The sequence below is a fragment of the Diprion similis genome, chromosome 4, assembly GCF_021155765.1.
Source record: "Diprion similis isolate iyDipSimi1 chromosome 4, iyDipSimi1.1, whole genome shotgun sequence".
Taxonomy (NCBI): Eukaryota; Metazoa; Arthropoda; class Insecta; order Hymenoptera; family Diprionidae; genus Diprion; species Diprion similis.
In genome coordinates this window covers 11,061,776-11,205,954 of record NC_060108.1, presented here as the reverse complement: position 1 = coordinate 11,205,954, position 144,179 = coordinate 11,061,776, and the positions used below count along the sequence as shown (strand labels likewise).

The window sequence follows — 144,179 nt, the reverse complement described above, 5'->3', positions numbered from 1 at the left end:
TATTAGATTTAAATTGATAGAAGAAGTAATTTGGACAATGTTTAAAAAGAAAAATGGGATAGAAATAACGTCCAATATAAGTTGAATTTTTTCCATTACATACAATTTTAAGAAGTTGGCCAACGTGGAATAAAATCGAGCTTAACGACAATTTTTTTATATATTCAATAACGGAATTTGGAAATTCTGGTTTGGAGTACATTTTTACATAACTGTTTCTACGTGTAGAAATACTAAAGCGGAGCTTTTTTCAAGCAATATCGTGCAGAATATTGTTCATAGTTCGTTTTTAACAATGTTCAGTAAAATTATTTACGATTAGTCTTACCGTGTGAGAAGTTGACTGTTTTAAAATACTGATCAGAAGAACAATTTGTTTATTTAGTAAACAAGCAATAAAATGTTTTATTAGAAACTCATTTTGTCTAGACAGGAATAATCAATAAAAATACGAAACAGTCTAATGCAGGTTTATTGTCTCTATTTTCGTTGAATTATCATGTTTGAATCCTTCAGTTTCATGAAATCTTCTCGAAATCAGTAAAATGAAAGACAGAAAAACATCTAAAAGTCTCAACGAATTTTCAGTAATTCCAAAATGCTTACGAATCGGCCTCTTACTGTTTGACTATAAATTCTACTGACAAATTATTATTTTGTTTTTAACATCCGACTCTTTTTATCGAATGATTTTGGTCTTAATCGAGGGAACTTCTCTGAACTTCGATCTAACTAAATTTTGGATTTCATCTTTGGAGCAGTTTTTGAGTAATTCAAATATCAAAATGAAGAAATAGAAGACTTCGTTCGTCGACGTTTTATGGTCTCGAAATGAATCCAAGCAAAAAAAATTCCAGTCTAGTCCCATCCAGGTCAGGTAAATCAATCACATTTCCTTATTTTCCGATTTTCTTTGCTTTTTGAGTTTGTCTACTTCGTACGTTCGATCTATTTCACAAGGATAAATATATTCTCAATAAATATCAGGCTTCTCCTCTAGGATTTATGTGTAAACATACGGAAGAATTCAAGTGAATTGAATGGGAATTGATATCATGTACACATGTGCATACGGAAAACTATCCTGGTAATATCTTCCTTTGCATTATGCACGCCTACATACTTCCGGTCCTGCGTGCAGCGATAGATGCAGGAAAATGATCCAATAAATATGCACTTCGGTGCTAGAACGATATATTCTGCGTTTATACGGGGTATAGAGTTTGAATAAAAACGCAGAAATCCAACTACTTTGTTCATTCGTATGTGAAATTTTTTACTTCGTATCCAAGATCAATGTTAAAAACCATCCATAGATGTCGACGTTTCGTCCCTTTGATGGAGAGCCTCGTTGGAACTATAATATTTATTGAAAATAATAGATGCTATATATAATCCATTCGAGAACAATCGTGATAAAAAATCAGGAATCTCTTTGGCCATCTGGCATAACAATTATCAAGCAACCAATAGGAGTTAAAAATAAAATAATCAATTAAAAATCGATGTTATATTCACTAATTTGACGTAAAGGGTCAGTTAATAAACAAAACTAATATCTCTTATGTAAATCGTGACCTATGATTAAATTCGTTAATTTTTATTTAGCATTGACAATGAGTGTAGTGATGAAAATTGTAACGTTAATGGGAAAGGGAAGAGAATAATAATAAGTGTGGAGAAAAGAATTTTACTCGAAGTAATAGAGGAAATTTTGCCTGAGACGATAAAATCAAAGCTTTCGTTATAATATACCTGGTGTAACGTAATTGGAACGTTATAAGAATAACGTAAAAATTGGAGAAAATGAAATCACGAAGCTTTGTGCAGCATGCAGTATTTATTATGAAACTCTATGAAAATAATATGAACAAAGTGGGAAAGAGTAGAATATTATAAGTGGAAGCAGAAATACATCCTTTCACTAATATTATTACTGAAATAAAAGCAAATAATTCCAGTTAGAAAATGAATTTCCAACTTTACATGATTCATCAAATAATTCGATAGTCACGAATGGATTTATAACAATCAAAATCGTCATCAAAGAGGATAATGACAAGGGTTGATTACAACTGTAACGTAACGAGTAAAATAATATCTTACAAAATTGAACATAGTCAAGTAAAAAGAAAGCAACAGAAATAGGAGAAGTTTTCCTATTTTCAAGCAACGTAGCTCGCGCTCATGAAATAGTGCTAGGAAAAAAAAAAAAATTCGTTACGTTGTTGTAAGAAACGGCAGGAAACTTTTGGCTGATAAGAAGTAGAGAAGAAAGAAGAAACCCGAAACAGAAACAAAGTAACAAACTAATCACAAAAAAACACACGTATAGAAATGTATGGGGCATGCCATGCTAAATTAACCATATTGTCTCGGTAATTATTTGACGCAAAAAATGTTTATGTCCACCGTAAATGTTTAACTGCAAGGAATATTTACAGAGTTATGGATAAGAGCGTAAAACAATTTCTTTCACATATTTTTTCCAAAATAGTGACTGCTAGTTGCCATTAGAAACATATTTTGCAATGATATGCAGTCACGAACGACTTTCGTCGAAAGAATAAAACCTTTGTTCAATCCCACATATTATTATTATCATAATTATCACCAGTATTATCATTTATTTAGAAAATGTTATCTAAACGATTAAGCTCTTAAATAGTTGCTTAGAAAGAACTTTGTAATATTAAATAAGACGAACTGAAGTCAAATAGTATGAATTTAATGGGAACTTGGTTAGACGTGTATAGGGGTAGTTAACCCCCTATGCGACATTATTTCGAAGAATGCAAAAACACTTCTCCCCTACTTTTTTCTGCTCTTTCGAACACAATTAATTGCATTCGAATATGGGCAATAGTTTTTTAGTTATAAATAATTTGTAACTTTCAACTGGTATAATTTTTCACCATTCAACCCCGTCGTAATCCTTTCCTTGTGAGAGCAAACGAAACCTCCAGAGAGTTTTGATTTTTTTCCGCATCTTCAAGCACTATGATAACTTTCATCGGTTTCAACTATCTAGATAATTTTAAGATAATTTTCACAGAGTATAAAATCATTTTTTACTATTTGCAAAACCTTAGACATTGGTTTGTGTGAAAGCAAAATTTTTTAAAGTGATTAATTAAATGTATAAAAAAATCATTTCAACATTTGAAAATTATCAAAACTAAGTATTAAAATTTTGAAAAAGACCGAACTTTGAGAAGGTTTTGATTACTTATGAATAAGAAATAATTGCGCCAACAGAACATTCTCACAATATATTGGGTTTGTTACAGTTGATATTTTAACACAAAGAATTTTCAAGGAAATCAAAAAAAGTGATGATAAAAATTGATTGACTCGACTTGGACCACCCTGTATATCGAATTCAACACAGCTATGGCGAAGAGGCATTGCGTTGTATCCCAGACAATACATCTACGGGGATATAATGCACGTATAATATTTTTGGCAAGTATAATCTGCGAGCGCATCGCGCTGCTATTGCTCAGATCGGAGGTAGAGATTCGCGTCGCATATTTCGCGCATATAACAATCGGCCAATTTGAGTTCGAGCTGTGAAAGCTCGAGGGAAGACAATGGAACAGCGCACAACTACTTTGCCGGAATGTCACTGCAACACTGTGCAGAAATTTTATTAGCACCTTCTACGCTATTCCGTTGAGAAATTCGAATTTCGTTTCACTGGCGAAGTGAAAAATAATTTAAATTGAATAAATAATTTAAACAAAGGGAAAAAATTAGATAAGTTATAATCTGGGTATTGATGCCCATGAAATTCGCAAATATTAATCAGAAATAAATCGTCCTCGTACGATTCTTAGGAATAAACTGATTAATATCTTCATTTGAAATTTTTTACGATTTATGCTGAGGAATAATTATTATTTTGTGATTTTAAAATTGCCTGAAATTCAGTAAATCGTAATGAAAAAAAACGCACTTACATTTCGAAATCTTAGTTTCTTTAAAATCATTGTATAATTGAAAAGGAAAATCAACATTTTTTTCGACGTTATTAGTATATTTGTGGAATCCAGAAATTTTTTTATAAAATTTTAAATTTTATCCCCCCTCCACATACGATTCGAAAAGTGTTGATCCACCATCTTGCATTTTCAAAGTTTGATTTGAGATTCGTAATCAGCAACCTCGAAAACAGGTTCCCAGAGTTTTTGAGACGGATTCGATCAAATTTGAAAGTTTTTGCGGCATATTGGATCCACCATACCGATTCCGCCATCTTGAATTTGTTCAATTTGATTTCAAATTTGTAATCAGCTACTGCGAACACCACTGCATATAGTTTCTTGATTGGATTTGATTAAATTTGAAATTTTCGTCCGCCTTATTGGATCCGCCATCTTGAAATATTGAAATCTGATTTCAAATTCGTAATCAGCGTCGCCAGTACTTACAGAATACTATCTTGTTACATAAGTTGACTCAGCAGAATAATGTGTGACTCAAAGGGTCTGACTTGCCAAAAAAAAGTATATTTTTGTGATTTTTTTTACAGAGCACCTTATTTATTATTACTTTTAAACTTATTGTGCATTATTAAGCATTATTCGAAGAATATTCTGCTACATTTTCATAAAAAAATATTAAAAATTCAGCCAGTGGTAGTGGTGAGAACCGAGTCTTCTCAAAAAAAGTTTCCATGCGGTAGTCAGGATAACTCGTGATTGCTTAATCTAAAATTAAAAAACCAAAGGGATTTCGTTGATACATAAATTTATCTAGAATCTGACTGAATTAATTAACAAAATATGCATTTTTAAATTTTTGGTGAAGATGCAATAAAAAAACTCTGATTGAAACTTTGATTCGCTCTTTTTGTTTAATTAAAAAATAAGTTGTAATCGAAAAAAAAAATCCGTCGTTCAGAATCTAGTATTTAGTATGTAAATGAAGTGTGCAAAGTTTAGGCAAAATCGGTTCGAAGGTTTTCGAGAAATTTTGACTACCGCATGGAAACTTTTTTTTTGAGGTAACTCGGTTCTTACCACTACCACTGGCTGAATTTCTAATATTTTTTTATGAATATGTTGCATTTCTTGCAGAATATGTTGAATTTCTTGTTGAATTTCTTGCAGAATGTTCATAGAATAATGCTTAATAATTTACAATAAGTTTAAAAATATTATTAAATAAAGTACTCTGTGAAAAAAAAAATCACAAAATTTCGCTTTTTTTTGGTATCTCAGACCTTTCTCCCCCCTTAATCAATTGATCATTTTTTCAAATGATCGATCAATCCTTCCTCTTCCTCTGACTAATCGATTAACCGTTACTTCCGACATTTACTTTATCTCTCACCCTCTCCAAAACTCATTTTCGACGATTAATCGATTGTTCCACCTTTTCAATCGATCGTTCTTCTGATCAATCATACCTTCCAATTAATCACATAACCCTACTATTAACTCCTCTCCTAATCTAATCCAAGCATTTCATCAATGATATTAGTAACGCCAAAAATAATAATAACAAATCACTAGCATCAAACGATAGAAAACCCCTGAGACTCACACCCTTTGGAATCCAGTTTCTTCCTCCAAAAAAGTTCCTTTCTCGTGCTGGACTGGACTTTTAAAATAAAATATGTACCAACGGCACCAAAATCCCCTAGATCGATGGTGATTAATTGTTGTGTCGTTGAATCTGCGTGGAGAAAAAATGCGCGGAACTTTAAATAACTGACAACACGATTATACGTGATGGCAGAAAAATAATTCCCTAAGAATATAGAGATTTCTTTAGACAGTTGGTACGCGTCTCACTTAGAGGCTTTGACCTCGAGAAGGGGCGTGTCTTAGAAGTTCTAGGCACACCATGTATACTCACATCACGGCGTGGCTGCTGGAGTCAGAATACAGGAACAGTCATCTCTTGGCAACCGTTCGCGTCACTCGTTTGAATTACGATAGATATCGAATAATGATAAGTTATCGGTAACGAGTCAGTACCTGCAACAGGTCGCCATTGGCTTAACCGGATGTTCTGTCTCGATGCACGTGATTTTAAACATTTGTGTTGCTTCGTGAGTGCATATTTTTTTTTTTTTTTTTTTTCTTTTTTGTTTCTCTCCTAATTTTTATCGAGAGAGAGTTTTACATTCGAACAAAAACTGCGCACTTTTTATCCGGACCATTTAACGTAATGACATAATTTTCGAAAAAGTTTTTAGGATTTAGGTTGTTCACTTTTTTCTAGCTGCATGTGAGTGATTTTGAAAACATTCACGGGGTATATATAGAGATTTGAAATTAGAGAGAAAAGTCTGTAGAGTGGTTTCTTCACGATCGTTGACCAAGAAATAGATTTGTAGGAAAACAAAGAAAGAGACAAAAATTAGGGAAAATTCAATGAACGTTACTGAAATTTATGACTAAGTGATGAAATAACAAATCGTGTCTTTAAATATTGGATAATAAATTAAGATTTAAGTCCAAAGGAACTAAGGTGTGGATATAAATCAAGGCTAAATACAGAGATGAGTAATAGAAAAAACGTGCCCTGAAGCGTTGCGTATCGGCATTAATGATAATCGTAAATTAAAATTAACAATAGGTACAAGACTCTGTATCCACAAACGTGTAACTCTTGAAATCCGTTTTCACATCTTCAGAGGCAATAAATTTCCGTGAATCATACGTTACACGAATATAATCTTTATTTCATACGTTACGTATATCTGCGAGACTCGTCGATGAAAATGGTGAATATTATAAACAAATTGATATTTTACTACTATTTGGTTATGTCTTTGAAGGGGGTTCTTCAGACGCTCTACTTGTACCAAGGAATTCATCAGTATTTGGTGAAATGCAATCCCGAAAATGACGTAAGTACACGTTTTAATCATTTATTTTTATCTAATATGTAATATTTATTATTAATGTTATGTCATTGTGTATAGCTACGTATGAAACCCTACTGAAAATTATCTAATGCGAAAGTTAAATCAACTAGATTAACAAATTATGTACCGAAACAATTACACGGGACAGAAAATTACTATAAAAATAACACTGTGAATAATTTAAAGAATAAAAGAAAAGTGAAGTAGCAAAGGAAAGAAATAAAACCGAAGAATTATGGATTTTTTTTTCTTAACTTGGACGGATTTTTAAGACTCTTAATTAAATTCTAAAGGATCATTTGTCGTATTCAATTAGTTTTCAAGGGAGAGATATATTTTAATGACATTTAATCCGACGCGGTACAAGTACTTTTATAAATCAACTGTTTCTGCTTCGCCGTGCTTTATACGAGCTATAATTTATTGCTGCGCCGATTTACCCTGCTTAAGTTGTTAACAAAATGAGGCTGGAAAAGATGCGGAAAAAGAAAATTATAAAATGACATAAAAACTTATAGAAAATAGAATATTCTTTGCTGCGAGATGATTCTCTTGCTTTTTATTTATGAAAAAGAAACATTGTACATTTTTTTGTTCACTCTTCTTCAGAAACTCTTTAACTAGAAATTTTCGATATAGCGAGATTTTTATTATGTAGAGGTAAACATCAATTGCAAAGACATAATAATAACGATGAAAAAAAAAAAATTTAATCATAAAGTGAACATATAATATTTACCAATATTTCGATTTGAAATCATCGTTCCATAATAACTAATACCGATTTCTGTAATTGATTAATAATAATTATCTTGTAATTGATCTAAGGAACAAGCAGAACAATAATTAGGAAAAAAAAAAAAAAAAAAAATGGTGTCTTCACAATAAAAAAAAAAACATTTTTTGACAAAAATTTAGGCCTTAAATTGTTTATAAAATATAAAACATTTATCGGGGAGAAAAAACCTTCGATTAATTACTAAAAAAAATATACTTGAAAAGCTTGTGTTAAAATTTGAGACTGATCGGTTCAGCCGTTTCCAAAAAATCTTGCTCACTGACTTTAAAAACACAGTTTTGAGAAAACCGCATTTAAAGTTTCAGAAGTACTTTACATGTAGTAGAAATTTTTTTTTTAACTTACACCGAATTGTCAATATTGCCGGATTGACTAGAAATTTTTTTGTATGTGTACTCAAATATATGTACATTACGAAAAAAAATTAAAAAAGAAATCGATTTTTCGAAAATTATAAAACCCCTTAAACGAACCATTTATTATAATTAGAAATTTCTAATAAAAATATGACAAATCCGGAGAATAATAACACACAACCTAACCTGTACAATTTATGGAAAAAAAATATGTCGACCGCGCAAGTCATGCACTTGTGCTTGCCGTTATGTGGACCCATTATCAGTCATCCTTCTTGACCATGTAAGAAGTTCTCGGTGTTAATCGCAGCGTAAATATAGAAGGGCATTCCTTTAGATATCGAAGGTAATACCTACACTGCAAGCAACGTTTTACCGTTATTCTAAGTAATTTCATTTCATTGCGATTTCACTTACTTATACGTATCTATGTGTACACATGGGGCATTCCAAGCGAACTAAGTAAACGGTTAACCATGTCATTTTTCAATTTTGCCAATGACTTTTCCCACGTTGGTATGACTCCTGGAAACGGTTAAAATAAATTTTCAACATCTTTTAGTCACTCGTGTTTATTCTATGATTTTTTAAACCCGTTCCAAAAACACCGAACTCAATTTGTACGAACTAAGGAAAACAGAAAAATATTCCGTTTACGAAATAAAAAAATTTCACGCAAGATTCAGCATGGAAGGGAGTTTCTTTCCATTACTTTTTCACAATTTCGTTTTTTTTTTTTTCTTCTTCTTTGTTATACCTTTTCCAAATTTATTATAATATATATCACATCTTCGATTTGATTATTGATTTTTTAAGTTTTTTATCTAGTCCTGAAACACACTGATGATTTTTTTTCTATTTTGTAGCCGTAATATTACGCACTATTTTTAAACAAACAAAACAATGATGAGAAAAATAGAAAACTCGGTTCATAAGAATAAATTTAAAAATCTTTTTAAGATGGGTTTATTAAAGATTCATAGGGTAAAGACGAGTGAATAAAATATGTTGAAAAATGTTTTGGAATGTTTTTTAAGAGTCGTAACAAGGTAAGAAAAATCCTTATACATTGTAAAATACAGGAAATAGTAAACTGGCTTGGCTTTCTTGGACCTTGAAAGGTAAGAAGAACCTTTCTAAAACCAGTAGAGTATTTTTAAACGCGCGTATTCCAATGTTTGCTGAGTTTTAGGCGCCCCACTTCCGCTTATGTTTAGCAAGATGTAAGGCTCTAATGAATATTCATTTTCTTCCTTTTCATTCTAGGGTAATTGTTACGAAGAACTCCCAGGATCATTGTATTCTTTTTCAAAGCCCCAAATTTGAGAAACGAATTTAAATCCCACGTTTGGTGATCCTGTTTACTTGTAATTTTTTTATCGTCAAAGAGGTCTTAGGACTAATAATTTTATATTGTCATATTATAATAATTAATACTGATGCTTCTGAAACTCGGATTACATGCGAGTAAGGGGGGAGGGGGGAAGGGGGAAGGGGGCTCCGGCGAAATTTTGATAATAATCCGTTTTTCGTTTTTGAAATGACTAAAAAAGATACGGTCAGAAATTCCTTCCAATAAGATTTAGATTATAGTAGTATATGTTCGTTTTATTTGTTTCTGAAAAAAAAAATTGAATCTTCTGCGATGGATGAGTATACGCAAGGAATTTATGAAAACGGTTCGCTGGAAATTTTCTGCCAAAACATTCTTTGCGCATACACTGTAATTTTTTTTCAGGATATGGACTAGCGTAATCTAAATCTTGTTCGAAGGAATTTTTGATCCCATCTTTTTTTATCATTTCAGAAACAAAAAAACTCGGTGTCATCGAAATTTCACCGGAGTCCGCCGTTAAGAATCAATTAAAGCAATAAAGTTGGCCGGTTAGTTTTGTTCAGCGATGCGATAATTTATTTTTCCGGTATGGGCATTGAAAAGTCCACTTTTTGTGGCAGTTTTCGTTCCGTAAAGTGACGCTTTATACGGTAGCGAACAAAGTTGCGGAATAAAGTCTTTATTCCGCAGTTTTGATGCGCAGTTCGAAGTGCGCATCCCAAACTGCCGAATAAAGTAGCTTCGTCGAACAGATCGCGACATAACCTCACTCTTCGTTTTGCTTTTCAATGCCCATACCGTGAAAAATATTGTATATGGCATGCCCGTAAACCGTTTTTTGGTTCGGATAATTTCAGTACTCGCTTCCGGCTCGCTTCCGGCTCGCCTTCAGCTCGTCTTGAAATCTTTATCCTTGTCAAAAAACCGGCGGTTTACGGGCATGCTACATAAATAGCTATTAAAGAACACCTGTGAGTTGATTTCATGTTTGGCAGATCTGGCATTTTCGGAAAAACGTCTTCGCGGCTTAAACATGTTTATAATATGACAAGTATCCAGGATACGACCATCTGGTAATAAAATCGGTAAATAAATATCGATGCTTACGATTAGCCACCCAACCTCCTTAAGGGGACACGTCAGTGAAACTATAAACTTTTTTGATTTTCTTGAAACTTGAAGTTATAATAAAGCTCTATAAAGCAAATGGTTTTCACTCGGTTCCAATCAGTTACGTTCCACATGTGTCCTATTATTTTTTGAAATAACGTCAAAAAGTGAGGTTTTTCGAAAATCTCCTTGGATCACAATTCTCATGGTAAAAATTTGAAAAAATTCCACAGCCATTAGAGAAGCGTAGAGAACAAAAGTTACCATAAAAATTTCAATTCGACAAATTACCACTTAATTCACAATTTTCACAAAAATTCATAAAAATTGTCAATCACCAATTATTGGGACAATTGTGAAAATTTTTCAAATTTTTACGACGAGAATTGTGCCGCAAGGAGCTTTTCGAAAAATACTACTTTTTCATGTCATTTTAAATAATAACTGGACACATGTGGAACGTAACTGATTGGAACCGAGGGAAAACCACTTGCTTTATGGAGCTTTATTATAAGTTCAAGTTTCAAGCAAATCGAAAAAGTTTAGAGTTTAACTGACGTGTCCCCTTGACGAAGCCTCGTGACTCAATCAGCGCGGCTCTTCACTTTCTGCTCTAACCCATAGTCAGGGATGGTGTGCAGGACCTAACCATCGTCTGCATTTGTTCAACGGGGAACCAATTTGTGCCCGGTAATTTATACGAAGAAGAGACGTCAACACGTGGTTATTAACTGCTGACCGAACTCGACGAGCCTCTGACCTGCTTACCGGGTGGCTAGGATAAATCTCATTCAGATGGGCTTATTTCAAATTTAAAAACCCAATCGTTCATTCCTGTAATGAATACACTCGTGCACCAAATGAGAACGAAACGTGTGTCCGATGCAATTGGTTCCGACAACGTAAACATTTTGTGTCTTTTTTCTCTTCTTGTTCCCCAAACAGTTTATTAGGCCAATTTGCTGCTCTGTAATCCTTCATTTTGAACTCGTTTTTTTTTTTTTTTTCAACCAGTGATTGATTCCTTTATATAGATATGTCGAAATCTATACGTACGCTGGGATAAAGAATGTATCCAATATCGAAGCAAAATGTTTTCGTTAAATGAATACGATCTGGATAATCTGAATTAATAGCTATTTATGTGGCATGCCCGTAAACCGCCTGTTTTTTTGGCAAGGATAAAGATTTCAGGACGAGCTGAAGGCGAGCCGGAAGCGAGTACTGAAATTATCCGAGCCAAAAAACGGTTTACGGGCATGCCACATACAATATTTTTTACAGTATGGGCATTGAAAAGCAAAACGAAGAGTGAGGTTATGTCGCGATCTCTTCGACGAAGCTACTTTATTCGGCAGTTTGGGATGCGCACTTCGAACTGCGCATCAAAACTGCGGAATAAAGACTTTATTCCGCAACTCTGTTCGCTGCCATATAAAGCGTCGCTTTACGGAACGAAAACTGCCACAAAAAGTGGACTTTTCAATGCCCACGCCGTAAAATACATATTTCAAGGCGAATATCGCTTCAGTCTCAATTTTCAAATTTATCTCAAGATACCTCAATTTATATAATCTTATTGTTATCTACATAATTCATCCAATTCCGACCTGCTCCACTTTTTTCATATTGCTACATTTCTTTCGGTTTTATTCTTCACGCACAACCCAAGAGTGATTGTCTATTTTTATCTGTCAAAAAATCTGCAAAAATTGACCAGAACTGAAATGAAATATAATATAATATGATTTTCAGGACTAAAACGATTCAAAGTTTTAAATTTATACAGTCGAGTGTAGGAGGCGATGATGGTTATTGGTCAGTTACATGATAGGTTTTGGGTCCGCTAGCCGCAGGGATATGTAAAAGTGGAGTTTGAAAAGTGGGCGCGACTCCCATCATTTAAGTCTTCTCTCTATACTTTTAAGGGGCCAATTTTCTCACCTGTTCAAAGGGATAACAATCTTACTATATCAGGTTATATATCTTGATACTTTGTAACCTGAAATTTATTTATGCCTCTTTACCGAAGTGAGTTTCTTTACTTTTAACACAATTCTTTTTGAAATGTTTTTTATCTCTGTTATTTTCTCGATTCCAGACACGAATTTTTTGGGAGTCCAGTTAGAATATTAAAGTAGAAAACGCGATATTGATATACGCTTGATAATGCATAATTTTTATATTTTGGAAAGGATCTTTAAATGGAATAATGAATTTCTTGTTCGGTAAAATGAATCCTTCAATATTTGAATCGCTTAGATTTCACGCATCGGAGTAAAAACTTCCAGCCCAAGAACTCGAAATTATTGAGATTATTTTTCTTTTAACCTTTTAACATATAAAGTGTGACAAAAAAAAATTTTTTTCTCAAACGCGCATATGACTCAATATTTATAGACAAATATATCACAATCGGTTATAGTTAGAAAAATTTTATCTTCGTACTTTTTTATAGAGCGTTAAATTTTATATAAGAATCTGCATATAGATAGTTGACGAGAAAAAAAAATTCCAAAATTTTCCGTTTTTTTTTTTACGTGTTATTTAAATGGGAAATGAAAAAAACAAAAAATCGGCACCTCTAAATATCAATATTAATAGCTCGCATTTGGCTGAAATATTCTATTTGAGATGCTCTGTCGAAATTTTGATGCGCGCTTGAAAAAAGAATATTTCTTTTGGCACACCATAGTATACATATATATATATTTTTTTACAAATCATTCAAAGCGGGTAGATACAAATTACCTAAAATTTACGGGGAAATGAGTATTTTTCCCTTCAGTTAAAACATTTTGCAAATATCATTGTACAGAAACATTTGGCGTATATTTGTCCATACTTTAATTCTTTCGATTTCGATAATTATGTAATTTCTTGTAACTTCACCTCGATTATACCTTAATTTGTCGCAATTTAAATGTAATTATGGATAATTAGCAATAAATCAAACATTCATGCCGAAAGTCAAGTAAAAATCGATTCACTGTTAAACTTTTCATTCACAATTTAATGTGTCCGTTTTTGTGATGATCATGATCATAATGAATACTATCTAATAGTAAATTTACCTAAGCCTTCAAGAATGCGGTTGAAGACTATTAACGAAACATTTAAATACGCATAATTTCTTTTCGCATGAGTCACACCGCTACCTAAAACCAGCTTGAATTCAATGTGTAATCGATGACATTGGAGTCGGTGAGTTTAGGGAAATCATCACATTTTATAATTTTGCAAAAACTATCGTTAGATCTTCATCCAGCCGTAAAAAAAACGTTGCCTTAATCTGGAAAAGTCTATTACATGATTTTAGTGAGGTAACGAACCACAAGTATTTTATTTTTAATTACGTCAGACTTGATTCACATCTGATGAACGAATTTTGGTTTTGTAAATATCGTAATTGACTACAAAACAGAATTACTTAAAATTCTACAATTTGACAACCAAAATATTTTTTTTATCTATTGAAAATCTACGTTTGGTTCATAACTGGTAGTTCAACAATATACATGTAGTATATTTCAAAATAAGAAAAGATTTTTTTTGACAGTGAGTGTATTCTATTCGTCAATATTGTGCTGCTTTATGCACACTCGCAAAATTATTTTGTTCGATCCGATTCAAATGGAGTAAATATTCTGTGGTTATAACACGTCGACGAATGTCGAGGCGATCGAGAGTATTATGAAATAATCCCGTCTCGTCACTAGAGAAAAAAAATCTATGTTTCCATAGCTTCATCCGTCATTCAACACGGTATAAATTTAAAAATAGAATGCCAGATGAGATGTGAGAATTATGGGAATCCGTGAAGCGCGCACAGCGCCGCGTCGCGGCCATTTTATAAAGCCTATCACTCAATTTCTCTCAGACTTCGAGCCTGCGCCGTGGTGTGTGTATACATGGTGTGCCTAAAACTCCTACGACACGCCCCTTTCTTCGAGGTTAAAACTTTTAAGTGAGACGCGTACCAACTGTCTAAAAAAATCCCTATATTCTTAGGGAATTATTTTTCTGCCATCACGTGTAGTCGTGCTGCGAGTTATTTAAAGTCCCACGCAGATTTAACGTCACAACAATTAATCACCACCGATCTAGGGGATTTTGGCGCCGTTGGTACATATTTTACTTCAGTCCAGTCCAGCGCGAGAGAAGAACTTTTTTTGAGAAAGAAGCTGCACTCCTAAGCACACCATGTATACTCAGACCTATGCCTGCTCCCACCCCAGAAATCAAACACGCGAGGCAGGCACTGGAGACGATGAAGAAGATTTCATTTCATGGAACGTTAAACTCTTCAACAGTTTGAAACTGATTATATACACCTTCCGATTTTCGGCTATAATGCGAGTTATACGGCTGTACAAAATTTAGGGTCTAATCGGAGGGGAACGAACTGCGATTTTTCGCCATATTCGATATCCTGCTCTCACCGCTACGTATAGGGCATTCCATGTCAAATGAATCTGGGTTTTTGCTTTAATTTTTTAGAATGCTTTTTTCGGGATAAGCTTGAAAAAAAATATGAAGAGGACGTCGGCCTACTCTGGCTCAAGGTTTAAAAAATTTTATATCCGACACATGACTTTTCAGAAATATATCACGTTTTTAAATCGTGTCGATCGATTTGGTCGTTTTCGGAAATTTTAGACAATTGAAATGGAGTCGAAAAATTTGGGAAAAATTTTAGAGCATTTGAGAGTCAAAACAATCATCAAAAATCGCAAGTCGAATCGACGAGGTCAAGGGTCAGACGCAGGTCGAATTGACTGAGTAACTCTTTCTGACGTATGTTCGTTGATAATTCCAGAACTTCCAAACGAATTTTCACCCTCGCTTTTTTTGCGGATAGTTACAACGTCTAGCCAGGTTTTAAATTATATTTCGTTACAACTAAATCGGTAGTATCCAAGATGTAACGATATTTGTAAAACAAGTCAGAACGAGATCGCACACTTAAGCAGACGCTGATTAAACTGGTACAGATGGAGATTAGGTTAGGTTAGATTGAGTTAGGTTAGGTTAGCTCAGGTTAAGTCGAATATCATCAATCTTCAATCAAATATACTTGATGGTAAGCAGGATTGTTTTATGTGAATAGAATTTTAATGTTATTAGATTAAATTTGGATGCGAGGTAGTTAGATATAAATATAAAACTCTCAATTCTCGCTTGTTTTGATTTCGTCTTCTTGAGAAACGAAAAACAAAACCATATACCTACTCCTTTTTTACGCACACTCAAGAGTGGATTTTAAACACGCTGGTTTGATGACTGTAGACCTTCTGGCGGCAGGGTTGAAATTCCAAATTTGAAAAGTTCCGAAGGCGTTATATTTCAATTTTTTGGTGGCGAAACTTGACGCAACCGAATCAAACTTTGACGAATCGTCAAAATTTCGAATGGTTCCAAGATTGCGAACTTCCAAAAGGACAACATGCCGAAAGGGCATAACTACGACAAGTCAAAGGTCTGAAAATGCAAGAAAAATTTTTAAATCTGTAGCATCAAAATTCCGAATGACCGAAGATTTTCAGTTCTGTGAATTTTTGGCTTTGTGAAATTTCACCACTTTGATCTTTCTTTCTTTTGGATTTTCGATATTTTTACGTTCGTTAATCCTGGTCATTCTGATATTCGGTTTTTCTGATTTTTTACACCCAGTCGTTGAGTAAACTACGCTGTGTGTGTACATTTTAATTTTCGGAATTTTAGTCTATCGAAACTTCATTCTTCGCAATTTTGCTCTATGGCAAGTTTACTTTTCAAAACTTTGCTCTATCGCGTAACTTGAATTTTCGAAATTTTGTATTCCGGAACTTTGAGCCGTCGGGTTTCCGACCATTCAATAAACTTTGTGGCTTCGTGAAAGTTCGATTTCTTCACTTCAAGTTTCACCACGAAATAATTCGGAAACGAGCGCTTTCGAAAGTTTTCAAATTCGGAACTTCAAGCCCACCCCACCATTTGTAATGTGGCATCAAAATATGATATAAAGCTTGACCTAAGCAGAAAATTTGGTTTTCATTTCAAGATCGATTTCAAAACTTCCATAAATTCCCAAGCGAATTTCGTTTTCGCGTAACTTCACGTCTATCAAAAACGGTACCAATGCTAAAAACCTAGTTGACTCACGATCACGATGTGAAAGTTTAGGTTGAAGCCAATTTAAAAATTGAGATTCCAGAGCTAATTGTGCCTGCAACAGCTGCGAGGCACTTTGAGTCGCTGTCGCGATAAGAACGCATATAAGTTGATATCTGAAGAGGCTACATTTCAGAAAAAACTCTACTCGTTCTTAAGTGCCGAGGTAGCGTTGCGCCGCATCTGCAGGCAAAAGAAAACGATCGGGCCTTGCCTCTGCACACTGCATTCTGCGATTTAAATTGTAAAAGTGACATGAATTCTCTTTAGCAAAAAAAAAAAAAGCAACCTTTTTTTTTATGTATTACTGATACGTTTCTTATATTTTATTCTGCTTTTAGTTCAATAATTCTTTACTTTTCTACCATTGATGACTAAAATTTTCGTTTATCTATGTTCTGATATTCTGAAATTTTTTATTCGAAATTGATCGGTTTCACGAATTCAAACGAAATTGATTTTGTTTATTAATTAATTTCCTTTCTGTTTTAAAACTACACACCCCAGTTTTACAATTTATATTTGAATATTTGAAATAAGTTTATTTTTGGTGATTTGGAGGTAAAGTAAAATAAAATATAAATATTTAAAATATCAGTCACAATGATACACTCAATTTACATGTTTTTCTTCCATATATGTGTATATATTTACTCCATAATTGTACGAGAAAATATAAATATTACAAATATTTTAAAATCGGAAAAAAGTTTATCTTAAAAAAAAAACAAACTTCATAGCAATTGAACGATACTGTTGAGGTTCTGCACCTAATATCTAGTCAAGATAAGCGCAACTGATGGTTGTCATATAGTTGAAATTCAACAATCAGAATTAAGCCGGCGCTTCCGAAGAGCAACGACCCATTCGTCTGTGGAAATAGAATCTGATCAGATAAAGACTGACACGCCATATTGAGGCGAGTTTGTTTTTTCTCATTCGAATGGTTGCGCTCTAATTTCAATTTCCGAGTGAATTAATCCTAATCTTATCAAACCAGGTGATATTCTTTTTTTTTTTTCTTACTCGATTTTCTACTCATGGTTGTCTACTTTCTTATTTTTTCATTCAGCCGAAATCACTTAGGTTCATGTCTAATAAACGGCTAAGTTGATTTTGCAATAATAAACACTGATAGATTGATAAACAAAATCAGCATCCAATAAAGTATCTAAATACACCATCAGTTGTCACTAAGCATGCAGTTCATATATGATGACAAAATTAATTTTCTGGGTTTTGATACTTGTACCTGATACTATCAATGATTATCCAGTTTGATGCCATATTGTTTCTGTCGCATGCTAGTACCTAATTTAGATCTCAATATCAGAAACCGAAATGAGGAAAAAATATTATCTAAAAATAAGCTTATCTGATTCAATCTGCATCGATCATTCAGTCATGAATTATGATTTCCTTTTCATTGTGTGGACGTGTAACTTGAAACGGATGTGTGAAATATAAGATTCGATCAAAGACGTGGTTGAATCAAGAACGTATAAATCAGAGATCATCGAGACGCAGGAAAAAGTGTGAAAATACTGAATTTTGAATACGAATATCTCATTAAGTTAAGAACTTCAGAGAAATAACATTATTATATAGTTTATCGCCAAAGGATCAACATTGCTTGCCCAATTTTGATTAACAATGGTCAATGCCGTATTTTATTCGGAAATGCATTCTCCTCATCATAGATCATAGATCTTCCAAGTTAAGTTTGGGGTGACGTATTTATTGCTAAATCCTAGATTTTATCATCTGTGTATTTTATCCAACCGACGAACTGAAGAAAAATTTTCAGTACATTTTTTTTTTTACGAAAAAGTAAGCTATTTTACACAAAAATCGAACGAACCGTTTATAAATTCAACCGCGGTAAAAGAAATTTTTAATTCGTAGTTTCTTATTATTCATTTCTCTGACGTTGTCGATGACATGATATTTTTACATTTCAAATTCAGTGTTCATATTTTTTTTTTTTTTTCTGAATCACTGAAACTTTTTTCGAGTCATATTTAACTTTACGAGATCGAATTACACATCTTAAACTTTTTTTCACTCCAGCCTAACAAAGCCTACAACAATATTCACGGTTAAAACTTCTGAAAAAAATTCTTGAAAACCCTTTTTTTTTTTTATCTTCAGTTGAGTAGACCCCTTAAATTACCTCATCATTAGAATAACGAGATTCAACACTTAGATCATCGATTCCCCATTTATAATTCCGCTATACATACGGTCGACGTGCGAATTCGACGTGACGTAACAAACCATAATGAAACGATTAAACGTCAATGCAACACGTTGCGAACCGCATCCATATATCAAATGTATTATAGGCATACGGCACACACGACGTGCACATTCCAAAGCATGTTTTGCAGCCCCATTTCGTCGTTAATTAATAGTTTGCGATCGATTCACCGTTTGCATAATTATTAAACAATTGATCACCGAATGCGTGCAGACGATTTTATCATCCTAGCAGACGTCACGCCAACCGGTTCCTTGTATTCTAAATTATTACCAATTACACTTTCGATTACTTGCGATTTTTCGCATGAACTCAATCCCCTTTTGTACCCAAAGCTCGCAATTTTTTTTTTTTTTATGCAAATCTAGTTTTATATTAAACGCATCACCCCATTTCCATTGAATTTTGAAAATGAACGCAATCGTGTGCTGATTTTTTCTACTGTTATTTAAAATTTTCGCAAACTTTTTTACATTAGAATTACACTTTTAACAATATTTTATGCAAGTTATGCTCCGACACAAACATTAAAAAAAAAAAAAAAAAAAAAAAAATATTACCACATAAATGAACACCTGCAGCTCGGCTTAATTTGCACAAAAAAGTGGAAATTTTTGTCAAATCCTGGAATTATGCCGAAAATTTTTACGCATCTTACACGGCACTTTATATTTCTGCTGATAGGCGTGCAATATCTTTCGTTAATCTTCTTGCAGATTTATATGATATGTAACGCACGTAAAAATTTATAATTTACAATATTTGCACAATTTTATCTCTTTCATTGTCTAATTTGATACTTTTTCTTTGTAGTTTCAATTCCCAGAAGCCGGTATGGGGTTAGGTAATGATTCAGATATATCCACATTTCTCAACCTGGAAGGTTTATTCGTGAGTTTCGTGAATTTTTTTTATTATCTTTTTAGACTTTACTCATTATCATTCAAATATTGTTTTCTACACTTCTTTCCCTTTTATTTCATTGTTATTACACATGCCATTTTTTTTCCTGGTTTATTTACGCACTTGCAAATTCTTATTTTATTCATTAGACTATCAATTATTTGCACCTACGGGTAATGATTGCTATTATCATTGCATTATTTACATATTTTTTGTGCTACCGCTATACATTGTCTGATAACAAAACGCATATATTAATAAATTATTCGTCATTGTGCTCGTCTTATGCTGTAATATACAAAATTAAACAAAACTGTACTCTGTGTCCTGGAAATTTTTTTATTCAAACATACGTACAAATTCGTTCAAAGCAGCTGCTTTTTTCTAATCAGTGAAAGTTTGTAACTCACATACAAATGATAGATGTTAAGAATAATCATAGCAATAATAATAATAATAATAATAATAATAATAATAATAATTTGTCACGAATCGACCACTTATAACAACATTATTTCTTCATTCAAGTACATTTTCCAAAATGGAATTACATTCCATTCATCGCCCACCAAATGCATATCATATTTCTAATGTTATTAATTTCTTATTTTGATCTTGTGATAAAATAACCGCTAGTGTGAAGAAACGAATCATTTTTCTAATTGTGTGGCCTACCGTTTTCTTAAGCTTTTTGTGTGTATCACAAATATCATGCATCGATCTATTTAAGAAAATCACGTGAAACCTTTGCAAATAGGCCTAACGAAATGCAAAATGCTTCAATAATTGTTTGTGTTTGTTTTCTGTAGCTGCAAAAGCCTCGGAAAATTGTAATTCGTGTTTGTTGGATCGGAATGTATCGTATGAATATGAGTTATAATAGTATTCGTAAAAGAAAAAAAAGCATTAAAAAATTAACATATTGCATATTTTCTATAATTTTCTCATGTGGATTTAATGTCTGATACTGTTAATCAATATTTTGTAACATGCAAAGGAGAAGAGACAATTTATTTGTTTCTCATTGTCGTCTGTCAAACGATCAGAAAATAAAATGCTGCTTGAAAGTAATAGGAAAACTGTGTAGTTGAGCGTGCTTTTAAAATTTTCCAATTTTCTATGCAAGATGTAAATATCGGCATTCGATATTAGATGAAGAAAAATTTTTATTCCCATTAGCAAATATTTTTATTTCAAATTTTTCGACCAAGATATTTGCGACAGAAAGAAATCAAATGTTACTAAATAATTTCGGCTGATGTTACGATGAAAAATTACGAGTGTAACCTTTCTTCGTCCTTCTAGCACTCAAAAAAAGCGCAAAGAAATATTGTAATTTATTAATTGAATGAAGACAGTATTCCGAATATTGAATAATCGATGAATAGAATCGAGACAGTTATTGGTATTGGCCAAACATTGATACCGTTTATTGATTTTATTACGAGATAGTCGTACATTCAGGACTTATAAAATTATTACATGCATATAAGTTACGAAGATCTGTTTAAAATACAAAAATAATGAGTATTTGGATTATAATAAAAATCTTAATCAGATCAATGCTTTATTTCAAATCGCTCCAGATTGCTTAATTAAATAGGCCGGCAACGAAATTCTCCTAAAAAAAAAAAGAAAGTCATAGATGTGAAGGTTTCAATGTATCGAATCTATATTTGCTTTCCATCTTTGCTGTCATGTATAAAATGATATGATTTTTTTTTTATCGTTCAAAATTCAGAATTTGTTGTGTTTTGTTTTTGGATTTCGCCACACTACTTTAATCCATTTGAATGGTAACTGGACTAGGGTAGGTAAAAAGAAAAACAAATTTTATCTCTAGCTAACGTCAAAATATCGTTCAAGATAATGAAAAACAAATTCTGTGAAAGTTTGAGCTATTAATATTAATACTAAGAGGTGCATCATCGCGATTTTTGATTTCTCATTGAAGCAACAAGAAAATTTTTTTTTTTCTATTCGGAACTTTATTACGTTCTAAGGAATGAACGATTTGTAGAAATCAGTACATATTCTTGTAGGAAATTGAAAGATCTATAAGAAAGGTCTGATGTGATTTTTCCGAAAAATAAAATTTCGAAAATTAAAATATACTCACACAGCGTAGTTTACTCAATGACTGGGTGTAGAAAATCAGAAAAACCAAATATCAGAATGGATTCCGAACGCAAAAAAAATATCGAAAATCGAAAACAAAGAGAGATCGAAGTGATGAAATTTCTCCAAGCTGGAAATTCACGGAACTGAAATCCCTCGATTATTCGGAATTTTGATGTTTTAGATTTTTAAACTTTATCACTTTCGCACTTTCCAAACGCTTTTTCGGATTTTCGCGATTTTTAAGCAGTAGACATTCGAAACTTTGAGAATCGGATTTCGGAACATTTGAAACTCTGACGTTTCGTCACAGTTTGATTTATTTACTTCAAGTTTTGCTACCAAAAAATTCTACATTTGGCGCTTTCGGAAATTTTCAAATTCGGAGTTTCAATCCTGCCCCCTCAAATGCGGCCTTCGATATGTATAAAATATCACATATTACGTGTTTGAATATCGATTTGTGGGGCATTTCACGATAACTCAGTAGTCCGGGGAACCAGCATCCCTTTATTTTGTTCTGGAGAGAAATTATTGCGGATACCTTACGGCTACTGCGCATAATTTGCAAATCTCCGTATCAGGGAAAAGCCGCAAAGAATCGATCAACGCTTCACCCTCATCTCGCATTCGGTTTCTTGCCCAAGTATTTATCATATTCTTCTGTTCGAAACGGTTACTCGTGATTTTTGCTTTATATTTTTAGCTCACGTAGCTTCCAAGATATTGATTTTTCAACGCTATCTGTTTCAACTGATGGGTATATCACTTTCAATCAATTCAAGCCACGTGTCTTGGAATATGCTTGTACAGAAATAATTTCGGAAAATATTACGTATTAAGACGCCTATCGCGTCTATTCGTTACACTATGTTTGAACATCTGACTCCTTCATTGTCTTCTAAGTACAGATACGAAAGGATAATAGTCCAGTTAAAATAGGTCTGAATTAAAAATATTCAGCTCGTGGCTCCATTTTGGTTTGTAGCGGTTTTCGACTCTCAGGAACTCAAATCTTGAGTCATTTTTGAGCTGCATAGCTAGGATTTCGAAAAAAACAGCCGAATTTAACGTTTTAGGCTTTTTCCTAAATAACTGCTGTCGATAGATGAAAAATGACTTGATCATCGTGTAGAGCGGAAAATTTTACATCGAATTATGTCCTCACATGTCGGAAACGGAGTCGGTTTAGTAAATTAAGAAAACAGAAATTATTTCACAAAAATTTCCCAGACACCGTCGATAAGTAGAATTTCTATTTTCTAAATTTGTTAATTCGACTTCTCCGTTTCCGACATGTGAAAACATAATTCGATGTAGAATTTTCCGCTCTACACGATGATCAAGTCATTTTTCATCTATCGACAGCATTTTTTTTTTTTTTTTTAAATACGAAAAACGTCAAATTTGGCTATTTTCTCAAACCCCCGGCTATGCAGCTGAAAAATGACTCTAGATTTGAGTTCCTGAAGGTCGAAAACCCCTACAAACCAAAATCCAGCCACGAGCCGAATATTTTGAATTCAAACCCATTTTGAATGGACTAATAATATCCACTTCGAAACATGTCCGAACAGAACGTGACGGAACGATCATAAACTAGCATTTCATAGGTACTATTTGCGTCAGTACACACCGAAGTAGAGGTTCTTCATACCGGGTCAACCATTGCCACATAATACGCAATTGTCATCTCCCTCTGACTAGGCTCTGGACATAACCTCAAAGGCTTTTCCGTACACAGAAATCCGAGTAAACGAGCAAACACGGTAACGCGATTTTCATTAAATAAATACCGCCAAGTTCACTTCTATCGAACAATACTCGTAATTCCTCGCAGTGAGTATTGTGGTCCTTGACGCCAGTGAGATATCAAAACTGAGTATCAAGTTGGCGGCAGAAGCTCCGAGGCGAATGATACAGCTTTGATTATCACAGTATCGACGTTGCATCTCTGGAATTGAAAACGGTGAAACTATGGGCTGATCATTAGCCAGTTGTAGTCAACCTCGTTACTGTTCCGACGATCTTTGGTAGCTGGAAGTGATAAACTTGATCGGTGGGTTGCTTTAATGCGCTTTAATGCTTTGGTATCGACTATCGCAACTTCGTGTGTATTGTAAATGAACTTATAAATAAAAGATATAAGGAATTTAAAACTACCCCAACATTTCCTGAAAAAGACACACTATTGAAGAATAAGTTTTCCCAGAAACAACTTTACGATAGTAGTTTTACCATGTCTGAATAGAATTTTTTTTATAATATTTTGTTTTCTGTTTCCTAGCTTCTTCTTTTTTATAGTAAAGGCAGGAAAAGGATTCATCATATTGTATACATGAATAATCTAAGGTATTCATTCATTCGTTCGATCATTCATACTTTAGATTAATTAATTAATTGTTTAAAAAGGTGTATAAAATTATAATTCATTGCCTTCCCTTGGGTTTGTTATTTTAAAATTGTCTTTTTTATTTTTAGATTAAATTTTTTTTTTCACAACGGTCTTAACTTTCATAATTGTGTTCTAAAGGCTCTCAGCAGATGTATAGCAATAATGGTAACTTATTCGTTACGAAGCAAGGATCCACTCCGCCTTTTGATTAATTTTGATGACATTCCAATCGACTTTCATCGTAATTCAATGTCATCTGTTCACACTTGTTACTTACTGTTAGAACCTTCGTCGCCGTGTGTTGTTTCCAACTTTGAATACGGTCGTCAATTACTTTCAAAATGCCTAGAAATGCTTTATTGAATAAATAGATTTATCGTTTATTTATTTATACCACGTGATTGACCATGTTAATCAAATCATGTTTAGTCATTGTTTTAATTCTGAGCGGGTACGCTTGAATCCTTAGACGAGACTCAGTTATTATACATTCTGTGTGCTTGCCTGGAAAATTGGGGAGAATTATGCTTGAGGGCGATTTTGGGCGGACTACGAAATGCTAACCATTCCGCTTGACGGCTCAATCGCTTCCAACTATCTCGACGAGCCATAACGTTGTATGTCTTAAAGGACGACTTGACGTTAAGTTAACCGAATTAACTCCGAGGCTCTGATATTAACTGTACCTAATGCGTGTATGTGTCTGCGGTGTCTGCCGACTTGGGATTCATGCGAAAGATTGCATAACACCAGTCATCTGCAATGTTCAGCACTTGCGCGTTCAAGTGATATTGACGCTTCTTGCTTGCCGGTTCACACGGGCTTAAGGTGCTTATAAAGACGCGTTTTACACCTCGAAAACGCGGGGATGCAAAACTCCTATACCGCTCAAGCGATCAGAGTGAAACTTGGGCATTTAATGCCTTATTTTGGCAAAAAGTGGAGCGACTTTTTACTTTTTTAAAATTTGGAAAAAAATTTTACAGATTGGGTACCACCCACAGAAATTAGCCAAATTTTCACAGTTGCACGGAATGGATCGAACTATCCGGTATGACGTCACTCGGCGGTGATGAAACACACATTTTGAGCCCAGTCCCATGAGATTTGATGGTGAAATGACGAAATGGCAGCTGATCTGCTTTTCGCTTATGAAGAACACCGAAATCTCATTTTGGCGACATTTGTTACCGATTTTTCACGCATGCCGGTAATTTTTTACCGACATTACACGCATACATTACCGGCATGCGCGTAATGTCGGTAACAAATGTCGCCAAAATGAGATTTCGGTGTTCTTCATAATCGAAAACCAGATCAGCTGCCATTTCGTCATTTTACCATCGAATCTCATGAAACTGGGCTCAAAATGTGTGTTTCATCACCGCCGACGGGCATCATACCGGATAGTTCAATCCATTCCGTGCAACTGTGAAAATTTGGCTAATTTCTGTGGGTGGTAACTAATCTGTAAAATTTTTTTCTCAATTTTGAAAAAGTAAAAAGACGCTCCACTTTTTGCCAAAACAAGGCATTAACTGCCCAAGTTTCACTCTGATCGTTTAAGCGGTATAGGAGTTTTGCATCCCCGCGTTTTCGAGGTGTACAACACGGGTCTTTATAAGCACCTTAAGAACGGAATACACTGTCTGATCAATTATTTTTTTTAAACAGAACAATGAAAAGGTTGATGGTGATGACCTCAGAAAGCCTCCGCTGATTTCTCCACCTCCACCGCTACCGAATCTGAATGGTAAGTTCATTTCTCTTCACAACAAAGCCTAAGAAGGTATAACTCCTTGTGTAAACCAGGGGTCATTCAATGCTGACTTGATTTTTTCAGGTAGATTGATTTTTCATTTTATTCCTCACTCTTTAGTGACATTTTCGAGTGTTTTTATCAACGGATTATCAAGTTCATTGAACTTTTAGCACGCAAGGAACAGCCTGCGATAATTTTCCGAACCTTGAAATCATTGTAAATACTTTTGAGACTAGATTCCTGAACTTGATATAACTTTGAGCATTTAATTGTGTCATATTCATTTGTATAAAATGAAGATTTTAAATGATTGAGAAATCTCCGAAGCAATAACTCTTATCTTCGTCGAGTGAAAATTCTCGAGAGAACTTCCTTCGAGGCTTTTGGGACGTTTTTTGCACTTATTTTGATATTTAATACTACAAACTTCAATTATTAAACGATCACCATTTTCTATGCAATTTGTATTTTATGAACGTGTTGACCCGTTATTCAAAATATTCTAAACAACGGTAATTAAAAATGTTTTTCAACATTAAAAAAAAATTCTATTTCGATCTCGAACAAAATAAATATATCAACACGCTACTCCTGGTCGTTGATGGGTGATCAAGATACGAAATTTTTACCGTTCGACACTCAGTTTCATAGAAACTCTTTCTTTTCATACCACTTGCACACAACATTACCAAAATTTACAAAATTCACCAACTATTGCGTCTGAAAATGAACATTACATTGAACTTCCCTTTAATTTGTCATTTTTTATTCACAAATTCTATCCAAAAGACCGAGAAGCATGAAAAAATATACTTGCATAAAATTGAACGACCCTTAAATCGCATAAGATGTCTTTCGTGCCAACTTCAGTTCTTCAACTGACCGTTTCTTCTCTTACTATAGCCACGGGGCCAAAGGGGGATAAGGGAGACAAAGGGGAAAGAGGTGAGAGTGTCAGAGGTCCACCAGGACCCACAGGACCACCGGGACCTGGCTATGACGTCGAGCAGAAGGTATCAGCCATTTATGGAATAAATTTACATAGAAATAATTAATAATGGATGAAACGAAGAAACAAGTTTTTCTTTGCACAAAACACTCGCTATTGTTTATCCTGGAGAAGAAATATCTCGTTGCGTCTAATGATCTTGAATTCAACGATAACGACTTGGTAGTATTACGAACTTGAGAGTTCAAACTTTTATTACGACTGTGAATAAAATAAAAGTGCATGAATTTTAACGGTTTATTTTCCAGGGAATTGTTGGCCCTCAAGGTGAACCTGGAGAGAAGGGAGATCCTGGCACTTGTTCCTGTAACACAACTGCTCTCATGTCATCCTTCACAATGCCAAAAATGATGCAGGGGAAAAAGGGTGAGCCGGGTGCGTCGGGGGCTGAAGGAAAACAAGGCTTACCGGGATTGCCGGTAAGGAGAATACGGTTAAAGATTAATCTTCCGTGACACGGAGGAGAGAAAAAACCGTTCAAAAAATCTCAAACGATGTTATTTAAGCCAATAATAGTGAACTCGAATGAAACCAAATTGCTGTTGCGTGGTAGAAACGGATCTGAGTAACTTTAAATAACAGGTGGATACACCTATCAACACGTTGACGAAAATATTTTATGTTTGGAACGTTCGAGATTATGAAATTCTAATGTTTTAGGACTATTTTGTTTACCGTAAATGTCTGCAGAGATTACCTACATTTTTTTTTTTTCACTAATAGTTGTGTCCATTAGAGTGGCTCTTAATATCGGTGAGAAAATAAAATTTCTTTCACCCCTTAAATTAACTCGAAATACTAAAAAATTCTTTTTAAAAATGAAATCCGTGAATTTTTATATTAAACTGTGCCCCAAAGGCTCTCTACAGGAGTTAAAAACGCAAAAAAAAAAAGCAAAAAAAAACGGCAATGACAGATTTTTGATATTCTTCTTTTATTTTCAATTGATGTAAATTGAATATTCAATAGTTTAAAAAAAATGTAAATCTTTTGTTACGTTTATAAGAATCCTTTAAAAACTTATTGCAATTAATTTAGAATATTCGATATAAAATAATCGTTCCTAATTAGATAAAATCAAAGATTATTTGATTAGAATTCAAGAAGCAGAAGTAAGGAAAGTTTGAAGGAAAATTTTTCGTGTGAAAAAAGGTGAAACTTATACAAAAACGAGCTGAAAATTAATGTTACATCTCCGAACATAATTATTGCCAATATAGCGTTGTGGTTTTTTGATCCGATTATTTTTCGATATTCTCATATCTATTTCATATCAAAAAAGTAATGCTGCCGAAATATGGATAACGGCATTGATTTTTGTAGGAAATACTAAGTAAAACTTTTTTTTTTTTAATTTTTCACCTTGATAAACACTCCTCATCGATTTTAACTCATTGAAAGGGCCTTTCAGGCACGAGTTAATATTAAAATTAAGAGCGGATTTCACGTTTACAAATTATTTTTTAGTATTTCGAGTCAATTTAAGGGGTGAGAGAATTTTTTTTTTTTTTTACTCATATTAAGGGCCACTCTAATGTCCATAGTTATTTTCTTATTGTTATATAGACTAGTTATAAGATTATATAGTTATAGTATTTTTAGTCCTCAATAGCTCGGTATAATTCGTTTAATGTTTGAACTAGGAGAGAATGGGAAACACTACACTAGGTACGCAAGAAATTTCGAAGTGGTGAACGATACCGAAAAAGAAACAGATAAACGTGAAAAAGAATTTCCAGATAAAACTATCTCTCGTCCCCCTGAAACCCCACAACTTTAATGTACAATTTCATTTATATATTGTTATTGTAAAAATTTTCATTTCGCAATAAGTTTTTAAAATCATATAAATGTGTTCATATTTATACACTTTGAAGCTTATGAATGAAAACTGTAGGTAAAATCTTACGTGAGAAGTGGAAGGGGGAGTCCAAGAAATCTTATGTGTTCTTACATGGGGGTAAGGGTGGTTTACAAATGGCTAAAATCGTCCTCTCGTAATTAACGAATGGCTCCTTCTGATTTCATCTAAGTCAAATTATAATGTTTGAGCTAGATGGGCTGATTCAAACTGTTACTGAACACTATGACTAAAAATTATTCTCCACTGCATACTAAGGGTGCCGCAGGACCTCCTGGCGAACGGGGTCAACCGGGTGTGAAGGGTCCCAAAGGTGATACGGGCATTACAGGAGCTCAAGGAGCGGAAGGTCCGCAAGGTCCGAAAGGAGAAATGGGCCTAGATGGTGTTCCGGGTGAAAAGGGAGCCACAGGACCTCCAGGTCCTCCGGGAAAGGGAGAGATTTCCGGATACGACGTAAGTAATTGATCGCCTTACTTAATGTAACGTATAGAGATAGGCGTCCATGATTTTTTATTTGCATCGATATATTGAGGAATAATTCTGCCACTTTGGTCTAGAATGTAAAAAAAAAATCTTCGGTTATACGTAAAGCAAAAGCTGTGAATCGATCAACGTTTATTGGTGTTTTATTGGGTACGTGGTACATAAAACACGAGACGTTCGATTCGTTTTCCGAAACGATAAGATGAATGGTTTCAACTTCAAATTCTTATGTTGAAAATGCCGTGTTGATCATCATCATTCACTCCGAGGTTAGCTGAGTTGCTGTTTGAGTATCTATTCCTGTAAGTGTTCTTTCATCTCGGACCCCATTACGACTGATCTAGGGACGATGGATCGAATGATTCTGAAACTTTAGATAAATAAACTTGTTCACTTTACAGTTTTGCAGTAACAGTTAGGTGCTTTGCCGCGTGTGTAGTAAGCGTTATAGTTTTGTGAACGTGAGTTATTTACGAGCAACAGGTGTCAGTTGACCCAGAGTCGAGAGTCGAACTGTCTGTGGGAATTTCCTCGGTGAATAATTTGAATTTTTACCTTCCCAATACCGCAGTTGATTTCTATCGATCAATTGGGTGGTTTAAGAAAAATAATTATTATTTCACAATTCGCGTGAAATTCGTTTGCGATCAATTTTAGTACAGTAAAAACAGCTGGTTTTACTTCTCAGGGGATTGGAGAATATTGGTTACGAAATTTAAGGGGCATTTTTTTTTTTTGAGGAATTTTTTAAAAGAAATCTAATGAAGCGATTATTTTGATTTTTGAGGCTATAATTTTACACGTTTCAAGTACATCCAAAGAATTTTTCCAACAAAGTTTTTGAATATTTTAAAAGTTATTGAATATCTCCTAAGCGACCAAAAAAAAGATGCCCCACTGCTGCAATTATTGCGACCTTCACAGAGCCTGGAATAAAAAAAGGCGTTAAACTAGAATATATTTCCCATACAATGACCCATGATAGAAAAAAAAATTAAAATTTCAAGAAATGGCGGAGCTTAAAAAAAAAAGTCAGAATTACCCTCGAAAAGCTGATAGTTTTTGGCTTGCCAAAATTACAATTTTTATGCGGTTAGAAAACATTGCATGGAGAATTGAGTAGAAAAAAAGATAAAATAAACAGATCAATCGGATAATTTGTTTTCAAGTTACAAATGCAGGAAATTTGAAAAATAGCTCAGACACAGTCCCTCAGATAACGTATCGTTCTGACTGATAAACAGCTATTCTTTGAAACTCTGTAGCTCAAAAACTATTATTAGCAACAGTGTAAGCTACCGGGAAATGCAAAAAAAAAATCGATTTTTTGAAAATTTCATACTAATGGTGCCCCTTAATCGTAGAAGGGGAAGAAAGTATGCAGACGCAGATACTGTATGTAATGACAAAATAAAAAAAAATTGAACGTGTTTTTAATCGTTTCCAAATCGTTTTATACAATGCAGCCTAGCTGGAAACCTAGGAGCATGTACAGGGTAAGTCATCTCATTTAGATATCCGTACTGTGTCGTAATATTGCAATTGAACTCAGTGAACATTGTTGATTATCGTGTGCCGTAATTGCACGAATGTAAATTAAACGTAATAAAGGGAAAGAAAATGGTTATTTGAGGCTCAATACAATATAGGATTTATGAATTTTTCTACTTTCATCGTTTTCGTTTCCAACAAAAATGAAAAGTATGCAATTTTTTACCAAAGAGAAAATCAATGTATGAACAAATCAAAAGAATTCTGAGTATTAGGTGCCTGTGGTAAAATTGAATACAATAATCATTTGAATTCTCGTAGAGATAGTAATATAGAAAGAACGGAAAATAAAGGAGTTATAGTATCAAATTTTCAAAGGCACGAGAAGCTATTTCATAGAATTTGAAAACGTTGAAAGTCGAAATAAAAAAAGTGGAGATTCATAAAAAAAAGTCAAATCATAGGAAACCAAGATATATGTATTTGTATATGTATGTATATTAAGGGTGGTCCTTATTTGGGGTGAAAATAAATCCACGCTGGAGCCTCTCCAATCGGTTTAAAATGATAAAAAAATAATTCCCTCATTTTTCCAGATTTTTATTTCATTCCCTTCGTCTCGATATTTTAGGGTGAAGTTTCAAATTATTCAGGAACATACATAGTTTTAATTTATTCCAGATTAAATGGTATTTGAAGGTTAAGCATAAACAAAAAATTTGTAATTTCGACTATTCCAAAATCGAACATCATGTACTATAATAATTCGTATTTTTCGAGACAGCAAATTATTAGATATTTAAAACATTATCTCGGTTTTTGCACTTCGATGACTTTGATGATACGTAACACTGTTATGTGAGTTATTCGATCATGCTGCGGAATAAATTAATGCCAATTTTTTATTAAAAAAAATGTTTAGTGTATATTCCAATGACAACGCGAGTATTTTTTCGTCGAAAATTGTAGTATCTCGGTTTACTTAATATTAGTTATTTCGTTTTAGATTTTCATTTTTCCAAACCTGTTGAATCATTTCATTTATCTTTCTTCTGACCTAGTTCCGACTTTCGATGTCAGGACAGTGCCGGAGTAATGATATATTGGGCCCGGTCGCTTCAATTGCTCCCTTTCGTCGAAAATGTGTTAAAATATGATAATATTTTATGTTGAAAAATACGAGATATTATAGTACATGATGTTCTATTTCGGAATACTCGAAATTACAAATTTTTTGCTTACGCTTGACCTTCAAAATACCGTTTAATCTGGAATGAAGTAAATATAAGTGTGTTTTTGAATTATTTGAAACTTCACCCTAAAATATCGAGACGAAGAAAATGAAATAAAAATCTGAAAAAATTAGGAAGTTATTTTTTCATTATTTTGAACCGATTGGAGGGGCCCCAGCATGGAATATGTTTTTTACCCCAAATAAGGACCACCCTAGTATGTATATATGTGAATTGTCAAAATGAGTAAAAATATGCTAATCGAAATCATAGAACAGTCATAATTCTGTCTATTTTATGTCCATATTTTCACTTCTAAATATTTTGTCTTGTTCTGAAATTCATTCCACATGCTTAACCTCGCCATACTTCCACTAGTAATATAAAGAAATTCCAAAGATTATCAAATTTGACCTTTTCAATCTTATAAACAATCTCTTCAAACGGCTCAAACTTTCATTTTTTACTTCAGATGGAAGGGATAACGATGCGCCCCGGACTTCCGGGCCACAAAGGTGACCCTGGTATTCCAGGAGAGCGCGGGCCTAAGGGGGAAGCTGGGGTGGAGGGCGCGAAGGGAGTGAAAGGCGAAATGGGTCTGAAGGGCACGAAGGGTGACCACGGAAAGGACGGCCGAGAAGGGATCCAAGGGTTTAAGGGAGAGCCCGGAATGCCTGGAGCACCAGGAGTTCCAGGAGCTCCAGGAGCAAACGGGATGCCAGCTGCAAAGGGCAGTAAAGGAGACGCCGGTCCCGAAGGGAAAATGGGACCTACCGGACCTCCAGGGCCTCCAGGACCCAAGTCGGAAGGTGGAATAAACGTTGGCGATATAGGTACGATTTAATTAATATTTTTGAGTGCTGAATTCGGTGTGATCAGGCCCAACATGAGCCACTCATTGTACAATAGAAAATAATATTTGTTATAATTAGTAATTGATATGTGTAGCGTAGATTTGCCCGTGGAAAAAATGTGGAATCTCGAGAAGTGCCAAAAGTGATTTTTATCACATCTAATGTAATCACATGTAATCTTGTCAAATTCAAACACAAAGACCTTCGTCAAGTATATGGATATGAGGAGACCTTTTGCGGAGTTTCTCCGTGACCCACGCGAAATCGGTGAAATTCCATTAAGCTGTGTGTAATCATATTGAGATTCTATGAAATACTTGAAATTTTCGTAAAATTCTTTAATTCTTTCAGAAACTCAAACTTTCTTCTACGACCTCTCTAAATTTCTCGAAAAATATTCAATTTAATTGAAAGTTCGTTGTAGATGTAAAACGTTGAATATGACTTACGATTTTCTTGCAATTTTAATCACATTCTTGTTCAATACTTGTGAAACTGTTCGTCTCCTAATAAACCTTTTGAAGTTTCACGGGATTGATAGGATCCCTACATAATTCAGGAAAGTTTGTGAAATTTCATCAAACTGTGTTGAAATCCAATACAAATGTATCTAATCTTGCCAGAATATTAAATTTTTTTTACGGTAATTTACGGGATATCCATTGTCACTTTAGAGCAAAGTTCACAAAAGATAAAATTTGTTTGAAATCTTTGTTCAGACATTGAAGATTTTGGCCATCAGAATATCAACGAAGTTTGTCAGAAATTCTTATGCAATCTCAAAAGCCTTCAATCAAGGTAACAACCCATCTTCAAGCTTCGATAAAAATTACTCAATTTATCTGAAATTATCTTCTAGTATTTTATTACCCCGATGAAAATATTTCGAAATAAAATTCTACTGAATGTTGAAACCCTTGTAATTATTAATTGAAATCCACGAGCCTTTCACAAATCGTACAAAATCCTTATAACATCTCAAAATTCCAAAAAACTGTGGATTTCCAGATCCAGGTGAGAAGGGCGACAAAGGAGACAAGGGTGATCAGGGATTCAAGGGTGACCTTGGTCCGAAAGGTGAGAAAGGTGACCGAGGGGATTTGGGTCCCGCTGGTATTCCCGGGGTCAACGGAATCCAGGGTCCCCAAGGAAACAAGGGCGAACCAGGAAAAGACGGGCTGCCCGGATCCAGCGGGACTCCCGGGACCAAGGGCGAACGGGGCGAGAAGGGACCGCCGGGAGTGACCGCCATTGCGGGTCCTGGAGATTACGTGACCATCAAGGGCGAAAAGGGCGCTAGAGGAAGGAAGGGGAAACAAGGATCGCCGGGACCTGCTGGACCTCCTGGACCCTCGGGGAAAAATGGTGTCAATGGAGAAATCGGACTGCCGGGTTGGATGGTAAGACTTGAACTGCTGTTTGATACTCGCATGTGGCCCCGAAATCTTGGTGGTACTTTAGTCTTTAGCAGATTGTTGCATTTCGCTCGAAAATTTCAAGGTCTTCGTGAAATTTTTGTGAAAAACTCTGTGATAATATGGATTTTAGACAGGTTTTCTCACAGTGATTTTCGGGTTCCCTCTGCAGAGTCTCAATTTGGATATTCTGGACGATTCTTTTGTGTAATACTGTCTAATAAAAATATACGTTGGATTTTAATTTTTACTTTGACAGAAAATTCGATGAGAATATTGGCGTGTTTGTCTCTTGATTATTTTACGTTTTCTGATTACTTTCGAAAGGTAGTGAATTTCAAGGGAAATTTTTGTTACTGTTGGAAATTGAATTCAGCGCTTTGGAGTTTTATGATTTTCATGAGGAAAGAGTTTTGAAGGATTTGAAAATTCACAGAATTCAGGGATTTCATACAGAATTGAAAAGTATTTTTAAGAGCTTCATTGGCAATTGATGCATTATTAGTCTCTCGCTGCGAAGTATTTTGAAAATTGCATAATTACACACAAAATACGTTTACATGCTTACCAAAGAATGGAAAGGTAAGTGGCTTTGATGTTTACTTAATTCAGTTTAATAACGAGTGAGTAGAATGATCTTGTACAACGTAATGACAAGACTCTCTGGTACGAAATTATATAGTTCATTCTATTATAACTCTCACTTCTATAAGACCAAAGATTTCTTGAGATTGCTTTTCGCAGCTAATCCCAGTAATCGAATATCAATCGGGATACAATTGCGGAATCGACCAATTTTTCAATTGATAATTCGCTTTCAACGCCAGAAAAGTCCATCACTGGTACGTTGTTATGAAATTTAACCCTGACTTTCATTCAACAGCTGAAGATTATTTTACTTTCCCACCATGGGAAATGTATTTCGAATTAAGCGAAACAAAATTTCACCAAGCTAATTTTTTTTTTTTTATTCCCAAGTTCGGCTTTTTCTTACGGGGTGGATTGTGCAGACTTCGATGAGCTGTTACCGCAAGCTAGTCTATGACCAGCCAAGGTGTTATCTGGCTATTTTAGGATTCGCACACGTCGATTATGCACTTACGTGTGCCTACTCACGATGCGAAAAATGATAAGAAAAGGAAGCAATCGTCTGTGAGGGAGGTAGATGATTCAAATGATAAAGTTCGTTTATTCTTGATGATCGAGTGATTGAATTATATCTGTGGTCAGTGTGAAGAAGTGATAAAATTTGTAAGTGACACGTGCGGAAGCTGGAATGGAAGTGAAGAGTTTGGAGAAGATGGAAGACTCGCTAGTTGCAGTTCAAGCTGTACCTGCTCACTAGATGAGAATGAGAAGAGGATGTAGAGTGGATTGTGACGGTGAAATTATGAAAAAGAAATAATGGGCCTGGATGACGTAGAATTTTAAGAATAAATTGATTTTCTATATGATCACTAATTTTATAAAAAATTAAGAACGAGAAATAAAAATTATATTATAATTACATTATGTCTTGCGTAATTTGATATACAATCCCTGTAGTCTCTGATTTTTTTTTTCCAAGGAGGTTCGTGTCAGACTTTAATCAGCTGTTATGATTAGAAACGTCCAATGACCAGCAGATGAAGAGATGCGAAGAAAATCTCTAGTTTTTCGGCGTTAACTTTTCAGCCGCAGCTCGTGGCGTATTGGCACGGTGCCCAATTGCTTTCTCTCGGAAAATTACGTCCTAATAATGCATCCAGGAATTGTTTGAAGCCTTTTTGAAAGTCATCGGAATTTTCTTCAGAAATCTGGAGAGGTCGGCCTTGCTTTTTTGAACGAAAAATTGCTTGCCAGAGAATAAATTTGTTTAATGACGACAAGACTAATTTGTCCCTGGAAAAGGCAAAAGATTTATCTTAAAAAATGTAGTAATAACAGCAGCGGAGATATTCAGCAAATTATCGGTTTTTCGGCAGTTACTTTTCATATGCAGCTCCCATCGTAATGAGACTGTGCCTAATCGGTTTCTCTCGCAAAATTACGTCGAAATCGTGCGTCATAGATTTATTTGCAGCATTTTTCAGAGTCTTCAATATTTTCACCGGAAACCCACAAGGGTCAGCTTGACCTTTCTTTGAGCCATAAAATCACTTGTCTAGAAATCGATTTGTATGACCCTTTCGAAAGTAATTAGACCCCGAAAAACTCAGTATCACACATGAAAAACAGCGTAGGACGTGAAGCATAGAAATGATGACGCAAAGAGCAGCAGCAAAAAAATTGAGGAATACGTCTTTCGCTTTTTGACTCCAACTTTTGATCCGTTTCTCGCAGCGTATTGGAACTGCGGTTGTTCGTTGTCTCTCGCAAAATTACGTCGAAATAGCGCCCTGATGAATTAACTACAGCACTTTTCGAAGTCGTCGGAATTTTCGGCGAAAATCCAAAGGGGTTACTTTGGGTTAGCCCCAGTAAGGTGAGCCAAAGGGGTTAGCCTTGCTTTTTTGTGATTTTTAGAGCCGAAAATTGATCGTCTCGTAATCGATTTGTATGACCCTTTCTAGGCTAATTAAACGCCCAGAAACTCAGAAAACACAGCAAGAAAAGCGTCGGACCAACAGCGGAGGAATTCCGATGCTCAGACCATCTAATGAAAAATCGCAGAAACTTGTCTTTCGTTTTTTGGCTGTAACTTTTGAACCGTTGCTCGCAGCTTATTGAGACTGCGCTTGATCGTTTTCTATCGCGAAATTACGTCAGAATAGCACCTTAACAAATCGTTCGCAGCACTTTTCGGAAAGGTCGAAATTTTCACCAAAAATCCAAAGGGGTTAGCCTTGCTTTTTTTGTGATTTTTGGAGCCGAGAATTTATCGTCTCGGAATCGATTTGTATGACCCTTTCTAGGCTAATTGAACGCCGAGGAACTCAAAAATCACAGCAGAAATAGCGTAGGACCAACAGCAGAGGAATTACGATGCACAGACCATCGAATGAAAAATCGCAGAAACTTGTCTTCCGTTTTTTGGCTGTACCTTTTGAACCGTTGCTCGCAGCTCATTGGGACTGCGCTTGATCGTTTTCTCTCGCAAAATTACGTCAGAAGAGTACCTCAACAAATCAATCGCAGCACTTTTCGGAAAGGTCAAAATTTTCACCAAAAATCCAGAGGGGTGAGCCTTGCTTTTTTTGTGATTTTTGGAGCCGAGAATTTATCGTCTCGGAATCGATTTGTATGACCCTTTCTAGGCTAATTGAACGCCCAGGAACTCAAAAAGCACAGCAGAAATAGCGTAGGACCAACAGCAGAGGAATTACGATGCACAGACCATTGAATAAAAAATCGCAGAAACTTGTCTTTTGTTTTTTGGCTGTAACTTTTGAACCGTTGCTCGCTTCTTATTGGGACTGCGCTTGATCGTTTTCTCTCGCAAAATTACGTCAGAATAGCACCTTAACGGATGAATCGCAGCAATTTTCGAAAAGGTCGAAATTTTCACCAAAAATCCAAAGGGGTTAGCCTTGCTTTTTTGTGATTCTTAGAGCCGAAAATTTATCGTCTCGAAATCGATTTCTATGACCCTTTCTAGGCTAATTGAACGCCCAGGAACCCAGCAAACACAGCAAAAAAAGCGTCGGACCAACAGCAGAGAAATTACGATGCACAGACCATTAGATAAAAAATCGCAGAAACTTGTCTTTCGTCTTTTGTCTGTAACTTTTAAACCGTTGCTCGCAGCTTATTGGGACTGCGCTTAATCGTTTTTTTTCGCAAAATTACGTCGGAATAGCACCTTAACAAATCAATCGCAGCACTTTCCGGAAAGGTCGAAATTTTGACAAAAATCCAAAGGGGTTAGCCTTGCTTTTTTTGTGATTTTTGGAGCCGAAAATTTATCGTCTCGGAATCGATTTGTATGACCCTTTCTAGGCTAATTGAACGCCGAGGAACTGAGAAATAGCAGCAAAAAAAGCGTAGGACCAACAGCAGAGAAATTCGATGCACAGATCATCGAATGAAAAATCGCAGAAACTTGTCTTCCGTTTTTCGGCTGTAACGTTTGAACCGTTGCTCGCAGCTTATTGAGACTGCGCTTGATCGTTTTCACTTGCAAAATTACGTCTGAATAGCACCTTCACAAATCAATCGCAGCACTTTTCGAAAAGGTCAAAATTTTCACCAAAAATCCAAAGGGGTTAGCCTTGCTTTTTTTGTGATCTATGGAGCCGAGAATTTATCGTCTCGGAATCGATTTGTATGACCCTTTCTAGGCTAATTGAACGCCCAGGAACTCAAAAATCACAGCAAAAAAAGCGTAGGACCAACAGTAGAGGAATTACGATCGCCAGACCATTGAATGAAAAATCGCAGAAACTTGTCTTTCGTTTTTTGGCTGTAACTTTTGAACCGTTGCTCGCAGCTTATTGGGACTGCGCTTGATCGTTTTCTCTCGCAAAATTACGTCAGAATAGCACCTGAACAAATCAATCGCAGCACTTTTCGAAAAGGTCAAAATTTTGACCAAAAATCCAAAGGGGTTAGCCTTGCTTTTTTTGTGATTTTTGGAGCCTAAAATTTATCGTCTCGGAATCGATTTTTATGACCCTTTCTAGGCTAATTGAACGCCCCGGAACTCAAAAATCACAGCAAAAAAAGCGTAGGACCAACAGCAGAGGAATTACGATGCACAGACCATTGAATAAAAAATCGCAGAAACTTGTCTTTCGTTTTTTGGCTGTAACTTTTGAACCGGTGCTCGCAGCTTATTGGAACTGCGCCTAATCGTTTTCTTTCGCAAAATTACGTCGGAATAGCACCTTAACTAATCAATCGCAGCACTTTCCGGAAAGGTCGAAATTTTGACAAAAATCCAAAGGGGTTAGCCTTGCTTTTTTTGTGATTTTCAGAGCCGAAAATTTATCCTCTCGGAATCGATTTGTATGACCCTTTCTAGGCTAATTGAACGCCCAGGAACTCAGAAATCACAGCAAAAAAAGCGTAGGACCAACAGCAGAGGAATTACGATGCACAGACCATTGAATAAAAAATCGCAGAAACTTGTCTTTCGTTTTTTGGCTGTAACTTTTGAACCGTTGCTCGCAGCTTATTGGGACTGCGCTTGATCGTTTTCTCTCGCAAAATTACGTCAGAATAGCACCTTAACAAATCAATCGCAGCACTTTTCGAAAAGGTCAAAATTTTCACCAAAAATCCAAAGGGGTTAGCCTTGCTTTTTTTGTGATTTTTGGAGCCGAAAATTTATCGTTTCGGAATCGATTTGTATGACCCTTCCTAGGCTAATTGAACGCCCAGGAACTCAGAAATCACAGCAAAAAAGGCGTAGGACCAACAGCAGAGAAATTACGATGCACAGACCATCGAATGAAAAATCGTAGAAACTTGTCTTTCGTTTTTTAGCTGTAACTTTTGAACCGTTGCTCGCAGCTTATTGGGACTGCGCCTGATCGTTTTCTCTCGCAAAATTACGTCAGAATAGCACCCTAACAAATCAATCGCAGCACTTTTCGAGAAGGTCAAAATTTTCACCAAAAATCCAAAGGGGTTAGCCTTGCTTTTTTTGTGATTTTTGAAGCCTAGAATTTATCGTCTCTGAATCGATTTGTATGACCCTTCCTAGGCTAATTGAACGCCCAGGAACTCAAAAATCACGGCAAAAAAAGCGTAGGACCAACAGCAGAGGAATTACGATGCACAGACCATTGAATAAAAAATCGAAGAACCTTGTCTTTCATTTTTTGGCTGTAACTTTTGAACCGTTGCTCGCAGCTCATTGGGACTGCGCTTGATCGTTTTCTCTCGCAAAATTACGTCAGAATAGGACCTTAACAAATCAATCGCAGCACTTTTCGGAAACGTCAAAATTTTCACCAAAAATCCAAAGGGGTTAGCCTTGCTTTTTTTGTGATTTTTGGAGCCGAGAATTCATCGTCTCGCAATCGATTTGTATGACCCTTTCTAGGCTGATTGAACGCCCAGGGACTCAAAAATCACAGCAAAAAAAGCGTAGGACCAACAGCAGAGGAATTACGATGCACAGACCATCAAATGAAAAATCGAAGAAACTTGTCTTTCATTTTTTGGCTGTAACTTTTGAACCGTTGCTCGCACCTTATTGGGACTGCGCTTGATCGTTTTCTCTCGCAAAATTACGTCAGAATAGCACCCTAACAAATCAATCGCAGCACTTTCCGGAAAGGTCGAAATTTTGACAAAAATCCAAAGGGGTTAGCCTTGCTTTTTTTGTGATTTTAAGAGCCGAAAATTTATCTACTCGGAATCGATTTGTATGACCCTTTCTAGGCTAATTGAACGCCCAGGAACTCAGAAATCACAGCAAAAAAGGCGTAGGACCAACAGCAGAGAAATTACGATGCACAGACCATCGAATGAAAAATCGTAGAAACTTGTCTTTCGTTTTTTAGCTGTAACTTTTGAACCGTTGCTCGCAGCTTATTGGGACTGCGCCTGATCGTTTTCTCTCGCAAAATTACGTCAGAATAGCACCCTAACAAATCAATCGCAGCACTTTTCGAGAAGGTCAAAATTTTCACCAAAAATCCAAAGGGGTTAGCCTTGCTTTTTTTGTGATTTTTGGAGCCGAGAATTTATCGTCTCGGAATCGATTTGTATGACCCTCTACAGGCTAATTGAACGCCCAGGAACTCAAAAATCACAGCAAAAAAAGCGTAGGACCAACAGCAGAGGAATTACGATGCACAGACGATTGAATAAAAAATCGCAGAAACTTGTCTTTCGTTTTTTGGCTGTAACTTTTGAACCGTTGCTCGCAGCTTATTGGGACTGCGCTCGATCGTTTTCTCTCGCAAAATCACGTCAGAATAGCACCTTAACAAATCAATCGCAGCACTTTTCGGAAAGGTCAAAATTTTCACCAAAAATCCAAAGGGGTTAGCCTTGCTTTTTTTGTGATTTTTGAAGCCTAAAATTTATCGTCTCGGAATCGATTTGTATGACCCTTTCTAGGCTAATTGAACGCCCCGGAACTCAGAAATCACAGCAAAAAAGGCGTAGGACCAACAGCAGAGAAATTACGATGCACAGACCATCAAATGAAAAATCGAACAAACTTGTCTTTCATTTTTTGGCTGTAACTTTTGAACCGTTGCTCGCACCTTATTGGGACTGCGCTTGATCGTTTTCTCTCGCAAAATTACGTCAGAATAGCACCTTAACAAATCAATCGCAGCACTTTCCGGACGGGTCAAAATTTTGACAAAAATCCAAAGGGGTTAGCCTTGCTTTTTTTGTGATTTTAAGAGACGGAAATTTATCTACTCGGAATCGATTTGTATGACCCTTTCTAGGCTAATTGAACGCCCAGGAACTCAGAAATCACAGCAAAAAAGGCGTAGGACCAACAGCAGAGAAATTACGATGCACAGACCATCGAATGAAAAATCGTAGAAACTTGTCTTTCGTTTTTTAGCTGTAACTTTTGAACCGTTGCTCGCAGCTTATTGGGACTGCGCCTGATCGTTTTCTCTCGCAAAATTACGTCAGAATAGCACCCTAACAAATCAATCGCAGCACTTTTCGAGAAGGTCAAAATTTTCACCAAAAATCCAAAGGGGTTAGCCTTGCTTTTTTTGTGATTTTTGGAGCCGAAAATTTTTCTTCTCGGAATCGATTTGTATGACCCTTTCTAGGCTAATTGAACGCCCAGGAACTCAGAAATCACAGCAAAAAAGGCGTAGGACCAACAGCAGAGAAGCTACGATGCACAGACCATCGAATGAAAAATCGTAGAAACTTGTCTTTCGTTTTTTGGCTGTAACTTTTGAACCGTTGCTCGCAGCTTATTGGGACTGCGCCTGATCGTTTCCTCTCGCAAAATTACGTCAGAATAGCACCTTAACAAATCAATCGCAGCACTTTTCGAGAAGGTCAAAATTTTCACCAAAAATCCAAAGGGGTTAGCCTTGCTTTTTTTGTGATTTTTGAAGCCTAAAATTTATCGTCTCGGAATCGATTTGTATGACCCTTTCTAGGCTAATTGAACGCCCAGGAACTTAGAAATCACAGCAAAAAAGGCGTAGGACCAACAGCAGAGAAATTACGATGCACAGACCATCGAATGAAAAATCGAAGAAACATGTCTTTCATTTTTTGGCTGTAACTTTCGAACCGTTGCTCGCAGCTCATTGGGACTGCGCTTGATCGTTTTTTCTCGCAAAATTACGTCAGAATAGCACCTTAACAAATCAATCGCAGCACTTTTCGGAAAGGTCAAAATTTTCACCAAAAATCCAAAGGGGTTAGCCTTGCTTTTTTTGTGATTTTTGGAGCCGAGAATTTATCGTCTCGGAATCGATTTGTATGACCCTCTACAGGCTAATTGAACGCCCAGGAACTCAAAAATCACAGCAAAAAAGGCGTAGGACCAACAGCAGAGAAATTACGATGCACAGACCATCAAATGAAAAATCGAAGAAACTTGTCTTTCATTTTTTGGCTGTAACTTTTGAACCGTTGCTCGCACCTTATTGGGACTGCGCTTGATCGTTTTCTCTCGCAAAATTACGTCAGAATAGCATCCTAACAAATCAATCGCAGCACTTTCCGGAAAGGTCGAAATTTTGACAAAAATCCAAAGGGGTTAGCCTTGCTTTTTTTGTGATTTTTAGAGCCGAAAATTTTTCTTCTCGGAATCGATTTGTATGACCCTTTCTAGGCTAATTGAACGCCCAGGAACTCAGAAATCACAGCAAAAAAGGCGTAGGACCAACAGCAGAGAAGCTACGATGCACAGACCATCGAATGAAAAATCGTAGAAACTTGTCTTTCGTTTTTTGGCTGTAACTTTTGAACCGTTGCTCGCAGCTTATTGGGACTGCGCCTGATCGTTTCCTCTCGCAAAATTACGTCAGAATAGCACCTTAACAAATCAATCGCAGCACTTTTCGAGAAGGTCAAAATTTTCACCAAAAATCCAAAGGGGTTAGCCTTGCTTTTTTTGTGATTTTTGAAGCCTAAAATTTATCGTCTCGGAATCGATTTGTATGACCCTTTCTAGGCTAATTGAACGCCCAGGAACTTGGAAATCACAGCAAAAAAGGCGTAGGACCAACAGCAGAGAAATTACGATGCACAGACCATCGAATGAAAAATCGAAGAAACATGTCTTTCATTTTTTGGCTGTAACTTTCGAACCGTTGCTCGCAGCTCATTGGGACTGCGCTTGATCGTTTTTTCTCGCAAAATTACGTCAGAATAGCACCTTAACAAATCAATCGCAGCACTTTTCGGAAAGGTCAAAATTTTCACCAAAAATCCAAAGGGGTTAGCCTTGCTTTTTTTGTGATTTTTGAAGCCTAAAATTTATCGTCTCGGAATCGATTTGTATGACCCTTTCTAGGCTAATTGAACGCCCCGGAACTCAGAAATCACAGCAAAAAAGGCGTAGGACCAACAGCAGAGAAATTACGATGCACAGACCATCAAATGAAAAATCGAACAAACTTGTCTTTCATTTTTTGGCTGTAACTTTTGAACCGTTGCTCGCACCTTATTGGGACTGCGCTTGATCGTTTTCTCTCGCAAAATTACGTCAGAATAGCACCTTAACAAATCAATCGCAGCACTTTCCGGAAAGGTCGAAATTTTGACAAAAATCCAAAGGGGTTAGCCTTGCTTTTTTGTGATTTTAAGAGCCGAAAATTTATCTACTCGGAATCGATTTGTATGACCCTTTCTAGGCTAATTGAACGCCCAGGAAGTCAGAAATCACAGCAAAAAAGGCGTAGGACCAACAGCAGAGAAATTACGATGCACAGACCATCGAATGAAAAATCGTAGAAACTTGTCTTTCGTTTTTTAGCTGTAACTTTTGAACCGTTGCTCGCAGCTTATTGGGACTGCGCCTGATCGTTTTCTCTCGCAAAATTACGTCAGAATAGCACCCTAACAAATCAATCGCAGCACTTTTCGAGAAGGTCAAAATTTTCACCGAAAATCCAAAGGGGTTAGCCTTGCTTTTTTGTGATTTTTGAAGCCTAGAAGTTATCGTCTCTGAATCGATTTGTATGACCCTTCCTAGGCTAATTGAACGCCCAGGGACTCAAAAATCACAGCAAAAAAAGCGTAGGACCAACAGCAGAGGAATTACGATGCACAGACCATCGAATAAAAAATCGCAGAAACTTGTCTTTCGTTTTTTGGCTGTAACTTTTGAATCGTTGCTCGCAGCTTATTGGGACTGCGCCTGATCGTTATCTCTCGGAAAATTACGTCAGAATAGCACCCTAGCAAATCAATCGCAGCACTTTTCGGAAAGGTCAAAATTTTCACCAAAAATCCAAAGGGGTTAGCCTTGCTTTTTTTGTGATTTTTGTAGCCCAAAATTTATCGTCTCTGAATCGATTCGTATGACCCTTTCTAGGCTAATTGAACGCCCAGGAACCCAGCAAACACAGCTAAAAAAGCGTCGGACCAACAGCAGAGGAATTACGATGCACAGACCATCGAATAAAAAATCGCAGAAACTTGTCTTTCGTTTTTTGGCTGTAACTTTTGAATCGTTGCTCGCAGCTTATTGGGACTGCGCTTGATCGTTTTCTCTCGCAAAATTACGTCAGAATAGCACCTTAACAAATCAATCGCAGCACTTTTCGAAAAGGTCAAAATTTCCACCAAAAATCCAAAGGGGTTAGCCTTGCTTTTTTTGTGATTTTTGGAGCCGAAAATTTATCGTTTCGGAATCGATTTGTATGACCCTTCCTAGGCTAATTGAACGCCCAGGAACTCAAAAATCACGGCAAAAAAAGCGTAGGACCAACAGCAGAGGAATTACGATGCACAGACCATTGAATAAAAAATCGAAGAAACTTGTCTTTCATTTTTTGGCTGTAACTTTTGAACCGTTGCTCGCAGCTTATTGGGACTGCGCTTGATCGTTTCCTCTCGCAAAATTACGTCAGAATACCACCTTAACAAATCAATCGCAGCACTTTTCGGAAAGGTCAAAATTTTTACCAAAAATCCAAAGGGGTTAGCCTTGCTTTTTTTGTGATTTTCGGAGCCGAGAATTTATCGTCTCGGAATCGATTTGTATGACCCTCTACAGGCCAATTAAACGCCCAGGAACTCAAAAATCACAGCAAAAAAAGCGTAGGACCAACAGCAGAGGAATTACGATGCACAGACCATGGAATGTAAAATCGCAGAAACTCTTCTTTCGTCTTTTGGCTGTCACTGTTAAACCGTTGCTCGCAGCTTATTGGAACTGCGCTTAATCGTTTTCTTTCGCAAAACTACGTCGGAATAGCACCTTAACAAATCAATCGCAGCACTTTCCGGAAAGGTCGAAATTTTGACAAAAATCGAAAGGGGTTAGCCTTGCTTTTTTTGTGATTTTTGAAGCCGAAAATTTCTCTTCTCGGAATCGATTTGTATGACCCTTTCTAGGCTAATTGAACGCCCAGGAACTCAGAAATCACAGCAAAAAAGGCGTAGGACCAACAGCAGAGAAATTACGATGCACAGACCATTGAATAAAAAATCGCAGAAACTTGTCTTTCGTTTTTTGGCTGTAACTTTTGAACCGTTGCTCGCAGCTTATTGGGACTGCGCTTGATCGTTTTCTCTCGCAAAATCACGTCAGAATAGCACCTTAACAAATCAATCGCAGCACTTTTCGGAAAGGTAAAAATTCTCACCAAAAATCCAAAGGGGTTAGCCTTGCTTTTTTTGTGATTTTTGAAGCCTGAAATTTATCGTCTCAGAATCGATTTGTATGACCCTTTCTAGGCTAATTGAACGCCCCGGAACTCAGAAATCACAGCAACAAAGTCGTAGGACCAACAGCAGAGAAATAACGATGCACAGACCATCGAATGAAAAATCGAAAAAACTTGTCTTTCATTTTTTGGCTGTAACTTTTGAACCGTTGCTCGCAGCTTATTGGGACTGCGCTTGATCGTTTTCTCTCGCAAACTCACGTCAGAATAGCACCTTAACAAATCAATCGCAGCACTTTTCGGAAAGGTCAAAATTTTCACCAAAAATCCAAAGGGGTTAGCCTTGCTTTTTTTGTGATTTTTGAAGCCTAAAATTTATCGTCTCGGAATCGATTTGTATGACCCTTTCTAGGCTAATTGAACGCCCCGGAACTCAGAAATCACAGCAAAAAAGGCGTAGGACCAACAGCAGAGAAATTACGATGCACAGACCATCGAATGAAAAATCGAAGAAACTTGTCTTCCATTTTTTGGCTGTAACTTTTGAACCGTTGCTCGCACCTCATTGGGACTGCGCTTGATCGTTTTCTCTCGCAAAATTACGCCAGAATAGCACCTTAACAAATCAATCGCAGCACTTTCCGGAAAGGTCGAAATTTTGACAAAAATCCAAAGGGGTTAGCCTTGCTTTTTTTGTGATTTTTAGAGCCGAAAATATATCTTCTCGGAACCGATTTGTATGACCCTTTCTAGGCTAATTGAACGCCCAGGAACTCAGAAATCACAGCAAAAAAGGCGTAGGACCAACAGCAGAGAAATTACGATGCACAGACCATCGAATGAAAAATCGTAGAAACTTGTCTTTCGTTTTTTGGCTGTAACTTTTGAACCGTTGCTCGCAGCTTATTGGGACTGCGCCTGATCGTTTTCTCTCGCAAAATTACGTCAGAATAGCACCTTAACAAATCAATCGCAGCACTTTTCGAAAAGGTCAGAATTTTCACCAAAAATCCAAAGGGGTTAGCCTTGCTTTTTTTGTGATTTTTGAAGCCTAAAATTTATCGTCTCTGAATCGATTCGTATGACCCTTTCTAGGCTAATTGAACGCCCAGGAACCCAGCAAACACAGCTAAAAAAGCGTCGGACCAACAGCAGAGGAATTACGATGCACAGACCATTGAATGAAAAATCGCAGAAACTTGTCTTTCGTTTTTTGGCTGTAACTTTTGAACCGGTGCTCGCAGCTTATTGGAACTGCGCCTAATCGTTTTCTTTCGCAAAATTACGTCGGAATAGCACCTTAACTAATCAATCGCAGCACTTTCCGGAAAGGTCGAAATTTTGACAAAAATCCAAAGGGGTTAGCCTTGCTTTTTTTGTGATTTTCAGAGCCGAAAATTTATCCTCTCGGAATCGATTTGTATGACCCTTTCTAGGCTAATTGAACGCCCAGGAACTCAGAAATCACAGCAAAAAAAGCGTAGGACCAACAGCAGAGGAATAACGATGCACAGACCATTGAATAAAAAATCGCAGAAACTTGTCTCTCGTTTTTTGGCTGTAACTTTTGAACCGTTGCTCGCAGCTTATTGGGACTGCGCTTGATCGTTTTCTCTCGCAAAATTACGTCAGAATAGCACCTTAACAAATCAATCGCAGCACTTTTCGAAAAGGTCAAAATTTTCACCAAAAATCCAAAGGGGTTAGCCTTGCTTTTTTTGTGATTTTTGGAGCCGGAAATTTATCGTTTCGGAATCGATTTGTATGACCCTTCCTAGGCTAATTGAACGCCCAGGAACTCAAAAATCACGGCAAAAAAAGCGTAGGACCAACAGCAGAGGAATTACGATGCACAGACCATTGAATAAAAAATCGAAGAACCCTGTTTTTCATTTTTTGGCTGTAACTTTTGAACCGTTGCTCGCAGCTCATTGGGACTGCGCTTGATCGTTTTTTCTCGCAAAATTACGTCAGAATAGGACCTTAACAAATCAACCGCAGCACTTTTCGGAAACGTCAAAATTTTCACCAAAAATCCAAAGGGGTTAACCTTGCTTTTTTTGTGATTCTTGGAGCCGAGAATTCATCGTCTCGGAATCGATTTGTATGACTCTTTCTAGGCTAATTGAACGCCCAGGAACTCAAAAATCACAGCAAAAAAAGCGTAGGACCAACAGCAGAGGAATTACGATGCACAGACCATCGAATAAAAAATCGCAGAAACTTGTCTTTCGTTTTTTGGCTGTAACTTTTGAATCGTTGCTCGCAGCTTATTGGGACTGCGCTTGATCGTTTTCTCTCGCAAAATTACGTCAGAATAGCACCTTAACAAATCAATCGCAGCACTTTTCGAAAAGGTCAAAATTTCCACCAAAAATCCAAAGGGGTTAGCCTTGCTTTTTTTGTGATTTTTGGAGCCGAAAATTTATCGTTTCGGAATCGATTTGTATGACCCTTCCTAGGCTAATTGAACGCCCAGGAACTCAAAAATCACGGCAAAAAAAGCGTAGGACCAACAGCAGAGGAATTACGATGCACAGACCATTGAATAAAAAATCGAAGAACCCTGTCTTTCGTTTTTTGGCTGTAACTTTTGAACCGTTGCTCGCAGCTTATTGGGACTGCGCTTGATCGTTTTCTCTCGCAAAATTACGTCAGAATAGCACCTTAACAAATCAATCGCAGCACTTTTCGAAAAGGTCAAAATTTTCACCAAAAATCCAAAGGGGTTAGCCTTGCTTTTTTTGTGATTTTTGGAGCCGAAAATTTATCGTTTCGGAATCGATTTGTATGACCCTTTCTAGGCTAATTGAACGCCCAGGAACTCAAAAATCACGGCAAAAAAAGCGTAGGACCAACAGCAGAGGAATTACGATGCACAGACCATTGAATAAAAAATCGAAGAACCTTGTCTTTCATTTTTTGGCTGTAACTTTTGAACCGTTGCTCGCAGCTCATTGGGACTGCGCTTGATCGTTTTCTCTCGCAAAATTACGTCAGAATAGGACCTTAACAAATCAATCGCAGCACTTTTCGGAAACGTCAAAATTTTCACCAAAAATCCAAAGGGGTTAGCCTTGCTTTTTTTGTGATTTTTGGAGCCGAGAATTCATCGTCTCGCAATCGATTTGTATGACCCTTTCTAGGCTGATTGAACGCCCAGGGACTCAAAAATCACAGCAAAAAAAGCGTAGGACCAACAGCAGAGGAATTACGATGCACAGACCATCAAATGAAAAATCGAAGAAACTTGTCTTTCATTTTTTGGCTGTAACTTTTGAACCGTTGCTCGCACCTTATTGGGACTGCGCTTGATCGTTTTCTCTCGCAAAATTACGTCAGAATAGCACCCTAACAAATCAATCGCAGCACTTTCCGGAAAGGTCGAAATTTTGACAAAAATCCAAAGGGGTTAGCCTTGCTTTTTTTGTGATTTTAAGAGCCGAAAATTTATCTACTCGGAATCGATTTGTATGACCCTTTCTAGGCTAATTGAACGCCCAGGAACTCAGAAATCACAGCAAAAAAGGCGTAGGACCAACAGCAGAGAAATTACGATGCACAGACCATCGAATGAAAAATCGTAGAAACTTGTCTTTCGTTTTTTAGCTGTAACTTTTGAACCGTTGCTCGCAGCTTATTGGGACTGCGCCTGATCGTTTTCTCTCGCAAAATTACGTCAGAATAGCACCCTAACAAATCAATCGCAGCACTTTTCGAGAAGGTCAAAATTTTCACCAAAAATCCAAAGGGGTTAGCCTTGCTTTTTTTGTGATTTTTGGAGCCGAGAATTTATCGTCTCGGAATCGATTTGTATGACCCTCTACAGGCTAATTGAACGCCCAGGAACTCAAAAATCACAGCAAAAAAAGCGTAGGACCAACAGCAGAGGAATTACGATGCACAGACGATTGAATAAAAAATCGCAGAAACTTGTCTTTCGTTTTTTGGCTGTAACTTTTGAACCGTTGCTCGCAGCTTATTGGGACTGCGCTCGATCGTTTTCTCTCGCAAAATCACGTCAGAATAGCACCTTAACAAATCAATCGCAGCACTTTTCGGAAAGGTCAAAATTTTCACCAAAAATCCAAAGGGGTTAGCCTTGCTTTTTTTGTGATTTTTGAAGCCTAAAATTTATCGTCTCGGAATCGATTTGTATGACCCTTTCTAGGCTAATTGAACGCCCCGGAACTCAGAAATCACAGCAAAAAAGGCGTAGGACCAACAGCAGAGAAATTACGATGCACAGACCATCAAATGAAAAATCGAACAAACTTGTCTTTCATTTTTTGGCTGTAACTTTTGAACCGTTGCTCGCACCTTATTGGGACTGCGCTTGATCGTTTTCTCTCGCAAAATTACGTCAGAATAGCACCTTAACAAATCAATCGCAGCACTTTCCGGACGGGTCAAAATTTTGACAAAAATCCAAAGGGGTTAGCCTTGCTTTTTTTGTGATTTTAAGAGACGGAAATTTATCTACTCGGAATCGATTTGTATGACCCTTTCTAGGCTAATTGAACGCCCAGGAACTCAGAAATCACAGCAAAAAAGGCGTAGGACCAACAGCAGAGAAATTACGATGCACAGACCATCGAATGAAAAATCGTAGAAACTTGTCTTTCGTTTTTTAGCTGTAACTTTTGAACCGTTGCTCGCAGCTTATTGGGACTGCGCCTGATCGTTTTCTCTCGCAAAATTACGTCAGAATAGCACCCTAACAAATCAATCGCAGCACTTTTCGAGAAGGTCAAAATTTTCACCAAAAATCCAAAGGGGTTAGCCTTGCTTTTTTTGTGATTTTTGGAGCCGAAAATTTTTCTTCTCGGAATCGATTTGTATGACCCTTTCTAGGCTAATTGAACGCCCAGGAACTCAGAAATCACAGCAAAAAAGGCGTAGGACCAACAGCAGAGAAGCTACGATGCACAGACCATCGAATGAAAAATCGTAGAAACTTGTCTTTCGTTTTTTGGCTGTAACTTTTGAACCGTTGCTCGCAGCTTATTGGGACTGCGCCTGATCGTTTCCTCTCGCAAAATTACGTCAGAATAGCACCTTAACAAATCAATCGCAGCACTTTTCGAGAAGGTCAAAATTTTCACCAAAAATCCAAAGGGGTTAGCCTTGCTTTTTTTGTGATTTTTGAAGCCTAAAATTTATCGTCTCGGAATCGATTTGTATGACCCTTTCTAGGCTAATTGAACGCCCAGGAACTTAGAAATCACAGCAAAAAAGGCGTAGGACCAACAGCAGAGAAATTACGATGCACAGACCATCGAATGAAAAATCGAAGAAACATGTCTTTCATTTTTTGGCTGTAACTTTCGAACCGTTGCTCGCAGCTCATTGGGACTGCGCTTGATCGTTTTTTCTCGCAAAATTACGTCAGAATAGCACCTTAACAAATCAATCGCAGCACTTTTCGGAAAGGTCAAAATTTTCACCAAAAATCCAAAGGGGTTAGCCTTGCTTTTTTTGTGATTTTTGGAGCCGAGAATTTATCGTCTCGGAATCGATTTGTATGACCCTCTACAGGCTAATTGAACGCCCAGGAACTCAAAAATCACAGCAAAAAAGGCGTAGGACCAACAGCAGAGAAATTACGATGCACAGACCATCAAATGAAAAATCGAAGAAACTTGTCTTTCATTTTTTGGCTGTAACTTTTGAACCGTTGCTCGCACCTTATTGGGACTGCGCTTGATCGTTTTCTCTCGCAAAATTACGTCAGAATAGCATCCTAACAAATCAATCGCAGCACTTTCCGGAAAGGTCGAAATTTTGACAAAAATCCAAAGGGGTTAGCCTTGCTTTTTTTGTGATTTTTAGAGCCGAAAATTTTTCTTCTCGGAATCGATTTGTATGACCCTTTCTAGGCTAATTGAACGCCCAGGAACTCAGAAATCACAGCAAAAAAGGCGTAGGACCAACAGCAGAGAAGCTACGATGCACAGACCATCGAATGAAAAATCGTAGAAACTTGTCTTTCGTTTTTTGGCTGTAACTTTTGAACCGTTGCTCGCAGCTTATTGGGACTGCGCCTGATCGTTTCCTCTCGCAAAATTACGTCAGAATAGCACCTTAACAAATCAATCGCAGCACTTTTCGAGAAGGTCAAAATTTTCACCAAAAATCCAAAGGGGTTAGCCTTGCTTTTTTTGTGATTTTTGAAGCCTAAAATTTATCGTCTCGGAATCGATTTGTATGACCCTTTCTAGGCTAATTGAACGCCCAGGAACTTGGAAATCACAGCAAAAAAGGCGTAGGACCAACAGCAGAGAAATTACGATGCACAGACCATCGAATGAAAAATCGAAGAAACATGTCTTTCATTTTTTGGCTGTAACTTTCGAACCGTTGCTCGCAGCTCATTGGGACTGCGCTTGATCGTTTTTTCTCGCAAAATTACGTCAGAATAGCACCTTAACAAATCAATCGCAGCACTTTTCGGAAAGGTCAAAATTTTCACCAAAAATCCAAAGGGGTTAGCCTTGCTTTTTTTGTGATTTTTGAAGCCTAAAATTTATCGTCTCGGAATCGATTTGTATGACCCTTTCTAGGCTAATTGAACGCCCCGGAACTCAGAAATCACAGCAAAAAAGGCGTAGGACCAACAGCAGAGAAATTACGATGCACAGACCATCAAATGAAAAATCGAACAAACTTGTCTTTCATTTTTTGGCTGTAACTTTTGAACCGTTGCTCGCACCTTATTGGGACTGCGCTTGATCGTTTTCTCTCGCAAAATTACGTCAGAATAGCACCTTAACAAATCAATCGCAGCACTTTCCGGAAAGGTCGAAATTTTGACAAAAATCCAAAGGGGTTAGCCTTGCTTTTTTGTGATTTTAAGAGCCGAAAATTTATCTACTCGGAATCGATTTGTATGACCCTTTCTAGGCTAATTGAACGCCCAGGAAGTCAGAAATCACAGCAAAAAAGGCGTAGGACCAACAGCAGAGAAATTACGATGCACAGACCATCGAATGAAAAATCGTAGAAACTTGTCTTTCGTTTTTTAGCTGTAACTTTTGAACCGTTGCTCGCAGCTTATTGGGACTGCGCCTGATCGTTTTCTCTCGCAAAATTACGTCAGAATAGCACCCTAACAAATCAATCGCAGCACTTTTCGAGAAGGTCAAAATTTTCACCGAAAATCCAAAGGGGTTAGCCTTGCTTTTTTGTGATTTTTGAAGCCTAGAAGTTATCGTCTCTGAATCGATTTGTATGACCCTTCCTAGGCTAATTGAACGCCCAGGGACTCAAAAATCACAGCAAAAAAAGCGTAGGACCAACAGCAGAGGAATTACGATGCACAGACCATCGAATAAAAAATCGCAGAAACTTGTCTTTCGTTTTTTGGCTGTAACTTTTGAATCGTTGCTCGCAGCTTATTGGGACTGCGCCTGATCGTTATCTCTCGGAAAATTACGTCAGAATAGCACCCTAGCAAATCAATCGCAGCACTTTTCGGAAAGGTCAAAATTTTCACCAAAAATCCAAAGGGGTTAGCCTTGCTTTTTTTGTGATTTTTGTAGCCCAAAATTTATCGTCTCTGAATCGATTCGTATGACCCTTTCTAGGCTAATTGAACGCCCAGGAACCCAGCAAACACAGCTAAAAAAGCGTCGGACCAACAGCAGAGGAATTACGATGCACAGACCATCGAATAAAAAATCGCAGAAACTTGTCTTTCGTTTTTTGGCTGTAACTTTTGAATCGTTGCTCGCAGCTTATTGGGACTGCGCTTGATCGTTTTCTCTCGCAAAATTACGTCAGAATAGCACCTTAACAAATCAATCGCAGCACTTTTCGAAAAGGTCAAAATTTCCACCAAAAATCCAAAGGGGTTAGCCTTGCTTTTTTTGTGATTTTTGGAGCCGAAAATTTATCGTTTCGGAATCGATTTGTATGACCCTTCCTAGGCTAATTGAACGCCCAGGAACTCAAAAATCACGGCAAAAAAAGCGTAGGACCAACAGCAGAGGAATTACGATGCACAGACCATTGAATAAAAAATCGAAGAAACTTGTCTTTCATTTTTTGGCTGTAACTTTTGAACCGTTGCTCGCAGCTTATTGGGACTGCGCTTGATCGTTTCCTCTCGCAAAATTACGTCAGAATACCACCTTAACAAATCAATCGCAGCACTTTTCGGAAAGGTCAAAATTTTTACCAAAAATCCAAAGGGGTTAGCCTTGCTTTTTTTGTGATTTTCGGAGCCGAGAATTTATCGTCTCGGAATCGATTTGTATGACCCTCTACAGGCCAATTAAACGCCCAGGAACTCAAAAATCACAGCAAAAAAAGCGTAGGACCAACAGCAGAGGAATTACGATGCACAGACCATGGAATGTAAAATCGCAGAAACTCTTCTTTCGTCTTTTGGCTGTCACTGTTAAACCGTTGCTCGCAGCTTATTGGAACTGCGCTTAATCGTTTTCTTTCGCAAAACTACGTCGGAATAGCACCTTAACAAATCAATCGCAGCACTTTCCGGAAAGGTCGAAATTTTGACAAAAATCGAAAGGGGTTAGCCTTGCTTTTTTTGTGATTTTTGAAGCCGAAAATTTCTCTTCTCGGAATCGATTTGTATGACCCTTTCTAGGCTAATTGAACGCCCAGGAACTCAGAAATCACAGCAAAAAAGGCGTAGGACCAACAGCAGAGAAATTACGATGCACAGACCATTGAATAAAAAATCGCAGAAACTTGTCTTTCGTTTTTTGGCTGTAACTTTTGAACCGTTGCTCGCAGCTTATTGGGACTGCGCTTGATCGTTTTCTCTCGCAAAATCACGTCAGAATAGCACCTTAACAAATCAATCGCAGCACTTTTCGGAAAGGTAAAAATTCTCACCAAAAATCCAAAGGGGTTAGCCTTGCTTTTTTTGTGATTTTTGAAGCCTGAAATTTATCGTCTCAGAATCGATTTGTATGACCCTTTCTAGGCTAATTGAACGCCCCGGAACTCAGAAATCACAGCAACAAAGTCGTAGGACCAACAGCAGAGAAATAACGATGCACAGACCATCGAATGAAAAATCGAAAAAACTTGTCTTTCATTTTTTGGCTGTAACTTTTGAACCGTTGCTCGCAGCTTATTGGGACTGCGCTTGATCGTTTTCTCTCGCAAACTCACGTCAGAATAGCACCTTAACAAATCAATCGCAGCACTTTTCGGAAAGGTCAAAATTTTCACCAAAAATCCAAAGGGGTTAGCCTTGCTTTTTTTGTGATTTTTGAAGCCTAAAATTTATCGTCTCGGAATCGATTTGTATGACCCTTTCTAGGCTAATTGAACGCCCCGGAACTCAGAAATCACAGCAAAAAAGGCGTAGGACCAACAGCAGAGAAATTACGATGCACAGACCATCGAATGAAAAATCGAAGAAACTTGTCTTCCATTTTTTGGCTGTAACTTTTGAACCGTTGCTCGCACCTCATTGGGACTGCGCTTGATCGTTTTCTCTCGCAAAATTACGCCAGAATAGCACCTTAACAAATCAATCGCAGCACTTTCCGGAAAGGTCGAAATTTTGACAAAAATCCAAAGGGGTTAGCCTTGCTTTTTTTGTGATTTTTAGAGCCGAAAATATATCTTCTCGGAACCGATTTGTATGACCCTTTCTAGGCTAATTGAACGCCCAGGAACTCAGAAATCACAGCAAAAAAGGCGTAGGACCAACAGCAGAGAAATTACGATGCACAGACCATCGAATGAAAAATCGTAGAAACTTGTCTTTCGTTTTTTGGCTGTAACTTTTGAACCGTTGCTCGCAGCTTATTGGGACTGCGCCTGATCGTTTTCTCTCGCAAAATTACGTCAGAATAGCACCTTAACAAATCAATCGCAGCACTTTTCGAAAAGGTCAGAATTTTCACCAAAAATCCAAAGGGGTTAGCCTTGCTTTTTTTGTGATTTTTGAAGCCTAAAATTTATCGTCTCTGAATCGATTCGTATGACCCTTTCTAGGCTAATTGAACGCCCAGGAACCCAGCAAACACAGCTAAAAAAGCGTCGGACCAACAGCAGAGGAATTACGATGCACAGACCATTGAATGAAAAATCGCAGAAACTTGTCTTTCGTTTTTTGGCTGTAACTTTTGAACCGGTGCTCGCAGCTTATTGGAACTGCGCCTAATCGTTTTCTTTCGCAAAATTACGTCGGAATAGCACCTTAACTAATCAATCGCAGCACTTTCCGGAAAGGTCGAAATTTTGACAAAAATCCAAAGGGGTTAGCCTTGCTTTTTTTGTGATTTTCAGAGCCGAAAATTTATCCTCTCGGAATCGATTTGTATGACCCTTTCTAGGCTAATTGAACGCCCAGGAACTCAGAAATCACAGCAAAAAAAGCGTAGGACCAACAGCAGAGGAATAACGATGCACAGACCATTGAATAAAAAATCGCAGAAACTTGTCTCTCGTTTTTTGGCTGTAACTTTTGAACCGTTGCTCGCAGCTTATTGGGACTGCGCTTGATCGTTTTCTCTCGCAAAATTACGTCAGAATAGCACCTTAACAAATCAATCGCAGCACTTTTCGAAAAGGTCAAAATTTTCACCAAAAATCCAAAGGGGTTAGCCTTGCTTTTTTTGTGATTTTTGGAGCCGGAAATTTATCGTTTCGGAATCGATTTGTATGACCCTTCCTAGGCTAATTGAACGCCCAGGAACTCAAAAATCACGGCAAAAAAAGCGTAGGACCAACAGCAGAGGAATTACGATGCACAGACCATTGAATAAAAAATCGAAGAACCCTGTTTTTCATTTTTTGGCTGTAACTTTTGAACCGTTGCTCGCAGCTCATTGGGACTGCGCTTGATCGTTTTTTCTCGCAAAATTACGTCAGAATAGGACCTTAACAAATCAACCGCAGCACTTTTCGGAAACGTCAAAATTTTCACCAAAAATCCAAAGGGGTTAACCTTGCTTTTTTTGTGATTCTTGGAGCCGAGAATTCATCGTCTCGGAATCGATTTGTATGACTCTTTCTAGGCTAATTGAACGCCCAGGAACTCAAAAATCACAGCAAAAAAAGCGTAGGACCAACAGCAGAGGAATTACGATGCACAGACCATCGAATAAAAAATCGCAGAAACTTGTCTTTCGTTTTTTGGCTGTAACTTTTGAATCGTTGCTCGCAGCTTATTGGGACTGCGCTTGATCGTTTTCTCTCGCAAAATTACGTCAGAATAGCACCTTAACAAATCAATCGCAGCACTTTTCGAAAAGGTCAAAATTTCCACCAAAAATCCAAAGGGGTTAGCCTTGCTTTTTTTGTGATTTTTGGAGCCGAAAATTTATCGTTTCGGAATCGATTTGTATGACCCTTCCTAGGCTAATTGAACGCCCAGGAACTCAAAAATCACGGCAAAAAAAGCGTAGGACCAACAGCAGAGGAATTACGATGCACAGACCATTGAATAAAAAATCGAAGAACCCTGTCTTTCGTTTTTTGGCTGTAACTTTTGAACCGTTGCTCGCAGCTTATTGGGACTGCGCTTGATCGTTTTCTCTCGCAAAATTACGTCAGAATAGCACCTTAACAAATCAATCGCAGCACTTTTCGAAAAGGTCAAAATTTTCACCAAAAATCCAAAGGGGTTAGCCTTGCTTTTTTTGTGATTTTTGGAGCCGAAAATTTATCGTTTCGGAATCGATTTGTATGACCCTTTCTAGGCTAATTGAACGCCCAGGAACTCAAAAATCACGGCAAAAAAAGCGTAGGACCAACAGCAGAGGAATTACGATGCACAGACCATTGAATAAAAAATCGAAGAACCCTGTCTTTCATTTTTTGGCTGTAACTTTTGAACCGTTGCTCGCAGCTCATTGGGACTGCGCTTGATCGTTTTTTCTCGCAAAATTACGTCAGAATAGGACCTTAACAAATCAATCGCAGCACTTTTCGGAAACGTCAAAATTTTCACCAAAAATCCAAAGGGGTTAACCTTGCTTTTTTCGTGATTTTTGGAGCCGAGAATTCATCGTCTCGGAATCGATTTGTATGACCCTTTCTAGGCTAATTGAACGCCCAGGAACTCAAAAATCACAGCAAAAAAAGCGTAGGACCAACAGCAGAGGAATTACGATGCACAGACCATCGAATAAAAAATCGCAGAAACTTGTCTTTCGTTTTTTGGCTGTAACTTTTGAATCGTTGCTCGCAGCTTATTGGGACTGCGCTTGATCGTTTTCTCTCGCAAAATTACGTCAGAATAGCACCTTAACAAATCAATCGCAGCACTTTTCGAAAAGGTCAAAATTTTCACCAAAAATCCGAAGGGGTTAGCCTTGCTTTTTTTGTGATTTTTGAAGCCGAAAGTTTATCGTTTCGGAATCGATTTGTATGACCCTTCCTAGGCTAATTGAACGCCCAGGAACTCAAAAATCACGGCAAAAAAAGCGTAGGACCAACAGCAGAGGAATTACGATGCACAGACCATTGAATAAAAAATCGAAGAACCCTGTCTTTCATTTTTTGGCTGTAACTTTTGAACCGTTGCTCGCAGCTCATTAGGACTGCGCTTGATCGTTTTTTCTCGCAAAATTACGTCAGAATAGGACCTTAACAAATCAATCGCAGCACTTTTCGGAAACGTCAAAATTTTCACCAAAAATCCAAAGGGGTTAGCCTTGCTTTTTTTGTGATTTTTTGAGCCGAGAATTCATCGTCTCGGAATCGATTTGTATGACCCTTTCTAGGCTAATTGAACGCCCAGGAACTCAAAAATCACAGCAAAAAAAGCGTAGGACCAACAGCAGAGGAATTACGATGCACAGACCATCGAATAAAAAATCGCAGAAACGTGTCTTTCGTTTTTTGGCTGTAACTTTTGAATCGTTGCTCGCAGCTTATTGGGACTGCGCTTGATCGTTTTCTCTCGCAAAATTACGTCAGAATAGCACCTTAACAAATCAATCGCAGCACTTTTCGAAAAGGTCAAAATTTTCACCAAAAATCCAAAGGGGTTAGCCTTGCTTTTTTTGTGATTTTTAGAGCCGGAAATTTATCTTCTCGGAATCGATTGGTATGACCCTTTCTAGGCTAATTGAACGCCCAGGAACTCAGAAATCACAGCAAAAAAGGCGTAGGACCAACAGCAGAGAAATTACGATGCACAGACCATCGAATGAAAAATCGAAAAAACTTGTCTTTCATTTTTTGGCTGTAACTTTTGAACCGTTGCTCGCAGCTTATTGGGACTGCGCTTGATCGTTTTCTCTCGCAAACTCACGTCAGAATAGCACCTTAACAAATCAATCGCAGCACTTTTCGGAAAGGTCAAAATTTTCACCAAAAATCCAAAGGGGTTAGCCTTGCTTTTTTTGTGATTTTTGAAGCCTAAAATTTATCGTCTCGGAATCGATTTGTATGACCCTTTCTAGGCTAATTGAACGCCCCGGAACTCAGAAATCACAGCAAAAAAGGCGTAGGACCAACAGCAGAGAAATTACGATGCACAGACCATCGAATGAAAAATCGAAGAAACTTGTCTTTCATTTTTTGGCTGTAACTTTTGAACCGTTGCTCGCACCTCATTGGGACTGCGCTTGATCGTTTTCTCTAGCAAAATTACGTCAGAATAGCACCTTAACAAATCAATCGCAGCACTTTCCGGAAAGGTCAAAATTTTGACAAAAATCCAAAGGGGTTAGCCTTGCTTTTTTTGTGATTTTTAGAGCCGAAAATTTATCTTCTCGGAATCGATTGGTATGACCCTTTCTAGGCTAATTGAACGCCCAGGAACTCAGAAATCACAGCAAAAAAGGCGTAGGACCAACAGCAGAGAAATTACGATGCACAGACCATCGAATGAAAAATCGAAGAAACTTGTCTTTAATTTTTTGGCTGTAACTTTTGAATCGTTGCTCGCAGCTTATTGGGACTGCGCCTGACCGTTTTCTCTCGCAAAATTACGTCAGAATAGCACCCTAACAAATCAATCGCAGCACTTTTCGAAAAGGTCAAAATTTTCACCAAAAATCCAAAGGGGTTAGCCTTGCTTTTTTTGTGATTTTTGGAGCCGAGAATTTATCGTCTCGGAATCGATTTGTATGACCCTCTACAGGCTGATTGAACGCCCAGGAACTCAAAAATCACAACAAAAAACGCGTAGGACCAACAGCAGAGGAATTACGATGCACAGACCATTGAATAAAAAATCGCAGAAACTTGTCTTTCGTTTTTTGGCTGTAACTTGTGAACCGTTGCTCGCAGCTTATTGGGACTGCGCTTGATCGTTTTCTCTCGCAAAATTACGTCAGAATAGCACCTTAACAAATCAATCGCAGCACTTTCCGGAAAGGTCGAAATTTTGACAAAAATCCAAAGGGGTTAGCCTTGCTTTTTTTGTGATTTTTAGAGCCGAAAATATATCTTCTCGGAATCGATTTGTATGACCCTTTCTAGGCTAATTGAACGCCCAGGAACTCAGAAATCACAGCAAAAAAGGCGTAGGACCAACAGCAGAGAAATTACGATGCACAGACCATTGAATGAAAAATCGTAGAAACTTGTCTTTCGTTTTTTGGCTGTAACTTTTGAACCGTTGCTCGCAGCTTATTGGGACTGCGCCTGATCGTTTTCTCTCGCAAAATTACGTCAGAATAGCACCTTAACAAATCAATCGCAGCACTTTTCGAAAAGGTCAGAATTTTCACCAAAAATCCAAAGGGGTTAGCCTTGCTTTTTTTGTGATTTTTGAAGCCTAAAATTTATCGTCTCTGAATCGATTCGTATGACCCTTTCTAGGCTAATTGAACGCCCAGGAACCCAGCAAACACAGCTAAAAAAGCGTCGGACCAACAGCAGAGGAATTACGATGCACAGACCATTGAATGAAAAATCGCAGAAACTTGTCTTTCGTTTTTTGGCTGTAACTTTTGAACCGGTGCTCGCAGCTTATTGGAACTGCGCCTAATCGTTTTCTTTCGCAAAATTACGTCGGAATAGCACCTTAACTAATCAATCGCAGCACTTTCCGGAAAGGTCGAAATTTTGACAAAAATCCAAGGGGTTAGCCTTGCTTTTTTTGTGATTTTCAGAGCCGAAAATTTATCCTCTCGGAATCGATTTGTATGACCCTTTCTAGGCTAATTGAACGCCCAGGAACTCAGAAATCACAGCAAAAAAAGCGTAGGACCAACAGCAGAGGAATAACGATGCACAGACCATTGAATAAAAAATCGCAGAAACTTGTCTTTCGTTTTTTGGCTGTAACTTTTGAACCGTTGCTCGCAGCTTATTGGGACTGCGCTTGATCGTTTTCTCTCGCAAAATTACGTCAGAATAGCACCTTAACAAATCAATCGCAGCACTTTTCGAAAAGGTCAAAATTTTCACCAAAAATCCAAAGGGGTTAGCCTTGCTTTTTTTGTGATTTTTGGAGCCGAAAATTTATCGTTTCGGAATCGATTTGTATGACCCTTCCTAGGCTAATTGAACGCCCAGGAACTCAAAAATCACGGCAAAAAAAGCGTAGGACCAACAGCAGAGGAATTACGATGCACAGACCATTGAATAAAAAATCGAAGAACCCTGTTTTTCATTTTTTGGCTGTAACTTTTGAACCGTTGCTCGCAGCTCATTGGGACTGCGCTTGATCGTTTTTTCTCGCAAAATTACGTCAGGATAGGACCTTAACAAATCAATCGCAGCACTTTTCGGAAACGTCAAAATTTTCACCAAAAATCCAAAGGGGTTAACCTTGCTTTTTTTGTGATTCTTGGAGCCGAGAATTCATCGTCTCGGAATCGATTTGTATGACTCTTTCTAGGCTAATTGAACGCCCAGGAACTCAAAAATCACAGCAAAAAAAGCGTAGGACCAACAGCAGAGGAATTACGATGCACAGACCATTGAATAAAAAATCGCAGAAACTTGTCTTTCGTTTTTTGGCTGTAACTTTTGAACCGTTGCTCGCAGCTTATTGGGACTGCGCTTGATCGTTTTCTCTCGCAAAATTACGTCAGAATAGCACCTTAACAAATCAATCGCAGCACTTTTCGAAAAGGTCAAAATTTTCACCAAAAATCCAAAGGGGTTAGCCTTGCTTTTTTTGTGATTTTCAGAGCCGAAAATTTATCCTCTCGGAATCGATTTGTATGACCCTTTCTAGGCTAATTGAACGCCCAGGAACTCAGAAATCACAGCAAAAAAAGCGTAGGACCAACAGCAGAGGAATAACGATGCACAGACCATTGAATAAAAAATCGCAGAAACTTGTCTTTCGTTTTTTGGCTGTAACTTTTGAACCGTTGCTCGCAGCTTATTGGGACTGCGCTTGATCGTTTTCTCTCGCAAAATTACGTCAGAATAGCACCTTAAGAAATCAATCGCAGCACTTTTCGAAAAGGTCAAAATTTTCACCAAAAATCCGAAGGGGTTAGCCTTGCTTTTTTTGTGATTTTTGGAGCCGAAAATTTATTGTTTCGGAATCGATTTGTATGACCCTTTCTAGGCTAATTGAACGCCCAGGAACTCAAAAATCACGGCAAAAAAAGCGTAGGACCAACAGCAGAGGAATTACGATGCACAGACCATTGAATAAAAAATCGAAGAACCCTGTCTTTCATTTTTTGGCTGTAACTTTTGAACCGTTGCTCGCAGCTCATTGGGACTGCGCTTGATCGTTTTTTCTCGCAAAATTACGTCAGAATAGGACCTTAACAAATCAATCGCAGCACTTTTCGGAAACGTCAAAATTTTCACCAAAAATCCAAAGGGGTTAGCCTTGCTTTTCTTGTGATTTTTGGAGCCGAGAATTCATCGTCTCGGAATCGATTTGTATGACCCTTTCTAGGCTAATTGAACGCCCAGGAACTCAAAAATCACAGCAAAAAAAGCGTAGGACCAACAGCAGAGGAATTACGATGCACAGACCATCGAATAAAAAATCGTAGAAACTTGTCTTTCGTTTTTTGGCTGTAACTTTTGAATCGTTGCTCGCAGCTTATTGGGACTGCGCCTGATCGTTATCTCTCGCAAAATTACGTCAGAATAGCACCCTAGCAAATCAATCGCAGCACTTTTCGAAAAGGTCAAAATTTTCACCAAAAATCCAAAGGGGTTAGCCTTGCTTTTTTTGTGATTTTTGAAGCCACAAATTTATCGTCTCTGAATCGATTCGTATGACCCTTTCTAGGCTAATTGAACGCCCAGGAACCCAGCAAACACAGCTAAAGAAGCGTCGGACCAACAGCAAAGGAATTACGATGCACAGACCATTGAATGAAAAATCGCAGAAACTTGTCTTCCGTTTTTTGGCTGTAACTTTTGAACCGTTGCTCGCAGCTTATTGGGACTGCGCTTGATCGTTTTCTCTCGCAAAATTACGTCAGAATAGCACCTTAACAAATCAATCGCAGCACTTTTCGGAAAGGTCAAAATTTTCACCAAAAATCCGAAGGGGTTAGCCTTGCTTTTTTTGTGATTTTTGGAGCCGAGAATTTATCGTCTCGAAATCGATTTGTATGACCCTCTCCAGGCTAATTGAACGCCCAGGAACTCGAAAATCACAGCAAAAAAAGCGTAGGACCAACAGCAGAGGAATTACGATGCACAGACCATCGAATGAAAAATCGAAGAAACATGTCTTTCATTTTTTGGCTGTAACTTTTGAACCGTTTCTCGCAGCTCATTGGGACTGCGCTTGATCGTTTTTTCTCGCAAAATTACGTCTGAATAGCACCTTAACAAATCAATCGCAGCACTTTTCGGAAAGGTCAAAATTTTCACCAAAAATCCAAAGGGGTTAGCCTTGCTTTTTTTGTGATTTTTGAAGCCTAAAATTTATCGTCTCGGAATCGATTTGTATGACCCTCTCTAGGCTAATTGAACGCCCCGGAACTCAGAAATCACAGCAAAAAAGGCGTAGGACCAACAGCAGAGAAATTACGATGCACAGACCATCGAATGAAAAATCGAAGAAACTTGTCTTTCATTTTTTGGCTGTAACTTTTGAACCGTTGCTCGCACCTTATTTGGACGTGCTTGATCGTTTTCTCTCGCAAAATTACGTCAAAATAGCACCTTAACAAATCAATCGCAGCACTTTTCGAAAAGGTCGAAATTTTGACAAAAATCCAAAGGGGTTAGCCTTGCTTTTTTTGTGATTTTTGAAGCCTAAAATTTATCGTCTCTGAATCGATTCGTATGACCCTTTCTAGGCTAATTGAACGCCCAGGAACCCAGCAAACACAGCTAAAAAAGCGTCGGACCAACAGCAGAGGAATGACGATGCACAGACCATTGAATGAAAAATCGCAGAAACTTGTCTTTCGTTTTTTGGCTGTAACTTTTGAACCGTTGCTCGCAGCTTATTGGAACTGCGCTTAATCGTTTTCTTTCGCAAAATTACGTCGGAATAGCACCTTAACTAATCAATCGCAGCACTTCCCGGAAAGGTCGGAATTTTGACAAAAATCCAAAGGGGTTAGCCTTGCTTTTCTTGTGATTTTCAGAGCCGAAAATTTATCCTCTCGGAATCGATTTGTATGACCCTTTCTAGGCTAATTGAACGCCCAGGAACTCAAAAATCACAGCAAAAAAAGCGTAGGACCAACAGCAGAGGAATTACGATGCACAGACCATCGAATAAAAAATCGCAGAAACTTGTCTTCCGTTTTTTGGCTGTAACTTTTGAATCGTTGCTCGCAGCTTATTGGGACTGCGCCTGATCGTTATTTCTCGCAAAATTACGTCAGAATAGCACCCTAACAAATCAATCGCAGCACTTTTCGAAAAGGTCAAAATTTTCACCAAAAATCCAAAGGGGTTAGCCTTGCTTTTTTTGTGATTTTTGAAGCCTAAAATTTATCGTCTCTGAATCGATTCGTATGACCCTTTCTAGGCTAATTGAACGCCCAGGAACCCAGCAAACACAGCTAAAAAAGCGTCGGACCAACAGCAGAGAAATTACGATGCACAGACCATCGAATGAAAAATCGAAGAAACTTGTCTTTCGTTTTTTGGCTGTAACTTTTGAACCGTTGCTCGCAGCTCATTGGGACTGCGCTTGATCGTTTTCTCTCGCAAAATTACGTCAGAATAGCACCCTAACAAATCAATCGCAGCACTTTTCGAAAAGGTCAAAATTTTCACCAAAAATCCAAAGGGGTTAGCCTTGCTTTTTTTGTGATTTTTGAAGCCTAAAATTTATCGTCTTGGAATCGATTTGTATGACCCTTTCTAGGCTAATTGAACGCCCAGGAACTCAGAAATCACAGCAAAAAAGGCGTAGGACCAACAGCAGAGAAATTACGATGCACAGACCATCGAATGAAAAATCGAAGAAACATGTCTTTCATTTTTTGGCTGTAACTTTTGAACTGTTGCTCGCAGCTCATTGGGACTGCGCTTGATCGTTTTTTCTCGCAAAATTACGTCAGAATAGGACCTTAACAAATCAATCGCAGCACTTTTCGGAAAGGTCAAAATTTTCACCAAAAATCCAAAGGGGTTAGCCTTGCTTTTTTTAAGATTTTTGGAGCCGAGAATTCATCGTCTCGGAATCGATTTGTATGACCCTCCCTAGGCTAATTGAACGCCCAGGAACTCAAAAATTACAGCAAAAAAAGCGTAGGACCAACAGCAGAGGAATAACGATGCACAGACCATCGAATAAAAAATCGCAGAAACTTGTCTTCCGTTTTTTGGCTGTAACTTTTGAATCGTTGCTCGCAGCTCATTGGGACTGCGCCTCATCGTTATCTCTCGCAAAATTACGTCAGAATAGCACCCTAACAAATCAATCGCAGCACTTTTCGAAAAGGTCAAAATTTTCACCAAAAATCCAAAGGGGTTAGCCTTGCTTTTTTTGTGATTTTCAGAGCTGAAAATTTATCCTTTTGGAATCGATTTGTATGACCCTTTCTAGGCTAATTGAACGCCCAGGAACTCAAAAATCACAGCAAAAAAAGCGTAGGACCAACAGCAGAGGAATTACGATGCACAGACCATTGAATAAAAAATCGCAGAAACTTGTCTTTCGTTTTTTGGCTGTAACTTTTGAACCGTTGCTCGCAGCTTATTGGGACTGCGCTTGATCGTTTTCTCTCGCAAAATTACGTCAGAATAGCACCTTAACAAATCAATCGCAGCACTTTTCGAAAAGGTCAAAATTTTCACCAAAAATCCAAAGGGGTTAGCCTTGCTTTTTTTGTGATTTTTGGAGCCGAAAATTTATCGTCTCGGAATCGATTTGTATGACCCTACCTAGGCTAATTGAACGCCCAGGAACTCAAAAATCACAGCAAAAAAAGCGTAGGACCAACAGCAGAGGAATTACGATGCACAGACCATTGAATAAAAAATCGAAGAAACTTGTCTTTCATTTTTTGGCTGTAACTTTTGAACCGTTGCTCGCAGCTCATTGGGACTGCGCTTGATCGTTTTTTCTCGCAAAATTACGTCAGAATAGGACCTTAACAAATCAATCGCAGCACTTTTCGGAAAGGTCAAATTTTTCACCAAAAATCCAAAGGGGTTAGCCTTGCTTTTTTTGTGATTTTTGGAGCCGAGAATTCATCGTCTCGGAATCGATTTGTATGACCCTCTCTAGGCTAATTGAACGCCCAGGAACTCAAAAATCACAGCAAAAAAAGCGTAGGACCAACAGCAGAGGAATTACGATGCACAGACCATCGAATAAAAAATCGCAGAAACTTGTCTTTCGTTTTTTGGCTGTAACTTTCGAATCGTTGCTCGCAGCTTATTGGGACTGCGCCTGATCGTTATCTCTCGCAAAATTACGTCAGAATAGCACCCTAGCAAATCAATCGCAGCACTTTTCGAAAAGGTCAAAATTTTCACCAAAAATCCAAAGGGGTTAGCCTTGCTTTTTTTGTGATTTTTGAAGCCTAAAATTTATCGTCTCTGAATCGATTCGTATGACCCTTTCTAGGCTAATTGAACGCCCAGGAACCCAGCAAACACAGCTCAAAAAGCGTCGGACCAACAGCAGAGGAATTACGATGCACAGACCATTGAATGAAAAATCGCAGAAACTTGTCTTTCGTTTTTTGGCTGTAACTTTTGAACCGTTGCTCGCAGCTTATTGGAACTGCGCTTAATCGTTTCCTTTCGCAAAATTACGTCGGAATAGCACCTTAACAAATCAATCGCAGCACTTTCCGGAAAGGTCGAAATTTTGACAAAAATCCAAAGGGGTTAGCCTTGCTTTTTTTGTGATTTTTAGAGCCGAAAATTTATCGTCTCGGAATCGATTTGTATGACCCTTTCTAGGCTAATTGAACGCCCAGGAACTCAAAAATCACGACAAAAAAAGCGTAGGACCAACAGCAGAGGAATTACGATGCACAGACCATTGAATGAAAAATCGCAGAAACTTGTCTTTCATTTTTTGGCTGTAACTTTTGAACCGTTGCTCGCACCTTATTGGGACTGCGCTTGATCGTTTTCTCTCGCAAAATTACGTCAGAACCGCACCTTAACAAATCAATCGCAGCACTTTCCGGAAAGTTCGAAATTTTGACAAAAATCCAAAGGGGTTAGCCCTGCTTTTTTTGTGATTTTCAGAGCCGAAAATTCATCTTCTCGGAATCGATTTGTATGACCCTTTCTAGGCTAATTGAACGCCCAGGAACTCAGAAATTACAGCAAAAAAGGCGTAGGACCAACAGCAGAGAAATTACGATGCACAGACCATCGAATGAAAAATCGAAGAAACTTGTCTTTCATTTTTTCGCTGTAACTTTTGAACCGTTGCTCGCAGCTTATTGGGACTGCGCTTGATCGTTTTCTCTCGCAAAATTACGTCAGAATAGCACCTTAACAAATCAATCGCAGCACTTTTCGAAAAGGTCAAAATTTTCACCAAAAATCCAAAGGGGTTAGCCTTGCTTTTTTTGTGATTTTTGGAGCCGAGAATTTATCGTCTCGGAATCGATTTGTATGACCCTCTCCAGGCTAATTGAACGCCCAGGAACTCAAAAATCACAGCAAAAAAAGCGTAGGACCAACAGCAGAGGAATTACGATGCACAGACCATTGAATAAAAAATCGCAGAAACTTGTCTTTTGTTTTTTGGCTGTAACTTTTGAACCGTTGCTCGCAGCTTATTGGGACTGCGCCTGATCGTTTTCTTTCGCAAAATTACGTCGGAATAGCACCTTAACAAATCAATCGCAGCACTTTCCGGAAAGGTCGAAATTTTGACAAAAATCCAAAGGGGTTAGCCTTGCTTTTTTTGTGATTTTTAGAGCCGAAAATTTATCTTCTCGGAATCGATTTGTATGACCCTTTCTAGGCTAATTGAACGCCCAGGAACTCAGAAATCACAGCAAAAAAGGCGTAGGACCAACAGCAGAGAAATTACGATGCACAGACCATTGAATAAAAAATCGCAGAAATTTGTCTTCCGTTTCTTGGCTGTAACTTCCGATACTCCGCTTGCAGTTCATTGGGACTGCATTAAATCGATTTCTTACACGGAACTACTTCTATAGGTATAAGTTTATCAGTATAGCGTGTGATTCAACAAACATTATACCTTCGCAACACGTTAAAAATCTACCGACAAAATACGGAAGGTCTAACTTTTTTTTTTTCCATTAGTCATTCGAAATTATTGTGTTACGGATTCTACTGAATTGATCCGCCAACACTTGTTGGACTCTAAGGAGGAAAAAAATAACCTTGTTGACAGTATAGGAACAAGAACTGAAGAAATGCGCATCAATTTTCGAAATATTCGCCTGTTGCGATCAAATATTTGCTCGCAGCAATTTGAAAGAATGCTTAGTTTATTTTTCATCTAAACACATGTAAATTGGTATCAGTATTTTTTGACATCGATTGCTGTGAGGGATTTGTGCGATCCTTTCAATGACTCAATATCATTGTATCATATTTCTGGTGATCGTCTAGTGATATGTTTTCTGTTATTTATCTGAAGTGATATCATAAAATCTTGACATCAGTTCAAGGCCCGACTGCACAACTGATTATGAATAACATATGTAACTCCAAGAGCTTCAATCAGTAAGGAACACACATTGTTGTTTACTGCAGTCAGAACTTCAGAAGCAATAGTCGATATCTCCGGATCCAAAACATATATTGAGAAATCTGTCAAAAAACTTTTCAAGATCTAGGGGTTTGGTCTGGGCGTTGATCGTTATTCAGGACATCTTATCGTAACTATATATCGTGACGATTGTTACTAATACTTTTTTATTTTCAACAGGAAATTTATAAAGAACCAACTTATATTGAGGGAGATTAGGACAACCCGTGAATACAAATAACATAAACACATATATGTATGTACAGAGATGTATAATCCTTCGAAGTTGTAGATTTATTCGAAAGTTTTAATTAATTCATATAAAATAAGTCGATTATAATTGGTTTTCTTTTGTTTCTGGTATGTTCGATTACTGAGATTAATTGTATGAACTTGTTTAGATAAAATAGTATATTTTTATAATTCGTCATTCATTCGTATATTCATTCATTCACATAGAAATAAAATACGCCTTTGCCATACATATAATAATCTTTTCTGCCGTTAATTTCTACATTAGTTCATCTGTCGTTCTTTCCATAAATTGTAACCGTTCACTTAAGTTTTTATTTAGTTAATCATGCAATCTTCAATGACGCATGTCGTCAAATCGTCAAGTCGTGGGTTTCCTGGAAATATGTTTTCGACTTGAGGTTTTGAAATGATTGCTAATATCAAATCCACTCTCATGTTTTATCGTCAAATCAGCTTACCCCTCGACAGCAATAGACGTCCAAAATTCCACTATAATGTTCATCATTTCATAATCTTGCTTGCTTCGACTTTTGTCGAGACTAGAGAATGTGGCAGTATTTGGAAACAGGTATACTAGATCACCGTCGCTTGGCAAATAAAAAGAGATTGAAGCCAATGACAATTTTCTCAAACGTGTTTCCAATATATCTCCAATTTCTGCAAATAATTATGGTCTTTAACAAATGAACTGTCCTATTTGATGATGAATTACATGAAGATTTAGCTAAGATGAATAAGAAATGTCTTTACTTTTACGGAAAAAATTTCGTCTTCTATCCATCACAGAATATTAGTTTTCATCCTCGCTATTTAAATCCAACAGGGTCGGCCTGGACCAGCAGGAATTCCCGGTAATCCAGGTGGTACGGGATCCAAGGGTGATAAGGGTGAACCAGGTGCACCAAGTCCGTATGGACTCTCCGTTGGGGTGAGTACTTAGAAAGTAATTTTGATTGATGCGAAGAACTGATACGTCCCCACAAGATTCGATTCGACGATCGTTTCGATCACCCGGGTAGTTCTGAAGTAACATTTATAGTTATTCAACAACCAGAGATTGAACAGTCTTCGGCGACTCATAACTCCGACATCATAACTGTTGACTTATGTCAATAAAACAATAAATAAAATAAATCACGTTGTTACACATGAGGGATAAATTGGTGTCACTTCAAATGACTTAACGCAACTTTGAGTGCACTCAAAGTAATGCTCACCAATAGCACTTCTTTGACTAATTCCACACACAAGTCTTTATGCATTAGTTAGTTAAATTTTTGGAATGCACGTGGACTCTTGGAGTCTTTTCAATGGGTAGAAATCACACGAAGCTTTCAAGTGTCTCCTAAAATCCATCAAAATCTTCGGAAGTTCAAGTGGTTTTGAATAGTCTTTCTTGCCCCGTTTCGTTTCAATTTTCATCTCTCTTCCACGGGATGAACTGTAATAATTTTACAGTCGTGATTAAGTCCCTTTCCACCTCTAATTACAATTGCTCTACTTCGAAAATAGGTCAAGGGAGACAAAGGAGATGCCGGAACACCCGGGACCCCTGGTCAGCCAGGTCGCGATGGTCAGCGGGGTCCTCCAGGGCCACCTGGTCCCGCAGGTCCGCCGTCGCTAGGAAAATACATTCCGGTTCCTGGGCCACCAGGACCTCCAGGTATCCCAGGTACGCCCGGATTATCTTTCATCGGCCAGAAGGGAGAACCTGGCATTGGGCGAGGTCATATCTTTATGGACAGAGGAGACAGCCGTTACGGATCTAGACAAGGTACATCCACAAAATTCTGAGGAGTGTCTCATTTTTTGAGAAAATTTTTCTTTGTTCAGGAGAAACTGATGTAACAGTATTGGCTCTAAAAAGTGATGTCATTTGACATGTTGATGTGGTTAGCTAATTTTTGTGTGACATTTTAACGTGCGGCATCATTTTTCATTGGTTCTTCTTTCATCAAAATCTATCGACGAACGAAGCCATTTGGCGTATACGCTTCGATTTAAGCCACTCTAAACCATAACATCACTGTTTCATGCTACATTTCAAGGACCGAGAAGCAGTTTAGACGAGATAAAGGCTCTCCGAGAGCTTAAACAGCTCAAGGAGCTCAAAGAACACTACGGTAAAGTATTTAAGTGATTGCAAGTAGATGGCATTTGGTGTGCAATGAAAGAGAAAATTAGTATTGGACAATTCTTTGAGTCCATCCAAACTCCATCAGATATTCACTTTCTCTAGAATAGGATCCAGAGATACGATAAAACCGAACTACTTATCTTATTCGACGATATCTTCAATTCATACCTCACGAAAACCAAATACCCTGTGGATTTAGTTGGACTATTACGCAATCGCAAGTGTTACCACACTCGAATACCGAAACTTGAATACATGTTTTTGGTTTTCAGGATCCGGTACCGTGTCAACGCGAGGTCCACCGGAAAGTACGACAAAAATTGTTCCTGGTGCTGTGACATTCCAAAATACTGAAGCTATGACCAAGGTACCGATACTAATTTAAAACCGCATTAATCCCTAAGCAGTAAAAATTATCGTCTGTATACTGAAAATTTTCCCAGGGTTCTTGTGTAAATTTGGATAAGGGTGAGAGAACTGCGAAATAATTTGGATGACGTTGAAATTATCGTGATTTATAAATATCTACTCACAAATACGTACAGTAAGTGTATCCCCAATTTATACCCATGCGTGTTACTTCCACAGATGTCAGCAGTCAGTCAAGTCGGTACATTGGCGTACATAATTGATGAAGAAGCTTTACTTGTCAGGGTAAATAACGGATGGCAGTACATCGCTGTGAGTATACCAGTCAAAAACAACATGAAACATTGATTATGCAGGGCCAAACCTCATCCAATTGAACACATCAAAGATTTCACTATAATCCCCCAAAGTTTCTTACCTAAGTTGGTTACAGAGTGAATTTCTGACGACTGTATGGTTCGCCGTTTGCTAATATTCTAAGGGCTACTATTTCACAGAATGATCAACTGTCTCTAACCTCATAAATTTTGACTATTACAAATTGAGCACAGCTGGCACCGACAACTGTAAAAATTTTTAAGTCTAGAGTAATAACCATTAGTGAGTAGTTCCCAGTGTCTCACTATTTTTTTAGAATCAATATTAAAACAAACTTACTCTCTAGAGAAATTTTATGTGTCCATAATTAACATATCTTTTGTTTCTTCTGTAATACAAAATTTCCTTGGAGAAGAAACGTGTTCCAGTTTTGATTCCAAACAAATAATGAGCCACTGGGAACGGATTAATGAGCATTACTCTACATTCATACGTCGTGGCGATCTGTCGTCTAAATTTACAACGGTTGGCGGCCCTGGCGAACAGTTGCTTCCGTCTTGTGGCGCATGCGCACTAAATTTCAACAGACGAGGGACCATGCAGTCTTTAGGAATTCACTCTGTATATTGTATTTCTACGTGAAATATATGTTGTTACATTTTCAAGCTCGGATCGCTCCTACCAATCACAACTCCAGCCCCACCAACGACGGCTCCACCCCCGTTAAAACCACCTTTCGAGGTGTCGAACCTGGTGAATCAAATCCCGTTGAAAGCAGACGGTACAGCGGTAAGTTGTTCAACAATACAATCAATAATTTTGTTTATTAATAACTGAGGAAATAACATGACGTCAGAAGGCTATATTGAATAACGCAAACATATTTATTTCCTCCGTCCGCTGCTCAGTGGTACCCGAAAATGGTAAGGCTGAATTCAATTATAATATCAATTCTAATGTCACGATAAATCGTATCATTGATAGACAGTCATGTTTCTTTTTCATATCGAATCGAAAATTTGCATCGTCCAACGAAAACGGATATAAAAAATCGTTGAGAAATCAAAAATCTTCAAACCGTTCAAGAAATTCTTCGAAATTATGTTGAAATAAAATTTCAGTACATTTATTCTTGTTGCATACACGACAGTTTTCAATAAATTTTCCAAAGAAAAAAACAAAACCAAGCTGGTAAAAAAAAATAACTTCGAAATTAGCAAAGCTTATTTCGACTTATCTGAGAAATTTTCGTAGTAGACAAATGAGAAAAAAAGAAAATTTAATGGGAATTCGATATGATACGATAAAAAAGAAAAACACTACGTCTCAAGAGGTTTAATCTAAACGTATATCACAATATTTGCATAAGAATGAATCAGAAAAATTAATTATTCCGGACTTGATGAATCGTGGCCACAATTTCCAGATTCGCAATATAGTAATAGGATTGATAATTATATCAACGACAATTCAATCTCACAACATTGTCCTTCTAAAAAAAAAAAAAATGACCCAAAAAATTGAAAGATTTGTTTTTTTTAGCTGCGAATGGCTGCGCTGAACGAGCCGATTACCGGTGACATGCATGGAATTCGGGGCGCAGATTATTCCTGCTATCGACAATCCAGGCGAGCTGGATTCAGAGCCAGTACTTTCCGGGCGTTTTTGAGCTCAAGAGTACAAAATGTGGACAGCATCGTCAGATTCGCCGACCGAGATCTGCCGATTGTGAACATCAAGGTATGAATATTGGTCAAAAGCGGCTCCATAACCAGAAACTTATGCGAGCATATCAATAATTGATGAATAATTATGATTACAATTTCAGGGAGACGTTCTGTTCAATTCTTGGAAGGAAATGTTCAATGGCGACGGTGCTTATTTTTCGCAGAGCCCGAGAATCTATAGCTTCAATGGAAAAAATATCCTAACAGATTTCTCATGGTACGCTGATATGATTTTATGGTACTGCAGTTGTTGTTTTCGAAAGTGCCTGGGGTTAATAATTATTTGTTAATCATTTCACACAGGTATCAACATTCTAAAACTTTCGACTGGAATCGGATTGGTTTTTGCTATATTCAACTCTTTATGTCAGAGTTTTCTTCATTTTTATGATGATCTCGAAAATGATCGAGTGAAAAATTTGAAACTAATAGGACTTGGCAGCCGAATAAAAAAGCTTTGAAAGAAAAATTCGATAAAAAATTGCGAAGAACAAAAAAATTATAAGTGTTCGAAAACGTAGCGATTCATTGAAATTAGGAAAAGTGATTTTCACCGAAATCAACACTTTGCTTACACGTCATAATAGGTGATGAAAAGTAATAAACTGGTAATTTTTCTAGGCCTGAAAAAGTCGCTTGGCACGGATCGCACAAGTATGGCGAAAGGGCTATGGACACCTACTGCGATGCTTGGCATTCCAGTAGCTCAGATCGTTACGGATTGGGTTCTCCATTAAACGGAGATCGGCTTCTGGAGCAAATCCGATATTCGTGCGACAGTAAATTCGCTCTATTGTGCATAGAGGTGACAACGCAGTCGGCTAGACGTCGGAGGGACGTAGATCACGAAGATGAAATTGACATTATAGAAGATGACGACGTAGAATTGTCCGAAGAAGATTACAATAGACACTTAAATAAACTGATCGAAGATTAATCCTAAGGATTTGATACTAGGTAGTTACCAGGAAGGAAGAAAGAAGGATAATTATGAGAATATAAATTCTAATTTAAAGACTATACAGAGACTCGTACTCAAGAGATAATAAATATGTATTCCTTACAACGAAAATCGTATAAAAGTAATAAGTAGGTACATATGTGGCGAGATTACAGTACTGAGGTGAAAAACGAGGAACAAACAGAAGAAAAGAATTTATGAGTATAAATTTCACTAGTATAATTGATTCAAAACTGTTCACATATTTAAGAAAATATCAAATATTATGACGTGATTCTCATTTTCCCTAAAATCGGAAACCATATTGATTTTAAGCACTGGAATTCAAGAAGTAATGAGAAATTGAAGAAAAACACTTTTCGTATAAGAATCTGTTTTTTTTTTTTAATCTCCGGATTTTTTGAATTTTCTATAAAACATTAAACTTTAAAAATACCGTGTTTCAAAAATTCAAACATGTCTATGTACAATGATATTGAAGAAAATTTGCGAAATAAATCGAAGCATAATGTCTGGTGAAAAAATAATTTGAATATACGTTAGATTTAACAAAAAACGTGATAAAAAAAATGGCGAAAGCAAACGGTTTGTTTGAAACTTTTCAAACTCAGTTAGAGATTTTTACCGCAATGGGAAATCTGAAATGAAAATGATTTTGATACTAGATAAAAATGAAGGTCATTGAGTACGAGTTCTTCACCCATGATTCGATCTATTCCGAAGAGATTAATACGCAAATAACTGTCGAGAATAATATCCTTAATCTTCATAAGCAATGTCGTATGAAGAATGATAATCATATTTGAAAATGGTCAATATAATATAAATACACAGCAGATTATGCTTTCTGAATAATTTCAGTTTTAACCAAAAGACTGATCGTCTCAAAAACAATTTTTCAACGTGTCATATCAGCCATCATATCAATAAATTTACTCGTGTAATCTTTAATCGTCGGAGATGACTATCACAGGTCATCTCTTGAACTATTCGACTGCAGTGAAATAGAAAATAATTCTATTCACTGTTAAGTAAATTGAATTCTGACATGTCGTTATTATACATACTAATAAATACGATATGAATGTTGCCTAATCACATAAAACGTCCAGTATGACATAGTTATAGCATGGCAAGAAAGACGTTCAAACGAAAAAAAAAAGAATAAAACTAAAATCAACGGTAATTGTTAAACATTGTTTGAGTCGAGTTAGGGAAGAGAATATTAACTACTTATGCAATACCGTCTGCATATCTATTATGCGTAGGTTTTAAAAATTAAGTTTATGTATATGTATAAGACTGTACCAAATGAAGCGCCTATTTTTTTTTTTGGTTCCGTAAGAAAATTAGGTTGTTTCTCGCAAAAAAAAAGTTCTGGTGAAGTTTCAACTCGATATGTCAATTTTTCAGATTTTTCAGACAAATTTTTTGTCAAAATTTACATTCATATTCATCGTTAAACACTTACAAAACAATATTTCTAAGTATAAAACTCATTGATTTCAGTTTTTTACGAAGCTGTATGTTCTAAAGAAAAAGTTCTTATACTTTAAGTCAATATGTTAACTTTAAGCTACTTGTATTAACGATTTTCGTAACAATACTTTCCTTTCGATATTTTCCGCATTTAACCTTTCCATTAATTTTTATCTGTGGTAAAATATTGTTCATAATAGTTATTTTAAGATTCTAATACTATTTATGAAAAATTCTTATTTTGTTGATAGAAATATACAATGTTTATAATAAGAAAATACCGAGAAAATATCATTAAAGGGAAATGCGATGTTCTGGCTTAGCAGAAATATTTCTATTGATTCTGTTACCAATTTTTGAAACGTTATAATTTGCCAGGAGAACCTATATAATCAAGAGTTACTTTTGTAGAGACTTTAATTCCCTACAAAATGACACCTTAATCTTTTTTCTATCGATCATATTTAATGAGTTATAGAACATAAAGTTGGGACAAAAATTTTTTTTCCAAAAAGTTCCTATTTACGCTAGTGCTAACTAAAAAAAGGACATATCGAGTTGAAACATAGCCAGAATAAGTTTTTTGCAAGTGACAACCTAATTTTGGTACGGCACCGAAAAAAAAGGCACTTCATTTGGCACAGTCTAATATATATACATAATTACCATCGATGCATTTACATGTTATAGTCAATATCGTATACATGAATGTTCATGTTTAAGATATAGTTAATTGTAAGTGTAAGCATAGGTGACCCCACTTGCATTTATTAAAAATCACAATCACCTGAGTATTGAGTTTTAGATTAGTTAAAGAATTATGCTAAGATCATTTCTAGTTTGGAATCTATAACACATTTTACTTTCAAGTGATACATGTCGAAGAAGTTAAAAAACGCAGTTATAGGATATCATACTTAACTTAGTAGAAAAGTCTTGATTAAGTTCTGAAAAACCAAATCTAGAATGCAATTAATAATTTTTTTGGAAAATTATCTTCTCTTTTTTTCCTTTGATTGACTGTTAAAGTTTTCATCTTTTTTATAAAACAATACAAAAAATAAAATGCAAAATTCATGCACGCGTGCTTGAAAGCAGTTGCTTAGGAGAGTGGTCATAATGAGAAAAAATAAATAAATAAGGATAACAATTCAAACAATGGGTCACCTTTAATTAAGAAAAACACTACTCGATATGCGTATATCAATTGAAATTGCTAAATTGTATTTAGGCATTTAATGACGTTTAGATTTATGCTCTGTCTGTATATTTATCAGTTTACACGTTAAGGAAAATTTTCGAGAGGAGCAGCAGTGGAACAGATTTCTATAAAAAAAAATGAAAGAGAAAAAAAATTGCCATGGAGAAAAGGTTGACCATGAAAGCATCTGATTCGAATCATTATAGTTATGAATTTGTCTAAGATGACAATTTCATAAACTGTTCATTCATTGATAATGCCAAACCCTCTTAGAATGTCTTCCAAGATTCATGATTTAGACTTCTGAGAGTTTGTTTTATGCAAGTTTCAAATTGTGTTCAAAAAAATTTTTTTCTGACAAAATGTTTAGCATTTAGTTTCAGCTTGTCAGTCAAATTTTATAGCATATGGAAACTAGTCGAAGGAAAAATACTAGACTCAAAGAGAGTACTTCGTCTACAAAGCTTATCAAACCTATTCGAACTAGTCATGATCACAACTAAAGAGTGAAATTTTCGGACAGGATTCTTCAATTCCTCTCTTAATTTTTAAATCTCCTTGCAAATTAGATAAGATCACAACCGCAAAACTTGTATAAAAATTATTTTCAATGATTTCTATCCAGAATAATCACGAGTTAGCAGAATTCTAGTGGTCACTTTAATTTTTTCAAACTTTCCTTTGCGTCGAACACATGCTTAAAAGCTTCCAATATATAATAAGATGTCATATATAATATTATGTGAGACAGCTTAAGTATAGTGCATATGCTTACTGTACAAAAAGTACTGGGTAATCTGAATTATTTTATCGAAATGACTTGATAGGTGAATATTAATAAATCATCTCCAGCTCAGCTGCGATGAATGAATTGCAGGCATCGGATAGGTGTGACTGGATTGGTCAAGTAGCAAGAACGCAGAGTATTCGTACATGAAACACTATTCACTGTAGCAAGATACATATAGTAAACAGAAAATATTAAACTAGTCAAGCGGCGTTAATTCTAGAGGTTCAACGTGAATCCAGAAACCACTGTCTCCATGTAATAGTCAAAATAACTTTTGTTACTACCGTAGAAGAATTCTATAATCGTTAATCGTCTACTTGATAAAATTACCAACTGCAAGCCAATATCTGTAACGTAGGAGTATACAATATGCACGACAAGAAGAAGACGCAAAAGATGAAGAAGAATCGCATTGACGCGTGTGTTATTTATTAGTTGCACGTATCACTTTATGCATGCGCGTGTGTGTGTGTATGTGTGAGAAATACGATTTGTATACTTGTTCGAGGATATTGTATTATGCATAAAAGATTCGTATTATACTACGACAAATTTTATTCTAGTACCCAATTTATTTCCTAGTGAATACTCTCTAGATCTGTATTCAAGTTATGTTCGTTTCTTTTGTATATGATTTATATTAAAATTTCTTCAATTGTGACGTTTGTATTATTTACATATACACTATTATTTTCATTTCGGACAGAATACAAAGAGAATTTTATGAAAAAACAATTTCGCCAAAAATTTTTCTCAACATCTCTAATCCGCTGGATTGTTCTTAGTGTTTTTCAAAATTCAAGAACAAACAAATTTTCTTTAGTCTCTCAGCCACGTAAAGCGGCTGTAGTAGTCCTCGATTATTCACACTTTCTAGAAACAGATCAAAAACATTTTTTAGCTCTTCAATACGGCAACTGCCTCTGTAAAGCCCAGTCCTTCGAGAATGTAAGCCAAATTTTCGATTGATGCGTCCTCGTCTTCTTCGGCCCAGATTTCTAGCATGCTTTTACACTGTTCGTACTGTGTTCGTTTCTTCTGAAAGAATGCGATCTGTAATAAAGGAAAATTCGAAAATTGTTTGCGTCTCTGAATTTTGTCAATATCAAATTTATGCCAAAATGCTCACTTCGTCGGCATGATATCCGAATTTCGCTGCCAGATCTTTCCAGTTCCCTTTTAATATATCTGACAGTTTCGCAACAATATCGGCTGTCACTTTATTGAATTTACTGAACTTGGTTGCTGATGCCTCAACCTCAACTTGTTCGGTCTCTTGTTTAAGTACGTCCTCGTTGAATTCGGCTTCGTTTCCGTCTGTCGGAATTTCTTCGGATTCTGTTTTTATATCCGACTGCGTTTGCTAAGAAAATAAAGTGAAAAAAGGAAAGAGACTGTGATTAAATGTTCATTTCACAATAATTGAGATGAATATTTTTGAAGATTAAGCTTTGTTCAAAAATTATTTAAATTTCTATTAGTGTACGTTTTACCAGTTAGTTAAAAGAGCGTGAATATTACCGGTCGATCTTTGGCGATTTTTTTTATCATAGCTTCCAAATACTCAGGTAATTTGTTAATGGGGTTATTCCCGTGTACAAAAAAATGGGGACTCCGCCTAGCAAGTAGCCGCAGCGCTCTCCAACCAAAGTTGCCATCATTGACTTTCCTGCAAAGGGAAAAACGAATATAAAACGTTCTCTCGACGAAAAATGGGTAAGGATCATGAGATATTCCGTTATGCATACTTATATTCATCTTCGACCATCGCTGCTGGATCTAATTGCTCGATAGCTTCTGCAAAATAAGTCTCCAAGGAAGGCAGGAAGTCTCTATCCATTGATTTACAAGCCTCCAAATTGTTAGGGCACAAATTCCATAACTTTGTCAACTCAGGACTGAAACAGTGAAGTCGTAGCAATGAAATTTATGTTATATGATCAAGCTTTGGGAGAAAATGATGCAGCTATAGATTAGAAATTCAAAAAAAGAGTAAGTAACGGTCAAAACTTTTGATTCGAATCATTTCTCAAAGACATTACAATCATGAAAATGAGTCAAAATATGTGTAATCAAGATGAGAAAGTGAATTTTCAAATGAAATTTCAAATAGTAGGTACTTACTTTCCTAAATGATACTTTTTTTCATCTTCGGCAGCTCGGATTACATCGCCGATCCGTCTTTTTTGTTTCCTCGGTTCTTCTCCCTCAGAATTAGACTCAAGAGCAGGCCTCTTAAACGGTGGACATCCATGATTCTTCCACGCATTCCAGTGTTCTTCTCGTTTTAAAATGTTTTTTACAGTTTCCGCAAAGCCAGATCCGTTTGGAGGCGTTTCAGACAATAACAAATACACTTGGTCTGTTGTTGTCTTGACCCATTCGACTTGATCAGGTTTCAGCTCGTGTGTTTCGCTAATAGAAGACAGTGATCATAAAAAGATTGAGGTCAGAAATGAAATTACTATCGATGCAAAAGCAGGAAAATAACTGATTAAATTCGCATAAAAATACAAACATCGACATGAATTAATCACCACATAATGCTTGGTGGTAACGTTGGCCTGGTTTGGACCCAATGTGTTTTTTTAACCTGCATAACTCTACTTGAAATGTAGCTAAAAGCTCCACCGGCATATTGAAATATTCTGTACGCTGTGACGGAAGGTCTCAAGAGACTAACAGCTAGTTTAACACTCATCAGTAACATTTGTTTGCAAGCCTAAATTTACGTAACACAAATGCAAGGATACAAGCAAACACTAGCTATATTTTTTGGTGTTCATCAATTCATAAATAAAAAAAAAAAAAAAACAGAAGAGTAGAGCAAACAACTAACTGTCTACTTTTTAACACGTTGAGGTGGCAATGTCGCATTGAGTGGTGAAATTATGACTGACTTGACATGTAGAATGAGCGTTGTTCCGAAGATAAAGTCAAATTATATACAATTTGATTTTTATAATGAATTTAGTGGAATATGAACCTACGCTTTGAATTTTACGGCGCTGTTGAGGTACTGAAAGAGTATCAGGAACTGGAGTAATACGTATCTCCGAAAGTTTGAATCTGACAACTGCAACTCCAACAGCTTTTGATTAGTCAGGTACTTTGCGAAGTAGTGAGTTTCCTTGTAGTTTTCCTCCGAGGAAGTGTCCATCTTTGTACATTTTGTGGGACAGCTACGCTGCTCTTCTAATTTGAAAGAAGTGAACGCCGACAAGACATGCGACGTATGCTGTAATCAATTAATGACATTGATGAAAACAATTATAAAATAATCTAAATGGAAATTTAAATTTGAATAATAGTATAAATTGGTATTTACAGCAGAGAAAACCTTCCAATGCATTTTATTGTAGCACTGATTAGGATTTCTGAAAAAGTCTTGCAGTGCCCAGAATTTTCGGTACAGATTGTAATCGATTGGAATTTTGTTCTCCGTTTTGTCGCCATCTTCCACGATCTGCTCAAGCACTTCTTTCTCTGATTTCTCATTGCCGAATTCGGTGTGATTTTCGAGATTGAATTCACTAACTATATTCAACCCTGACCTCTCAGAGAATGGGAAAAATTTGGCAAGAAATAGAAGAATCCTTCCACAAAATACAGTTTGTTGAGAGCGAGAAAGTCTTCTAAGCAGATCGTTGCACATTCTAAGTAAATTATTTTTGCAGGCACTGAAAAATATCTCTTCTTTCCACACAACAACGTTGTTCTCAACAAATGTGAATAACTTCTCACATCGGTCCAACGTCATGCAGTCAAATATATCACCGAGCAATATGACCGGCATGCTGGCTGTTGTTAAATCTTTCCTACATAACTCGATACAAAATGTTATGTAAGATTCAAGATGTTGTACATTTCCGGAAGAATCATCCAGCAATACAGTAAGTAGCGTGTCTCGCAGCGCTTGATCAACGATCGACTTTCTATTCGAGACATTTGTGTTCATTTCCAGACATTTTTTTTGGAATCCGGATAAGTCTGACAACTTGAAGCATTTTTCGAGGTGGTTCTGGAACATAAAATTGAATTTTAATCTTTAAGCATGAACTTTTTTAAGCACATTTTTCTTTTACTGGAAGTGTTTAGTTATCGATAAAATTAATGAAGCACGGGGTGCATGAAAGGATATAAATATTTGAAAATGCAATTCAAAAGATAAATGAGAAGAAAATTGAGCCGTAACATTCTTGAAGAAACTTTTATGAATAGAATCATTAATAATATTACAAAATCAACCTAAATGCTAATCGAATCGGAGAAAAAATTTTACGAGCAACCAATTTGACTATTTTCAATGCTCGTCGTTATTCATCTCTGCAACTATTCACATGCTCTTCTTTTTCACAGCAGCTGCGTAGCCTTTTTCTCTTACGTTTCTATACTTGTAAGGCCTGAGTTACAGAATTAAACACCTGATCTTAAGTTTTAACTGATCTTTAGTTCAAATTTACAGAGCCAAACTGCGCCACACTACATGGCATGAATGAACACGATAGCTGGTCATCATCGATCGATGACAATACATGTTGAGACGAACAAATCATCGGAATGAATTAGATTGCGAAGCAAAGGTGAAGAAAACTTGAAAAATCATCAATGTTGCCTTGGCTAAATTGTGCTAACTTGAATTAAATTAGTAAAGCTTCTTCAATCTAGAAATCAATTCAAATTGCACTAGATTCAATTGAGTTAGGTTATGTATTAGTAAACAAGGTTGCCTTCTGCTTGTGTCTTATTCCTAACTAAAAAAGCGGCCTACTTACGTTGTAATCGTGCCTTAGTGTCTCGAAAGAAGCCATCATCGTATTTCAGCGGCAGGCTGATTTATCAATTCAGCTGCAACTGAATCAGGATCGTTCGAAGTGACGAAGAACTTCAATTCACGGAGAACGAGTAAACACTTTTCACTCACACCTTCCGCTTGCCTACCCTTCAATAACTGCTGGGCACTGCTGGCTCCGAGAGGTAAGAGGTTAGGACGCAAACACTGCATGAAACGCCGAGACTTCCTAGCGCTGTGTGAGTGCTTCTCGCAATGTGTATATTGATGCATTCGTCAGTATCAACGTGTAATTCGAATTGCCTAGATGCAGGCGCTGCAATACGCCTATCAACGCTAAGGAAAAGATCACGTGACCTCACTACAGGAATCACGTGACCTCACCAAAGGTCACATGACCGGGATTGATGCGTGAACAGCAGCTTGTGGCGGCAACTTACACGTGACACGGTTTCATTGAGATTGTGTATATATACGGTGTCGCCGGATGCACGGTAAGATGTGGAGTTTAAGCGGGATTTTTATTTCATACTTTCATAGTTGACTAGCCGTTGTAGCTTTTGTTTGTGTGTAGTGTTGGTGGTTGCGTTCTAATCATGTCGAAGTTCATGCGCCACGTGCGTCGGTATCACGATTAATGTGCTTTACGTAGCTTCGTACTGGGTTTTATCGTGAATAATAAACTTTGAATCTAGTTTGAGGTTAGAAACTTGTTTTCAAAGACTTTTCTGAGCGGTTGTTTTCTTTCTTTTGAGGTTAGATTTTGAAAAGTGTTCATTTGATGACTTTTATGATAATTTATCAGTCCTAGCGGAGCATAACGCACTTTCTAACAACAAAATGATCACATCACAAAAAGTTTCAGATCGACTTGATGTTCTCGTAAATAATCTTGAAGGCGTGCCTAGTCAATTTCGACAAGGTCGTATTACGCAAAAGGGGCTTAACAGCCCCATTCTATACCCAATTCTGAACAAAAACACTCCAATACATTTTCATTTGACGCAGAAATAAAGAAATTGTATGAATTCTACGAATTTACTATTATTGCGATTTCTTACATTTCGTGCCATTTCTTTATTTCTTTGTCAAATAAAAATGTATTGGAGTGTTTTTGTTCAGAATTGGGTATAGAATGGAGCTGTTTGAAATACGTGGATCACGATATTTCGAGATATATACGTCAACGTCGAAATTCGATGTCCACAAAACACCCATTATTTCGCAACTACAGGATTGTCTAAGAGTGAAATTGAGTTGAAGGAATGCTATAGTCAGTCTTCATCGATCATTTGTGGAAAATGTGCAAAAAAAAAATTGGTTTTTTGTAGATGCATCCGTATGTGTTCGTCCTACGATAAAAATAACCACTTCCAAAATGGAGCTTATACAATTTCCGATAGAAAATGTCTGATATATCCGATTTCAAGCTTTTAGTAGTTTTCAAAGAAAATAACACTGAAGCAAATGCTTTTTGTGCGATTTCGTTAGATTAGGAAAGAGCGGAGCTTATTAGTTGTCAAAGTTTGTAATTTGTGATCAAAATTTTTCGTACTTTTTTGACTCAGCTGCGAATATTTCCCGAATTGAATACATACAAGAATTTCCGCCCTGTATATTTGAAAATTTTCAATCCTGAATCTATAATATTACTTACCATCAAATTTCTGTCCAAAAATATGGTGTCTTACCACTGACGAAGGGGGTGCGTGGTATATATGGCGCGTCATCGATGCATAAAATCAGTTTTTCCCAAAAGTCTTCGTACCTATCGATTCTACGATGAAAACTATATCGCATGCCTATTTTTGTCATAGGACCATCGCATGCGGAGGTGCCCACGAAAAACCATTCTCTTACAACGTTTGCGCACATGATCCCCGTGAACCCCGGTATGGAGATGCGGTGACTTCAGAGTTTGTTTATGATACGAAAATTAACGTGTATACCGAAATCCACTAAAATAGGAATTATTTTCGTAAAACGGCTTTACTTAAGGGTCTACGATGTACAGGCTCTGATTAAATAGCCAAACTAAGAAAAGCTCAACGCGGTTGGTAAGAACTGACTATAGCATGAAACGAAACCAATATACTAATTTCATACTGATACCATAATTTAAAAATTCAATTTTTCTGACATCATTCCAAAATTGAAAAATAGTGATTCCTTGTGATTGTTCATTGCATTATCGTTACCAACTTAAACCTCGTAGTAAATTTTAAATTCTTCATTTCTCAATCATAGACTTATAGAAATAGATTGTGCGCTTTTATGGGGCTGCTGAAGATGCGACGGAAGGATAGAGCTAGTCTTAAAGAACCAAGCAATAGAGCAGAAAAAGAGTGATTCTGTGTGACAAAAATAGTAGCTGGATACCGCTTGTGCCATTACACGAAAGACAGACTTTAAGAGCAAAAAACTGTGTTTTTTTAGTTTTTCGCTTATAAAATAAAAACTAATGAAGCACCGAACCGACTCAATCGGATCATTATTAACGGAGAAAAACCGGAAAAACCATAAAAATCACCATTTTTTTCAAAAATCCACAACTCCCAAATTTTTTTGAGATGTATTGCAGGTTCTCCGCGAGATAGTACGCTTTGATTGATAAATTATGAGTGCAGAACGCAGGCGTTATCGGATAATTAGTTTTTGCGTAATTGCAGTTACAATTATTAATGCACTATCCTGCAGCGTGTCTGAATGCTCTACGGATGGTCCGATTTCAATTGTTTAGACATATATTGAAACTAGAACTATTGTACTACAGAATCTACATTTTGATTTCGCTTTAAAATGCTGCGAAACAGTTGAGAAATACCTGCAAACATGACTGAAAACGGTCGAGCGCGTAAAATCGGTCTAGTAGTGGGGGTAGACGCCAGCCGAGGAGATGCGCGTATATATTGTAATACAAGCGCGCTGCGCGCAAGTATGAATCTTCTAATTTGGTTATCTCAGCAACTACTAGAGCTATCTTAAAATTTTTTTTTTCATTTTGGGGTAGCTGAACCAGTGAAAACTGATTCTTCACTCAAATTTCAGTAATAATCAGTGGGAAAGCTGTTGATGGATTTTCTTGGATTATTTAATTTGTGTTGGAGGTGTATACGGGTGTCCCAGGCTCAAGTGCACGAACTGATAGGAGTTATAGAAGGGGTCGAACTGCGTGAATTAACCAAAGAAATATGTGATCTCCGAAGTCGCGTTAGTTGTTACTGCGATTGACAATAAGAATGCTCGCGTAGATTCCGAGGCAACGGTCATTATTGTAGGCGAAGATGTCGACCTGCTTGTTATTTTCTCCCAGCTAGTAAGAAATATGAATAATATTCATTTCCGCAAAGACAGCGAAGGCGCAAAATCACATGAATTTTACAGTACTAACAGTTTTACAAACCCAGATTTACAAGGGATAGTAGCTTTCTTATATGCATTCTGCGGATGCGATACAACATCTTGTTTTCATGGACTCGGTAAGAATAAATTAATGGACGCATTTTCTCGGGGTACATTAGTAGAATGAGCTTCAGGTTTTTATGACGCAAATGCCAGTGCGATAAAACAGCGAGCAATGAATTCGATTTGATCCGAGAAATGTACAGCAACGAAACTGAAAAAAGTTGATAGAAAAGTCGAGCTCCTTCTCCTTGAATGATTCGTGGTGTTTAGATTTCAGTAAAGTAGAAGTTAAAACTAAATTCGCTTTGGAGACTTTACCGCTGATAGAAGGAGCAGCTAAACAACACGCTTTTCGAGTTTTCGTTCAATGCTCTAATCTCTGTGCACACTGTCACGAAGCTGCGCGTTACAATTTAGAGACCAAACATCTTACAGTTGAGTCGAACGATGAATTTGAGGATGATAACGTTAATGGAAGATATATTTTCGAGCACGTTGAAAATATAGATGAAAATGTTAAAAAGTTATACTGTTCGAAGTATACTGCGAAGAGAAGGAGAATTTTATAAATATTCATTTAATAAGTGACTATATAATAATATGAATACGTAGTGTATTCGTGATCAAATTTGTACAATAACTGTCTAATAAATATAATTTCTATGAACTCCAATAAATAAGATTCCTGGTTATTTATGTTTCACCTATTTCACAGCATTTTATCAATATCATAGTAATATAAGGATATGTAGCAATGAAAATCCAACAACAGCTTTCCCGCTGATTTACTGAAATTCGAGTGAAGAATCAATTTCCGCTGGTTCAGCTTCCCACAAAATAAAAAAAAAATTTTAAGATAGCTCCAGTAGTTGCTGAGATAACCGAATTAGAAGATTCATACTTGCGCGCAGCGCGCTTGTATTACAATATGTACGCGCATCCCCTCGGCTGGCGTCTACCCCCACTACTCGACCGCTTTTACGCGCTCGACCGTTTTCAGTTATGTTTGCAGGTATTTCTGACCTATTTCGCAGCATTTTAACGCAAAATCAAAATATACATTTTGTAGTAAAATAGTTCTAGTTTCAAAATTTATCTAGACAACTGAAATCGGACCATCCATAGAGTATCCAGGCACGCTGCAAGTTGGTGCATGAAATAATTGTAACTGCAATTACGCAAAAACTAATTATCCGAGAACACCTGCGTTGGGTACACATAATGTATCTATCCAGACGTACTATCTCGCAGAGAGCCTGCGCTACAACTCCAAAAATGTGGGAGTTATGAATTTTTAGAAAAATGGTGATTTTTATGATTTTTCCAGTTTTTCTCCATTAATAATTATCCGATTGAGTCGGTTCGGCACTCATTTTCTTCGTATTTTAATTCTCTACAATTCGTCTGTTTAGAGCATCGAGATTGTTTCATTAGTTTTAATTTTATAAATGAAAAACTAAAAAAAATACGACTTTTTACTCTTATATGTTTATAAATAATTAATAAATGATATTTGCATGTTCAAAACATGGCAAAATATAAGTACGGACTGTCTTCCGTGTAATGGCACAAGAGGTATCCAGCTACTATTTTTGTAACGCAATATTCACTACTGCTTGGTCGTGTTTTCCTCGCCAAGCTGCCGATTACGCTAAAAGGAAATACCTGCGGCTGTTCTCTCTGTCTTATCACGGGTTCAGCTCGGTGCACAGAGCACGCAATCTATTTCCACAGGAAACGTAAAAAGAAGCCACCTCGGCGCCTACAGACAGGCAACTTAGCGTTACAATTTCGTTACTAAGGTGGCAAATTGTGACTTCGTTTACTTATCTAGGTGCTGAGATGGTTTGTTTCCACGTCTCAGCCCAATGTACGTCTATGTTCTCAATACATCATTCTGCGATGTCCTAAAAGTGGTACCTCTAAGGATAGCATGATGATACGCGATATCTCTCAGGATGGCATGACCACTTGAGTAGAATCGATTAATATCTATATCGAGGTTTAGTGTTCTTTTGTTGCTCTAGCCGTTTCGGCGGAATCAATGCCAGATTAGAAAAGCTCGGCATTGCCACAAGTGGAAAAATTGGTTTGAAAATGATAATAATAAAAACAGTGTATTTAGTTGCTTGAATTTCACGTCAAAATACATTTCAAATTATTCACCCCAGCTTGGAAAACTAGCCTTGATATAGTAAAAATACGAAATTACGTGGAATCCCTTTAATTCAGCAATTACACGACCGATATCCACTTTTAGAATTAGTTCTTCTTAGCATAGTAGGAACTCCATAACGGGGTTTTGTTACTCACAAACTGTACGTTGTCTATAAACCATTAGAGTGAAAAATTCGTCGAATGAAGGTCAAAAATTTATTTTTACAAAATGTAAAACCGACGTTTCGGCCGGGCCCCGTCGACCATCTTCAGGCTGGAAGATACAGAATTGTTTCATTAAATATTCGTTTCTTAATTACTTTGGACAATAATCTGCTAATTAAGAATCTGTCTATAGTTTTATTTGATACATATAATTTAAAGACGAAACAGCTGTCAATTGATTGAGGACAACCTGTTCTTGAGGTTAAAATTGCATAAAACAAATATAGTTTACGACTTTGATTAAATATTACAAAATTATAATACAAACATGTTTGAAAAGGTTGAAAGATGTTTTGAAATGAAATTTAAATTATATCATAGCGATGTTAACAAGATTACTTGCAATTAAATGGCGACCTTTTCGGCTTAAATGTTATTCAAACGCCATGTTGGAAATGACAAGAGAATTGATTGCGATCTAATTACCAATATCGAAATTTGAATCGATAGTCAATTGTCGGAGAAAGAGCATGTCAAACATCTGTTATATATATTGGTGCGCAACATTTAAAAGTTAAAAAATATCGAAATATAGATGACTTAAATTTCATCTGTCTGTTCGTCGATTGACTTTATTAGTATTTCTTTAATATTGCGTTTGTACCAATCAGGTTTGGATGTTATGACTTTTGGGTTATCGAAATCAAAATGATGCCTTAGTTCTATAGAATGAGATGCTAAAGCACAACTATCAAGGCCATGGCATCTAATATTAGATTTATGTTTTGAAATTAGTTTTTTAGATATTGTGATGACTGACGAATATAGGTTTTGTTACAATCTAAGCAATCAATTTTGTATACAGTATTAACTTGATCTTTGACAGGAGATTTTGTTTTCAGAGAGGTAAAAAGCCTGTTTATGGTATCACAAGTTTTAAACGAAATTTTAACTCGTTCCTGTTTTAGAAATTTTTTAATATCAGGTCGAGATAGGCCTTCAATATAAGGGATCGAGCATGTAATTTTTTCACAGTTATTGTTCTCATCCCATGGTATTGTATTATGGAGTTTGTGGATTCTACGTTTCCTTATATCCCAAACAAATTGAAGAGGATATCCATTTTTTAATAAGATCTTATTCACTAATTTTTAATTTTTTACTCACGATTGTGAATGTGAAATCCTTAGACAACGATCGTATTATAAGGCTATGGCAACTGTCTTTTCGTGTTCTACTAGCTGACCATGTTTCTTCGTGATACCAATCCAGAATTTTGTTTAATTTTGCCATTTCTTTCAAATTCACAGGTAAATTTTATCCTAGATTGAAAATTTTTTAAATTATCTACCAAATATTGTACTTGATCCACATGAATACACGTAATGATATCATCCACGTAACGAAAGAAAAATGGTAATTTAAACGGTAATTGTTTAATCACTTTTTGTTCTAGGTGTTCAAGTACAATATTTGTTACAACTGGATCAATGAGCGAGCCCATAGCTACTCCATAGATTTTTTTGTAAAATTGGTTTCCATAAGCAAACAAACATGACTCTAAGCAAAGTTTTACGGTTTCAACAAATTCTTTCTTATTTACATTAGTGTGTGGTTTGATTAATCGCCACTTTTTATTTAGGATTGAAACAATGGGCCTTAGAGGCACATTTTCTTTGTGGATTTTAGGTCAAAAATAAATTTTCGCAGGAAGAAAGTTATATGTGTTTCCAAATTTTTAGCAGTTAATGAATTTATAAAAATTTTTTGTTGCCATAGGTTTATATTTCGGTGTCACTTAGAATAGTTAAGCTTTTTTCTTTATAACCAGTCAAATTCATAATTACTGTGACATTTCCTTTGTCAGCTCTAGTAACCAACATTTTTTTAAGTTCCATCAGATAAATCCCCGCTTGGTTAAATCTAAAATAGAAATTAATAAATTCAAACAAGCCGGAGTTTATCTAAAGGAACATAAAAATTTTTTGGTTACTAGAGTTGACAAAGGAAATGTCACAGTGATTAAAAAAAAGTCACCGAAATTAAATTTTCTTTTTTTTTCTCTGACGCTGGGGAAATATAGGATAGCGATCGTGTAATTACTGAAATGAAGGATTTTCCAAGCTGGGGTTGATAATTTTGAAAGTATTTTGATGTGAAATTCAAGTAACTAAATATAGCATCATTATTATATTTTTTCACTTTTTATTTGTGGTTATGCCAACTTTTTTCCAATCTTCCATCACCCCTGATTCCACCGAAACGGCTGGAGCAACGAAATCGGGATTTCATCAACAAATTCACAACAAAATAGTTGTTTTTTGCTATAGGCTGTAGTGTATTTTAAATAAAAAGAAAAAAAACTTTGAAACTGATGCGATGCAAATGGTATTACAAATAAATCTGAATGACATGTTTCTATGTTTTCAAAAAATGTAAATGAAAACATGAATCGTGCATCAATTGATAAGGGTACATAGTTTAGGGCTTTGTGTCTTGAATTCGATCTTTCTGATCCGAATCGTACACTCGAATTCTGTAGTACTTTTAAAAATAATTTTAGTTGAACTACGTACTCACCTATGAAGCATGATTCAGAGAATGATTTCGTAGAGGAAAAACCATGGTGAAGAACATGTGGATTTTTGGCCGTCCCAACAAGGCGGTGATCGTATTTGTTGCGGGAGTAGTGACCACAGAAGTATTGTGGCAATTGTATAAAAGAACTCGAAGTAAAACGTCCCCAAAGAGCATCAACGAGGTTCTTTTTTTCTCTGAAGAGTCATCCAAGTGTCGTATGCACGCCGTCTCTAGGACACCTTGCGGCCGTTCCAACTGTTCGGTTACACAATTGAGGTAAGGATCAATCAAGATAATGCAATAGGAATATCGATGCAAAGATTTTTAGCGACGTACGATATAACTTGGGTGCCATCCTAATTTCGAGATCAGGATTTCACGTTTATAAATTGGAAAAAGACATCCTAACTTTGTCCAAAAACCAATTCCAAAAACGCGAACATTCCTATCAATTGCTCGGCTTACTAATCTCTTGATAAACAAGAATGTTGATACCAAATAAGAGTAAGAAACGTGCGGAAAATTCAAAGGGTGACTTTGAAGGTTTCAATCATGTTGAAGTCAGTAGAGTTATCCTGAGGAAAAACCTTTGTCTCACAATTTTGAAACTATTCGAAATTCAGCAAACCGCTATAAAACGAACTACATTCATATTTGCAATCATAGTTACTTGAAAAATTATTGCAAAAATAAGAAAGCAGTGATTTTTTCTCAAGGTTTCCTTACCGTTTCCGCTAATGTTACTATTCTTTAGTAATTTTCCGCACTTGAACAGCTCTCTCATCCAGCGAAGGCTGGAAAAATGTCATATTGCATAACGGAAAGATAACAAGATATCTGTTTGATTCGAAGTACCGAAATACTCACTCCGGAAATCTTTGCTTCGACGTTGTCATGTAGCTTTTAGTATGGCCATGGCTTCTCTACTGTTATACGTAATCCGTTACACTATACATGACTTGTGAAATACGTTTTCTTTCTGCTATAGGAAACTATGCGCATATTTGGAATCTGCTCAGCAAAATCTAGATGTTTGCATGTATCTATTTAGCTGCGAGGATCTAGCCGCAGCAATAGCCAAGGTGTTTTATCGTGGAGTAGTTGTCAGAATTATCGTTGATGGAGGAATGGCCGAAAATACTGCATGTGACCGTCGCATACGAGCTTTTCGAAAAACAGGTAAGACTGTACTTATTATTGATTCAGATCAATTGAGACCAGAGATATAGCAGCTATACAAAGTTAAGTCAACAATCAAAATAATGGTTAAGTGAATGACATCTGAATTTCTTATGTACAACCACATCACCAGGTATTCGAGTGAGGATGAAGAAGTCGGAATACTTAATGCATCACAAGTTTGCGATAATTGATAAGAAGCTGATTTTGACGGGCAGTACAAATTGGACGATGCAAGCGATGCACGGAAACTGGGACAACGTCATAGTTTCGAATCAACTCGCCCTCGTCAAGCCGTTCATTGCAGAATTCGACAGAATGTGGACTGCGCTCACCACCGGCGAAGACTGGCAATCATAAACTCATCTCGTTCAAGCGTGTACGGTAACGAAGTACAGAAGAACTTGAAAAAAAAACAGTTCGATAGATAAAATTAAACAATTCGGTTTAAACACTGATTCCTAGTCGTTTTGAGACTGGATTTCCTGCTGGGAATGAAGCCACCGTTTACAATTGATGGACCGCCTTAATCTGAAGTACAAAACGCGAAGTAGCGATTTAAGATAGTAAACTAATCATATTCAAGAATTATTCCGAGCGATATTGATTATTTAAACGCATTTCGATTCAGATTCGAATCTCATCGGGCTAATTGTAAGTGGAGGGATTATACTAATTGTAAAAAGAACACGTGCATGTGAAATGCGTAGATTTACCAATCACTCCAACAAAATTACATCAGTTGAAGATCTCTGATAAGGCTTGAGTGAATATGAAACTATCATACAGATGATATCCATGCAGCCTAGCAGAGAATCGGCTTTGACTGATATTAGGCCTTAAGACGACTTCGAGCCATCTCTAAAAGTGGCTTTAAGACCTAATATTACCGATGATTTTGTAATAGATGAGTAGGTATAGGTCAAAAGATTCCTGCGTCACACCTCATCTTCCACAAACTTTACGTCACGATCTTCTAAACGGATGCCTCAGTTTTTCCCACCGAAATACTCGAGGAGCAGGCAGACAAATTTGCACTGTTTTTGATCTTTGCAGATGATTTAACTTTGAGAAAAGTTGAGTCTTCGTCTGAACTCGGTGTAAATATGGCGATGACGTACTTTTCGCTATTCATGAGGAACACACAATCGTAATTTACCGTCCGGATGATGCTTATGACTTATAGACGTAATGCACGCGTGCGCGATGTGGCGCATAAGGGTGGCGTCATTTGCGGATGTATGCGTTGACCTTTTCATCTGAAAAATAACCCCGACCTTCGGTATAACTAGTTGGACTAATTAGCCGTAAGTTCAACCACGTGGCCCTGCTGATCCGTCAAACTTGTGCCTTTAAAAATCAGCATTACGTACAAATATTTTTTTAACTGTACAACTTGTGTTCGTACAATTTTTAGCTGTACTCGTGTACTTTAAAAATTTTAGGTCATCGAACGTGAGGCAAATATATTTCATACCTGAATAAGATCGAAATATCTATCGATTGTTTAAGCAAAATGTTGTATTTTTGAAGACTAGTAAATTTTTCAATCAATTATTTTAACGCAATTAAGTTTCATTGCGTACATTATTCTTATTATGATTTTATGACGTTCTCTTTCGAGAAAATTTTCCAGTGTAGAATAAGAATATGAAACCTCCTTGATTTTCAAGATTCTATGTATTACAAGATCCAAACAATGAATTATTGTTATTCAACTGTATGATGAATAAAAACTTGTGCAATACATTTTTTCTAAATCTCAATTCAATATCTTTCCGACAACTGTTTTGAAATACCTCTGCATAAAATTTTCTCGTCAATGAAAAATTCCAAACTCTTCCAGCCATTTAAACATAAAATAAATCTGATGTTACAAAATATTATAGTTATTTAATTATACGTCGTAACATTTTCTATGATTTTATTTCATACCCATGCTATAATTTCTCCGAGATTATATTAGCAGAAAAGCGAACCGCATACGATTTATTCCGAAAAACGTTGGTCGACGCCAGTATTCTGAACTCTTATTAGACTGACATATTCTTTGAAAACGAATGAATATCCAAACAAATGAAAACTTCAATGAGTCTGCACTGTATTTTCAAACACATAAACAACTTTCAAAAATAGTCGGCAGAATTAAAAATCTATAAATAATTCAGAGGCGGAAAAAAGGTAATTAAACATAAGCGATGAGCTTTCTTCCTTGGCCCAGCTGCCCTTCCGTGGGAGTTGCCATGACGATTGTGACGTCATCTCAAGTAAGGGATCCTCAATTTCACCCTACTATAGAAATCACGTCACTTGCAAACACGATGTATGTTCAACGTATGCTAATATGGATTATTCAGATCGCACTGCCTCGCAATTTATCTTTGTTTCTTAGTTCGCGCAGGCATCAGACTTGCGTATGTGTAAATTGGAATGTATCTGTCTTAGCCTTGACTAGGCTTAAGAAATATATGGACACAATAACTCCCGTTTCCAAGAACTACCAGAACTAGACATTGCCGCTGAGTAGTTTCACTTATGAGATTGGCACGACATCTAGCGGTAACTGTCATTTTCGAGAGGTTTCTACCAATCAGACGGTTAGTCATTCGAACGTGTATTCTAACCTTATAATTGTCGAATTGTGTAATTCGAAGTGGTAGCAAAGAATATCGCTAGTTTATATTTTCACTTTATGAATTACGATCAGCAAATCCAGCGCGAAACCATGAACACGATTTTACATTAGTTGAACATAATGCCAAAATCGCACAATCACATGACTTACTGCAATATCTTGTGTACTTTGTGACATTTTTCATACATAAGTTGGGAAAATTCATCCGTACAAAATGAAAAAATACATTGAAGAGAAATACTTGACCCTCCGTGTGAACACTTGCATTTTATACCTTTTGTCTGTACACTATTCCAGTGTTTCTGGCTTTGAATAAACCGGAAAAACTTCAGGGCTGCTTCTCAGAGTGTTGACTGCATTATTCAAAATTTGGTAGTTTTCACGATGCCTCAAGGTGGTTCTACTACTTAAAAACATCTCAGTCTCGACATATCCTATATCACATGTCATGATGTATCGTATTGCTCCGATCTAAGTTGTGTTCAAAGATCTCCGTCAAATTCCATCGCAGGATCCGTCGAACCAGCCAAATGTATCTACGCAAAACGAACTTGATAACCACTGCGATTCCTCCCCAATGCCGAGGTGTCTCGACCTTCGACTCGCCTGCTTTCGTCTGTGACGTAGTCGCCCCACCTCGACACCGTCACAGGTGCTTATCCCTACTTTCCCCGGGCCGTCTCCCTTCTCTATCCCTTCCTCACTTTCGCCGAATCGCTCGATATCTCTCTCTCAATCTCTCTCTCTCTCTTCTCAATGCCCGCAGTCGCTCTGTGACGTCATACCGACGATCGATGCATTGAGTCTTCGTCCAACGTTCGTCACAGGGTTTCACCCTCTGTCTTTTGGCTTAACGATGCGAGCACCGCTGCGTTTGATGTAACCTGGAGAAATGATTGATTTTGAAAGGATAATTGTATCCGACGACCGTTTACGCATTTCTCGTTTGTTTATGTTTTCGTATTCTTGCTCTGTCGTAAGTAAGTAAGCCCGAAATTAGGTACCTACGCATTCACGCGAACTACGTAGAATTGCCGGAATGTCGCTTAAAGAAACTTAGAACGCAAGTTATTGTCGATTCAGAATTCTGAGGGATTTCCCTCTGCCTTTGTGTGCCAACTTAATGTTCCGAGTTCGTGCCAAGGCCCGGGCTGATTTCACGTAAAACTGTAATATTTTTGTTCTTCATTGTCACGGAACGTTATACGACGCCCCTTGAACTTGACGGCTTTTAACAAGCTCAAGAAACAATTAAGCAGGAATTGGACTCTGCTTGCACGATGCATTGTATAGTGTGAGGTACTTGGTGTTACAAGGAAAGAGAAAAAAAACTTGCCGCTACAGCAACACGAAAGGCGGACTCGCTGCATTAACGAAATCACCGAGAGTTATTCTCGCTATGTTTGAAAGACTAAATCCTGAACGCTAACCTCATCAATGTCAAGAGCTTCTATTCGAAGCTGCTCAAGATTTTCCTCCACGTCTTTACAGTGCTGTTTACCAAAACCAAACTAAACCAGAAACCGTTATTCCTCTATGAATTTCTACGACGTGGTTTCAACCGCCCCTATAATAGAACATTGCACTGTAATGTGTCGCATGCACAATTAACTTCTCTTTGTGCTTTGTTTTCGTGCGTATCAGTATGAAATACATTTTCGAGAAAATTTGATACAATTTTTGTCTGGAGTTCAGAAAAAATATCCACTACGTGGATTTGACCAACAATATTTGCACTTCGAACGGTATTCTGCTGTTAACTTGTTCAAAACTAACATGATGTACTTCAAAGATTTTTGTCGAAATATTATGTCATGACAAGTATGAAGGTTATTGAATTGTTTTCTCGACTTTGCTTTACTAAACATGTTTGTTTTTCACAAAGAATTCACTGTGTATATTTAACCCTTTCATGAATAGTAGTGAGTATAATTCATGATGTGATCACGAATTCTGTGTCGGATTTCCAATGTAGCGGGCAAGAACTTGAAAAAAACTTCAGCATTAGCTAACAATGGATATATGAGAGCTTTCGAGACCGCTGATCACGATTTTACCATCAGATTTCCGAAATTCCAAAGTCCACCATAACATGTCAGTAAAAAATTAGAAAATCGTTGGATTTGTTCTTTTATATAAACTTTCAATAATATTCTATAAAGTTAAGATGAGGCCGCTTTTGCCAACTTTTTTTATCTCTCCCCGCGAACTGTTGGCGCTCAATGCAAAAAGAAAAAGAGAGAAAATTTAAAAATAATTTGCGGGAAATGTGATATCGAGGAAGTAATAAGCTACTGTTGTCCCACTTATCGGGTCGAAAAAATTAACATTACGATTGAGTCGGGAATTATGATTATTTTGGAATTACTTTTCACAGAAGATTACCGTGAATCAATAATTTACGCACTAGGCTACGTTCGGTGGCTCGAGAATCGTAACATTTCTTGGCTATTATTCTCGAAAACAAAGGGTTATTTCATCGAATCACTTTAGCCTCGTACACAGGAGAGGTTCCCTCTACAACATGTATATGGATCATTGAAATCCGTTTGTATCAGGTCTGATAGTCCCCTTATAAGAGGTATACGGTGCTTCGGCAGAATCCAACGATTTTTTTAATTTTTTACTACCAGGTTGGGTTCCGCCATATTGAATTTCAAAAATCTGGTCCTGAATCGTGATCAGTGATCTTGAAAATCCCTGCATGCCCATTTTCATAATAATTAGACTTGTAGAAAACAGAAATCGTGAGGATAAGGAAATGGTAGGTATACTCAGCACTATGCATGAAAGGGTTAACAGAAAAATAACGATGTAAATGGTGAGGGCCATGACCAGCTAGTGGGAACGGTCTCGAATGTTCCATCTTTGACGTAGGTGATTTATGAAATCATATGATTATTTTTGAATCCTTTGCGAGTGTCCTTGGATAAAACAGGAGGAAGTTGGCTTCGATTTGTTAAAATTTTACTCGGTTCAGATCAACTTTGGATGGTTCTGCACCATCGAGGTTTTAATCCTGCTTGAATAAATATACATTTAGAGCCAGCTTTGCGTGTGAACTCAGGCCACCGTCGAGACGCTGACTAACTTGAAAAAGAATGACTATTTCATGTCGAATTCTAGCCGCGGGCTACTGATTCTGTGAGTCAAAAAACAGCCGAGGATATTATAAAAAAAAACGGGATCTTCTCAGTGTACACGTATTATGTATGTCGGCATCACAATGCTTCTGCGAGTCAAGACTGAATAATACAAACGTCTTGGTGTGTTCAGAGCTCTTTAAATATTTTTCAACATAGGAAACTGGCATAGGGGAGACTGTGACAAGTTGTCCTACTTACGAGTGGAACATGATTATGGTTATTCATGTGATCATGAGAATAGGCTGCAAAGCCTGTTTTTTTTTCAAACAATAGATACAATATGACATAGCTTTCATTGGTATAACGTTTGTTTTCAACATGCGTCAAATCTATGCCTATAAAGGATATAACAAAGCTCGTCGAGTCAAAGTACATCATTTATCTCCGTAGGACATACCTGTATTAAAAACTCCTTGAATTCCAAAGATGGTTTTCTATTCGTTCGAGGAAAAGTGACGATACTAATTGCACCTTAGTCAGTCGGGAAAAACCAAATTCCGATGCGCCAAACACCTACTCACGCATCTAACTACATGCTTAGATCAATTTATTCAGGCCCCGGTATTGATTTAGTATTTTTAGATCACGGGGCACCCCGCAGCTGGAGACCGCGATATAAGCATGTAAAACATTAATCTTCAATTGAAGCAAAACCCACCTCTACATAAGTACAGTTTAGGTACCCACCGTCAATTGATATAATTCGCTTGAACCAGACCATCAAAGCCCCATGGAATCCCGCCCAGGTTGCGGTCGACCCATCATTTTCATTACATCCTTTCACGAGATATTTTCGGGCGGATTGACGCCGCTCGTATTCTAGGAACGACCAACCCTCTATCTCTATTCCCATCAGTTTTGAGCGGAAACGTTGCGTAACTTGCAGTTCCATGATATGTCTAGTTTCTCCGTAACATAAGCGTGGGTCATTCGATTTTGGAGTAGAACAATGGCGTAGATATCTTCTGCAGTTTCGACAAAGGGTTGCTCAGTTTGTAACGGATAACTCTCCTTACTGATTTAAATATTAATAAGAATAAAAAAAACAACATAAAAATGAATAAATAAATACTGATGGCTAAAATCTCTATTTATGACGTGTTTATAAAAATGTGTAAACGGTGTAAAGTTACAACAAAAATGTAAAATAAAATAAATGTAGATGTAACAATAAAAACAAATAAATAAATAAATAGTAAATAAATATAGACGTATAAAAATAAAAACTTATCCTAGAAATGGCCAATAATTCTGTCTCGTCATTTCCCTCTGATAACAATTTGCTCTCCGTTTTTTGTGCCTCACTCCTCTTTTATTTAAAAACAGATGACCTGTGCGGTTTCGTAGTTTTTTATTTATATAGATACGTCGTGACGAAAGGGTCTGCTGATTCCGAACGCTTTTCGAATTACAACTAAAATACGTATCTTTCTCACCCTTTTCGAAATAATGCGTGTTCGTACTTATCAAGTCAACGGAGGAGTGTCAGGTTTGGTCACGGCGGAAATTATCGACGTACAGATCTGAGGTCGAATTTGTTTGGTCGATAACCTGGTCGAATAAGTTCTGGAGCGGGCTTATTTGAATGGTACAAGTTATAGGCAAGAGTGAAATAGATTTTTCGAGAATATGAGCGATGTTGTTTCAGGTGAGAACTGGCGTGAAGTTCGTTCTTCGCTTATTCGCATTGTCCCGATGACCCCGCCCGTCAAGTTGGTAAGCCTGCATGCATGCACGGTGGTCGGGTGACTAAACTTAACTAAACTAAACTAAACTAAACGAAACGAAACCACGTGCGTCACAGCCAAATGCAGCGATCTCGCAAATCACCGGTAACAGCCGACCTGAAAATAGATGGTAATTTTGCATCCGCGGATCAGCCGGCAGGGTGTTTAACTCTCGCTAAAGCGAGGAGAGCGTGATGAAAATAAGAAAAAATAAACAAATACGATGTATAAAAAAGGAGGAAGAAAAACAAATCAAAACGGGGCAAACAAAATTGAAGTGGTGCGTTGTAGAAACGGTTTCTCCTGGTGAAATTTTTCGCCTGCAGAGTGCGCTGACAGCCTGCACGCGCCGTTTGTCTTGTATTTAACAAACTCAGAGAGCGATACGGATGCCTGATCGTAACTTTTACTATCGGATTATACTTGTTGTGAGATTTGGATATTTTTCGAAAATCTCTCACCATTTCGCTCACGCGATTCCGTTCAGCCACGTGTGGATTCTGTAAGCAGGGGCCACGCTACCGACAGAAAACTGTCCAAGATAAAAATTTTGAATTTTAGTTTGGATTTTTGTCAAACTTGCTAATTTTTATTTTTTACCGTTTTTTTTCCACTGTGACTTGCAGCACGTTTGGATTCGCATCGTTTGCGTTCGCAAAATACGAACCAAGTCGCGAGCACGAATATACGTCGGGAAACATTGCGCAATTTCTTGGTGCCTCGTAAATCCGACGAATAGCAGAATTGTGTATTCGACTGAAACTCGGTAATGGGTGTATATTATAGGTGCAGATTTATCAACGCTAAAAATAAGAAGCTTCATAAAACATCGTCTATACAGTCTTACAACCCTTAGTTCTCAATACTTGTACATTAGTGTGGTCCTTATTTGGGAGTCGGAAAACTTTTCGCTGGGACGCCCCTCAGATCTGTTTCAAGGAACTAACCTTGAAAATCTTACAGCAAAACATGAAAATTTCGAAATTTTATCATAATTTTATAATGTATTCCTTTTTTTTTATACATATATAAGCTTAATAGCATCACTTTTATTAGGCTTATAACGAGGGAACAATAATTATAAAATTTTGAAATTTCGAGGGCTTGTTCCATCATTATAAGCAATAACTTATCTTACATTTAAAACTTTCAGAGATTAGAGACACATGTTTCAGTTGACGTAGAGGCTTGAAATTTCACACAGATTTTTTTTAATGGTTTGGACCAGATCTGGAGGGCGTCCGAATGAAAATTTTTCCGCCCACCTAATACGGACCACCCTGGTGTACATATATAACATAACACAACCCTGGAATGTTGAACCCTAAACATTATCAGGACGTAATCAACTCATAAAATATTTTTTTCTTTATCCAAAAAGGCGAAGATCCGCTGACTGAAGCATCCATAATTTATCTTTTTCGTTGGTAATTTCACGGGAACGTCACAGTATAGGTGTACTTTCGCTCGTTGAAAGCGTGTTACTATCTTTACCCGAAATCGCTTTTCACCGCACCGAAAGAATCCTGGTATCTGTACACCAATAGACCCAAAACATCAAGTTCCGGACTGTACTCGCTCTTGAAAGTTCTTTCAGTATATTTTTTCTGCAAATTCTAGAGGCTAAGAGTACCAGAGTTTGTTTACATCAAAGTTGGGAAGAAAATTTATCAAAATCGAATTAAACGCCAAGAATATGCGGCAAGATAGTGCGCCCGTAACGTGTTATATGTACCTAGCAGAAAAGTGGAGGATTATGATGTCTGCAGGCTCCGATGGCTCGTAATTTCTGATTTTTATTCTCTCAAGGCAAGCTGCTTCTGAGTTCGTAACACGTTATTGATTCAGAATTCACGTTATCACTGTGGGCTGGATATGGCGCATCTACGCGTTTGTACTCTGATGCTGTGTAGCTAAAAAACAGCAATTTTTTTACTAAAACAACTTCGACTAAATAATTGTATTGGGGTTTCACTTTCATCGTGATAAACTCAGCAAGACTGAGATTACCGACTGGAGAAATCGCCGAGAAAGTTTATTTAACAGAAAATTTGAGAGAGAAAAAACTCGAAAATTCGCTGCAATAATAAACCCTGCCCATGCAAATGTTCCAAGTTTTCTAAATAGTAATAAATTATAGAACGTCTCAGTTCTGTGCAGGTTCATCTCGTACATATTACTAACTTCCCATGCAGGTGGTAAAGATTTTAATACAAATTTTCAACTACATTTCTGCGGGGTGTTTTTTTCATTCGCTTTCCGAAATATTACCAATTGAATATTGCCTATTATTTAAATGACGAAAAAATTGGCGTACAACTGAATATTTCAATCCCTAATGATAGGTTAGGTTGACCCTTGAGAGCATACACTTTACCAAATTCTCAAAATTGGTTACATGAAGTTAATTTCTAGAGGACTGATTACTTTACTTCTGCCTCATCAAGTCAATCAATATTGCCCAATAGACTATACTAGGAATTGAAATCTATTTATCTTTCTATATCCTATATGTTTCATATATTTATAACTTCTATTAATCTAAGATCTTTGAAATGTTGAATCGTTAACATGAATTGACGCATGATTCATCCTTAATTGATGCATGCGCGTTATCCCACTTCAAGACATCTATCAATTTAATTACAAAAGCATTCTGAAGCTATTATCTTGAGACTAAAGCATCTAGTTAGATCGATTATATTGAACTCTTCAAAGTTCTGCAGTTCATGAAATAACTGATGCCTCGCAATTTACTTGGATCCTTCTACATTGCTTAACAGCGTTAAATTCCGATAAATTTCGTGAAAATGGCATCAAAGTTTCGTTCATCAATTTGACCAAAACTTTGGAACAGGTCCGTCTAGCTGATTCGTCCATTCTCTTACCATGTGGAGGCATTGACGTCATCAAAGAGAAGGAAAACGAGCAGCAGAAATGGCCGTGCATTACAGTGGCAGATAACAGAAATATGGCGCCTAGCGTCGCCTGAAACACATCAGTTTATAGTGGTTTGTTTAAGAGTTGCTGTCGCTCGTCCCTACTTCGCGATAACTAACACCCACGTTTGCTTGAGCAAGGGTTTTGGGATTTCTTGGGCGTCACAAGCGACTGATGCAACTGGAACATTGTCAGTATAAATAGCATCACTCAAAGGTAAATATAGATTTCAGAAATATTCACGTGCTTGGAGAGCCTACCTGCAGAAACCTCGAACTACACTTGTGCAAGAGGCGTGTCTCTGCATATGTAAGGTTGGGTGCTGGACTGGCTACAATAGGGCTTCCATATTTAGGGATTTGTTGACGATGGCCTTATCACTGCCTGATTATGACCTGATTACAACTTTCGTAGAATTGTTTTGGTCCACGAACTTAGTTTCGACTTGAGTGGGATGCTTATACTTGATATTTTGTCGTTTTCGTACGATAGTTATAGCGGTTCTGTTATCGTACCAGACGTTGTACTTCAAAGGATGAAAACTGAGTTCACGTAAATACGTTCACAATGAACCAGGATAAACAAGGATCTATTCGGATGATAGCATCGGAAATAAGTTCATCGAAGTTCACTAGGACGTAGTAAATGATAAAAAATTGAACGAGTCCCGGCCATTGTCCAAAATCAATATCAGTGTAAAGGACCTGAAATGACTAGTTGAGCACTAGCCATTTCGTAGTTATAGATAATAAACCGAAGCTGATGTTGTTTGTGAAGCACCTTAACAGGGACGCAACGTGTGTTATTTCAGCTATCAAGAGTGATGAGTACCTCCACGCTCACTAAAGTCTACTAACGAACCAAGCAAACGGCTTCTCTGACACTGTCAACCATCGCAAGTCATCTTGATCAGTGTATTTTCCCCCGGGCCTGGCTCGCGAAGCTTGTCAAAACACACTCTAAAAATATCCTGACCAGTCCTCAAATAGCACCTCACCCACGGAAATACACCAACAAGGGGGGCTGGCCTCCGCCGTTTTACCGCAGCTGTGTGAGATTCCTAACACTATATATTGACTATATAATGTGATGCATTCGTTAGAATATTTTATGTCAGCTTACATCTCTGTGATTGCGTTTCATCCTCTCAGTTGGAGTCGAGTTCATTCCAACAACGCGACACTCAAGCCCCTGCAGACACAACGCGAAGAAATAAAAATTAATGGGAATAAAAAGCAGATAATCCCGATCAATCTTCGAACCTCTGCACAGAAGTTGTTCGCCAATCAGAGAGATAGCTTTACAATTTTTATTTTTTAATATATTAAAACGAGTCAGGGGTATTGAACCGTGATTAATGAACACAAATCGTGAATCCATCTGATAGTACATAAAACATCTGTGGTATATACACGCGGTATGCTGATTGAGAATATGAGACTTTGAACAACTCTCAGTCGCATCATGATACTATAAACGAAAATAGTCCTAAAATGGGTTGTTGACAAATTAATGGAAGATCTTATCGTTAGACTGAAAAGAAAATAGTCGAATTTGAGAAAATACAATGGTCATTATACTAGTCTTGAGTGAATGTATCATGGTTTGAAATTCTTATACACTTTTGGTGAGAGGATACATTTAAAATTGTGTTCAATGAATGAATATGTTTCAATTACCTGTATAAGGACTGTTGGGAGCTCTGACAGTCTGCTGCACCGCACTGTCGACAATATCCGAACTATTGTCAATAGGATCCTTTCGCTAGACTTGCCCAATGGAGCGCGTCGTTGATCCTTCTGTCATTAGTTTTTATTTTCTTCACTAGATAGCGAGGTAGAGTCCACGCCCATGTAACGCTATCCATATTCTGGAATTAAATCATTCCTTTCCAGTACACGGATAACTGATGCCAGGCCAATTCCAAATTCCCAATTCATTTTGTCACGTCCATTATGAGTAAGGAAACTTAACACCCAAAGCAAGTTTTGTCTGGATTTGAAAGCTTGAAAGCCAAATTGGAATATTATGATAGCATGATTCTGATATAATTTAAACATTCGAATGTGAAACTTCTTGCCAGTAAAAAAAAGTAGATTGTACCGTCTGTTTTCATTTTATCTGTTTGTAAAACTCCACTAAATTTACTCCGAGCCCGAGTGATTTGCACGTGTGAACACGTGAGAGATGTGCCATTAGATAGTCGATGACAGCCTACGTTAGAGCAGGTGGACTACTACCTTTTATGACCTACTGCAGGTTGATGCGGGAGACAAGAGTTTTTCACGGGTGTTGAAGCCGGTGAAATATAAAAGGTCTATTCTTAGGCGTCTCTATTTACGTCGAAACGGTATAAGTATATCCATACATTACACCCACCTCTCGGTGCAAGCGGCAACGTATGTTTAATACGTTAACTCTCGATAAATTACCCTTCACCTGGAAATGACATGTCGAGTGCCTTCTATTTACCTTGTATCACCACCACTGTTTTATTGTCGCTATGGGGCTACACCGAGGTTTCATCCACATACGATTCTGGAGGTCGTTGACGTGGGGTGAGGGTGTCGGACTCAGATATGACGTCGTTGTAGACGCCGTCCGGGTAAACCGGATCGATGAACCCCTTGACGATGCCGGAAAAGTTCCAAGGGACATGCATCAAAATTGTTTTTATTACTCCAACCGTGTCTGGTCTGCACTAAATCACACGTCTATGTGTCTCGTATGATAGTGTCTTTTATTGTCGTTCCATGTGAATGGAGAAGAGAGGAAACTACGCTAATCCTTTTAAGCTCAAAGTTTTAACAGTGAAATGCATCGATGAATCCGAGCAGATGTTTATTTCAACTTTTATTGTACGTAAAATGTCAGGGTCCAAAATTAGTAGCCCAAGAATGAAAATTCATATTTTTCTTTGTACAATGGTACTGAAATATCTTCTTTTTTTTTTACCGATGTTTATATTAATAATTAAGATACGACCTGGATTCTCACGAAATTTGTATAAAAATTTTCGAAATAGTGGAAATACACAGAAAATGGTGGAATGGTGAAGAAAAAATGCATGCTCCAAGGTTAAGATGTGTATAATAACATTAATACTCGGTGGTTATTGTGCTTCTATTTTGGTTGGTGTCACGGTCGTTACAAGGCGCGGTAAATTCAGACTTCAAGGATTTCAATCCTGTTTGCAATTCTTCTGTTTCTCTTTTTACCGTGGTTCTAAAAAATCGAAATATAGACGAATTATGACGGAGAATCGGGCGATTGTGTTGTAACGGAAATAGACACGAATGAAAGTAAGGTACAATGTATATAGGAACACACGCATACCTATGATTGAAATTGTGAAACAGTGACCCAGATTTTACCGCGATCTGGTATAGAATCAATATCTAAAGTTGTTTTCGATCAGCAAACTTATCGACGTTCCAACCGGCAAGGTTCAGGCAATTAATTACGTACCCCGTCAGTAACGAAAACCATCTGTTGCCTGCGCATGTGTGCGAAATAGAGACCCGATTCTGCAGGCAATAATAGAAGCGCCAACATTCGGTTGGGGTGAGAGTCGATGATGCAGTCAAGAATTACTTGCCGCATTGAAGCGAGTCTACAGTACTCGAGAGGGTACTTTGGATGGCTGGAAATTTCTACCCCATCGACGCATCGTGTCAGCATCTTTATTATTAAGACTAGCAGCTTGAAGAAGGTAACGGTCATCGATTGTCTGGCGTTACGTTCTTGGGTAGTGTAATAAAAATTCCTTATTTCTATCGAAATCCACAAACGAGTTTTCCACAAATATTTACACTTTCCAATGAAGCGCGATGAGTAGGTGAAGACGTCGCATCTAAGTCGATGCTGTAAATTATTTCTGTGGAAATTATCGTGGATAGGTTTTCCCTTGAATTTACAATTGGCTTTTATTGTCGGGCAATCTTCGGGTGATTAATTAATCATTTCGCTGGTGTGGGAAATTAATCACCAGTTGAGCGGGCTTTGTTATTATCAATTTTATAAATTCTTTTCCAATCCGATAATATTCGGGATCATTTTGATCAATGACTTGTTTGAATCATTTTTTTTCCATAGTACAATTTCTTTACACATAAAAAAGGAAAGATGAAAGGTATGAGCCCCTGAAGTTAAACTGAAATTAAATCTGGCTGACACGATATCTCAACTTTCATGCATCTGAAAAATAAACAAAGATTATTAAAACGTACATTTTCGCAACCGTCTAAAGCACTATCAAAATTATTTAATTATTTATCAATGTTTAATCCAATCTTTTGAACAATTTAAGGTGAAGAAAAGAGTTTGAAAATTTTAAAAGTCTACCACTTCGCTTTTTTTTAAATAGAATTTGTATAATTCTGCTTTAGATCATGGCGACAAGTTGTTTTTCTTTTTTCAAATGCATGAAAGTTGAGATACTGTGTCAGTTAGATTTAAGTAGGTGTAACTTCAAGCGGACAATCCAGCAAGATTTACCATCAAAGCCATTTATTAGATCATAATTTTCTCGTTTATATGTAAATACTTTGAAATTATTAAATATATTTTACGATAAAAAAAAAAAAAAAAATTATTAAAAAAAAGTCATTGAGATGTTAGACTATCCCCTTAAATCATTACAATTCCAAGTCACCACCCCATTTTGAACTTCATATATCAATAATTTAAATTTCATGTGAAGGTGTTGTAAATCACTTTTTTGAAATTTCTATTCTAAATCAATTTTTATTTGCTGGCTAAATTCTGAGCAACTTCACTCTAATTGTAAGCTTTGCTTTTGCATTTCCATACTGTACGTACGCTGGGTGGTCCCGAGAATAAGACGTCATATAATTACCATCAAATACTCAGTTTGTTTGATCGATAGATTATTTTATGGCCACTTTAGAATGCTCAACAGCTGTCTTCTTTCCGTGTTCGCGTTTTGAGTCTTTTCGCATGTGCAGAGTCTAATATTATGAGCAGTCTAGTGTCAATCCTGATGATTTCATTCCAAGGTTACAGTATTTCCAGCTATTTCGTACTAAATCCAGGAGTTTGCATTTTCTATTAAAAATCTAGAACCCTAAATTAATTTTAATTAGTTCTTTTAATTTAAGAAATTCTTTCATTCTCGTTCCAAATTCCTAATAATTTTAAATCAAGATCAATATTTTGGATCATTTCAATTTGAAACTGATGTATTTTGAGTTTTTTATTCCCAGACTTGAATGCAAAGCTGTCTTGTTTGAAAGTATAGAATCCGAAGTCTTTTCACCCGCTGTCCTAAAAATCGAAATATTTACATTTCTAAAGTTAGCATTTGTAATGATTTGATTCGAAGGTTGGTGTTTCAAACCATTTCATTATAAACTAAGCAGTTTAAATGTTTTCATTTGAAAACTGGCGTTTTAAATCATCGCTTTATTCTGACGTTTTTAATAATAATGTATTCCCGGTACAAAATGATAAATCATTATATTTTATAATACCAATATCTTATCTCATTCTATATTCAGACCAAAATTATGAACTCCATTACGTCATAGCTATACGTATTTTATGAGGAACAAGTTGTTTAATATTGATTGTTAGGCAGTAATTATATGAATGACCTTTGTAACATTGTAATTGACCAGAATTTCACTGTTTTAATATTTTAAATAACAACTGTAATATTCTGGATATAATTGGTAATAGTATACAGTAATATAATTTATTTACTCATAGAAATATTTGTTTGTCTATTTTTTACTACGAAAATAAAAACGTAAACCCATAGTTTTCAAGCATAAAAAAGAACCCATTTTACGTAATTCTTCGAAGTATACAAAAGTGAAAATACACAAAAAAAAAGATTCTATGATTTGGTTTGCTAAATCCTTATTCATTTTGACGATTCCACATTTCGGCTTCCTATAGTGAGACTTTTCAGAACAGACATTCGAGTTTTTGAAAATTTGATACCGCAACCCTTCTACATATTATTATTGATCTTCCTTTAAATTTTCACCCCTACTTGTAACAAATTTTTTTTTTTTTTTTTGTCTTCGTGGCCTCGTGTAAACTTTTCAAGATGAATCAACGAAGGCGATAACGTTAAGGGTATTCATTGAATTACCGAAGCCTCGAGCAACCCTCGAAGGGTGCAGAGCCAGAGGTCAGCCGCTGATTTCACTGCGGGGTGTTAATTGCCGACCTTGACATGGAGAAACGCGAAGTCTGAAGCTAGATTAATCAACGCCTGTTACCAACATGCAACGTAGTCTTCGTCTATGAGTCCGAGTCCAAGTGGCCGTCCGATGCGAATCTCCAGAGGCTGCCTGCGCGGTTTTCCACCCCATCGATTGGCCGGACGAGGGTGGGTTGCACCTCGTGCTTTCCAGGTTATAAATAGCTTTCCTCGCTTCCCACATCTACTTCTTCGTCGATGCCCCACCACCTTGTCGAGGGTCAGCATCGCCCACGCCAAATCCCCGGCCCCTCGCTCCGTCTACCCAATGCCAACCCCATAATCCAACAAATCCAACATCTCAGAATTGGACCGGATCCGATACCGTGTACCAATTTATTGACGAAGAGAAGAAGCCCGAAATCACCGATAACTGAACGAAGCTACATTCGGGTTGGATTAATGTGTCAGAATCGAAAGTCTAGGAATCTAAGGGTTGGAATATGGAAGAACCATTTTAAAAATCGGAAAATGGAGTTCACTTGAGTTTACTTACAAGGAACTCCAGTTTAGTGTCTCCCTTCGAATTTGTTGCAGCTTATGTATGTTTGACAATGTTATAAACTAATAGACACATATTTTGATGAGTGTAAAACCCATTTAAAGTGGTGAATACGACCCCTAAAGGTGGGCACCAAACAAGATGATTCCTTGATGAATTTGGCGCATTTGAATCAAACCAACGCTGGAATATTTCCATTGATGAAGGAAACATTTCAGCATTCGTTTTATTTAAATACATCAACCGCTTCTATCCAAAATTGAGAAAGCACCCCATTGGGTGTTCATCTTTGGGAGTCGTTTTCACCTTTTCAAACTGTCTTTTAGTGTCTTTTAGTTTTGGCTATTATACAATATACATAAGTTGCAACCAAATCGAAAGAGGACACCAAATTGATGTTCTTTGTTAGCGAATGCTTTAAACTTTAGTCAAACTGGTTTATTCGGAAAGTGCATAGTAGGAGAGTCACTTATCCAAAATGGTGGTCGACGTTTTGAATTCCGCAACATTCAGAAACTAAAAACGCAAAAAATAGTTAGGGACTTCTAAATGCTCGGAAAACCTCATTTGACTTCAACTTCTCAGTGAATTAAGGTACTCATGAAATTATATCGTTTTTATTTACTGATTTTTGTATTTTCCAGATTGTCTCTACTCTTTAATTCAGGATATCGGTCTTTTTACTCTTTAATGTAAAAATATTATGATCTCATCTGAGAGAATGACCTTTGTGGCGTCCACGTGTGGTTCAAGAGTATAACCCAGCCTTTTTATTTTCATCTCTCACATAGCTCTAGTGTTCGTCATTCGAGCATCGGGTCCACAAAAGGCTGTCATGTGAATACACACATAAATCCAGTGTTATTCCTCGTAAAATCACGACTGAGAAGATCAACGACACTGTAAAACGTATCACGTGAAAAAACTCGTTGAGAAGTACAAAAGAAAAAGCACCAAAAAAGTAAAGAAAAGAAGACGAAGAAGAAGAAAGAAAAAAAGAAGGTACAGGAAAAGAGGGAGAAGAAATGCTTCCAGAAAACCGATTCACGCAAACCTCCAGCTGCCTTTAGGTTATAAATTTGTAAATGGAATAAAGCGCACGTTGAAATTTCTCATGGGTGAACTCAAGTTTGCACGATGATTTCATTGCAGCACTTTTCCAATTCTCACTGAATAAAATCTATTAGATTTCTGGTAATTGAGTATATTTAGAAAATTTTCATTTCAATATTTGTTGAAAAGTCAATAGATAATCCACTACATAATTTTAAAAACGAATATTTATATAAGAATGACTTTTGAGTCCCGTCACTTTTGAAGCGTTATTCAGCCACGAATTTGGTTTTAGTAACATTTTTGCAAAAGAATTCAACTCTCCACAAGACGCTTACATTTAGAAGATTGACCCCGTACAACGAAATCCAGCTGAGTTACGAAGATTTAAAAAAATTAACGTATCCGTCATATCATTAAACGGAAGAATGTCAAGTACTGAAAGTGAACTACTGAAATGTGTTACTTGAATGACTGAAAATTTGATTGAGCATACATCATTCGTTTTGTTTTAAGAATAAGAAATTGTTGTATCAGAACGAATTAAACTTGTTTTAATTCATGTTTTGTTGAGTCAAGAGTTCAATGATTGATTCAGGTAATGAATTTTGTTGTTACAAGAATCTTTTGAATTGACTGAAAATAAAAATAATTCCAGCACACATAATGTATTCTTCGTATGATACCATTCATAATTCTGGTGACTCAAGATTTGGGGGTTTCACTCGGCGTTGAAGAAATAAAACTCGAAAACTTGTTGATGTATACATAAAAGAATAAATTTAAAGAGGGTCAACAGTTTTTGTTTAATTGCAGTCTTGTCAAATTCGATTAATCGAAACTCCTTAAAGTGCCACCTTCGTTCGTAAAAGGCTTGATAATAATCATAGATCACGTATCCGTATCTGGCTTCGCATACGACTACCCGGTCTTATAACAATCTCTGAAGCTACTTCCGTAGCGAGAAAGTTCACCACCTAGTGGCCGTTTCTGGTACTAGCATACTGATGTTTGATGAATAGATTATCTACTTGTTTCAAAGCATGTAGTGTTTCGTTTACCTCGTAGACAAAGTAGTCACAGACTCCAGTTAGATGAACAAAGTATGGCATTCAATCGATGTGAATTATTTGTTGGCTAGCTTGATGAATTCATGTACTTATCTTACTTCATGTACCTAATTGTTCTGCCAACGAGCAAGCGACTTGGTGGATCAATGCATAAACTTCAAATGAAATTCTGTTTAGTTGACTCAATTTCGGAAACACACGAAACGGTTCACTAGTCAATAATTTACTCGTTCGCGACAAGAAGGGCTTTTGTTGAATCAAGGAATTCACTTGACTAAATCCTTTTGACGAACCGGCTAAATCGAAATTGTTGAATTGAAGGCATTGTATTTGGAACAAATAAGGGATACTAGATGGAAGTGAATGTAAATCAGAAAATAAAATTATTACGACTTCATCAAAACTTATATCTGTAACTGAGTGCATCAAATCGTAATTTGCAAAACTATGAGTTGGAGAATAAGGTTCTTCAATAGCTCGAAGAGACGTGCTTCGCGAAAAGCGTGTCTCCAAGTGCTGTAAAATCAGTACCATCGCTGCCACCCGGGCATGAAAGATATTTTGAATTGATGCGAGTCGCCATCGAGCTCGAGGGAATGAGAAATGCGATGATATCGTGGTACAAGTATAAGTATAAGTAATAAGTATGTCAAATTTGACGGGACTGACGTTATTTGATGGGATTCTTTGCAGCTCTTCTCTCTGTCCTCTTTAGTGTCTATAGCGATTCACGGTGCAGCTATAAGAGCCTGTCTGATGTCTGTAAACTTCGAATGTGTCCACCAGATTCCACTAACGTCACAGACCGTTTATTGCAGGTCACTGATCGTCCTTCCCAAGGGAGAACGTAGATTCCACTACAGGAGCACACGGTTTTCGTCAAGTACGGTTTGACTGCGACGATCACTGTGATCTTCAATTCAACGAAACGTGTAATTCAGGGTGAAAGTCAATTCTGCTATTCGACGTGGGACGAGATTGAACCTAATTTTCGCTGAAAATATGTTTGGCTCTAACAGGTTTGTCTGTGAACTGGATTGTTTCAGCTGTTTTATGCTCTCTGTATCCGACGAAACTATATCGATGTATTTTTATACTCACAATGCCGGCTATTTCGGTTTATAATACTGCGAACAAATTGGTTATCAATTACAGATTGCGTGGGATTTTTCTCCAGAAGTGCTTCAGCACAATTCAGAGAAAAGCGAAGGATATAATTTTTAATGAAGCAGTCCGCGTTTTCAGGTATTTGGAAATTAATTTCGCGATCATGTTTATCAAATTGTAAGTTGTATTAGGGCATTATTTTTTATACAGGAGCTATGAGAAACGATTCGTTATCCCTTTGCGGGAATTTTTTAGTTGGATCACCGCCAAGAACGTTTGGGCGTCCTGCCTTGAAGGAGATATTCAACCGTAAACAGCGGATGGTGTGAAAATCGAACACTGAATTGTCTGTAAGACGTTATAATAGACTGTGAAAGAGCACATCAAATTTTCTGTATGAAACCTGACTCACTCTGCCGACATTTTTTGAAAAAAACGAGGAAAATTAATAAAAAAGTTTCCGACGTTCCAACTCAATTTTTTTTTGTTTGTCACAAGTCACAAAATCATTCAAAGTCAAAAATAAAGATTTGACCTGCCATTTTTTTCCATGCTCCAACCATAAGGTTCCGAAGGTTACTCACATTCAAGACTGTACTTATTATTATCTGCAATTAATCAATCTCGTAGGTACATATAAAAACAAAAATAAAAAGTACCGTAATTCGCTACAACTTCGATTCCATTTATTTTCGGATGATTTCATCATTGATTTGAAATCAAGCTCGGTTGCATAAATATACTTCAAAGATAAATAACTACGTCTAGATTGATAAAAATAACAAGCAAAAAATTTCATCGATCAGAAAAAAAATCGATAGAAATGAATTTACTCTAATTATTAAGAACTGAATGAACAAATAATCTTAAACTTCGAGTCGCTGTAATACACGATTGCTTAGATTTAATCAGAATCAAATCCATCCACAGGGAAAAATCTGTATGAATTATCCAAATCCCATAAGAAATATAGCAAAATTCATTCGTATTCAATAGATTCTCGCCTCCAAGGTCTGAAAACTAAATCCATGGTAAATTCTTCGACTCGAAATTCATGGAGTAATCCATGCAGCACGGGTAAAATTGGCCCTATCCACACCTGAAGCCGGAAATGACTTTTCGCGTCGCCCCGGGTGAAGTCGGATTCTCATGGGTGGTTGCGCCGCTTGCCGGGGTCCCGGGTATCCAGGCTGCGTCGTCATGGTGACGAGACTTTCCCCAGGCATCCCCAGGGTCCGGCTCCACCCCCACCAACAACCCTCCGCGACGGAAGCCGTTCAAGTGGTTCTTGCCTTGGCACCCTAATTATTTCTGCACCCACGCTGTGACGAGGCGCTAGGGAGCTGTAACTTTTTTTCTCCAGCTCAATGAATTTTAAAACATTGTTGTTTGTTAATTTGGTGGATGCGATTTTACTCTCGAATGATAAGGAAGATCATTCGGCACAAGGAACTGCTTTGAGACTTATGATGGTTTAACGTATATCATATCAAATTGCATAAAATTTAGGAAATCTTGAACTTGGGAGCAGTTTTTGAAAACGAAGTTGTTGGTACAAATATATTTTGGACTAAAATACTATGTTAAGTGGCCAGATTTAAGAGGATTCATTCCTGACGGAGTCAAATGTCACTACACATAACTGATGCGGTAAAAATGCCGCAGCTAGTCGATGAAATTCGATCTGTGCGAGCAAATTTCATAAAGTTTTGCAAAAAACCTTAGCAAAATAATGAATTTATCTAACGATTTCGCAGCCGCATTTCAAATGGATAAACGAAGTGTTCTTTAGTGAATTCTTTTAATGAATACTTTTTGCGACTGAATGCATTTCAGACTAGGCTATAGAAAGAGAAAAATGAAAATGTGGATACATGGTGTTCTAAGCATTTCCGTTATACAATATTAACGTTTATTTCAATTATATACAAAAACAATCAAAACCAAATATGCGTACATGTTTACCCGCCGTCAAATTATTCGTACGTACGTATGTTTTCACGTAGATATTTTCAATTGAACTAAGCCCAAAACATCGTCAGACCACTAATCTCGTTTAATAGTTTATCGTCACATACAGTGCATTATCTTACTTATGGTTTTAGGGTAAGGCCAAGTCGTCGGATGGCAACCAGCTTTTCATCTCTTTTTAATATCTGATTTTATCAAACAATATTATACACAAAGTATCTAAACATATGTTCATTTCGCTTCTATATAAACGTATAAATATAGAAACGTGCCAGTTGCGAATTCGATTTATTCCTACGTTTCTCACAGCGAGAAATCGATCAATATTGAATGAATGAATGAATGAATGAATGAATGAACGAATTATGAATAAACAATAATGGTCAATTAAATTACCGCTACAACTACAAATAATCCACTTCCTCGCTGCAAGTGCATATGTATGTATCATATATGATATATATATATATATATATATATATATATATATATATATATATATATATATCACTTCCGCTATCAGCTAGTCTCATTAAAATACGTAATTAGAATCTCATTCAATCCGCAAGTGTACCAGAATTCAACTTCACTCGACCGAAGAAAGAAATTAATAGGTACGCATATCTCACACACTTCACATATATACTGCATGAAATACGATATACGTATATAAAAATAGTCCGAGGACATTATTGAAGCTTACGTTTTTTTCCGTGAAGATAACTCGTTATCTAACGTTTGACTATTGCATCTATACATATGCACATCAAATTTTCATCAATAAATGCGATAAGGTTCCTGAATTTCATTAATCACTGTCTTTATATACGTGTACGTATTCATACACTCGCGTATCAATAATTTATAGTTCAGAATTAAATATGTACATCACTTTGTAAACTTATATTACTCCTAAACATATATCATTTATATACATGTATATAAATATGTAATATACACGCTATTGCATATGTCTATATTCTATACATATATGTATACATGCTGTATATATCGTACATGAATATACATGTGTTATATATATATATTGCCTAATTTCTAAGGGCATCGTAAATTACTACAAGAATATATAAGGCGAGGAAATCGCCATTTTTTTTTTTTTAGCTATAAATGCACGCCTCAATCTATCGCACTTGATGCAGTTACCAAATAATTTTTTTTTGGCTCCTTTTTCTGCCACATTTGGCTCTATTAGACACTTTTCCTATATGAATGCGCTACTCGCATAGTTATATAGTAATACTCTGTTTTCAGTGGTTAACGTGTATCATGGCTTCTAAATCATCGTGTACTGTATTAGTTTTAGAGTCATGTACGTGTATGAGTCACCGTCAATTTGAGAGGGTATATTTTTTATAAAAAAATCAAATGGAAAATATATTGATCTTCTTTAATTTTTCACTCCATGATGCATTTGCATTTGCATGTCGAAAATTGTTGCTCTATTTGTCAAAACTCCGATTGTTGATGATTAAACGATTTCTAATAGGATATCGCTACTACAACAAATATGTCTGTACACTAACGCGATGATTATTATCATTGCTGTCACTATATTTGTTAATGTTATATTATATCAAGACGGCTATCAATGTTATCATTAATATCTATTATCATCTTAGCAAGTAAATTTCATGGAAATGTTATTTATTGTCTCTATCAGTCCGACATGGATAGCGCTCCTTAGACGCCGGACTTTTAATACATTGACAAAAATACTTGTTTGTTCATTCGGCCGAGGAAGTAAAACATACATGAGGAAAACTGCGAATTTTCCCATCATTTCATTCAAAGTAATTATCATTCTCATCGCGGAGTTACAAGACGAATCACGCGTGACATGACATCATCATCCGACGTAGAGTTAACCAAGTTCAGAATATCTATGTACAATAATTTTAAAAGTATAATTGAACTTTGGTGAAATTCTACCCGTATCATCAAACCGTCATTCACGCATCTACGTTTTTATTTCGTTTTTCAAAGATGCATAGTTTGGCGAACGACCGCAGCTACCAAAAAACTCCCGTTAACTCATCAATCGTAATTACAAAATGGTGGCACATCATAATTACTGACATTACCTTGAATTTATCAGGTTCGAATATTCAGCGTTTGGTAAAAATTTGGCTAACAAGATGAAAAGCAATGTTTCTCAAATCTTTTATCAATGAATTTCGAAGCTCATAGATGAAACAATATGGCTGCCGTTAACACACTAGCGATTTTATTTCGAAGATAAGATTATTTCCATACCTCACCGGCTATGGAGTGTTTTTTCATGCTAAACGGAATGATGGCAAGAACAGTTTAGTCATGATTTCATTTCGTCCAGAAGCCGGAAAATCGAAAATTCACTCATACTTGAGCGTGTCACTCGTATCCCACGTGCCACTCATGGTTCGACCCAATTCGGATCACCTCGAATCACTCGCGGCACGTTCGCCAACCCAGCAATTCTAATCGATCGTAACTATCAAGCTGTAGTAATAGACTACTAACTCGTCCCCTACCACGCATAATTGACAGCGGTTAAATACTACATCTGTACCAAGTTCTATCGCGACGAATTCACTGGAGCAATTGTGCTCTGATACTCCTCGACGGACTTCTGGCACTTGATCTTCGCTCTGCCCAGACTGGCAGCAACGAATCTCTGCCATTCGTGCATGTCTCGAATCGACTCGACCACAGGTACCTTCGCGTCAACCCTGAGGCTGGGTTCGCTGACCGATCTCGATGGCCTAGCCAGCACTCACATGGGCTCGGAGTTCAGTCCGCCGATCAGCCCGGGCTCACCGATGTTGGAGTCGCACTGCATGACCCATTCCCAGATCCGTTTGGTAACGACCTTCTGGTCAACGGTGGTCTCGAGGCCGTAGCTGTTGAGCAGCTTCTTCAGTTTGTTCTTGTTCTCGTCGACGTTGTTTTTGTCGTCGACGAGCGTGTCCAGGTAAAGCAGACTGTCGCCTCGCCTCGCGAGGCTTTCGCTGACGTCGACGGAGGTGGAGGTGGCGCTATGGCTGAGTTTGTTGACGCACCAGGAGTCCTTCAGGTACTTGTTGATCTCGGTGATGTTCGCTCGCTTCTCTGGCTTGTGTTCGAATGTCCGCCTAAAGTACCGGAGCAACCGGGGCGTGAACCGCCTGAACATGGCGGGGATCTTGGTCGTCCTTCGCTTGAGCCAACGTTGGAAGGCCGAGTAGTCGGGGTCCTGGATCAGGTCAGCGCTCTGCCAGGGAGGGTTTCCGGTCAGGCAGACGAAGAGCACGATCCCAAACTGCCAGCAGTCGGCGCTACGCTTGCAGGTGTATCGCTCGTTCTTTATCACCTCGTAGACTTCCGGTGGTAGAAACGGCACCCACGTGCATCGTATCCTGTTCACCAGGGTTCCCTCCTTCTTGGTGCACCCAAAGTCGCAGAGTTTTATCTTCGACATGTCGTGCGTGAAGACCAGGACGTTCTCCAGCTTCACGTCGCGGTGTGCCAGCTGTTTGGAGTGTAAAAAATCAAGCGCCGAGGCCAGCTGACCTCCGATTCTTTTGCTCACATCCTCGGACAGCCCTCCAGCCTTGACGTTCCCCGAGAGGTCACCAAACGGCGCGTACTCCTGGGCGAAGACGTAGCAGTTTTCCGCCCTGAAGGCCACTGCGTATGAGCTCAGGATGTTCGGGTGTGGACTCAGGTGGTACGAATAGTGGAATTCCCTGTAGAAGTCCTTCTCCGACGTTAACTCCTGGTGCACAGCTTTTAGCACCACCCGGGTTTGCGTTCGCTTGTGCCTTGCCAGAAGCACCTTCGCGAAGCTGCCCTCACCCAACGTCTTCTCCACGTTATACTCCTTCGTGAGGTCCAAGTCTTCGAGGGCGACTTCCTGCACGCGGTGAATGCCCGACTCTTTTTTTTCGTGAAGCTTCATCTGCAACAAGAAGTACATATATTTATTTTTATCAGTCTTTCCAAATCAATTATGTGTGTAGGCGAATTTGGGCGACATTTCTACAAGAAATTTCAAATTTGGGAATAGTCGTATTTTCTGCAGGTGTTATGTAGAGAGAAAAACGGTAAACTTAGGACACTGAGTGACGCGCATGCGCTGAATAATTAATACAATTCAACTTCATTGGTCAGCGAGATCGTACCACGACAATATTTGTGTTCGCTAGTCAGGGGTGCCAACTGACTGAATGAAATAAAGTTATGTTGTTTTGATGACTCGTGGTAGTCAGTTGACGATAAAAGTTTACAAACCAGTCCAGATGACTTACATATAAACTGCTCGAGTTATGCTTAACCTAAAACATTCATATCATCTACATAAGATCCATAAGCCACGTTTGCCAGACTATTATCGATAGAAGTGTCAGAGAATTTGCATGCTTGAACCTTTTTTTGTGTCGTAAAATTTTCAGAAATGTCTTTATGGTTTGGATTCAAAATAAGTTTTGAATACATTACTACTTCCTTTTCAAAAGTTATACTCGAATCGGAAATAAAATATTTTTGTTCCGGTTACAGGAACCCGTATTTGTCAATGAATAATTATGTTTTGTTTGTAAAAATCATATTAGTAAAACCAGAATTTTCTCCACAGTTTGTATAATTTTTTCAGAATAAAATTATCTTAATACAAAGATGTCTTTCTGTAAAGTTGAACATATAGTGACATCGGAAATGAAATTCGTGAATTAATAACCGTAACAATTACCCACGTGCCCAACTGACGTAATTACACCAAAAACAAGTTTAATCTCATTTCAGACTTCGCGAAAAAATATTCTTCCATATAAATTATAGTATCGAATGATTTCTTATGATTAGTTTTTGTGCGACAACAATTCTGCGAACTACTATAAACAATTATACATGTAAGCAATATGTATGAAATTTTCTGCTCTTCTTATTTTATTCTTCTAAAGAGAAATATAATTTATACCCTACTCGTAAATAATTTGTTCTCATCCTGAATCCTGAAATGGATCTGAAATTATATAGCTGAACCAGACATATAATTGTACCTGATTCATGAATCCAAACTTTGGGTGTAAAAATAGCCTCATTACAACGTACTTTCTTTCTGGATAAAATTTGTAGGTATTATTAGAAATTAAGTATAGATACATCAATTGTGTCTGTTTAATTTATCGTAAATGTAACTCAAACATATAGTTTCCAAACGATTCACCGAAAAATTATGCACAAAACAATTTCAAACGCACTGACACCTGTCAGTTTCCGTTCACCTGTTTTGCACGTATCAGTTAATCCATTGCAGATCACGTACCTCCATGCGATTTAATTTACATGTTTCCGAATTATTTGCGACGTATTTCTCATTAGAAAACCTTCGATTTGCATCATTCATTAGTGAAGATTAATCTTCGGAAACAGTTTTGTGAATATCTCATCTGAATATGAAATATTCATGTTTTTAAACAATTTCAAATATGAGCATTAAAATTGTCAAGATCCCTAAAAAAATCCCCAGATTTACTTCTTCGGAAAACTAGATATAGATCGTTTAATATGGCAAAATGAAACACGAGGTGATACAATGCAAGGTAAATGAACCAATTTTCCAAGTGAGGAAGAATCGGTGGCATGTGCGTCATGCTTATACGTTTTACGTCGGACTGTGTGCGTTTGACGCACGCGATTATTAAACGACATCGATTCTCAGTCTCGAAGCGCAAACGGACCGAACGGCCTTTTGTCAATACATCATCAGTTGTGAAATGAAATTTTCAGCCATCGTGACGTCATGATATCCAGCAAGCGTAAAGTGAAAAAAGGGGGAAAACGATAAAATCCAGACAGACCACGAGCACGCAATGGAATATATTCCAGCAATGATTGTTTATAACGAGCTTCTTCATTCTGCGGCAAAAACTTGGCGATATGTTTATTATTCTATCTTACCGATGTCTGTGAAAAAGAAATGTATGTATAAAAAAGAAATATCGGCACCGTTAAATACTAGGAAAAAAAAAAAAAAAAAAATTTATCGCCGTACTTTGATCATTCAAAATATTTTTATGCTATACTCGTATGTTTTGTCTTGAAATAGCGGTAACAGTAGGTACGCCTGGATATGCAATGATGTCGTCGCAACGAACGAAGTAAAAAAAAAACGGTTTTATATCTTTGTTCTTGTCCATTGATCGGCAGAGATATAGAAGGAAAGTAAATCGAAAGCTTTGGCCATTATCTGAACACTTCATATTTGTTGGATGATCGGAAACTATTTTTTCCAGCCAATTCCAGCCAGTAATTAATGCCAGAACTTGAGTAGAGATTTATTCGAAGAAATTTTCTGTGGTAAAAAATGTGATAAAACGGTTGTTTCATTTGATTCTTCTCATTAAGCGTAGAAGATAAAAACGTGGTAATTATCGAGAAAAAAACATTTGTTTACGGCTATATCAACAAGATACTGTAACTCTAGCCACAGTTTTTTGGCTGAGTTGGCAAGGAGTTTGGATCAACCTGCAGAATTATCATATGCGCCACTGTTATGGCTGAAAAAACTGTTCTCTAATTGTCAATTCCATATATAGATCGAATACATTGACACTTTTTTCCTTGCTTTTCTGACCTATCAATATTACTTTAACATTTGACGTTACTCATGCCATTTGGTAAAAAAAAAAAGAAAATGAAAAAAAAAAAAACAGGAAGAAAAAGCAAATGCAAAACAACTTGAAACCTTCATAAGGGGAGATCGAAGTAAGCAAATTGTTATGGTAAACCACTGACGTCTGGGCCTTATTTTTCCTTTGTTTTCACATAAATTTTTCAAACATTTTCGTCCCAATGCACGACCGCTAACATTATTATTTCCCAAAATATGAAGCAATTTATTTGTATCCTAGAAAGAAACTATAAGAGACGCATTATTCTGGATTTGATTGGAATTGATGGATTTGATCGAAACCTTCCAAGCCTGCTATACGATTTCAGGTAGGGAAGTTCGAAAGCTGTAATGCTGACCTGAGAAACTTTTACACTGGATTTTTGAACATGCAACTGAACTTCGGTTATGGTTTTCACATTTTTAATCTATGATCGATTGTCAGTGACGTAATGAAACTGTTATAATGTATTTTCAAGTAGACTGGAAAGTGAGTTCAATAAAGATAATACAATTAGCTTTGGAAAAGTTTCACGACGTACGGTTAATATTCGTTTTATACAGCTATTGGCGGATGATTGATGATTAAACAAACTGAATCAATCCTTAATCGCAATAATAAGAAAATTCAACCTCTGCTGGGATTCAAGCCGTTCTTGCTATCGGGAATTCATCATCTCTTCGCTACGCTGAATATTAACCATGAATTAATAAAGTATCAATTAATCACGTTGCCCGAACAATTCGGAATTGTTTGAATTTTCAATACCATATTGGATCGACACTATTTCCCCGTAAATGTTTTCTCAGACGTAAAACAGCTGGCGTTCGATCCAATATAGCAACCGTACTTGATTAAGCTACTTTTGATTCATTAATCGCCTACCGTCGCAGCCTTAATCCCAATAAGAGTTGAGTAATCGGATGTGCTCACTTTTTTAATGAGAAAATCTCTGTGTTCCCAATTAATTTGTCAGAGATTATACTAAATTAAAATCAGAGCTAATAACACTTGTCCGTCAATATCAGCCGCAGTGATATTTAAAGGGTTCAGTTAATCATGAGGTAACTTAATCCACGACTAATCCATCAAGTCTGTTCAAAAATTAAGAATGAAGCTTATTCTCGACGATTGCATCATTGGACTGATTCAATTGACAGGGTGTTGAACAGCTTTTTGAAAACGGTGCCTTTTCCGCACGAGTGAGAAATGTAACGATATCAAGAAATGAAAAAAGAACACTGAGAGGTAAGTTTTTGGCGACGTCAGGTGGCACCTAAAGTCGAAAAAAGTACCCTTAGCTCATCCGAGAGGCGATCGATGCTACTTTAACTCGGCTGGCTCTCGTTTGTCGAGCTGGACTTCAGCCAGCATGCACCCTTACACTTTTCCACCCTCCCAACCACCTCGCCTGGTTTATACCAGCACTTCCAACCTCCCTGCAAGTTTTACAGTTCAAACTCGAGACCTTTGCACGGGCGTGGTCGATAGGAAATATCCGGATGGTTGCCTGGCTCGAGTGCCAACCTCCCAGACTTTGCACAATAGTGAGTGAGGTGAAAGAAATTTTGAAGAACCCTATTTTGTGTTTCAATTTTGAGTGACATGAACGATGCGAGAGCCGGAGTCTTACTCAGCTGGAATTTCGAGGAAACCCCAACGCGACCATCAATAACGTCGGACGGTTCACGACTAGATGATAGATTTTCATCCATTTATTCGACCAGCTCCTCAACGACCTCCCATAATGTCAATGGCTCGACAGTTATGACTCTCCTCGTCTGACCCAGGACCGGATTGGTCGATTCCTGGATGTTCAATTTCTATTTATAACAACAGTCCGACGCCAGTATAACCTGATTACCGGACTGTATTACCGAATCGAGATACCTTCGAGTGAAATTTCTGCAACTTGTAAAAGTCACCTGATGCCACTTGCAGATTACCCGCGTTCAGGCTATTCAATCTACGCCAACGCTCAATCTTTATTGCAGTCACTCGGAAATTGACCAGCTTTTACGGTCCATTCAAGATGGTGAGAGAAATTTCATCATAGTATGATTGGCATCGAGAATGGACGAGGAATTCAAGTTACTATTATGCACCTTTAGAATACCTGAAGAACTTGAATTCACAAAATCAAACTTTCTTGATGCTGTTTTCACGGTTTGCTAAATTTTAAGTAATCCTAAAGCTGCAAAGTAACGACTTTTTTTCTATAGATTCATCATTACAACAACGTTACAAACTACAGCCTCATGAAAATGGAATGCCTACATGTCAATATACAAGCTTGCTTTGGGAAATCGTGTGAAAGAGAAACTATTTATTTCCCACAAAAGCTGATCAATCAAAGTATGGAGAGAAAAAACAGGGGTTGGAGTAAAAAAATTACACCGACTCAAGATTCGCGAATAACTTTTTTGTCAGAGACTTCTTCCGGACAGCGGAAAAAGGAACTTCGTAACGTTTTACCAAAGTTTAGAATTTTTCGTGACGAGATAAAATCTCTTGTTTTTCGAAAGTTACAATCCCAATTCACGATAATAATAACGTAAGTTTTGAAGTTTCGAACTCACCTTTGAATAGCCTCTTGTCGACGGGGTATTCCAAGAAACTGCACTGATATTAGAAACAATTGATTTACATTGTCGACACAGGTTCGAGTAAAATCGCCTCGTTTCCTCGGCAATCACAACCGGCCCCGGGAAAATCAGTTTTGCGGATAATGTTAAATCACATGTAACGCGTGGATTGTTTGTTGATTATTGTTTGAATTATTGCTCGTTTAGGTGATAATGTAGTTGTGTCATTAGACGCGATTGTTGAGAGTAAAACTGCCACTCAAAAAATCATTTCGTCACTGTGTTTACCTGCCTGCCAACGGAGCTTCGGCATCACGTTTTCATTGGTGCGCGGTTCCCAACGTCTGACGGCGTCGCGACGCTCGACGTCGTTTATATAGACCTGAACCGACGGCGTGACGCGCAGACGTACATTCGTCCGATATTGCGGAAAATTTTCCGGACCCGATTTCACGACCAACCTCGCCTCCGTTTTTCTCACTCGCGTTGCTCTCGCCTCCAGCTTAGATCGCGAAAATCGCAAATTTCTTTCTTCTAACTCGCATCAGCATCTCTAAGACGCTCGTTAACCCCGAACGCGAGTCATCGGAAATACAAACACATGTGCGAAACCGAATGTTTGGCCATAATTTACGACGATGCACTCGCTGCTTGGTCCTTGTGCAGCAGATGCGAGAGAATAGAGAAAAAGGAAACGAAATTATACGTGCAAATGAAGAAGCGCGTAATTTCTGGAAGGCGTTCAATTTTTCTTTTCCTCTTTTGCTGCACGAGACTCGCCATTTTCTCATTTTCGTTTTATTATTGTACGAGCAATACCGTTTCGGTGAATGATTTTTGCTCCCTTTTTACGCCACAGTTCTCATGTTCCTGACGTGGAACGCTTCGCACCCTCGAAATAAGTTTGCACATGTCGTTCGCAGGATTGGAGCGACGACGTTGCTTTTGTAATGCTAGACGAAAAGTGAATTGAAAAGAAAGAGAAAGAGTATTCCTAAAAAATCTTCATCGACTGTACCGAGTGGATTATCGTAAAATAAATAAACTATAGATCCAAAGTGGCATGTGCCAGACAGGCTGTATCGATCGTTAAAACTCGACCTCGATGGTTCCTGAGATGAGATTAACTAACGGATGAATGAAAGCCAGCAATTTCAGAGGCAATTACAGGTAATGTAGTCTCTTGGTCCTCTTGACGAGCGCGTTTGTGCAGGTACCACACACCATAACGCGTATACAGAGCTAATAGCTCAAAGAGATATACCCAATGATTGATGTAAGAGTCCCAAATTGAGAAATGGATGGGAGAAGCAGAAGCAGAAAGAGAAAGAGAAAAAGAAAGCGAGGGGAATCGGAAGTGGGTGGAAGGACAGAATTGGAATTCTCGTGACGGCGTGGGCGATCAGTAACTGAGGGTATATCTATAGGTGCGAAGCTCACCTACCATCTATTTATGGAATAGGATAAACCGCTTGAATTACAATTTCCATTGCGTTAGCTGAGATTTTTCTGAATTAAGAAGGTTTTTCAAAGTTGGTATAACGGATTCTCCCCCAGATTACGGTAACAAGATTTTTTTTTTTGTATACTGCATGAGAAAATTGAGTTTTAACATTTAAATCGATAAAGATAAACAATTTTGCACAGTGATATTAAATTTCGCTCAGTTTTGGCCACGTATGTTCTCGGCACTAGGTGTTACATCTGATTCCCAGCATATTGGCTTCGCGCTACGGATTCTGAAAATTCTATGTACGACATGAATAATGTGTCACGTTTTTTCCTCTACCGTCTGAATTACACACAAACGTGATTACTGGAATTCAATTTCACTGGTTGCGTGAAACCTGACATCATTTCTACGTCGAATAGTTAAAAACAAAGTTTATTCATTACCTCTGATTAATAAATAATAATATACTATGATTTACAGCAGACAATTAAACAAGCTTAATAATCGATCGTTAGATCACACATTATAACACGAAATAGATCACATTTCATTCGATACAAAAATCCTTACAAATATATGAAGTTCGATTACATTTTAACAGGGTGAAATATCACCAATAAGTTGTATTAATTCGATTACATATTTTCCATTCAAATTTCTTTTCTTCAACAATCACAGGGAATGGAAATTAGATGATTATAATAAATACACTGATCAATGACCATCATAAAATTGGTACTATGACAAATTTTCAATTATCGAAACATCAAAAAATTCAAAAATTCAAAATTCTCATTAAGTGCTCTCGAAATCAGGGCAAAATCGACATTCAATGCCGAATTTGTAGAGAACAATTTGAGAATTTAACTCGATACGATCATCGGATTACGGAGAGGACGGCGAGCTTTCGCTGCTCGATTCTGACGACGAATCCGTAGTCGACGAACCTGCGGAATATGAAGTTGAGCTGCTTCTTCCGTCGGAGCAGCAATCCGAGCAGCTGCACGTCGAGGAATCGGTTGTGCAGCACTCTGAACAGGTGCAGCTTGATGAACACAATGAGGAATCCGTCAAGAGCAACGAGATATCCGAATCTGAACTGTAGTCCTGGTTCTCTGAAATTGGCGGTGAAAAGTTATCGTTTTTTGCTGTCGTGGTAATTAGTTTGGATTCTGCGATGTTCACAATAAGTTTTGCATTATCTATGTAGAAACTCGTGTCGTATTGCAGTGAACCTGTTTCGCACCAAATTGAAGTATGAAAATAAAGGGAAACACGACCAGTTTCATGTTTTTTTCGAACAATAAACGTCACAGTTTCGTATAGAAAAATTTTAGAATCTTAGAGATATCATAAATTTATGTATTTTCACATACATTTCGTAAATTTTATGAAATATTTCAGCAGACGCTGAAAATATTTAATGAATTGTAGAAATATTTTTTAAGGCTTCTTGCGAAGAGCTTGTGATGGTTATATATGGTTTTGAGAAACTTGATTACATTGTTCGAGGATTTTAAATCGTCGGGTTAGTGGAATAAACTCGCTTTTAACAGTATAAAACGTGACACGTCGCTTTAGGCTTGTAAAAAGAGTCACGTAGTTTTGAGCTTGAAAAACGAACCACCTCGGTTTTGAAGTCAAAAACAGGACAGCTCGATTTTAAAGTTGAAAAAGGAGAGACGTCGTTTTGAGTTTCAATAACGGGACACGTTTTAGATTTTTCTAATAAATTCATTTTTCATTTCAAATTATAATTTTTTTGTTTGCTGAATTGTTTTTGAAAGTGGAAAATTTTTAATTTTTAATGGTACGTTTACAAGCCGCATCGCTATGGCATTCTTTTTTTGCAACTCTTATCGCACTTGATAATGTACCTGCATTGTCATTTTTAAAAATTAAAAATTCTCCACTTCAAAAAACAATTAAGCAAACAAAGAAATTATAATTCAAAATCAAAATTAATTTATTATATGTTCCCTTCTTCAACTTTAAAAGCGAGTTGTCCTGTTTTTCACTTCAGCCCCGAGGTGCCACTTTTTCGTAGCTCAAAACCGACGTGTCACTTTTTCGAAAATGGAAACGACGTGTCTCTTTATTCCACTAACCCGACGAAATGCACTTCATGAATATCTAAGAACACTTTTGAATTAATTTTGGCTAAATTTTACTGTAGTTTATACATGGAATTAATATTTAAAAGTAACCGGATACACAAAGATTCGGTAAAAAAATTAGTTCAGACAGATTCCTTAAGGATGATCGCATCGTGAGTATTGGGAGAAAGATAAAATGTTTCAACGCAAACTGCACTGTTTTTAGAACTACAACATCACTTCGCAGCATTTTTTAATAGTTTTCTACGAATTCGACAAAAAATGACGTCATTTCATAACCTACACAATATTCATTGTTCTAAACACTTGATTCTATGTAACTTCAAAGCGCTTTTCGTTTCGGAAATTCCCCTCAAAGCTGCCTGGATTCACAAAGATTCAGTTCTTGCTAGAATGCTTATTGTTTTACAGATTAATAAATGGGTTTCTATAGTGGATCTTTGCAAAAATGTACAGATGATATTAAAAAAAAATTTGCATAACTTTGCAACTGCATACTTCAATGTCCTGCAAGTCTCTTGAAAATTTGTACTACTTTACTCATTTTTAGTGTTATTTTTCATGCAATACTCATATCCCACAAAACTACATTATATATTGCAATATTTCACGAGCGTCAATTAGCCGTTAAATTTCACCCGTCATTCGTTAACGAATCCAAATCCCTCCACCTCAATACTCATTGTCAGGTTCGTAACAAAACGAAGAGTTGCTTTAATCAGTTACATGTCTGAGGCTGAGCTGGGAGTAATTAAATTGTTAGAATTCGTGACAGCAGACTGCGGAGCTTTCAAGTGCACTCGTTTTTCTCCATCGTTCGTTTTCTATTCCGAGTGGCAATTAATCGTTAAATTGAACAACCGTTTTCATCGAACGCGCCATGAATGAAAAAGGATTGAATATTCCTCGCAGACTGCATATTATGATGTCAATTTTTTAAGCAAATAACGAAGCACGAAGATCAAGTTGAAAATTAAAAATCGATTTTACACTTGAACTGTTCAGCACAGCTATTCCATTCCATTTGTATTTAAATTAAATTTTTTTTTTTTCAAATATCTTACGTTAAAGTGGTTGATTACTTTATAACAAAACTTCATGGAACTCACGTACTAAAATAGTAGAATTTCATGAGACTTCAAACACTTTAACGGATTCTATGAAATCTTGTTAGATTGGATGAAATTTAAAACTGGATATCATAGGTTTTTAAAGTTTTTTTCAAACTTTAAAGAATTCACGCTATTCCAAAAGATTTCATCAGGCTTCAAGGGATTTCAGAGAACTGAAATAGATTTCAAGAGATTTTACAGGACTGCAAATTCACGAATCGTGATAATTAAAAAATTTCACGGGGCTTCATGTGGTTTTAACGAATTTTAGTAGACGTGACATGATTTTGCGAAACTATGGATTACACAGGAATTTTCATCAGAACTTGAAAGAACACCAGATTTGACAGTAATCCAGCCGACACTGTAACTTCTCAGTTTTTCAATTCTCGACGAAAAAAAAAGAAATTCATTTTCCCAAGTAAAACGACTTACGTTCAATGATTCCTAAATCTTTGGCTGCCGACACGAATTTTTTGCTGAATTTTGTCATCGCTTTTGCAAGTCGTTCAGTCTCTCGTTCTTTTTTCTTCTGTTCCTTCGTCTTGACTTGATCTGTAATAGAGAAAAGAATCGGAACTTGATGAGAACGAGATTCAAGGCGCAGAGTAAGATGGGATCAAGATGAAGACTGTCAAGTTCGAGGGAGAATAAAAATTCTGCATTTTCTGTAGAAGAGCAAATCTCCATTCCAATCTCCATGATCCATTATCAACAGTCTTCATCTTCAACCCATTTTTATCTGCATTTTGATTCTCGTTTTCATCGAGATTCGACTCTTCTCTCTTACAAGCAGCGTCAACATTTTTTTGAGTCGTTTCTTCCACGTCTGATTTTTTTTCCGTTGCTTCTTTCATCGGTTGGGGCTCTCCTCCATCCTCTATCTTTATCCTCTGAAGTTCGCCACACACGTCATTCATCTTTTTCGACAATTTTGCCTGCACATTTGAGACTTCGGTTGCTCGAGCATCGCACTGTGTGTTGTTGTTGTCGATGGAATTTAATTTCTTCGCTTCACCCTCCTTCTTGACGTCCTTCTGGGTCTTCTTGTCATCCACTGCACCAGGAGCTGCCGAAGTTTCCTCATTTCCCGTCTTTCTCGGCGATTTCAAGGCATTCTTTGACTTGACACGCGATGACGATGACATTATGTTCTTCTGCAAAATAAACGAAATAATATTTCAGAACTTCCGTTAATGGGTAGCAGGGTGGTCCTGATAGGGTTGTTTTTCAATTTTTATGCTCCTAGGGGTTTAAAAGCTTTCAAATTATTAACAAAAACTCTAAGATAGTCCGCTATGTGATCGAATTATTTTATGGCAATAACATGGGAAAAACTTTTTTTGCTCTTTGAAATTTCATTAGTCGTTAACGAATATACCTAAAATTATAGAAAATATATATTTTTGTCGAGAATTGAATGCGAAAAAAGTGCGAAAAGCCCCGACGCATAAAATCCGTAAATAAAAGTGTGACTTCATATGTTAATTAATGTTCACAGTTCAATAAAATTCGTTAATTGTTATAATTTATGCATCACAGCTATTTTATAGAGCCTGGTCGCAACATTTCTAAGGTTATGATGGAACGTGACAAAATAAAAATAAAGTGTCTGTACAAGGCTGATATTCATATTCAATCAAGAAATTAATCCAAATAAACAATCGGTCAAAAGATGATAAATTTTTTTACCCCATGAATCATCAACTGTAATGACGATGAATCGGAAGTATTTTTAATATTGAAATACAGCGTTCAGGTCATGCAGAAGATTATTTATGAAATGATACCTAATCGTAATTGTACAGTGACATTTTTCCACGTAAATTAAAACATTTCGAAGCTTTGCAATATCCGACTTATAAACAAACTAATATAGTTTACTAAACTTAAACGATATCCCATCATATCTGATCATACAGAGTCTGATTAATTATTTTTAAATCTGAATATTTATTTCCAATTACTCATTCACAGTATTTTATCGTGGAATCGAAAATTAGGTGCGTCCTAATTTTAAAATTACAGATTTCTTTAGCATAGTTCCGAGTCGACGATAGTTGAGGCAGCTTTTTGTACCCTTAGTTTTTTACTCAAATTCAGTAATACCGTCAAAGAAACGAAGATCAAGGTCGCTGATATTAGTAACGGTCGTAAATTCTGTTATACGACTTAATTTCACTGGTATCAACGAGCTCTAGGCGTAGGTGAAAACGTGCGTGCTCGCGTCTCACCGTCGACGTTAACGTCAACAATGTTACACAAGCCTGAAATCGATGAAACGCGCCACTGTTTCTACGTCTTGAAAATAACGGGCTGCCTGTTAATGTCCGTGCAAAGAAAAAGGAAAAAAGAAAAAAAAAAAAAAAAAAAAAAACTGTACGAAGAAACGGAAGTTAGTTTGATTGAGTATCAGCTGCTAATGCGACTTTTACTGCGATTTAATGTTACTGAGGGAAGAATGTTTCCCTTATACCAAATAACAGTCACTGCATAGCTATAACATTCTTAAGAGTTTCGCACCGAAATAATTTCTTATTTTTATTTTATTTTGTTACCCTATTCCTCAAATCTTTCATGTTAGAAATTCTGGAAAAAGTTTCTTCATAAAAAATTGCTGCTATTGATAAATTTTATTACTAGATAATCGTGTATTGAGTAATTATCCAGTCCTTATATTTTTACGCTACGAAGCTGTCTTTCAAAATACAAAAAAAAAAAAAAAAAAATAATAAAATTATCAAAAAAAGGTTGAACATCGATCTTCTATTTTGAATAGCTTCAGAATAGTTAGAGATTGCTTAGAATCGTTTTATATTACTTTAGAATGGTTTCACTTTATTCAGAAGACCATTCAGTGACATTTTTATCTATATCGCGTTAGCATTACTGAATATTTGATTGTAATTGGAATTCCCATTTGAATGGAAATTCTGAATTGACTAATGGACAAAAAAAAAAAAAAAAAAAAGAAGAATTTCTTCTTTTTCCGGCTATATCATGTAATCTGTATAATGAGAAAGGTTTCACACAAAAGTCCAACCGTGAATGTATACACGCTGCGGATTTTTGTCCGTGTATTTACTTGCGTCCAGATGTGTGTTCAATGTGTGCGTAGAAAGCAGGGGGATCGGGTTTATTTTCCTGCAAGACATTTCGAACGACGTATAGAACTAATCACTTGTACACGATTCAAAGTTGAAACAACATTTGTAGCTCGGCTGTCTTTCGCAGGCTGTAACGTTAACTCCTTGCGCTTATTTACCTCAAACAATCACAACTTGTGGCCGTTGTATAGCCGTGTGATTAACGATCTTGAATATTTTGAAATTTCAGAATAGCAGGGAAGCCGAATTTCCATTGTAACAAACCTGCAGCGAACGATGACCCGGTGCCAAAAGGCTATTAACTTCTGAGATAGCTGGGACATATGTATAATATAATTTGATAATGTTAATGGATTCGAAATTGCCCCTTAATTGATGCATCTTTTTTAATATTCAAAGATTCCACTGACCGTGATATCAATTTATTGAATTTAAAATGGTAGCTGGAATTTGTTGTAGAAATTGTTGGCGTTTAATTAGAGGAAAATTAATTCAACCAAAGTTCAGTTTATATGACAATTTAAGAGTTATTTCATTATTGAATTGTGAAATTTGTTTAACTTTCAAAGCGAATCGTTTATCAAAATGAATAACTGTATGGTGGCTGCTTTTTTGTGTACACTTAATGTGAATGAATTAAATTACTTATACGAACCGATACGAAGATGACGTTCATTTCTTGGATAATCCACTTCTAATATGATTCTACGCAGATTGTTCATTTAATTTACCGATAAGCTGAGTATAAAACATACATATTAAAGAATTTTTAGAAAATTCAGCTATGAAGAGATCAAATTGTAGCGATATTTTTAGCACTGAAAGAATTGTTCAATACTGGAAGATTTCTGAGATCGTTAATAAATTCACTAATTCAAGTTGATTTTCGATTTTTAAACTTTATGTATAAAAATTGCTGAAATGCTGTTCGTTCAACCGAATCAAAATAAAGTTGTAATAGTAATAGTTTTGAAAAAAATTTACTTCCTCGAAGCAAAGTGGCAAAATAGGTGGTGAATAAACGATATAGGAAAAGAAAAAAAATGGGAGACTCACAGAACGTTTAAATCATCCGTAATAATTAAATCGAGTTACCGGTTTTACCGTTTTCTATCAGTTACTTCGGTGCTGAAGTTCCTAATCTTCATTTTGGAATCCCAAATATTGGACCAAATAATATTTTCTATAGTAAACCAGCCCGCTTGTTACTTACTATTATTGACACAATTATTAAAAGCACTGTTCTAGAGCCTCGCGAAATTCTTGACACTTGAGTCATGAGAGCCAAATTTCGTTGGCCCTTGTCTAACGGTTTTTTTCACTCTGCTTACTTTCTCCTAGTCCTTATTTAAATTGCACTCACCGTTTTCAGGCTGAACTTGATTCACCGGCTCGTTTCAGTGGTTCGCACTTTTACAGCAGACCGAGACACGCCGATATATAGAACTGGAAATTACAATCCCTCTTAAGCCTCTGACACCCGTCGACTGACTGTCTGTCCGTCGTGAAAATATCGAGCAGTATTACCGATTATTAGAGGTGAAGTACTTTGTTGCCGGAAAGGGAAACGTCTATCGTAACTCTTCGACCTTTATCGTCGGAATCGGAATCAAGCCAAATTTTTTTCTGCTTCTTCCATCCAGTTCATTCTCCAAGTGTATACGGTGTAATCGAATTGCACTAAAATTGGCGAGTAGCGGAGAAATTTAATCAAAGGGTAAAACTTAATTGCGGGTAAAAACACCGAACATTATTCCCAAACGTGAATGGAATTGGAGAACGAAATTAGAATTTAATCAGACGCTTCAGACTGAGGTATCATTTTAAAAAGCAGCTCTTCTGGAGCGAGAGACTCACTCGCCTGGTTTATCGATTTATGATTTATGGAATTGTAGGTGTCCAATTTTCGTGACAGATGTTCAATTGAACGATTCTCTGTAACCTAATCTTCCAGGGTAAAAAGGAAACAAAAAAAAAAAAAAAAAAAAAAGCAGAGAATTATAGAGTTGCAAGAGAAAGGTTATTGTTAAACATTAACGCTTAGTTTCGAATCGTTTCAAAATTATTAAAAATCTAGTAGATTCGTTCGATTTCACTTTATGGCAGTTAACTTTATTTGGAGTTTTCTTTTTTCTTCTTCACTGGAACGCTAATTCCTTTCATCACGTTGACAGCGTTGAATATTCAATTTTTCAATGTTGCACTGATATTGATTCTGATCAAAAAATGGCAATATTGAATTGCTACCTCAAAAAAAAAAAAAAAAAAAAAAAAAAAAAAGAGACGATCAGTTTCTAAAAGTAAAAAGTTCTGGAGTTGATCGTAATTAATTGAAGGAACCATGAATTGCAGTTTTCTCTTGAAGTTTTCGGGCAATTATATATGACCTGAAAAATCATTGGTTGAATTAAGGGGACAAAATTTTCAACGCTTCGAATTTTTGATTTTTAGCAAAAATGATGAATGTACCTACCTGCTGGTATTGCAGGTCGGTATGATTAATGGTGTATAACCGTAGCACGAAGCACAGATACGGAGAAAAATCATAGCCCTGGTTTATAAAGTTGCTGGAAGTCGAAAGTAAAAAATTCAGGTCAACAAGTAGGCATTACGTGTTGATATTTTTCACTTACGTACCTAGAATCTCCGTTTTAGTTTAGAGTTCTGATAAGCCTGCGGTTATAGCGACATAATTGAGGGGAAAGTGTTGCTTTATTTTCCCGAAAACAATTTATTTTCAAAGTTCTGTTGAGTGTTTATTGAATTTTTTTCTATTTTCGGTAAATTTTAAAGAACAATCTTGTATGAGTCAGACTTACATAAACTTTAGTTGGCCTTTAATTTTAGGCTAAGATTTCATTTGGTATTTTGTCTGATTCTAATTACCGAATTGTTTATTATTGACTCGGGAAAGCACAGGGATATGTGTATGGCGCATTCTGTAATAAACAGAACGCAAAAATACAATTATTTTTCTTACCTCTTTGCTGCTCATGTACTGATTAGGTACGGATTTAAGGTGTTATGGTAGGTATATTCCCAACCAAAAGTGAGTCTCGGTGAAAATATTGAACACTTTGCGGCGAGATGAAAAACTAAAAAAAAAAAATTAATCGTAACTAAATTAATAAAATAATTCGTTTTGAATAATAATAATAATGCCAAAAAATTGTTTTTAAATTGCTTAAACAAAAATTCGTCTGACAAATCCTTAGTGAGATTTTTTTTATTTCATATAAAATGAATTCGTTAATATCAAGAATAGCTCCAGTGTCACCATTTTTTAATATTTGTTGATGATAATTTTTTGTATTATAGTTAAATATGCGCCTAATAATAACTTCCTGAAATATGACGATTGTATTACTTTTAGTTCCATCCAAAAAAAATCAAAGATTGAAATTGAATGAAGATGAATATCAAAGATTGTGTAAATACTTACAAGTATTATTTCGATACAACTTTTTCTTTGATACTCTTCTAGAGTTTATTATTCCTTCCTATTCTTGACATCGTTCTGCTTGGATTCTAAATTTAAAATGAATCAGTAGGTACAGAAAATTTCACAGAGAATGTAAAAGTTTTGGTACAAAAACTTTTTTCCTTAGTTACTCAGATTTGACGTGAATCATGTGGGAGAGCAAAAAAATTGAACAAGTCCGGGAAATCGGTAGTTCGATTTGATACGGAATGCCCCATTTATAAGTCGTATCAACGTGTCTAACACACACTCACAAAGTATAATACTAGTAACGTAAGGATAAATTGATATTGAATTCAAACGAGTGCCATCGATTAATCAGCGTTGCAACTAAATAATTACATTTGTAATTAAATTACGAGAGTAATTAATGATTATACAGAAATCAATTAACAATGACAACAGAATATTGTAATCATAATCGATATAATTAGTAAATACAAAGTAAAATTGTAATTATAATCGTGACAATTAATAATTACATAGTAAAAATTGTAATATACTCAAAATAATTGATGATCACAAAGGAAAATTGTAATTTCTTGTAAAATAATTAATAATTACAAAGTGAAAATTGTTATTCTACTAAAAACAATGAATAATTTCATAGTAATTACTTTGTAATTATTGATTATTTCACGTATAATTACAATTTTCCTTTGTAATTATTAATTATTTTGAATGTTATTACCATTTTTCTTTTGTAATTTTCAATCATTTTTAGGATAATTACAATCTTCTTTATGTAATTGACAATTGAAAATGGATAATTAACAATTGTTGCAACCCTGCGATTAATTAACAACTATCTCAGCCATAGTTAAATGACCAGATTATAATATTTATATATAAAATGATTAAACGTGAAATAAATTTGAAAAAAAGGAAATCCAACACGAATCGTGAAGTGAATGTCGTGATATCTTTTTCTGATTACGTTTCCTTGTTTAACAGCGTGGAATAACGTTCGTTATAATTATTTTAATTACATTGCGTCGAAAAGGTCGGGTCTTCCGATTCCCTACCTTGTTCAGCGTTATAATTTTGGTTGAATCGTGTTAACGAACTCTCTAGGCATCCTCAATTAACCCCCGCCAGTACAACCAGAGCTATTTTAATCCGGAGATGAGTTTTCCACATTTTTACCTGCGTTCCATTCTCTGTTGAGTTGGTATACACACAACAAAGAAAAGTTCGGGTTTCATGTCGTTCTCAGTAAAGCGAAACGAGTAATAATAAACTTTGAAATTCTGATATATTTGCTTGCGTAAAAGCAGAAACTTATTTTTAATCGAAATTAGTTGTATTTAAGATCTATTTCAACGATTCTCACTACAGTCATGACCAATTCGTGAATCGAACCATTTTTTTTTTTTTTTTTTTTTTTTTTTGTAATAATTTATCTCCATGAAATAATTTCATCTCGTAGTTGAGCAAAATTTAAGGTCAGAATACAAATTTAAAAAAATGATATGAAGAGACGTGTTTTTGAAACTATATCGTAGACAGAATCAATTTTTATTTCTAAATTTATTTAGTCTTTTTTCAATCTCAAAAATTCTCAATTATTTTTTTGCAATAGCTAGAAATTTGAACTTGAAAAGAAGGAAATGATTTAGTAGTAAAATTGTTATTAGACAATTTATGTGGAAATATTGATAGATTTCAAACAAGCTGGTTTGATACCACCAATTTGACAAGAGTTAGGACCTTTGCGATTTCGTCATAACAAGTTTTGAATTGTAACAATTTCCTTATACTAAGAAAAAACGTGAATCAAAAAATTTTAGTAGTTATAATCACAGTATTATTCCCTTTCCGTTGAATTTTTTTTTAATCATATCGTTTTTTTAAAATCCAATGAAATGAAATACGAAAGTGAGAAGATGTTGAAACATATAAACCGTGATTATGTCATCGTCGATTTAATCCACGAGTTATGGAAGGAGTGCAAACACGTGCTGTATTTTTAATGTACCGCGAAATCTCGACTCGCTTTTTTGCAGACACTTAATATAATATATCTATAGCGGCATATTAATAGTTTTGGTACGAAGAAGACGTTCGCGAGTTTGTCAACCTCCGAGTAACCGGTGAACCATCCTCCTTCCTGGATTCGGAGTTTCCGGAAGCCGGCACGCCATGGACCCCGAGAGACAGGCTGGTGCTCTGAGAAACATAAACAAAGTACGAGTTGACAAAATGCAGAGAAGTGTGTCTATACATATACTTTTGGCACCGTTCCCTGCGTTTCTGCCTCTGCATTGGACTCTGATTCCAAACTTTTGCCGTTGCAGACGAAATTCAGAAATCATACGTAATATGTCAGGTCTCGTTCGGCAATTTTTTTTTTTTTCTTTCTTTTTTTTAAGGGGACACGTCAGTGAAACCTCGAACGTTTTTGATGAATGTGAAATTTTAACTTGCAATAAGTATCTAAAGTCAAGTTTTTTTTTCAATAAATATTTATAGATCAGATATTGGTTCAAATTCCGTTTCGAAAATTGGTGTTCATCGTGAAGCTAACTAATTATTTTTATTCCATAAGAGTTTGAGATGATTTCTCTAGGTTTCGTGTTAGCGTAGAGAATGAATAGTTGGTATACAGTTTACAATCTAACAATTACTTATAAAACTAATGTCATCAATTGTCAATAAGTTTGAAATTTCTCTGACGTGTCTTTTTGAATCGTTTTTGCACCTATAACTGTTACTATATTCAACGAGGTTGGAGTATAAAAGATGAACTGAAATAATTTTTGAGAAATCTGAACTCCCGATTGCTGATTTTCCTTATGTTTCTGATAGATATTTTCCTTGAGGTTTTCAATTTACTTTTAACTCATATAATCGTAATGCTAATTTTCCCGTTCAGCAATAACTTTTCGTTCAAAACTGTTGTCTGATAAAATTTCTGAAAAACTCTGAAATTATATGTTTCAGAAAAAATTCCATCCAAGTGTTTTTAGTCATCCTGATGACACGTGATTATTATACTTCGAAGGAGTTCATATCTACTTTATTATATTTGACGAGGAAAAATTTTATAGTGAATATTAATTTTACAAGTTTGCAGAGAAAATATTGCTTCTCCTTAAAAAAAAAAAAAAAAAAAAAAACCAAAGCTTTTTCTTATTAATTTATAATTTCCGAGTTATTTGTAAGAATATTGAATTTTTATAAAGCATCGCCGATTTCTGCTGAAATTTAAATTTTTCCTCCTTTTTTTCTTAGCCTTGAAGAGTTCCGATAAACAGATCTTCTTAGAGATTGAATAGAAAGTTCGACATTGAAACGCTTTCTTGGAAATTTTAGGCACCAATTTTATCGGGGCGTTACAGTTGACGAATCAATGAACCAATAAAACCTTCAATTTATAAATTGTTTAACCCATTATCGCGTATTTATTTTTACATTTTCGTACACTTTTTCAAACGTCCATTTAAACTGGGTAATTTATTCGATTCAGATTAACGAAAAGACTCCTTTTTAAATATTTCATATCAATCAAAACAATATAAATTTATCATTGATGCATTGTTTAAGGGTACATAGCATTTGTTGTATCATATACAGTGAGTCACATAGCCGCTTGTTCCTTGTATTCGAAACATCTTCGTTTCGCCATGATGATTCAGCGAAAACGTGGCAGATGTCGGAGCAAGTTCACAAAGTTTCAAAAGTGAATTCCAAAAATTGCCACGAGTCTTTTTTCCTCTGACACCTTAATGTCTACATCTGTTTCTGACATTTGTTTAACTATAATCGTTGAAAATAGGCACAGCCAAAAATTTTTCTTCAAAATCGCCTACGTAAATTGGTACATTAAGCGAATTTGGCGTGAAATGCGTTGCCTTTGAACGTATTAACGTGTTTGCAAATTCGGCTTCAACGCGATGCATTACGGGCCATTAAGTCAGCGGTCAAATTCTCTAGACAAACATTCAACCGCGGTAATAGACACCGTAGATTTGAGTAGAACTGTTGGAAATGTTACATTTACACAACGTTTACAAATTACGGGGATGAATATCAGACTGGTTTAAAAAAATTAATTATTTTTTTTCAAAGTCGAATGTTTAATAGTTGTAGGAAGAGGAATAATATTAATCTTCAGTGGTTTCAGAACGCGATTTTCAGTTTTCCATTTAATTAACACTGGAAAATAATTTTAGTTATTTACAAATTTTGTAGATCAGTTATGAGGTAATATAATATAATTTTTTGATAACCAAACTCTTCGAAAAGTTATTCAAGATTAGATTTTTTCGAGATCAACAGCGAAAATACTATACTTATCACAAAATATTGTGGGGTTTTTGTAAAACATTTCAAAAGCTATAAAATCATGTCATTCGATTAATTTTCAACTTGAGCAATTTATTTTGTAATTATTTCTAGTAATAAAATGTAATACACGCAGTTCCACTTTAAAAACATCTTTTTTTAGAAAAAAATGAATTTGCTCGAGTTAAAAATTAGTTGAAGAATCTTCAGAATTTCGAACAATCTTTTCGTCTCTCAAAATTTCTTCATAGTGTTTTAATTGATTCATTACTGCCTTCAATTTATCTTTTCTGCCATCTTTTTGTTCAAACGCGTTTTTCTTGAAAATTTTTTTTTCGAATTTGCGAACATTCTGGCATAAAATTTTTTAACCGATCGTTCGAAATTTGGTATATAGTTTTTTTTTATACAAATACGCTTTATTTAAACCTGAATCCTCGGTAATATCTTTGTTTAAAGTATTTTTTTATTGTAAAAAAAGGTACGAAAAAATCGCAAAGAATCAGGCTTTATGTTCACACCTCTTTAAAAAATACTAATCTTCAATTTTTCTGAGGGAATTCAGGTTCACATAGAAGAGACACACATAAAAAAACTAAATTCTTTGTGCAATTTATTTCAGATGAAAAACGCGACCTTCAATGGGCGGCGGCTGGTATCTCCGTTACTTTTCGAAAAAAGTCTTTGAAAATTTCAGAAGTTATTCTCAAATACATGTAAAAAATGATCTCACGATATCAATAAATTATATAAATTCTTTATCTGTTAAAAAAATTCATAAAAATCACTGTAAAAACGCCGTCTTAATAATTATGGCTCACGATCAGTTGCAGCTGAGTTGCATCGCTATTTTCTTCCGCCAAATTGCGTACATCGATACTTGTTTATCGATTAGTATTTCAAGATATCCCAAACAAAGTTTTCTTAACCCAAAATCCGTGTCGATCTGAAGAAACAAACTTTCTCATACCTAATTTTCCACAAATCAGAAAAAAAACCTTGGTGAATTGCACTCAAGAAAAACAGTCTCATAAAAATTAGGGGGATTCCGTACGATATATCCGCGAGTCATGATTAATGGAGGAGCAATAGTCAAGGGGCGTGATTATTTCTAGCTCAAAGCAATAATTCGCATGTAACTCGTTCCGTATTTTTCTTGATATTTGGTACTTTTCGGTGTAAAGAAAGAAAGAAAAAAAAATGTGCGAGATTCACATGATAGAATTATGATTGTAAACCATATATATCATCTCACGTATCGCGTAGTATGAAGTAGAGCTTTGTTTTTCCCGTTGATTTGGACAGGAGGAATCTGGCTGTATAGTTCATCTGGCAATCGTAAGTCAGCACTCATAGAATTTGCCTGCAGACTGGAATTGCGTTTAGAATTTTGGAACAGATTTAGGCAGGTATAAATATAAGACAGATAAAATGTTTCCGAAATCAAATTCCCATAATTTCATAAACAAAAAATACTCTCAATTCACCGTCGAAATTTCAATTCATTCCGTTCGTTTGTTTATTGAATGAAGGAAGAAAAGCGAGGAGTTTGCTCGGTCGGTAAAGGTAGGAGTGATACGTCGCCTTAAGATTTGAACCCATTTCGATCGTTTGTTTGTTAAATATAGGAGGAAAAAGGGGAGTTTGCTCGGTCGGTAAAAGTAGGAATACTACGTAACCTTAAGATTGACCTTGCGACATTAAATAACTCGGAAACCCGGCAAATCAATTCGATTATGAAGAGCTCGCACCTACTTCGCCGACGTTCGTTTGCCAAAGCTATGTGAACGGTTGTGTAACCTTGATGCCTTGGTGTACGTGAATGTCTGCACGAGCCGTTTGCTGATTTTCCGAGTCGAGAATTGCTACGTCAATATACATATATGCAACCAGCGTTTCACGGTCAGCCGTAATTACAACGAGTAATTGAAATCTTATGGTGAGAATTTATACACGCACTTGAAAGATATCAATTTCAATCAAATTAGCGTTGGGATGGTGACTCAATACTGATTGTGAGTGAGGAATAAATAGTTCATGAAAAAAAAAAGTTAATGTTGTACAGTGGAAACAAAAACGTCTTGAAGTAAAAAAAAAATTATTAATATTTATGTATTGATCGGGTCGAATTTGATTACAATGATGTTTACTTGACATAGGAATGAAAATTCTAAACTTACTAATTTTCTAAAAAAAAAAAAAAAAAAAAAAAAAAAAACGCTTTTGAGGTGATTGAATTATTCTATTTCTTTTTCCCCCCAAAAACTCTATTTTTGGTCTAATTATATGAAATCACCCGTAATTATTCGTTATGTTAGCAAATCATCCAAAAATCAACTGGGATGATTTTTTTAAATTCAGTTCCCACTTAATTTATGATAAAACCGTCGCAGGCATGATCATCAATAATTGAAATTATATCATTTATTTTTGTGATTTACATTCAATACAACAATTCTTGCATTGAAATGCGACTAAATCAATTTTGACGTCACTTTTTAAGTCTTAATTTGCTGTTTGTATTTTTTTTTCTAGTTTGAATTTCGTTTTTTTAAATCACACTCGTGATACGTATTAGCGTGTTAGTACGAACTAAGAACAGTTCATTTCAGAGTGCTTTAATATCGACCATGTAACATTATACTACTCGCCGAATGAAATATCGACAAGTGATTCCAAGAACTTTGCTGACAATTGCATTCAAAATTTGAGGATTGTCCATTGAATCGTAGGCAACGAAATTTGAGATTTTCTAACTCGTGATCCTCAGCCGCCGGCTTTTTAGTAAAAATTTTATCAAAATTCTATAAAAAATTGCAGAGGCGTATTGATTTCAACACCGAGTTTTGATAAGGAAAAAGAAAAAAAAAAAAAAAATACCGCCTTGAGAGAAATTTTTTTTTCAATCTTCCCGAAGTCACGTCAAGAGTTGAGAAGTTAGCCGTCGCAACTATAAACCAACAATTGATGTTGGTTATAAATAATTTTATAACCGCCTGTTATTCTGGCTCGTTTTAATAGCCAACGTTTTAATAGATTCAAGATTACAACGCCGTCAATTGTACAGAATAGAATTTTTATTTATGATCAAATTTCTCGCATATTTTTCCACCAATTTTTACGCTGTCGGTTTTTGGAAAGTCGTCATCTGTGGCTTTAAATCAATCCTCTATCTATCCCTTGCAGTCATGAAATTAAGTAACGTTCTTGACAAATAAGAAGTGCGTATTATGAAACCGGAAACAATTTCTTTCTGTTTTTTTCATTCACAGTGAAAGCTGGAAATGAAAACTTATCGGATTGATTGTACAAAATCATTTATATGTTTTCAGATTTTCATTTACACTTTTTTCTAAATTCAACAAAATTCAGTTTCATTAAAATTCTTAACATACCAGCGCAAATATTGATCGCGTGAAGAATGTCAGAACGAGTTCATGTGGTACAGAATTTACGGAATGTTCCTGTAAGAAATATGAAAGTCATATTCACCAAACTTCAGAGTTGTTCCATCGTCGAAACGTTTCAATTATGAATTGAGTATTTCTCATCAAATTCAGAAATTTAAGTCCCGAGTCATTAGTGTTGAGTCACATGAATTTACCATCGGCGTAACACTTTTGTTTACATGCAAGTTATCGAAATTAAGATTGTTGAAAACAAAAACCAAGATATCGTAACAGAAAAAAATTTAGTCGATTCATTGCTCTAAAAGTCATTCTCTCACCTTATCCCTTAGTCCCAGAAAAATAATGAAAAAGCTGTTCATCTCAAGTGTAACAATATTCGTATTAATTGAATATTGCTAAAATATTAGAAAGTGAGTTTTAGTTGTATGTTGTAAAAGCATATGGTTGAAATTATTTAAAAGTTACATTTTGCTTCGTCATTACCTCACTGTACGTATACATATAAAAATAAATAAGTATATATGCATGTGCTTCAATTTTTTTTTATTGCATTTTGGGGTAGAAAATGCATACACAAAATGCTGAAGCAATTTGAGATAATGTACTATTTTTTATCGTTTTTTTTTTTGTACGATTGTTCTAATTCGTCATCCCCTCACGGTCATTCTCTCATTATATTTAAGAGTAAGGGGACTGACGATTGTATGAGGGAATGATTTATGCAACATTATATCTTAATAACTTTATATAAATTGTCCTTTGACATCCTTATTATTTTTTTTCAGCTTATATGTTTTTTAATTTTCAACAGATATACAGCTAAAAAAAACAACAAAACAAAAGAAGTTTTCCCTCATTTTATAATTATTTTAAACTCATTTTTCTATATGTTATAAATAAAAATTTGGAAGAT

General features: G+C 36.6%; 5 protein-coding genes across 10 annotated transcripts; 2 read left to right on the top strand and 3 right to left on the bottom strand.

Moving 5' to 3' along the window:
* Positions 1 to 26,988: 26,988 nt before the first annotated feature.
* On the top strand, positions 26,989 to 75,112 carry LOC124405609 (collagen alpha-2(IX) chain). The gene is made up of 16 exons (XM_046880640.1): positions 26,989 to 27,088; positions 27,333 to 27,503; positions 29,204 to 29,401; positions 30,898 to 30,927; positions 32,627 to 32,987; positions 34,017 to 34,408; positions 70,245 to 70,349; positions 70,934 to 71,195; positions 71,470 to 71,544; positions 71,831 to 71,925; positions 72,147 to 72,239; positions 72,912 to 73,034; positions 73,154 to 73,168; positions 73,788 to 73,985; positions 74,074 to 74,189; positions 74,594 to 75,112. Exons 2-16 carry the CDS (start codon positions 27,408 to 27,410, stop codon positions 74,907 to 74,909), a joined length of 2,475 nt encoding a protein of 824 aa, XP_046736596.1. The 5' UTR covers positions 26,989 to 27,088; positions 27,333 to 27,407; the 3' UTR covers positions 74,910 to 75,112.
* A 3,376-nt stretch (positions 75,113 to 78,488) lies between these two features.
* Positions 78,489 to 83,375, bottom strand: LOC124405466 (THO complex subunit 1). Of its 2 annotated transcripts, none has more exons than XM_046880365.1 (8): positions 83,179 to 83,375; positions 81,732 to 82,424; positions 81,394 to 81,641; positions 80,528 to 80,818; positions 80,152 to 80,301; positions 79,925 to 80,072; positions 79,533 to 79,766; positions 78,489 to 79,441 (listed from the first exon to the last, which is right to left on the bottom strand). In XM_046880365.1, the coding sequence occupies exons 1-8, from the start codon at positions 83,215 to 83,217 to the stop codon at positions 79,301 to 79,303; spliced, it is 1,944 nt and encodes a 647-aa protein (XP_046736321.1). In that variant the 5' UTR covers positions 83,218 to 83,375; the 3' UTR covers positions 78,489 to 79,300. The 2 variants fall into 2 exon arrangements, with proteins under 2 accessions (XP_046736321.1, XP_046736320.1); XM_046880364.1 differs by having other exon boundaries at positions 79,149 to 79,456; positions 83,179 to 83,353.
* Positions 83,376 to 83,664: 289 nt separating this feature from the next.
* LOC124405467 (mitochondrial cardiolipin hydrolase) lies at positions 83,665 to 94,311 on the top strand. 5 transcript variants are annotated; one of them, XM_046880367.1, is made up of 4 exons: positions 83,665 to 83,689; positions 91,486 to 91,778; positions 92,491 to 92,681; positions 92,815 to 94,311. In XM_046880367.1, exons 2-4 carry the CDS (start codon positions 91,546 to 91,548, stop codon positions 93,039 to 93,041), a joined length of 651 nt encoding a protein of 216 aa, XP_046736323.1. In that variant the 5' UTR covers positions 83,665 to 83,689; positions 91,486 to 91,545; the 3' UTR covers positions 93,042 to 94,311. The 5 variants fall into 5 exon arrangements, with proteins under 5 accessions (XP_046736323.1, XP_046736325.1, XP_046736324.1 ...); XM_046880369.1 differs by lacking the exon at positions 83,665 to 83,689 and adding an exon at positions 83,729 to 83,834 and having other exon boundaries at positions 91,538 to 91,778; XM_046880368.1 differs by lacking the exon at positions 83,665 to 83,689 and adding an exon at positions 83,856 to 83,950 and having other exon boundaries at positions 91,536 to 91,778.
* Positions 94,312 to 116,504: 22,193 nt separating this feature from the next.
* Positions 116,505 to 124,633, bottom strand: LOC124405633 (serine/threonine-protein kinase meng-po). Its single transcript, XM_046880680.1, has 2 exons — positions 124,294 to 124,633; positions 116,505 to 119,001 (listed from the first exon to the last, which is right to left on the bottom strand). The coding sequence occupies exon 2, from the start codon at positions 118,999 to 119,001 to the stop codon at positions 117,838 to 117,840; it is 1,164 nt and encodes a 387-aa protein (XP_046736636.1). The 5' UTR covers positions 124,294 to 124,633; the 3' UTR covers positions 116,505 to 117,837.
* A 1,943-nt stretch (positions 124,634 to 126,576) lies between these two features.
* LOC124405332 (suppressor protein SRP40-like) lies at positions 126,577 to 133,642 on the bottom strand. The gene is made up of 4 exons (XM_046880143.1): positions 133,452 to 133,642; positions 129,772 to 130,138; positions 129,417 to 129,536; positions 126,577 to 126,867 (listed from the first exon to the last, which is right to left on the bottom strand). Exons 2-4 carry the CDS (start codon positions 130,127 to 130,129, stop codon positions 126,638 to 126,640), a joined length of 708 nt encoding a protein of 235 aa, XP_046736099.1. The 5' UTR covers positions 130,130 to 130,138; positions 133,452 to 133,642; the 3' UTR covers positions 126,577 to 126,637.
* Positions 133,643 to 144,179: the final 10,537 nt, after the last annotated feature.

Coding starts and splice junctions, on each gene's coding strand:
- LOC124405609 (XM_046880640.1), top strand. CDS start 27,408: ATGTCATCCTTCACAATGCCAAAAATGATGCAGGGGAAAAAGGGTGAG. Junction 70,350..70,933: donor CGTATGGACTCTCCGTTGGG/GTGAGTACTTAG, acceptor CTTCGAAAATAG/GTCAAGGGAGACAAAGGAGA. Junction 74,190..74,593: donor ATCCTAACAGATTTCTCATG/GTACGCTGATAT, acceptor TAATTTTTCTAG/GCCTGAAAAAGTCGCTTGGC.
- LOC124405466 (XM_046880364.1), bottom strand. CDS start 83,217: ATGATGGCTTCTTTCGAGACACTAAGGCACGATTACAAC. Junction 81,642..81,731: donor ATTGGAAGGTTTTCTCTGCT/GTAAATACCAAT, acceptor AATTGATTACAG/CATACGTCGCATGTCTTGTC. Junction 80,302..80,527: donor AAAAAGTATCATTTAGGAAA/GTAAGTACCTAC, acceptor TCACTGTTTCAG/TCCTGAGTTGACAAAGTTAT.
- LOC124405467 (XM_046880367.1), top strand. CDS start 91,546: ATGGTGAAGAACATGTGGATTTTTGGCCGTCCCAACAAGGCGGTGATC. Junction 91,779..92,490: donor TGTTCGGTTACACAATTGAG/GTAAGGATCAAT, acceptor TTTCTGCTATAG/GAAACTATGCGCATATTTGG. Junction 92,682..92,814: donor ACGAGCTTTTCGAAAAACAG/GTAAGACTGTAC, acceptor CCACATCACCAG/GTATTCGAGTGAGGATGAAG.
- LOC124405633 (XM_046880680.1), bottom strand. CDS start 119,001: ATGAAGCTTCACGAAAAAAAAGAGTCGGGCATTCACCGCGTGCAGGAA.
- LOC124405332 (XM_046880143.1), bottom strand. CDS start 130,129: ATGTCATCGTCATCGCGTGTCAAGTCAAAGAATGCCTTGAAATCGCCG. Junction 129,537..129,771: donor AAAAAATGTTGACGCTGCTT/GTAAGAGAGAAG, acceptor TCTCTATTACAG/ATCAAGTCAAGACGAAGGAA. Junction 126,868..129,416: donor AGATTTAGGAATCATTGAAC/GTAAGTCGTTTT, acceptor CGCCAATTTCAG/AGAACCAGGACTACAGTTCA.